The 134,793-nt window shown below is 63.2% G+C and overlaps 6 protein-coding genes, 2 long non-coding RNA genes and 2 other non-coding genes across 15 annotated transcripts; 4 read left to right on the plus strand and 6 right to left on the minus strand.

Annotated features, from left to right (window-relative positions):
* Positions 1-32,418: 32,418 nt before the first annotated feature.
* On the minus strand, positions 32,419-37,765 carry LOC150013899 (uncharacterized). 3 transcript variants are annotated; one of them, XR_016510598.1, is made up of 3 exons: positions 37,682-37,765; positions 35,050-35,210; positions 32,419-33,334 (listed from the first exon to the last, which is right to left on the minus strand). It is a non-coding gene; the product is annotated as an uncharacterized LOC150013899 (long non-coding RNA). The 3 variants fall into 3 exon arrangements; XR_016510600.1 differs by lacking the exon at positions 37,682-37,765 and adding an exon at positions 36,606-36,790; XR_016510599.1 differs by lacking the exon at positions 37,682-37,765 and adding an exon at positions 35,681-36,024.
* Positions 37,766-44,771: 7,006 nt separating this feature from the next.
* Positions 44,772-50,362, plus strand: EGFL7 (EGF like domain multiple 7). The gene is made up of 9 exons (XM_090274978.1): positions 44,772-44,863; positions 46,582-46,700; positions 46,880-46,996; positions 48,008-48,123; positions 48,323-48,418; positions 48,533-48,676; positions 49,248-49,312; positions 49,873-50,035; positions 50,153-50,362. The coding sequence occupies exons 2-9, from the start codon at positions 46,621-46,623 to the stop codon at positions 50,173-50,175; spliced, it is 804 nt and encodes a 267-aa protein (XP_090131104.1). The 5' UTR covers positions 44,772-44,863; positions 46,582-46,620; the 3' UTR covers positions 50,176-50,362.
* Positions 50,363-50,917: 555 nt separating this feature from the next.
* Positions 50,918-63,717, minus strand: AGPAT2 (1-acylglycerol-3-phosphate O-acyltransferase 2). The gene is made up of 6 exons (XM_090274977.1): positions 63,446-63,717; positions 54,888-55,021; positions 54,362-54,537; positions 53,997-54,092; positions 52,346-52,418; positions 50,918-51,506 (listed from the first exon to the last, which is right to left on the minus strand). The coding sequence occupies exons 1-6, from the start codon at positions 63,625-63,627 to the stop codon at positions 51,331-51,333; spliced, it is 837 nt and encodes a 278-aa protein (XP_090131103.1). The 5' UTR covers positions 63,628-63,717; the 3' UTR covers positions 50,918-51,330.
* A 254-nt stretch (positions 63,718-63,971) lies between these two features.
* Positions 63,972-71,255, plus strand: LOC150013902 (uncharacterized). Of its 3 annotated transcripts, none has more exons than XR_016510601.1 (6): positions 63,972-64,314; positions 64,726-64,820; positions 65,415-65,570; positions 68,371-68,444; positions 69,904-70,181; positions 70,761-71,255. It is a non-coding gene; the product is annotated as an uncharacterized LOC150013902 (long non-coding RNA). The 3 variants fall into 3 exon arrangements; XR_016510603.1 differs by having other exon boundaries at positions 69,904-70,040; positions 70,761-71,254; XR_016510602.1 differs by lacking the exon at positions 69,904-70,181 and having other exon boundaries at positions 70,761-71,251.
* Positions 71,256-76,543: 5,288 nt separating this feature from the next.
* Positions 76,544-84,232, plus strand: DIPK1B (divergent protein kinase domain 1B). Its single transcript, XM_090274979.1, has 5 exons — positions 76,544-76,612; positions 79,880-80,014; positions 82,364-82,471; positions 82,566-82,742; positions 83,140-84,232. Exons 1-5 carry the CDS (start codon positions 76,550-76,552, stop codon positions 83,950-83,952), a joined length of 1,296 nt encoding a protein of 431 aa, XP_090131105.1. The 5' UTR covers positions 76,544-76,549; the 3' UTR covers positions 83,953-84,232.
* Positions 84,233-89,513: 5,281 nt separating this feature from the next.
* LOC150013904 (small nucleolar RNA SNORA43) lies at positions 89,514-89,647 on the minus strand. The gene has a single exon (XR_016511016.1). It is a non-coding gene; the product is annotated as a small nucleolar RNA SNORA43 (small nucleolar RNA).
* Positions 89,648-90,313: 666 nt separating this feature from the next.
* LOC150013905 (small nucleolar RNA SNORA17) lies at positions 90,314-90,442 on the minus strand. The gene has a single exon (XR_016511052.1). It is a non-coding gene; the product is annotated as a small nucleolar RNA SNORA17 (small nucleolar RNA).
* Positions 90,443-93,375: 2,933 nt separating this feature from the next.
* MRPS2 (mitochondrial ribosomal protein S2) lies at positions 93,376-96,224 on the minus strand. The gene is made up of 4 exons (XM_090276037.1): positions 96,172-96,224; positions 95,924-96,049; positions 95,295-95,424; positions 93,376-94,078 (listed from the first exon to the last, which is right to left on the minus strand). The coding sequence occupies exons 1-4, from the start codon at positions 96,209-96,211 to the stop codon at positions 93,433-93,435; spliced, it is 942 nt and encodes a 313-aa protein (XP_090132163.1). The 5' UTR covers positions 96,212-96,224; the 3' UTR covers positions 93,376-93,432.
* Positions 96,225-96,931: 707 nt separating this feature from the next.
* PIERCE1 (piercer of microtubule wall 1) lies at positions 96,932-99,329 on the plus strand. The gene is made up of 3 exons (XM_090276039.1): positions 96,932-97,411; positions 98,193-98,271; positions 98,909-99,329. The coding sequence occupies exons 1-3, from the start codon at positions 97,296-97,298 to the stop codon at positions 99,098-99,100; spliced, it is 387 nt and encodes a 128-aa protein (XP_090132165.1). The 5' UTR covers positions 96,932-97,295; the 3' UTR covers positions 99,101-99,329.
* A 4,686-nt stretch (positions 99,330-104,015) lies between these two features.
* Positions 104,016-109,585, minus strand: PPP1R26 (protein phosphatase 1 regulatory subunit 26). Of its 2 annotated transcripts, none has more exons than XM_090274980.1 (3): positions 109,381-109,585; positions 108,483-108,619; positions 104,016-108,206 (listed from the first exon to the last, which is right to left on the minus strand). In XM_090274980.1, the coding sequence occupies exon 3, from the start codon at positions 108,148-108,150 to the stop codon at positions 104,671-104,673; it is 3,480 nt and encodes a 1,159-aa protein (XP_090131106.1). In that variant the 5' UTR covers positions 108,151-108,206; positions 108,483-108,619; positions 109,381-109,585; the 3' UTR covers positions 104,016-104,670. The 2 variants fall into 2 exon arrangements, with proteins under 2 accessions (XP_090131106.1, XP_090131108.1); XM_090274982.1 differs by having other exon boundaries at positions 104,016-108,209.
* Between the last annotated feature and the right edge of the window lie 25,208 nt (positions 109,586-134,793).

Here is a 134,793-nt window from a genome sequence, read left to right on the forward strand (position 1 = left end):
AAACTCAAAGGGAAGTCCAGGATAATAAGGAGTGGAATACATCTTTCCACTGGAGGTGGCAAACAGGAAACCGTTCACGACCTTACCAGTAGCTCTCTGAGTCAGGCGGTAACGATGGTGGAAGACTGAGAAGTAAATCAAGATAGGGAAAAGGGAAAAAGGCAAACGACTCTTGATCTGACTCTAATGAAAAGAAAGGAAACACTCCTAGGAGGTCATGTAACAGGGTACGCTTTTCTTGCAGGGGGTAGAACAACCCTGGGAAGATCTTCGGCCTGAGAACTTGGGATAGTAAATGCGAAAGAATGATGGCGGGAAACACAGGCGATCTCAGAATGAAAGAAAAGGAAGAATGGGCACAGGTGTCTCTGAGTTTGAATAAAGGGAGCAAAAAGTTCAGAAAATGACATCCGATGATCTCCCCTTTCTCGGGGAGGTAGGAGGCGTGAAGTCTGCTGAGACCGAGGGAGATGGATGGTAAAGGGTTGTGGGACATGAGTGTAAGGAAGGTGTAAGAGTGGAGAAAGTTCAGAGCAGTCTTAGATGAAAATGGAAGTGTTACAGAAACAGGGGAGTCCAAAAATCCCCGGAGTTTGCGGCTGGGGGGTGGGGAGAAGGAAGCAGCTTTCAGAATGCCTCCACACGCCTGAGGCTGGTGGCCGGTGTCTTTCATTACGCAAAATGGCTTGGATGCTTCCAAGGCCTCAGGTGGATGAGAGGAGTCTTGAACCAGGGGACGGTATGGAAAGCACACAGAGCCTCCGTGGGGTTCTGTGAATGGTCAGAACTGTTGGCGACACCCACTGCGTCAGAGGACGCAGTCAGGGATATATAGGCAGCCGCGAACACTTTAGGGGGACGGCGCGCTCTGGGGCTGTCTCCCTCACTGGTGGGTGTTCACAGGGGTGCTCTGGAGAAGGAGGGGAGATCCATGCGGTTTACAGAAAGAAGACAGTTTGCAAGGAGGCTGAGAATCCCAGCGGTTCTGCATTGAGAGCTGAAGGGCACCGCAGCACAGAAAGGACCTCCCCAATCAGATTGAATGATTGGCAGCCGCTGGTAAAGCTGAACTGTGTTTGGGAAAGTAGGGAAACGGTGTTTCTGACCTTCCTAAAACTGGCCAGGTTTGGTAGGGCGGAGGCGAGGATATGTGTAACTGTTAACTAAACAATTTTCTTTTCACTCAACTGAAGTATCAAGAGTTGTAATTCTGGCGGCGGGCAATCGGACCCCTAACTAAAGAGCCCGTGGGTTTGTTTTCAGTTGGAGCAGCCCAGGGGTTCTGTAACAGGTAGGTCAGCTAACCAAGGTCATATAAGAGAAAGTGGGGGTTGCGGAAAGCCAGCTCACGCTGGAGACCACAATTCAAAAATATTTACAGTACTAAAAACTTACTATTAGTCAGACATTCTTTAGTTGGGGGAAAATGTATGGTTTTGTTATAGGACCGTGCATTATAACGTAACTGTGATACATATTTGTAGATATCACATATTTAAAAAGATGAAGAAGAAATAGCTACAGTGTGAGAATAGGTGGAGGGAAGATGGAGGCTTGGAGCCTGTGAGATTACAGGGGGTCCAGGCAGGAAGGGGAGAGGTTTGAGTATGTCTGATGTCCCACGGTGGGAGCTCAGCCATGGGCAAGGCCTGGGAGTGACCGGGGAGGGGCCCACAGCTGGAAGTCCCAGCCGGTGGCTTTCCTCTGTGACGCTGGACAGGCCCCTCTCTTCCTCTTCCTCAGCCTCAGTGGATCTATGAACATGAGAGGGTGTCCTTGCTAATTCCTGGTGTTTCAGAGGAGCGTGACCATAAGGCCTCACTCACAGGTGGGAGAGGCAGATACGGGCTCCAGGGTTCTGGTTGCTATGCTCCTCTGTCCCCCACTGACCACTTCATCCTCTGGCATCCTCATGTCTCTGGGAGGTGGTATTGGAGCCAAGGCAGCCAGTGGGTCCACCCAGACCCCAGCCCAAAGCCCACTGCCCGCCACAGACCTGCACTAGGCCCACTGCCCATAGCATCCTGCAGGCCATAGGAGCCCTGACCCCGGCCCCAGAGCACGGACCCCTGTCACTCTCTTGGCAGACATTGGTTAAAGGCCTATGACATGCCAGACACCCTTCCAGTGCCGAGGATACAGGCACAGAGATACACGCCCTGGCTGGTGTGGTGTAGTGGACTGAGCGCCTACCTCCAAACCAAAAGGTTGCTGGTTCGATTCCCAGCCAGGGCACGTGCTTGGGTTGTGGGCTGAGTCCCTGGGCTGGGGCCGTGTGAGAGGCAACCAATCAACGTATCTCTCGCAAATGGATGTTTCTCTCCCTCTCTTGCCCCCTCCCTTCCCATCTCTCTGAAAATAAATAAAATCTTTAAAAAAGAGAAGATACACAAAAGTCCTTGTTCTCATGGAGCCAACCACGCCCCTGCTGACTGACAAGGAGGATTCCTCAGATGGGAGTCACAACAGGTCCCTGGAACAGCCCTGCCAAGGCCAGCAAGAATGTGTTCCTGTGAGACTCAATGGTTGGGCTGAACTAAGTGGCTGGGCTGCTGAAGCATGGGGTGGTCTGTGGGCTTCACTTTAAAACTGGTTTCTCTTTTCTATCCTAATGGCTTGGACAGAAAGGGCCCAGAGGTCTGAGAGGGGGCAAACCTAAAATACTCCCCTCAGCCCAAACTAAGTATAGTGGGCAAAAGGGCTTTGGACAGGTGAGATGTGCCTGGCACACCTTCCTCCAAAGATGCCCTTTTTCCCTCAATGTGGGACATTGAAAAATTAATCCCTGCTTTTTGTCATCTAGGGGTTATGGATTGAATGATGTCTTTTAACCCCGTTGCCAAATCCGTTGCCTTCAGAGTACAACAAGGATGCCAGCCTGTTAAACCAAGCACGCCGCTGTCCGTTCACGGCACGGGGCCCGTGGCCACCCCTGAGCCTTTGCCGTCGCTGTTCCCTCGGCCTGGGATGCTCTTCCTTCAGGTTATCCGCGTGGCTTATGCTTTTTCCCCTGTGCTTGTACTATATCAACTAACAAACAGGATTTAGAAAAAATTTAAAGGGGATACATTTAAAAGATGATGGGTATAAACACTTCTAAAAAGTTTTAATTAAAGAGCTTTCCTGAGGCAAAGTATGAACACTCCCTCACCCCATCCCTAGGCTCCAGGTTGGAGGATACATCCTGCCCCTTTGTGGCCATTGGAGGAAACCCGTCCATCTTCGGGGGCTGCTGGTGTTCTGTGCATTTGGCACCTACAAACTTTCCCACTTGTCCTGACCTCGTGGGCCCTGCAGTCCCGGGGACTCCAGTGTGAGCTGCTGCTGCTCTGACCACGCAGAGAACCCAGGTTTTGAGTGCGACCCAGTAGGAATATCAGATCCGCAGCGGTTCACTGAGTGATCTTGGGTTAGTGACCTAACCTCCAGCCGCCGGTTACCCCAGTAGTGAAATGGGGGTAACAAGAATACCCACTTCATGGGGCTTTGAGGAGTAAAAGATGAGCACAGTGCTTGGCACATATTAAGAGCTCAGAAGAGATACTTGGGAAGTGTGGGTACATGGGGACTTCTGACTCCTTCCCCACATGTCAGGCTTGGGGTGGGTGAGGGTGGAGTATGGGGTGTGTGTGACTGGAAGCCCCAACCGCTATCAGAGCGACGTCGGGACTGCTCTGTTCCTTCCACGTGAGCTACCCCCGAGAGATAGTTCTGAGTCAGGGTCCAGAGGCCTGATCGTGCCACCCTCCCAGTGGCTCGGGGCAGGGCACCAGCAGAAATTACCACCCACTCACAGACGGGGAGACCAGTGCCCAGACACCAAAAGCAAACTTCCCAGCAGCGTCAGAGAGCGGAGGCAGCGTCGGGCATCCCAGCAGTTCCGCTGGGTTCTCCGCACGCAGGTCTCCCAGGGGGCTGTGTGTGCCGCATGAAGCCTGGGGTGAGGACAGCCTAGGCCCCTGGGACAGACACCCAACCAATTGTCTGGGGAAGACAGTGCACCTTATCCTGAGGACTCAGGCCCCTCCAGACCGAAGGCAGCTCTAGGGTGGAAAACGCAAGGCCCGGATGCCAGCCCTGGGCCGGCACACACGAGTGTGACTCCATGGGGCCTTGTTTCTTCTGTCCGGGCCTTCATAGACTGTGGATGGATGGGCTTAAGAGAATGCCCCACGGAACCGTGAGCTCTAAAAGCCATAAGAGGTGGCATGGGACATTTGTGCTGAGGCCAAGTGGGCAGTTGGGGAGAACCGGCCTGATGGGGATGGCGGAGGCAGGAGGGTCTGAGGTGACGCTCTGGCCCAGCCTGGCACTTCCTCCCCCATTTGGGAAGAGGAGGTACAGCGGTAGGTTCGCCCGGCTTTTAGGCCTGAAGCGCGAAGGGCGGCACCATGCGGGAGGGACTCCCCACACGGACACTCAGGACCCTCTGTTTGAGACTTTGCACGCCCCCCTCCCACGCACACACGGGCCTGCCTCTGGCCGGGCTGGGCCCCGTCCAGGACACCTTCCAGAGCTGCTCCACAGTCGTCCTGCAACCTGGAGGGCTGCCTCGCCCCCCGTCCCGCACACAGCCCCCGATGGCGTGCCACGCTGGCACCACGGCTGAGGAGTCGGCCCTGCCAGAGGGAATTCTAGAGATAAGAACTTGGGTCTCTGGAAAGCTCTGGCCCCATAAACAAACTCCTGCTGAGAAGTGGGGGGCTGGAGGGGGAGTAACGATACTGCCTGGTCCTTGGAGAGCAACAGCGTGCAGTCCTGGAGCCCACAGCCCCCTCCATGTATGGGGCAGGGGGGGAGGGGTCGCTTCCTTCAGTCCCCATTCATGCCGTCTCGTTGAGGGATGAGGAGCAGCTTCCTTTTGCTGAGGGGGTCTGAGGCCCCTTTGGTGATATGGGGGGGCTCTCCGCTGATCCCTCGCGTCCTATCCTGCCTCCCCCGATTTCCTGAAATCTCTTCCCTCCTTGCAACACCAGCTGCCACTCCTCTCATCCTCTCCCTCCCAGCTCTTGGCTGGGCCTCTTACCTCTTAGCCCTGCAATTCCTGGGCAAGCCAAGGTCCGTGGCCACATCTAGCCTGCTGCTCTTTTTGTACAGCGCGTGAGCTAAGAATAATTTTCACATTTTTTAAAAGTTTGGAAAAATAGGAAGTATTTTGTGATATAAAAATCAGAGGAAATTCTGACTTCAGTGTCCATAAAACTTATTAGGACAGAGCCGGGCCCCCTCACGCGTGTATGGTCTGTGGCTGCCTTCACACCACGATGGCACGGTTGGCAGCCCTTGGGGGAGCAGGTCCAGCCATCTGCCCTCTCGGGGCGGGAACCAGGGTGACCGAGGAGCATGAGGCCAGTGCTCCTGGGAGTCAGCCGCCGGGTTTACTCTCTGTGAGAGAGGCTGACACCTCCAGCCCTAATTGGCTCCTGAACCTTCTCACCCCACCCCCAACATTCCCACTTCAAAGGCCCCTGGCCCCTAGGCAGGGAGGGAGAGTTTCTTGGTCCCGTGAGTCTCCTCTCCTCCTGGGGGTTGGGGGGCACAGCCCAGGGAAGCCTTGTCGGAGGCCTGCACCCTTCCTTGGGGGCCCTGCCATGGGGCCGGGCAGGTGGGCACTCCCCTTAGGACCCCCCCCCCCCATCGGGCCTCTCTCCCCAGATCCTCTGGTTCCAGCTGAGCAGACGTGTTTGGGCCAGAGAGGTGGGTTTGGGACTCCTGACTATAGCCCTTAGAAGCTCTGCTCTGGGAAGGCCACCCACCTGCTTGTGGCCCTTGTGAGTTTGGGTCTATCCTGAGTTTGCTTAAGGGACAGCCCAGGACACCCCTCAGGGTCCTCTGGCTACTAACACCCAGAGCACACGGCCATCTGGCCACATCGCCCAAGGCCAGAGCTGGGCCGCAGTGACCGGTGGGGGGCAGGACAGACCTGGCCACAAGCTCAGACAGGGAGCCCCGAGGGTGCCCAGGTGGGTGGCTGCTCTGGGCGGGGTGGGGTGGGGGTGGGCAGAGTCCCGGTTCCCAGGCCAGGGATCAAAACAGGTGGGACTGGTGGCTAATTAGAGAGGGAGTCAACAGGCACCTCAAGAGCTTTGTGGGCAGGGCCAGGGCGATGGTGTCCCCACCCTGGACGGTGCAGTGGACGGTTCCCACGGGGCCGGGATGGCGCGCCCGGGGCTGGAACGCTACCCGCCGAGGGCGAAGGCCAGGCCCGGAGCCTGCGAGGCGCGGTCAGCAGAGACGGAAGTGTCCAGAACCAGGGGGGGCTTGGGTCTCCCAGGGGAGGCCTGGCCCATGCCCCAGGCTGGGTCCAAAGCCCACGGGCCCCACAGGCTGTCCCAAGCCCTGTCCCATCAGCCCATCTTACAGCTGCCCGCTGGCCTTGCCTCTGTGCGTGGGGACCGCAGCTGCCTGTCACTGGGTGCCCCCAGGCCAGGGCCAGGGCTGCCCGCGGAGACTAGTGGTCAGTGCTGGCTCCGGGAAGACAAGAGGCCCCTCACCTCCAGGTCTCCTCCTCCAGGGAGGAAGGACCGAGGGAAGGAGGGCTCCCAGGATGCCTTGGGCCTTTGAAGTGGGCCCACGGAAGCAGCTCCTGCCTCACCTGTCCCCCGTCCCCCCGCCCCACACGCGGTGAGGCCCGAAACCAGCTGCCCCTTCCCGAGCTCAAGTAAAACTCCAAGCATTTGATCTTGATTTCAAAGGGGCCTTTGTCCCAGCTTGTGCCCACGGGCCTGGCCTGCGGGCCGCCCCACCTGCGGAAAGGCCTGGCTCTGGCCTCCTCCGGGGCTCCCTGAGCGGGTCTGTCTTTCTGCAGCTGGCCCACCCCGCTGTGCTGGCTCTCTGGGCCTCTGGGTCCTGTCTTTGTTTCTGTGCATCTTTCTCTCCCTGAGTCTGTTTGTCTGCCTGTCTCTCTCTGTCTCTGGATGCGGACAGAACTCCCTGGGAAGGCAGAAACCACAAGGCCTCATTGGTCAGGGACAAATGTCAAATGGCCCCGGCTCTCTGCTCAGAGTGAGGCCTGCGGACAGCTGGCCGGCAGCAGCCTCAGCAAATGGTGTGTGTGGGGGGGCTGCCGCCTGGCCCCTCCCCACAGGGCTCCTCCCGCGGCCATAAAGGTCACTGGCCGCAGTTCCCCTGGGGCTGCAGTGGGCAGCTCCCAGTGCCTGGGTCAGGCCGCAGGACCAGGCCGGCCCCACGGGTCCATGCTCAGGGGAGGGGTTCACAGGGTGCCTGGGGGCCTCCCCCAGTCCCATTGGGGGAGCCTGAGGCCTCCTGGGCAGGGCTGGGCTGGAGGCACCAGTGGGCAGGCAGGGGGGGGCAGAGTCCCGCGCAGTGGCCAGCCAGGCCCCGCCTCTCCCGGCAGCTGCCCCTCCATGGCATTCCTGGGAAATACCTTGAGCACCAGCGGGGGGCGGGGGTGTCCTACCCTGCAGGCTTGTCATGCCCCCACCAGCTGCCCAGGACCCCTTCCTCTGCGGGCGGCCCCCAGTGCCCACCACCTGCCCCTTCTTGGGGTACCCTTCCCTCTCAGGGGCTTTCTTTGTGGGGCTGTGGGCCTACCCACCAAGGGGCCCTGGGGGCCCTCTGGGGACTGGCACGTTTTTCTGGCCATCTGCCACATCCTGGGGACCACCAGGGGCAGGAGTGGTGGCTTCTAAGAAGCAGATGGGCATAGTGATGCTGCCCAAACGGTCACAGCTCAGCCACCCCTGGGGAGGCTCCGTGAGGAAGGCTGGCCAGAGCCTCACAGGGACAGACAGGGACAGGGACAGCCAGGCCTGCGCCCCCATCCCAGAGACCCAGCACTGCCTGTGCCATGCGGGAGCAGAAGTGGGACGGATGTGGACTCCAGGGCCACGCTGCCCAGAGCCCAGGTTCCAGGGTGCACACGGGCGGGAGGGCCCCCTGCAGGACAGGTGGGTTCAGGCTGACGGGAAGCAGCGTGGGGAGCGGGGGGACTGCGCCCACGTGCGTCGTGGGAGCCCTGTGGCTGTGGACCACAGGTGGCCCGGGGGCTCCAGGGGCCTCCAGAACCCCACGCCTGAGGGATGTTTGGTCCCAGGCTCTCCAGCCGTGGGCGGCAGGCACGGCGTGGGGCTCGGTTACTAAGGGAAGGGCCAGCACTCACTGAACTCCTGCGGCGCCCAGGAGTCCGGAGAACACCGACCATGGAGAAAGCAGGGCCCGGCGGCCTGCGCCACAATGCTGGGACCCCCACTTGCAAGTAGACCCCCGCCCCGAACCCAGGTGCCCGTCAACAGCCGGCGCCCGGACCCCGCGCGTCCAGCCCCGCCGCGGCCCGTCACAGCCGGGAGGGGGACTGGGGGGGCCTCAGCACTCTGCGTTTCCAGGCCCAGGCGTCGTTGGCCGAGAACGCGGTACCCGTGTTCGGTTATTAGTTTACCCACGGCTTATGCCTTCTGTATAAACAGGGTGCACTGAGTTTATTGAGGGTGTTTCATTTTCATACGCAATTATGAAACAATAGCCGGGGACACGGGACAGCTTTGCCTAAAACTGCCGGTCGATGACGCCTCACGGACGCTGCGTTGAGGGAAAGAAGCCACAGAATGTGCCAGTCCTGGGCGGCCCCACTCACGTGAACCCTCAGAACGGAGGAGCCCACGGACACAGAAGGGGGGTTCTGTGTCCTTAGGGCGGGGCTTGAGGGCGCGAGGCTTCCCCCAGAGGCGACAGCAACGCTCTGAGCGGGACTGCGGCGGTGGGTGTCTCTGCCTACGGGGAGCCACCAGAAACCGAAGAACTGCCCGCTTCCGACGGGGAAACTGTATGGCATGTGAATTACCTTAATGAAGCTGCTAAGACAAAACAAACCATGAGGCGGGGTTCCTGGCCAGGCAGGGGCTGAGTGCGGTGCCAGCTGGGGCCCCCCACCGGGAGCGGGCGGCTGTCCTTTCGATCGGCAGCGTCCTTGCAGCGGGGCGGGGCAGGGTGGCCGCAGGAAGCCAGATGGGCCGGGGAGGGGTTTGCTGCAGGTCTCTCGATGTTTGTTCAGGAGGCCGGGGCCCCACACTCCTGACCCGGCCGGGGTGGGGAGGCCTCCTGTCCTCCGGCCCCTCTGCGCCCCCAGAGCCTTCCCAGAAGGATGTTTTTTCAGGGACCTGCTGAACAAATGGCATTTGGACTCTGGCCTGCAAGCCTTGTGGGGACAGACCCCACATCCCAACCCCGCTGAGGGGTGACCTGTTTCCTCCGGACACCCAGGCCTGGCCAGAGCCCAGACGTGGCGCTTCTCAGTTCCTCTGAGCCGCGGGGCCGCGGCGGGGGGCCGGCCCCATGGGCTGTCCTGGGCCCTGGCAAGGCCTGAGTGCAGGGTCTGGCCCCTCCACCCCGAGCGTGAGCGTTCTGATCGCTAGGAGGGCCTAGGGAGAGGTTCAGGCAAGGCCTGAAGTCACCCCCACCCCAGGGACCACTTCTGGGGCCCAGACCCAGGTCCAGGGCTGCCCAGTGGCCCAGCGAGGCCTCGCACCCCTCCCCATACCTCCCCACCTCCAGCCCCCAGCCCCTAATCACAGCCACACTTCCCGCAGCGAGCCCCCACACACCGGGCTCTGCCCCCTCCGGATCTGGTCAGGGCTTGGGAGAAGCTTTCCCAGAAATGGGCCTGTGAGTCACCGGCCAGCCCAGGAAGTGGCCGTTCCTGTCCAGCCCTGCTAGCTGACCACTGGACCTCAGTTTGGACCGCAGAGAAGAGGCCCTTCATGCAGGACCTCAGAGCTGACCGAGCGCCTCTGCACTGAGTCCTCACCGAGCACCTGCCGTGGTGGGCGAGATCCCGGGGCAGCCAGCCCCCCGGCCCGTGGTTGACTATGGGAGCTGGGGGAGGAGGGGCTTCAGTGGGCCTGGGGCCAGAGAAGGGAGGCCCATCTGGGGGACGGGTGTTGGGGGAAGGGCTTCCCACAAGGGACAGTTTGTGGGGGGCCTGAGGTCATCGGTGCGGCTGCAGCTCAGCACAAGAGGCCATGCTGGGCCTCATGGGGTCCCAGGTCTTTGACCAAGAGCAGGGGCTTCCCAGGTGATCCCAGGCCAAGGTGTTTCCCAGGAAGCCACCATGAGGCTGAGGGGAGCAGCTGGGTCCCCCAACCAACCCAGCTGGCCCCCAATGGCAACTTTGGACCCAAGTGCCACAGGGACCAGAGAGGGGAAGCAGGTGGCCCAAGGACACACAGCAACCCAGAGGCAAGCTCCTAGAGGTGTCGGAATCCTGTCCCGCCAGCTTCCAGGCCCCTCCCTCGCCAATGCGCTAGAACCTTCCGGAGAGCAGAAGGCGGCCATCTCGAGGGCCCTCTCAGGAGAGGTGACAGGAAAACCCGGGTCCCAGGAACGGTGCCCAGGTCCTGAAAAAAGAGGCTCCTTGGTGTCCTGTGGGTCAGCCCAGTGTGTGGGTGATGCTGGCCCCTGCCAATCCCTGTTATGGGCACAGGTATGGGGCTCAGGCCCGGCCAGGTGGGCTTCATCCCCAGTGGGTGATGCCCTACTCAGGGACCAGCTCCCTCCCTCTGCCAGCACCGTCCCAACATGCAGGGGGTGCAGGGCAGAGCTGGAGGTGGGGGTCCTCACATTAGCCCGGCCTTTATTCTGCTCCCGCTCTGGGATCCAGACACGGTTTGGGAGGCAAGGCTCAGAGGCGACCCCTGCGGGCTGTGGGACTTTGGAGAAGTTACCTAACGTCGCTGAGCCGAGGATGAGGCCTCCGCCTCACAGTGCAGCTTTGAGGAAGAACAGGGCTGAGGCGGGGTCAGCCGTGGGGGCGCGTAACTCTCACCCGCCCACACCTGCGGCCTGGCGCACAGTGGGTGTGCAGAGCTGCAGGGACTGCAGAGGCTCCTGGGACAGAGGTCTCATTGGCCAGCAGAGGCAGAGGCCAGGAAGGGACCAAGCACCCTGCTCGCTACCTGCCAGCTTCCCACCTCCCACTGGGACCCTTGGCTCTGCCCCCTCTGCTTGCTCAGGTCCCGCCCGCCCACCCTCCTCCTCCTGTCCTGCCCCTGCCCAGCCCCAAGGTACCCCACCCCCCATCATGGCCCTGCCTCCTTGGGGGAAGGGGCTGGCTCCCCGGTGCAGCTCCTGCTCCTGGCCGGGATGGGTTATGCCCACGGCTTGTTCAAACCTGCTGGGAACTTCTGTGCGCTGGCCCCGTGACTGCACGCCCTGAGAAGTGGGCTGCCTGGGCCGTGACTCACCCGGGGTCACCCCAGGAGTGCTGGCCTCATCAGACACCCCGAGTGAAGGCGGCGTGGGGCTGCGCAGCCTCACCCCACCTCGGGAGGGCAGGCACGGTGCTTCCCATCTCCCTCCGGGGGCCTGGCCCACGTGGGCAAGGACAGCGCATGGCCTGGAACGGCAGTGTGCAGACGTCTTGCGTCCTCAGGGACTGATTCACGTGTGTGCAGGGGGAACTGAGGCACATCGGGCCCCACTGGGAGCACGTGCCTCAGACGGGCCCCCGCTGGCCTCACCAGCCCAAGCACAGATGTTTCCTGGGTCCTGGCTGCGGCATGGGGGGTCGTAAACAGCTTTCTGCTGCTCCTGAGCACCCCCTCCTCTGTTTTCCGGAGCCCCAGCCTGGGGACCCCCTCCATCCGCTCAGCCCCGCCCCCCCGGGTCCAAGGGCAGGAATTTCTCCATTTCACATCTGTTCACATGGGTCCACCCCCGCCTCTCCCGCCGGAGGGGATAGTGACTGGGAGGATGTTGGGGGTGGGGGTCTTTGCTTTCTCGGGTCATGGAAACACTACCTCCCCAGCATCTTCCTGAAGCCCAGGGGAGTGACTTCTCCCAGATCCCAGCCGACAGTAAATTCCAGAGCCTTCCCCAGAGCCCTCCCCACCCTCGTGGTTGGGGAGCCACCCCCCGCCACCAGCTGAGGTATCCTTCCCTGATGGAGGTGATTTCCTCCACTCGCTTCCAGAAAGACCGATGAACATGACACCGGGCCAGGTCACGGGCCAGCTCTGGCACATCAGCTGTCCAAACATGCCGGGCTGCAGGGTGACCTGGGGAGACGCTTGACCAGGCTGCTGGGGAGCAGCCGGGCGTGGGACCGGACCCTGGGGGCTCGGGGCCACACCTCCCTGCAACGACCTGGACTCGGCCCTGCCCGGGACCGCTGGCCAGCCCCATCTTGTCAGGGACTGTCACCATCATTGGACTTTAGGAGGTGACCAGAGGGGTGGCATAGGGAGACCCTCAAGGCTGCCAGGGTGGGGGGCTGAGTGACGTCCAGGAGCCATGGGCTGCCGCAGGGGTGTGGAGGAGGAGGGAGGAAGAGGAGCTGGGGGAGGGGGGACTGGGCTGAGGGGTCTGATAGGCTGTGGGGGTCTGGGCCCAGGCAGGCCCAGGGGACACACGCCCCGGCAGTAGGGGGTGGCGGCTCTGAGCTCAGGATGGTACCCAAGGTGGAGCTCAGACACACTGGCTGTGGCCGTGGGTCTGGAGGAGGGTCCTCTGAAATAGTCCTCACCCAGGACAACCGCTGTTGCAAAGGAGCCGGAGCGTTGTGAGCAGGCGCCAGGGCCGGGGGGGGGGGGGGGGCTTGTCCGGGAGGGGGAGGATCTGGGCAGGGAGGGATGGAGTTCAAGGTCCCAGGACAGGGGCTTCGGGGGCCAAAGAGATACGCCGATCGGAGGGACAGGGCAGCTGGTACGGGGCTGGAGGACAAGCCCCGGGTTCTGATGTGGGGTCGTGGGGAGAGTCCCCGGCCTGTGTAACAGCCCTGCTGCCTGTGACAGTACTGGGCTCATTGGGAGCCTTTCCGGGGAGGCAGGGCCTGGTTGGAGCTGTAAGGCTTTGGGGGAGTCTCCATGCAGAGGACCCCCGCCTGCCTGGGGGACTTCGCGTGAGTCTCCTCCTCTCTGGTCCTGAGAGTGTTGCCTGTGCATTATGACAAGGACGGTATCTCTGGTGGCTGCAAAGGCAAGGAGAATGGATGAGAAGAGGTGCCCTCGTTGCAGCCACGGCAGGGGGGCTACCAGATTTGAGGTGACCAGGAGGCTCCTGGAGAGTGGGTGTCTGAGCCTGGCCCTGGCAGTCAGCCGCTCCAGGGGTCCCCTGGCTCACACCATGCTGGGGACCGCTGTGCCCCGGCCTGGCGACTTGCTGCCCTGAGGGGACCGGCTCCCGGACAGGTGCAGGGAGAGGGGCCAGGGCCGGGCGGCACCTGCGTTTCGGGGCAGTAAACGCCCGCCGGCCGAAACCAGGGGGGAGGAGGAGAAAGGAGGGCGGTGAGGGCCTGGGCCTGCTCAGCCCCTGAGCGGAGCTGTTGTGGGCGCCCCGCCCCCCGCCTGGCCTGCAGCCCACAGGCCCGGAGAAGCTGCAGGGGCCTGGGGCGAGGGGGCCGCCTGCTGGCTCCCCGCTCGGAGGGGCAGGCGGAGACCACAGGCACTGGCCATGCCTGGCTGATCACTGAGGGGAGGAGCGTGGGAGGACGTCTGCCCGGGCCGAGGGCTCATTCTGTTAAAGGAAAAGATGATGTGAGCCCAGATTTATTATCAGGCAAGATGTATAAGACTTGACCTGTTGTAAAATGAGGAGGAAAAAAAAAAACGGTGGCCTGTGAAACGCACCCAGGGAGGCTTTGGTCCTGGGAGAACCACGGGGCGTGAGGCTGGGGTGCGGCCAGCGCCGGGGGGCGGGGGGGGGGCCTCCAGGCACGACCCGCCCCTGTTTTTTCCTTTCTTCCCTCCTCCGCATCTGCCAGTCCGTCTGCGCCCCGCAGGTACAGCCGCTGACCCCCCCGCCCCCCGCCAGCGGTCCTGCTTCCCAGCAGGTCTGAGCCGGCTCCTTGCAGCCCCATGTGCGGGCCCCATGCGCCTGGCTCCTGGGCCGAGCCCTCCCCCATGAGCGCAGCCCTGGTCCCCACGGCCCTGTGAGCGCCCCGGACAGGCCTGTGTCATCTCCTGTGCTCTCAGCCTCGGGGGGGGGGACGTCACCTCCTCTGCAGGTGGAGACCGAGGCCATCAGCAAGCACGCAGGGGACGCCCGCCCACTGAGTGCTGAGTCCCGAGGAGGGAGACAGAGCACTGTCCCCTGCGCCCCAGGGGCCCTGCTGGCCGGGGCAGGAAGCAGGCCTGGCTGGGAGCGGCGGGGGTCCCGTTGCCAAAGGAGCCCAAGACCTCGCCCAGCTGGAGGCCAATGTGCAGGGCACAGGAGCGGCCTCACAGGAAGGACATGTCGCCCCGAATACCTCTCACAGCTCCCGGCTGGATCCCTCCCCCATCTTTGCATCAACACAGTGGGGGAGAAGGGAAGCCGGACTCAAGATGTCCCCTTGGCCCCCACCCCCAACAGAGGACGGCCCTGGAGCGCAGAAGGGAGGGGGCTGCAGACCCGGCCCCCCACCAGGACACCTGGGCCCAGGCCAGGCCGGGTGCGGGGCTGGGAGCAGCTGGTCAGGGCCGGGTTCCCTCCGGTCCCCCGACAGGGAGCCGGATGCAGAGCCCAGAGCCCCGGCGGCCGGCCGTCAGGGTCGCGGCAAGCGTGACGTCACCGGGCCCAGGCCGGGCTTGGGGGTGGGCGGCCGGGGTGTTCCCAGCTCCCCCAGTGCCCGCTATCTGCGGAGGCTTCGCCTGCCCTAGATAAGTGCCCGGAGCAGAGACAGACACTGGGAACAGTGCTGCAGGGCTGGCTCCCAGCCCGGGGCGGGGGTGCAGGGGAGGCGCCTGGGAGTGAGGGCTGGGGGGCTGGGTTTGAGCACCCCACCGGGGAAACGAGAGAACAGGCTCAGAGCGGGGAGGGGGACTGGCTGGGGCCACGGGCGAGGCCGCCCCCCCTCCGGCCCAGAGCGCCCTCCTCCCGGGACCTGCTAACGGCCTCTGCCACGCAGGCCATGTGCCCCGCGGGCCGGGCTGGGCTGTCTCCACTTGGGAGGGAGCCACAGGCGGAGGGGGTGCTCCCACGGGTGCCGCCCCTGCACAGGCTCCCAGGGCTGCCCAGCTCTGCCTGCAGGGGTGCCTCCTGCGTGCCAGGCCCGGTGTGTGTGTGACTTGTGGCCTGGGGCAGCGGGGAGGAGAGACACCTGTTCCACACCCACCGGGGCCCCCGGCCGGCTCCTGCCTCATGGGGGCGGAGGAAGCGGATCTGCCTCTCTGTTGGGGGCGGAGGTGGGGGGGGTGCCTGGGAGAATGAAGGTTTTCTGGGATCCCACACCTATAGGGCCTTCCAGGGACCCCACCCTGGACCCACCCAGAGCCCACGGCCAGGATTCCTGTCCGCTCTTGCGACACGGCTGAGCGCTGTGGCAGAAACCTGCATCTCGGGCTTAGGCCCCAACGTGTCCCCCGTGGCCCTCCTCCTGTGGCGGGGGGCAGCCTGGGCAGGTCCAGCCTGTCCTCACACCTCAGTTTTCCCACCTGTGAGCGGGACACCTGCCCCAAACCCTCATCAGGACCCCAGTCTGTCCCCCTCCAAGAGAACCTGGGCTACGGCCCTCCATGGCGGCCGGGGCTGGCTGTTGACTCTCCTGGGGACCTGGGGCCGCTTCGGGGCCGGGCATGTGTCCGGGTCCTGCCTTCTCCGGTGCCGGCCCCTCTCAGTCCAAGGCCCAAGTGGTGTCTGTCCCTGGTACCAGGGATCCGGGTGGGGCCCACCGGAGGGTCCCTCGTGCTGGGGGCAGACAGTGGGCTCTGCCCGGGCATGCCCAGGACAGTGTGATCGGAGCTGGGGAGAAGCAGCAGGTCTGGTTGGGGGCCCCTAGATGCCGGTGGGACCCCCAGGACCTGTGCTCCCGTCTTCCTTCTGCTCTTCCTGGGGGAGGGGCACGCTGAGGGCAGGTGGGCAGGTGGCCTGATGCCCATGGCTTCCTGTTCCCATCACGGGCCACCACAGGTGGGGCCAGGGCCAGGGGACTTCCTTCCTCACTGGCAGATGGTGGAGGAGCAGGGTGACTGGGGGTAAACAGGCCTCGGCTGTCCTCGCTGTGGGGGCTGCTGGGCCAGGCTCTCCGGAGTGGGCTCAGGGCAGGGGTGGGGGTGGCGGGCCCAGCGGCCAGAGGCTCCTTCCTGGAGGCTGGTCACGCCCCCACGCGGGGACCGGGCCTGCGGCCCTTCTGCACACGAGACCAGCAGGGCTGCTGCCCTGGGTGGCTGGCCCCTGGCATCTCCCCAGAGTGCACATCGGGGGTCTTCCTTGAGCTTAAACCCCCGGGATGAAGGCTGAGTCCTTGCTGGGGGCCACCTGCTTCCCCAGCCTCATCCCACTGAGCGCTGCCCCCCGCCCACGGCTCTCGGCCTGGGCCTCCCTTCCCCTGCGAGCGGGCCCTGTGGCCTCTGTGCTCCCCGTCGATGTCCCAGTCCCACGCCACTGTGCCCCCCAACGCCCTGCCCCGGGGTCTGTGGGCTCCTCCAGGGCCAGGAGGGGCCTGAAACAGCCCGTGTGGGAGCCCCTCAGAGATCTACGGAAGGGGGGGGGGCAGGGGCTGGCATGGGGTGGGCAGCAGGCAGGGCAGGCCCGGGAGCCTCTGGCCAGGCCCTGGCACAGCGCTGGGGGCCTGCTCTCCTGCCCCCTGCCCCCCGGTGCAGACGCATGGGGAGTGGAGCCCAGATTTTCTGGGTCTTACCCCTCCATTTGGAGAGGGGTCTGGGCCCCTCCATGACCTCTGCCTGGGCAACACGTGCCCAGCCACAGGTGCCAGTCCTGTGCCCCCCTCGGGCACTGTAGCTGCACCCGCTTAGTCCCCACTCCAAGTCACTCTGGCCTTGTGGTGCCAGGGCACGGGCTGCCTCCTTCAGGGAGAACTCCCGGAGTTCCTGGGCGGAGTTTGAGTCTCCCTGGGCCTTGTAAGGGTCCTGAGGGGCCTTAGTGGGGCCTGGCCAGGCTCTTGGGACACTTGGAACTGGTGAACGCAGGGGGCTCCCCGCCGGGGTCCTGTTATGTGGGGACCGCACTGGCAGACCCTGGGCCCTCAGGTCTGCCCCGGCCCCTTCCCACGAGGCACCTGGGAGTGTGAGGGGGGCACATGCCCAGGCGGGGCCGCTGCCGCCGGCAGCTCAGACGACAGCCCCCCCATCCTCCCGCTGGCTCTGTCCACAGGCCACACTCTCCTGGCCCTGGGCAACCTCTGGCTCTCCCCCTCCATCCTTCCAGCAAACCGGGGACCCATGGAGGACCCAGGGTCACTCACGGGACCCAGAGACCAGACCACGGTGTTCCTGAGCCCTGGCGGCTCTGTCCTCCCTCATGATGGGGAGCAGGGGCCTCTCAGGGCCTCCACACTGTCCCCAGAGGCCGTCCCAGCTCAGACTCCAGTGACTGATGGGGCGAGGGGTAGGGAACGCTCTGGGGACAGCCACTGAGCACCAGCTGCGTCCCGCTGCAGACCCCTAAAGGCAAAGCAGCGGGGAGGGGCAGCTGCAGCCAGGGCCAGCCCTGGAGGTGCCCCGAGGCAGGAGGTGGGCTTGGTCCCCCGGCCAGCTCCCGGAAGGGCTGGGACAGGCCTCCTTTGGGGCGAGAAGGGCAGGCACTTGCTGGTTGCCGGGACCCACACCCGACACCTGCCACACCTCCCCTCTCTCCTCAGTATTTTCTCACGCTCGGAGCTGGCACCGGGGGCCTGGCCACGCTGGGACTTGTCCCCCTGATCGTAGGAAGGTGGGTGAGGCTCCCTCCTGGCCTGGGGGCAGGGGCCCCTGCAAGTTGAGACACAACCTGGAGTGGGGCAGCCAGGTTGCAACACTGGCTGAGCGGCTGCGGGGAGCCTGGCCCTCACAGCACACGTGTCCCAGGCGGCTCGGCCCGGCCCGGCCACCCCAACCCAGAGGGCAGCAGGCAGGGTTGGGGAGGAGGAGGCCGGTGCCCATTCTTCCTAGAGGTGGACCCGGGCACCTGGGCCAAGGCCAGGTCTCTCTCTGGTCCTCAGTCTCCTCCCTTTGAAATTGGGCCTTAGAGTCTTGCGGGGCCCTGACCGGTGTGGCTCAGTGGGCCGGGCATCATCCCACAAGGGGAGAGGTCGCCGGTTCGATTCTTGGTCGGGCACAGGCCTGGGTTGCGGGTTCTGTCTCCGGTTGGGGGCGTGTGAGAGGCAACCACACATTGATGCTTCTCTCCCTCTTTCTCCCTCCCTTCCCCTTGTTCTAAAAATAAATAAATAAAATCTTTACTTAAAAAACAACGCTCAGCACCTGGTCAGAGGCCTCCGGTCCCCTCTGGCGAGTGGGACAAGGGGACTGGCGACCCCAGAGCTGCTGGGGGACTCCAACAGGAAACCCATACAACGGGGGACTTTGTCCTTAAGGCCTTTAAAGCAGAAAGTCAGGCATTCCTAAGGACCCAAGTCTGATGGGCTGCGGGGACACAGGCCTGTGGAGGCCTCACCCAGTCCTGGGCTGCCGGCAGCACCGGTGAGGCTCACCCTCGAGCTGCGAGCAGGGTGCCTTCCATGGGGCCCAGCCGCCAGCCAGTCCCTGGGAGCTGTCCAGACCCCGCTGGTGACGGAGACTAACCTCAGCCTGCCGGCCTTCTCCGACCCTCCGGGTCCTGGGCGAGTCTGTGATTTTCAAAGACAGACAGGCTACTCTCTGGGCACCACCCAGCAGGGCTAGTGGGGACCCAAGGCCCCGGCAGCCCAGGAGCAGTCAAGGCCCCCATGAGTCCCTGGGCTGTCATGTACGCCACAGTGAGACGGGGGTGGGCGGGGCAGTGGGACACAGCCCAGGCGCGAGGGGTGCCTTGCAGAGACCCCCTCCGTTGTCACGTGGGGAAGCTGAGGCCCAGGGAGGCACACGCCCGTGGCTGGGTGTATGAGCCAGGCTGGGCCCCCCGGGAAGCACTTTCTGGCCTTGGGTGCAGGCCTCCATCGTCCCTACCGCCCCACTCGGTGCCGGGGCCCAGGACCCGCAGGTTGGAGCTCGTCTGCCCATGGAGGCTGGACAGGGTGAGACGCAGGTCCCCTGGGAAGCAGCCCCTTGACACCCCAGCACTCTCTGGCAAGCCCCCAGACAGGCGTGGGAATGTGACTGGCGAGAACGGGGCCTCTCCCCCGGGAATCCGTTGCTGGGGGCCAGCCAAGAGGAAGCAAAGTTCAGCTGCAGCAGCTTCTCTTGGATCCGCTAGGGGCGAACACAGACGATCCAGACTAATTTCCGGCCCTAGTCCAGGTTGAGCCCTGACCCCAGCCGCGGACTGAGCCCCCACACCATCCGTGGACTGATCCCGATCCCAGCTACAGGTTGACCTCTCACCCCCTCACAGACTGGGCTGTGACACCCCAGCCCAAGCTGAGTCCTGCTCCAGGTCACGGACTGATCCTTACTCCCAGCCCCAGACGGAGCCCCGACACGCGCACAGGCTGACGCTGGCCAGACAGCTTCGGCCCCGCCTCTGCAGGCCTCAGACCCCAACTCTGCTCACCTGCGGCTCTCGGAGCCCTCCGCCCCAGGTGTAAGCGGCCCGGGTTGCATTAGCAGAGGCCGAGACCTGGGTCTGGGAGGTGGTGGCCCCTCCTGCACTTTCTCAGGGACTTGGACCAGGTAGGGCAGGATGGGGCGCGGGGGGTGGAGAGTGCAGGCCTGGGGTGCCCCAGGGCCCGGACAGGCTGGGGTGGAGGGGGAAGGCCCGATCCCCGGGTGGGACCCAGAGCTGGCCACGCAGCTGCTGTGTGCAGCGCGTCTCCCAGCGCGTCGCCCGGCGCTCTGGGTTGGGTGTTTCCAGCCGGCCACTTGGTGGAAGAGGAGCCCAACGAGAGGGGCTGGTGACCTGTGACCCCGCTCCACACGGGATCCAAGTCAGCCTGGCCGGAAACCCCTTCAGCCACTGGCTGGTCCTTCAGACTCCCAGCTGGGGGCCGCAGCTGCCTTCCGTGGGTGGGCACCTTTGCAGGGGTACAAAGAGGTGGGGGGACCGCTGGGCTGGGAAGTCGGAGCTGGATCCAGGCCTGGGGGAGCGGCGGGGGTCCGCCTGGGCTGGGCTCTGAGACCCCTGCAGCCGCCCCTTTCGGCTCCCTGAGCTCCCAGAGTCGGGCTGGGACTCTGTGCTGGGAATCCATGCTCAGGGGTTCGGGGGAAGTTATTTATTTGAAGCTCTAATCTCGGTGCTTATCGGCCTTGTTTGCCCATCGAGAGTTTAAACACGGCTGGAGGTCACAAGGGCTGTGGGGGGGGGCTGACATGTTTGCCTGGCTCCTCGCAGCCAGCGGGGTTATAAATAGCACAGAGCCTCTCAGCTTGGAGGGGACCCTGTGGGCACCAGGTGCCAGGTGGTGTACCTGCGATGTTGACATTCCCCGGCTCCGAGCTTGGCTTCGATAGGGCCCACGGGGGTGTGGCCAAGGGGCCCTTCTCCTCGGAAAGCCCTGAGAGACGGCCGTGTGCCCCCCTGCCCCCCGCTGTTGCAGCCCATGCCTGGACTGTGGGAAGGTCCACGTGGAGGGTCCCGGGGCCACTAGCACCAGCTGGGGTGAAGACAGCAAAGCCCCAGGAGGAGGCCCGGCCCAGCCCCGGATCAGAGCCCACCCGGTCCCCCGAGCTCTGCCCAAAGGCATCAGTGAACCTGCTGGTGAGGGTGTCCGGAGGTTCCCTGGGGAGAACCTCAGTTTCCCCAGCTGTTAGATGACATGCTCAGCCCCACACCCTCCAGCCTGCACACTGACCCAGCCCCCAGGGTGAGGCCAGGTGGGCACAGTCTCTCAGGGCAGGACCACAGCTGGTGCCCGCCCCTGCCCCAGCCCCCCAGCGCGCTCAGCAGCCCGGTAGCCACCACTCCCTCCAGCCACTCCCCGCTGCTTCCAAGGGCGGCCCTTCTCCTTCCTGAGTTTACTGGGGCGTAATCACCCTCATTCCCCAGTTTATGGGGCCTCTGGGATGCTTCAAAGCCCTTTTGGTACCAGCAGATGGGTGGGCGCTCCCTGACAAAGCCCCAGGGCCGCCAAATGGCTTGAAGGCAGAGGGGCGAGTCAGGAGATGCCTGCGCGGCTTGGGGTCCTTGAGGGCCTCAGAGGGGCAGCAAGACCCTCGCGAGTCCATCGCTGCGTCCACCTGGTGCCGTGCGGGGCCGGGGCCCAGGTGCACAGGTCTTGGCAGGCAGGCCCCTCCCAGGCACGGGAGCCAATGTGGTCAGCAAGGCGTCGGGGCCCCGGCTGGTGTGGCCCAGTGGGCTGAGTGCTGGCCTGCAGACCAAACAGTCACTGGTTCGATTCCCAGTCAGGGCACAGGCCTGGGGTGCGGGCCAGGTCCCCAGTTGGGGGCACGTGAGAGGCACCCAATTAATGTATCTCTTGCATATCAATGTTTCTCTCCCCCTTTTTCTCCCTCCTTTCCCCTCTCTCTAAATAAATAAAATATTTTAAAAGAAAGTAGGAGAGAAAGAAGGAAGGAAAAGGCAACAATCGACAGTGAACAGCGTTCAAGGCCCTGGGCATCCTGGGGACGGGGCTGTGCCGAGCGTGGCCTGGCCCGGGGCTCCTGAGCCCTTCCTTCCATAAAGAACGAAGAGAGCGGACACTCGGTTTTGTGTTGGTCTAAAAACAAATACATTAATGTTATATATGAAAGAGTTTTCTTGTTCCTAAGAATTCAGTTTTTTCTCCTGATTTTAAAGGACATGAAAGTATCACCCTAAGCCCCTGAACATGTCTTGGGCCCCGGTGCCTGGGCCTCATGGAGGAGTTGGCCTCTGGGCGTTGGGGACCCAGGGGAGGGGCCTGACCTGGGCTCGGGGGACAGAAAAGCCGCTCAGAAGATACAACATCAGAGCCCAGAACCTGACACAGGAGGAGCTGGCACGGGTGGGGGTGGGGGACCAGCAGAGGGAGCACCAGGGCCTCCTGCAAAAGGATGGAGCCAGGGGCCCATGGGGGCTGGGCTTGCAGGGGTCGGTGGGGGCAGGGCCTGGGGGGTGGGGTGGCCTCCACCCTGTGGGGCAGGGCTTTGTCCTGAGGGCCGAGGGGAACCACAGGAGGTTTAAACAGGAACGGATAGGTTTCCATCTGCATTTCAGAGGCTGCTGGGCTGGCTGGAGGTGGCCCCCTGTATAAGGTGGGGTGGGGGCGCCGAGGCTGTAGCCTGGAGTCGGGAGAACATGCTGCAGGTGTTGGGGGGAGGCAGGGGTCCCAGCAGGAGAGGGGCTGATGAGGGAGAGATCAGAAGGCAGACTTGGCCCCGTGCCTCAGTTTCCTCATCTGTGCAACGAAGGGCTGGGCTCCATGGTCTCCAGGGAGGGCCCTGAAGGCCAACGGGAGGAACCGTGGGCTTGGGGCAAAGGGGGCATCATGCAGGACGAGGGGTCTTTCTCCGGCATTTCAGGGGGGAGACGGGGTAGGGGTGGGGCAGGGCAGCTCCCCAGCCACAGAGCTGTGCCCGCGGCCTGCCCTCCCCCGGCTCCCCCGGCCCCGGCCCCTCCCCAGGCCCCCACAGCCCCCGTGGTTTCCCACCTGCGCGCTCCCCTGCCCCCACTGGCTCCCTCGGCCAAACCGCCATCAATCAGACCGGCAGCACCTGGGGCTCCCCCTGCACGTTCCCACGTTCCTCCGCCCACCCCTTCCCCCCAGCACCAGCCCCGGGCCCACCCCGCCCAACTGCGGCTGCAGAGCGAGGGTCCAGGCAGGGGCTGGGCCCGCGCCCCGGAGCCCTAAGCCCCGGACTCCTTGACTGGGCGGTCCCGCCCCGAGCCTGCAAGACCACTCAGGGGTCTGCCTCTCACCCGCTCACCCCTGCATTCTGCTCTCCCGCCTCCCCCAGACGGTCCCCAGGCCCCCCCCCCGCCGCGAGTCATGGATGGCTGGGACGTGGGAACAGCTCAGCGCGCCTGGCAGTGCCCCGCGCTCCCGGGCAGCGCTGGGGTTCAGCCCAGCCTCCCCACGTGCAGCAGGGGGAGGGAAGCCCCCAGCCCCAGGGGGGCCGAGAAGGACGCCGGACGGACAGGTCTCCAGCCTCTCGCAGCAGAGCTTGCCCCCGCTCCCCCACCCGCACCCCTACTTCTGCGGGACCCGTCTGTTCCCTGAGCTCCTGGCGCCGCCTGCTGCGCCCGGGGGGCCCTGCGGCGCTGCATCTGCTTAACCGCGGACACACACCTGGGGGCCCGATGGGGGAGGTCAGAGAAGAAGGGGCTCAGAGGGGGAGGGCTCGGACGCGGAGGAGCTGAGAGATCCTGGGAGACCGCGAGCGGCTGCAGGAGGGCTAGCGGACCTCCCCCCACCCCGCCCCCGCCTCATCATTCCCGGGGCTGCACCGCCCTCCAGTGGCCACAGGTGGCTTTACACGTGGAGCCGCTTCAGCGGCTCAGATGCCGCAACCAGGGCAGGGGCACGGGGACACGCAGGTAAGGGGACGCCTGGGTGAGGGCAGAGTCTGGCAAGCCACTGACCCCTTGCTCTGTCCCCCAAGTCCCCAACGACAGTCTGGGGCTGAGCCTGGGAGCCCTGGTTTCCAAACGTGGCCGTTCTCCAACCCCTTCCCCAGTGCATGAGGAAGGGGACCCGAGACCCTCCTCTCCAGAAAGACCCTGGTGGGGCACAGGCCTGCCCCTCCTGGGGACCCGGGCCACCCAGTCCCCGCCAAGGGACTGAGCAGGAGGAGAGTAAACCCGACAGAAGGGAGCTAATAAACGGTAGAGACGGGAGGAATAGAAAATGGACAAGCAACAGAAAAATCAGTGAAACCTAATGCTGATTATTTGAAAAGATCAATAAAACCGATAACTTTCTATTTGGACTGATCAGGAAAAATAAAAGGAAGTGACCAGTATCAAGAACTAGAGTGGAGACATCACTTCATATCCCACAGAAATTAAGAGAGTATTTCCACATTATTAATAAGTTGATGCTGAATAACTTGACAATTTAGATGAAATGGAAAAATTCCTTGAAAGACACAAGTGATCAAAACAGGCACAAGAAAACACATGTAATGAGAACAGACTTATAGTTATTAAAGAAACTCAATTTATCATTTATAATCTTGTCACAGAGAAAATTCCTGACCTGGGTAGCTTTGCTGGTGGATGCAACCAGACTTTCTGGGAAGAAATATCAATTCTACGCAGACGCTTCCAGAAAGTAAAATTTTTATGAGGCCCCCATTATCCTGAGACCAAAATCACACAGGATAGCACAAGAAAAAATTATAGACCAATATCCTCATAAACACAGACACAGAAGTCTCATAACAAAACATTAGTAAATAGAATTGAGCCACATATAAAAGGGGGCGTTCATCCCCAGAATGCAAGGCTGGTTCAATATCCTAAAATCGACCCCTGTAACTATTAACAGGGCAAAGAGAAAAATCCATGTGATCACCTTCATACATGCAGCAAAAAGCATTCGACAAAATTCAACACCATTCAGGGTAGAACTCTGAGCAAACTAGGAATGGAAGATGATAGGAGTGTCTACATAGAACTCACAGCTAAACTCAGGCTTAACGGGGAGAAGCTCACGCTGCCGCCAAGGTCGGGGACAAGGCAGGATGTCCGCAGTCCCCGTCTCTCTACAACCTTGTATGGGAGAACCCAGCCAGGGCACGAAGGCAAGAAAAGAAAATAGAAGACATCCAGATTTTTTTCATTTTAAGGCAGGATTCTATTGGTAGAAAATCCTTTGGAGGTTACAAAAGTAGCTAGTAGCATCAATAATTCAGTTGAGCAAGGCTGAGCGGTAAAGGGTCAATTTAGAAAAATCACTTACATTTCTACACGCTAGTGATTCTGAAGTGCTGGAAAATAATATTTAAAATATTTTTCAATAGCATCAAAACCTCAAATTTATAGGGGTCACAATGATGAGGAAAACAGACTTGCAAATATAAAGCTAGAAAACTTTGTGGAGAGAAACTGGCGAGGCCTAACTCATTGAAGAGACGTACTGTATCTGTAGACAGGAAAACGCAACGTTGCTAAGATAATCGCTCTCTCCGATGTTCATTGCAAGTTCTATGAACATTCCATCAGGCTTTTAGCAAGTTTTTGACAACGTGATTCTAATTTGAATGGAATTGCAAAGGATCTAGAGTAGCCAACAGAATTTTGAAAACGTAGACAGCGTGGAAGGCTGTGCACTTGAAAGGCTTGCTTTGAAGCTGTGGTAATTAAGCTGCCACGGTACTGACAGATGGCTAGACAAATGGGCTAATGAAAAACAGAACGGGGAGTCCAGGAATAGACTCCCAAACATATGGTCGATTGATTTTCAACGAAGATGCCAAGGCAAGTCAATTAGCAAAGAAAATCTTCGTAACAAATGCTGCTGGAACAACTGCATATCCATATAGAAAAAAACAGAACCTCAATTTTTATTTCACTCCTCGCACGAAAATGGAATGAGGATGGACCATAGGCCTAACCATAAAACCCAGAACCTTCTGGAAGGAAGCATAAGAGAAAAAGCTTCGTGACCTTTGAGGTGGGCAAAGATTTCTTTCAGATCGCAAAAGCACCAGCTATACAAGAAAAGAAATTGATGTATTGGTTTTCATCAAAATAAAAATTTTCTCCTCATCAGAAGACACCATGAAGAAAATGAATAGGCGATACCGAAATGGGGATGGGGGAAATTCACAGTATAATCTCAGACAAAAGATTTGTGTTCAGAAATCGGAATACGTAAAGAGCACCAACAAACAAACGATAAAAACACAGACAACCCAATATTTTTTAATGGGCGAAGTATCTGAATGGGAATTCCGTGAAGAGTTGTACAAGGGACCAGTCATACATGGGAAGTTGCCCAACACTTGCGGACATCAGGAAATGCAAATTAAGATTAAAATCACAGCGAGAAACCAGGATACGCCCATGGACAGGTGACGGTTAAACTCCAAGGGCTGATGACACCAGATATGGGTGAAGACCTTTAGCAATGGGAGCGCTCAGATCTTGCCAAGGGGGGCAGGGGGGAACCGACCTCATGATTTAGAGCACTGTTTGGGAGTCCCTCATTAAGATAACATGCATCTCCCCAGACGCCCACAATTCCCCTCTCGGGTGTTCATGGGAGAGGAATGGAAACACGTCGCTGTATCAGTCACCTGTTGCTGTGTAACAAACTTCCCCAAGCTTGGCGGCATCGAACAACACCCACTGGTTAAGTCCCGGTCAGAAGCCCCACGCGGCCTGGGTCTCACAGGCTGGCATCGAAGGCTCGTCAGGCTGGGCTTACGTAGGGGCTCAGGGCAGAGCTGGCTTCCACGTTCCTTGAGGTTGTTGGCCAAGCACAGTTCTTGGTGTTGTGGGAGCCAGGTCCCCATTTCCTCGCTGGTCTCTGTGCTCTGAGAGGCCACCCTCCTTCCTTGGCACACGTCCGCTCCGTCTTCTCTGACCTCCTTCTCTACTGCCCCCCGAGGAAACTCCCTGCTCTTGAAGGGAGCGCGTGATTCGCTCATTCTCACCCCACGGCCTCACTTTGCCGTATGCCATAACTGGCATACAGGAGCAACGTCCGCTCATGTTCACAGGTCCCACCACGCTCAGGATGGAGGGGGAGACAAGGGCGAGGCCACTAGGGGCCTGTCTTACCTGCCTACCTCAGTCACCAAAAATGCGCGTGAGAATGTCCCAGGAAGCCTCATTCCCATGACCCAACACACAGATGCCAACCCGATGGCCGCCGGCAGGTGAGCCTCGCCCTTAGCACTGAGTCACAGACAGGCTCGGTGCCAAGCAGGAGCTACAGGGGCGCGCGGCACGGATGGACGTCAGCATCGTTACGCGACGGGATCCTCGCCCACGGAGGGGGGGGGGCAGGGCGGCCAGCCAGAGGCTGCCATGCGTGCAGACGGCCACAGGGGAGGAGTGACAGGTGAGCGGGAGCGGTGCTAGTGGGGATGGGTTAGAGCTGGAGACTTCAGGCCAAACCCACATTGAGCTTCATAAGGATCTGAGTGGTTCCACAGAGAAACATGTACAGATATGTGCAGGCACACAGGCTGCTATAGGCACAGACAGCTCATATCTCCTGCTGCTCTGTCGGCTGAGAGGCCCCAGAGCCAGGGCAGCGCAGTGCAACGGGCGTCCCGGCACCCTGGCCTTGGTCCCTAACACCATCTCCAGTGGAAGGAACCCGGGCTCCTCGGGGAGATGGCTGCTTCTGGGATGGGGCGTGAAACTTTCTGGTGCCAGAAAGTAAGGACGTGCTCCCCCTCCGCCCAAACCTGCAATAATGGGGGGCATGTCAAAGCGTCACAGACGCCAACCTGAAGGCGCCCCCTGTGGGCCAGAGCTGGGCAACCCCATAATTCGGTACTGGATTCTAACCCGAAGCATGGGACTGCAGGCGTCCCCGTGGTACATACAGGGATTGAACAGACGAGCCTCTCGGGCAGAACTTCCAACACGTATGTAGATGCCCCCAGGAGGTGGTGCCTCGTGAGTCCTTCCCCAGAGGCCAGCGTGGGAGGGAGGGGCTGGCTTTACAGCCGGGCAACCTGGAAGTGCACCTCAGCCAGGTGACTGAGGTCAACACCATCAGCGGTAACGTCACGATGGCAGCAAACACCCCCTATCCGACGCGAGGAGGACACCTCCCCCCTGTGGTCTTCCCCCCAATCCCGTCCCCTGAGCCATGAGAAACTCATCAGACAGATCCTAGTAAAGGGACATTCTACAAAACACCTGACCAGTCCTGAACGCGGTCAAGGTCATCAGAACAAGGAGCGTCTGAGAAACGTCGCAGCCCAGAGGAGCCCAAGGACACATGTGACTAAGTGTCATGTGAGTCCTGGATGGGGGGTCCTGGGTCAGGAAAGGGATTTGGGTGAAAACTAAAAAAACCTGAATAAAGTCCAGGCTTGAGTTAATGATAACATATCAGCGCTGGGTCATTCGCTGTGACTCACATCCCATGGGAGATGTGAGTAATAGGGACACGGGGTGAACTGGGGATCGGCGTGATCTCTGGCGCTTTTCAGTAGGTCTGAGTCTCTTCTAAAATAAAGAGTTCACTTCAACACCTTTAGACCGCAAGCTGCAGGCACACGGGGGCGGGGCCGGCATGGAAGGGGCGGGGCAAGTAGAGAAGGGGCCGAGCAGTAATGTCCAGATTCCGTTCCTGGTAACGGAAAACTCATGCGTGTGGATGGAGACACCCAAGTGGAAATACGCCGAGGATGCCAGGGCTGAGTCTGGGTGTCTGAGTGCTCAGGACAGGAGTGGGACCTGCTTTGAAACTGTCCTCGTAGGGCTCACTGAAAGTGTCCTTGACCCTGTGCTCCCTGCTACCGCCCAGACAGCCGCCTGGGTCCTTGTGGCCACCCTCTGCAGCGGGGGCCACCTCCTCCCACGCCCCTGACCTGTCGCCTGCGCTCCCTTCCCCGCACGACTCTGTCTCCCACTCCACGAGCCCATCTAGATGTACCCGCGTGCCTTACACCCGTGCAGCACCCCTTGGTAGTGCAAAACCCCTTCTTCAAAGTCGGAGCTTGAACGCTTGGCTCTGCCAGGCGTCCGTGTGTTCCAAACAAGCTGTGATTGTGAAACCCAATATGTGACTCGCAACTCAAACAAAACTGTGCTGAGCTGAAGGAGCCAGACACAGGCGAGGATACGCCGTCTGGTTCCTGGTACGCGAAGTCCAAACACAGGCCCAGCTCACCGGTGACAGATGTCAGAGAGTGGCTGTGGGTGGCCGCGGCGGGGGCGGGAGGAAGGGATGTGGAAAGCGGCTTGGGGGAACGTTCCAGGGTAATGGCTTTTGTGTCTTTACTCAACTTAAAAAAAATTATCTTCATAAATTGTGCTAAAATACACAACACACTCTTTCCCAACGTAACCATGTCCAGTGCATGCGCAGTGGCATCAGGGTCATTCACACTGTGGTGCGGTCGCTACTGTCCTCTGTAGGACTTTCCAGCCTCCCAAACGGCCACTCTGTCCCCATGAAATGCCCACTCCCGCCCCTGCCCCAGCTGCCCTTCCCTTTTGGCCCCAGCAGTGTGGGAAAGAGAGAGCACACCACGCCTGGGCCACACCTGCCCGCGGCCACGTGGGACACCCGTGCCTGACTGTGGAGCACCGTGGAGACATGGAGGGCCTCTGTGACCTCGCCCGCTGGCAGCCACAGTCCTGAGACGGCCCCTGGCTCCAACGAGACCTGCTGGAGGCCGTGAGACCGCTTTCCACACGCCATGGACATCGGGGTCCCGCGGGCCTGCCCCCTGCAGCCCATGGTGCCCGTCTCCCCTCCTCTGGTCGCTTTTGAAGCCTGAGGCTCAGCTGTGACCCAAGTGCCTCTTTTTTTTTCTCCTGAGATGTGGATATCTGCTGCCCTGGGAGTGTCCTCCCCAGAGGGAAAGCCAGGGAGCCTGGCAGCCAAGTGCAATCCATGTGCACCGGCACCAAAGGGCCAGGGTCAAAGTCCAGGGCCCAGCAGCCGGGAGCTCCCTCTGAGGCCCCTCTCAATGCGATCCCGCAAGGCTGAGATTGCGCACCCCGGCCGGTCGGAAGAGACCCTGAGCCTGGGCAGGGGTCTGGCATGGGTGTGGGCGCAGGCTCACACTCGGAGGTGAAGCCTCTCAGGAGAGGTGCCTGGCTCTTGGGGGGTTGGGGGGGGCACTGTGACACACATGTTCCCAGGGACAGAAGGAGCCATGTCAGCCCGGAGCTCGGTCTCCTCGGCCCCGGTGCGTCTGAAGCCCCTTTGGGAAGAAATGATGTGCAGGGCCGCCCCAGACAGCCTACATGGGTTGTCAGGGCAGTGTGCCGGGTCACAGATGTCCCACGCTCAGGGTGCTGGTGGAGGGCAGGGGCCTCGCTGCAAGGGGCAACCTCATCTGCTCACCCTATGCCCAGGTGCTGTGAAGCGGGGTCCCAGGGCTGGTGGGGGCTACCAGGGAGAGGACCCTCAGCCTGGGGCTCAGGAGAGGCGCCCCCACACCCCCAGCTGGGAGGCCCTAAGAGGCTCTCCCGGGCCCTCACTGCCCCACCCCTCCCTCTGGGCCTGGCCTGCCTCCCGGGTAGACCGTGTCTGGGTGTGGGACACAGAGGTGGCTGTGTGCCCTCCGCACGGAGGTGGGAGCTGAGTTTCACAGACACCACTAACCCTCCTCCAGGGCTCTGGGCAGGTCTCAGTGAGTGAGGCACTGGGGCCAGGCCACAGGGGCCCCAGACAGCAGGGGGCCGGCCACAGGCCCCCCAGTACGCCCTGGGCGCTCAGAGAATCCCAGATGGGGAGGAGGTCAGCAAGGAAGTGCCGGGCCGCCGGGCCTTCCTCTGTCCAGCACCAGGGCCGCAGGCCAGGCCAGGCCAGAGTGTGGACGTGCTCGGGACATGACGCTGGTCCCTCAGTGGCTCCCGAGCACGTCTCTCCCTCTGGCTCAGCAGGGCCACCCATGGGGCCGGGACCAGCCCCACGTAAGCTCCAAGCACGACCCCATTTGCAGGGACCGCGAAGCACAGCAGGTCTGCGGTGAGGAGGGACCTGGCTGGCTGTGGCAGGCGCAGGGGCCGCGCCAGAACCTGGGCCCCTCTGGCCTGCGTCACGGGCCCCAGGCAGGACCAACGGGAAGGACCTCCATGGCGTTGCCCCCTGAGAGGGCACGGCAGTCACCCCACCTCAGGCAGGAACATGGGGGTCCCATGGCATGGCAGAACCACGAATGGGAATATCTGGCCAGCCCCTCCCACTCATCGGTCCCAGACACCCAGAAGGAGCAGGGATTAGAGTCTCTGTGACTTCTTCCTGCAGAGGGCCCGGGTGCCTTCGGGACAGCCTGAGTCAGCACAGGTGCCCGGGCTGGCCTCCAGCACCCTGCTGCCGTAGCTCTGTCCTGTACCTTGTTGGGGTGCCCCTGACCCTGGGGTCATTAGGGTTCCCCACATACCAGACTGAGAACCAGTCCCCTTTGCCACCTTCCTTCAGGAAGTGGGGTAATCAGGCCCACGAGGAGCTGACAGAGGGAGAGGCCATGAGCACCCACGCGTCCTTTCAGACAAGGCCTCCCCAGGCAGCAGGGGGCACCCGGCAGAGACCCCCGCCCATTTTTCCCAGGACGCCTGTGTCTTGGGGGCAGAGCCTCGGACGTGAAGCCACAAGGGCCCAGGCTGGTGGGAAGGGTCCACAGGACGAGGTTCCCTGCCCCCCATCCCCACGACCAACGTGGGTCCTTGTAGGAAAGCCCCCCGAGCCCCCAGGCCCGCTGCCTGGGGCTCCCTCCTGTGTTTGTTCATGGAGGCGCACTGTTCATAAATCACATAAAATGCGCGCTCTTACGTATGCGGTGTGGGGGGCGGTGACAGGTGTGTCCCCTCGGTCACCCCCCTGCCTGCGTCCTCTCCCACTGCCTCCTGCACATTCCCAGGGGGACCCGGGGGCGGGGACCCAGTGGCCCGCAATCACAGGACTGAGATCTTTCCCCAACCAACCAGACCGCAGAGCTCCGGGTGCCTGCCCAGCCGCCCCCAGGGCTCCGGCCTCAGTTTCCCCCCTGACAGGACAGAGGCCCAGCCCCAGCTTCCCAGCAGCGCCGCCACAGGTGACAAGGCCGCCACTCCGCCTGGACTGCAGTCCAGACCCCAGCGGCCAGGTGGCCTTCGCCCCCGCACAGGCCGGGCCTGGTGGTCGGGGTCGGGGGCTGGGCGGCAGGAAGGCCCCGGAGGGGAGCGTTTCCGCCCAGGCCCCGCGCCCGCGAGTGCAGGTCCTGATAAGGGCGCACATGGCCAGCTGCACGTCCGCCCTTTGTCCCGGCGCCGGTCAGCCTTTCCTGCCAGGGCGGGAGGCCTGAGGTCCTGGCGGCAGCCCTTGCCCCTCCCCCTGCTCTGGGCTCTGCGGCCCAGGAACCTGGAGGGGTTTGGGACCCCAGGTGGCGGGGCTTCAGGTCCAGCCCTGGAATCTGGACCGAGGTGACCGGGGGACAAGCAGACCCAGGCTTCCTTCCTGCCCGTCCTGCCAGGGCAGCATGTTGCTCCCTCAGCGTTTGGGAAGCGGGGCAGTGGGGAAGGGGGTCCCCCCTTCCTGGCACCGCCGAGCTCTGGTGGCTCTGAGGCAGACACTGCCACCACCCCGCTTAGTGCCCGGCCTGAGTGTGCTGTCCCCTCAGGACCGCCGCCTGCGCTGCTCCACCGGCTCCCTGTCCTATGGTGGGAGCCCGATGCCAGGCCGCGGACCCCGCCGCCCCCGCCCCACGCCACGCCCACACTGCCCACCACAGCCTGGGCCAGGACCTGAGCCTTGGCTGGGGAGAGGGGGTCCCGTCTGAGGGAGGGCTGGGCACACCTGCCGCCATGTCTGTTTCTGGAGGGCCTGTGACTCACCCTCCCTGACTGGGGCTCCTGGCGCTGACCCCCCGACAGCTCTGGGGTCCCCCTGAAACACGCACCCCCTCCGCCCGTCGGCAGGGCTGGAATCCTGGCCTTTTCTCTGCTATAGCGGCTTCCCTGCGACCCCACCCACACGGCACGCTGCTCCCCGGCCCAGTGAGTGTGGGTGTGTGGCAGCCACTGCCTTCTAACTGCACTGACATACATGCACACACACAACATAGCATTTGCCGGTTTTTTACTGTGTACAAGCCAGTGGAATTAATTACATCCGCATTCTTGAGCAACCGTCAGCACTGGTTCCAGAACTTTCTCATCTCCCGCTCCTGGCCCAGGAACCAGTTCTGTCTGGATCTGCCCATTGTCCCAGACACGTCCCATGACTGGAACCATCCGACGCCCGTCCCTTTGTGTCTGGCTTCTCCCTCCCGGCATCCGGTCTCCGAGGCCCTCCGTGCTTTGTCAGATGTCAGCACTTGGTTCTCTTTGGGGGCTAGTGACGTCCCACCACGCGAACGTGCCACACGCGGCCTGTCCGCTTGTCAGCTGGGGGCGCGAGGGTGCCCTGCCTCTTGGTGATCGTGGCCAGTGGGCTACGGGGCTCCTACCTGTCAGTCTGAGTCCCTGCTTCGTCCCTCCGTGGGAGTGTTGGGCAGGGGCGTGGCTGGGTCACACGGTCACTCTCTGTCACTTTGGAAGCCTGCGGCCACCCACACAACAGGGGATGGGAGTGGGTCCGGCGGTCCCCACGGACCCTCTCGAAGGCACCGAGCTGAGCGTGGGCACCGCCGTGTGGTTCTGGGAAGGGACTCTCCAGAGTGGCATGGGCAGGACAGGGTGTGCCCTGTCTGTCGCTTGTGGTGGGGACCCCACAGGAGACACATCCATCAGAATCGTAAAACTGTCCCCGCGCCCTGCGAGCTCTCTGAGGGTGTGTGGCAATGACCCGCTCTGCGTGGGACCGCAGTCAGTGTGCACCTGTCCAGACCCACGCGTGCCCAGACCGCGAGTGACGCTGGGGGACGGCAGGCCAGCACAGGTTCCCGGATGGTAGCAGACGGTCCCCTGGTTGGGGCTTCCATGGTGGGGCCGGGCTCTCTGGGAATCGCTCCATCTACTGCTCCATGTTGCCGGGAGCCTGAAACTGCCGTAAAAAATAGTCACTGAAAACGTGCGTGTCTTACTGTAAGTCGGAACGTGGCAGAGCTCAGCCAGCTGGTGTCAAGGACGCGCCTGCCACCGTCGCCGTCAAGGAGGGCCTGGGGGGAGCGCTCTGCCCTGACCCGGATGCGGGAGGGTGCTGGTGGCACTTAGCGCCCCCACGGACACCAGGCAGCTCACACGCCGCGTGCCGTTTCCTTCAAAAGGAGCACATGCTACGTCACAGACCAGTGAGCACGCACAAAATGGATTTGCACTGTGGGATCGTAAAATGCAACGTAAATAAGTGACCCTGGGCCCAGAGGGGCCTCCCCGCCCTGCACCAGTCACAGGCCGCTGCCCGCCCACCCCCGCCACGTCCCAGAGGCAGGGGCTCATCTCATGTCCAGGGAACTGGCGCCCAGGACAGGGGTCGGGGGTGGGGGGTGGCTTTCTTCCTTCTGTACGCTGTTCCTGTAAAACGGGGCAGCTGAATGGGGTCACCCCTGTGCTCTTGAGTCAGACCCAGTAAAACATCATCACTGTCCTCACAGGTTCCGTCCCTGAGCCCTCCGCGCTCTGCCTTTAACCCAGCGGGCCCTCCTGGCTGGGTGTGGGAGAGGTGGCCTGTGTCCTGAGCCCTCAGGCCGCCCCGGCCTCTGTGGGGAGGTGTCTACGGTCAGCCCAGAGATGACAGGCGGGCGGGCGGGCTCCCAGGGCCACACAGGACAGCCTTGCCACCTCTCCCAGGGCCGCACGGGGCCTGCCCAGCACAGCCAGAGCGAGGCCTTTCCGGCCATTGTCCACAGCAGGGGCTGGCTCAGGAAGCTGCGATCCCCAGAAGGGGCCTGATGGGGCTGGGGTGGGCTTGGGGACAGCTTGGCTGAGAGTCCAGCTGGTGTCATGTGGGCTGACATGGTGGCCTGGGGCGGCAGCACCGCAGACTCCCCAGATGGGGGGTGACCCCCACACCGGTGCGCCTGCCCGGAGTTGCTACTGGGTCTGGGGAGGGCTGCCTTCCCTCCCTCGGTCACACGTGGGCTCAAATGGGGCGTGCAGGGGCGGTCCCCGGAGCAGTGACGGGCAGTGCTGGTGGAGGACGGGCAGAGAGTCAGGGAGATTTCGGGCCACTCAGATCCTAGAATGGGTGAGAGGCAGGGGTGCAGGAGAGGGCCGTGAGCAAGTGCTGGCCGTGTGGCGGCTGCACGGCCCGGAGGGTCCCTAGGCCTCTCTGAGCCTCGTCCCCCCAGCTCAGTGGACGTCCAAGTGGAGCCCTAATGTTTAGCGATGGGAGTCTGGTTGTTGTCATCGCAGATGGAGGGTACCAGGGTCTGGGGGAGAACGGCCCTGGGCACAGCCCAACCCAGACCGCCGCTGTCCCTCAGCAAGGGGTGGGCGGAAAGAGGGGACGCTGCCTTCCCGGTCCTGGTCCCACCACCTCCAGAGGGAGGCCAGGGAAGGACACTAGCTGGGGACCATTTCTCGGCACCGGGGTGGAACAGCAAGCCGTTTCATAGGGCAGTCCTGAGAACATGCTGGAGGAGTTACGGGGACCCCCTGCACCTCCCCGGGGGCTTAGGGGCTACGTCCAGGACATCCAGGGGAGAGGCAGGCTCCTGTGGGCTCTGGATGTGACCCCTGCCTCTCAGTGTGCAGAGAGGGGACAGCCACAGGCTGCATGACACCCACCCCACATGGCCTCATGGGGCCTCGGTTCACCTCTGATCCGGCCCAGAGGAGCCACAGTCCAGCCCACATGTGTGCTTCCTGGTCCGTCCTGGGTCCTGGCAGGATTGAGGGGTGCCCTTCCGGCTGTTCTGGGGCTGAGGGCAGATGCCACCAGCTGGGGAAGTAAGATGGGGCAGCTCCTGGGCGTGCACCTGAGAGAAGGGAGCACACGTGTGCACACTCAAACATGTACACACATGCAGCCAAAGGAAGAGTGAACAAGGTGTGGGTCCAGGGATCGCGGAGAGGATCATGGAGAGGTGTGAAGCCATAGCACGCGTGGACCTCCACACGTCACACTGAGTGAAAGGCGCCAGACACAGTGTGGGTCCCACTTGCATGAAAGTCCCGAGCGGTTTCTTTGAGGAGGCGAACATGTCCTAGACTTGACTCTGATGGCGGCTACTCAACCCTGTGACTTGGGCTAAAATCCACTGACTTAGGCCCTGGAAATGCGTGGGTGGTGGGTGAGTTACAGCCCAACAAAGCTGCTGCCTTAAAAAAACAAGCAAGCTGGGGCTGACCCCGGGTTGTCCCTGACCCAGGGCCCCTTTGGCCCTGCCTGAGGTCACGCAGCTCCAGGTGACAGAGCCGGGCTTGCGGCAGAGTGCCTGCTTGTCACCTGTCTCTTGCCTCCGTGAGACCTGCTTGAACTTCCTCAGGGAAGCGTGGGGTGGAGTGGAGCACCGGGTCCAGCTCTGAGGTCTGCGAGGTGGGGGGCCCCGGGGGCCAGGCAGGCAGGAGATCCCCCGTTGCCTCTCCCGGGCCTGGTGGGGTTCTCACTCCTCTGTTTAGTGGCCTCTCCAGAGAGGACCTGCACCCTGTGGCCCCCAGGCAGGCTCTTCCCCTCTCTGGGCCTCAGTTTACCCATAGGGGAAAATGGGGCACAGCGAGATGGTCTCTAAGACACCCAGAGACAGAGAGACCTCGCACCCCTCCCCCACCAGTGGCACCTTTGAGCTTTTGATCAGGAAAAGAGCCCGGACTAAATTTATGCCTGGGCCAGAGCCCCCACGAACCCCCCACCCCTGACGCAGTTCCTCTTCCCCTCCGGAGGGGTTCCCATTGTTCTCCAGCCCGGCTCCCCATCTCCCCGGCACACTCACTTCCTGTTTCCTGGCTGAGAGGAAACAGAGATTTCTGGTCAGGCAGCAATGCTGGCCTTTTTTTTCTTTCTCTCTTTACATTTTTAAGGATATTGAAAAATAATGATAACAGTAGGCGCCTCCAAAGCTGAGGATCCTGGACTGGGAGGGCTGGAGGAACCCCAGGACTACCTACTCAGGCTCAGGGCTCTGAATCTGGGGGGGGGGGTCACAGGCCCCTTTGGGAATCCGGTGGAAGCTGCAGACCTCCCCCCACCCCACGTCCACCCCCAAAGGCACAGCACCAACTGCGTGACAGCGTTTGGAGACACCCAGATCCTGCCCAGGGCTCCCCAAAGCCATCACTCCCTGATCACACACATGGGGAAACTCAGGCAGAGACGCCTTGGGGCATGCGATATCCATGACCTCATTGGAGCCCAGGGAGGGACTCCTACTCACCTCCTGGCAGCCCCCCACTGAGCACTGGGATGCTGGGGACAGGGGCCCACCTCGGCCCCACACCCCTGCCCGCTGCTCAGGCTGGGCCTGCTGCAGCTCTGGGCTGGAGGTCAGGCTCTCTGTGACCATCTTCATGACCCTGAGAAGCCACTCCTCCTCCATAAATGGGGTCACACTGTGATGTCACCCACACAGGGCAGTGGCAGCCTCCGGGGAGCTGCCTCTCCTGTCACTACCCCACCCCTACCTCAGGGGCTCCCGAGGGCCTGGCTCCTGCTATCCCTTAGTGGGCCGGGAGGGGAGGGGACAGGATGGCCCTGACGGGCGGGGGCAGGGTGGGCTGCTGAACTGGCACCCTCTCCGTGAGCTGCCCTGCCCCCCAACTCTATTCACAGAAACTTCCCTTTCCGTCCCGGGAGATAAAGTGTTTTTTCCCCTTCCCCTTAACGGCTGCCCCGTCCGCCCAGCTTAGCAAATTGCAGCCGGACCGTGCGTGGGGCTTCCGCGCAGGGTGCCAGGTGGGGAGGGCCAGCCCCCCTTGCTTGGCCCTCACGGCAGGCGAGCTCCGAGGGCTGGGCATGACCTCCGTGGCCTGCAAAGCCCCCGTTGCAGACGAAGCTGAAGCTGGGTGCTGGGACAAGCTGGGGGTGGGGCTGAGGGTGGGTGGGTGGCCCCCAAGGGCCTCAGGATCCCTCGTGGGGCTCTCCCTGCTCAGCAAGGCTCCCCTGTAAGTGCCTACTTCTCAGCCGCCGGCAGCACTTGGACCCCGACCTGGCCAACAGCTCTGGAGACAAACATTTCAGGGGGCTCTCGGGGGCCAGGGACACATTGCGCACCCACAACAGAAATTACACCAGAAGCCCTGCTGCGTGGCTCAGTGGTTTGAGCATCGGCCTGCGAGCCAAGTGTCGCCGGTTCGATTCCCAGTCAGGGCACATGACTAGGTTGCACGTCAGGTCCCCAGTTAGGGGCACGAGTGAGAGGCAACCACACAGTGAAAAAAAAAAAAAGAAAGAAATTACACCAGGGGACCCACCCCAGGCCCTGTCCCAGCAGGGAGCCCCTTTTCTCTGCACCTCGCAGACTGCGTGTGCTCTAGCTGGTCACAGCGCCTGCAGCTCCGGCCGCTCAGCCAGTCAAGGCCTGGATCCGGGCTGCTGTGTGAGCACCGGACTTAGTCTGAGCACCATGGGGAGCCCTGGAGAAGCAAAGGCAGGGGTGTCATAAGAAGACCTGAAGTTGCCCTGCACAAAGCTCCCTGCCACTGGGGTGGGGGCTGGCGTGCCAGGCAAGCTGAGGAGGAGGCCAGCCGGGAGGGAAGTGCGTGGCCTGGATTAGGATGGGGCAGTGGCAGGAGGGCCGTGATCTGGAGACAGAGCCCACGGGGACCTTCTGGGAGCCAAGGAAGTGGGGGGTGAGGGGGAAGGTTGTCTCCTGGGCCTCCGTGGTGGTCCCTGGGGAGCGAGGTCAAGGAGCAGTGAGCAGCGCTGGCCTGCCCTGCACAAGCCTTTTCTCCCGTGAGTCTCAGTCACATCATCTCAAACCGGGCCTTTCCCAACTCAAGGGTGCCCAGGCAGTGCGGAGCAGGGCGTCAGCGGGGGGCACTTCTAACAGACACTGGGGGTGGGGGTGGGGGCGGGGGGAGCTGAAGCCCCCGGGCACCTGGGCAGACCTGGTGCTCCCTCCGGGACCTGGCCCACTCAGGGCGAGGCAGCCCACTTGGCCCAGGGGTGCTGGAGCCCCACCATCCGTTGGCCCTGCTGGGATGGGTTGCTGGGTCAGGCACCCCTCCATGAAGGTTCAGCCACAGGTGGCGTGAAGCTGGGCCCAGCTGTGGCTGACAGAGCCATCCTGTCCCCAGTGCTACAGCACTGGGAGATAAACAGGAAACTCATCTGTCCCCGGCTCTGCGCTCCGTGCGCTCCTGGCTGCGGCCCGGCTACACGCGCCCGGTGCCCCTCTGCCTCTCGCCGCCTGAGGTGCCCACGCAGGCCTCTGCCAGGGGCTTGGTCCGCCCTCTTCCGGGGCTGCAGAGGCCAGAAGCTCGGCAGTGAGGGGTCCCGGGAGGCCCCTGGAGGCCCGGCAGACCCCTGACCAGCACGCCCTGTGCAGGTAAGGCAGCGTGACCCCGTTCCAGTCTAGGTTCCCTGGCGGCTGGGAGGAAGCTGCAACAATCTCGCTCTGCTGACCGTGGGGCAGATGGGGAAACTGAGGCCCGGGGTGGGCAGAGACTCCAGCAACAGAAGCAAAGCTAGCGCCAGAGTGCCAGGGCCCCTACCTGGGATGCCACTCCTGAGGCTTGCAGGGCTCCAGGCCAGGTTTCTGGGCCACCCAGGCTGACCGATGCCCTCCCGTGGCCAGCCCTGTGCTGGGTCTGGGAGGGAGTCACACTGCCTTCACAGGATGCAGGCCTGGGGACGGACCCCCTGTGAGCAGGTGGTGTAAGCAGACTCTTTCGGGGGCGGGGGGTGCAGGAGGTCCTGCTGTCCCAGGTGCAGCCCCCTCCCACCCAGAGCACAGAGTGAGCTCACCACACCAGGACCCTGGGGGCCCCAGGAGGCAGAAGGTGACACCCGTCTCCAGCCCCCAGGCCCCTCCTGCAGTCTCAGGGTATCAGATAGCACCCACCTCTGCCCCCGGCCTGTACCTACACCCCTGTCCTGGGCAGCCCCCCCACCCCGTCCCTGACATGCCCTGGATGGAGGCAGGACCCCAGCCCAAGCGGGGCGCAGGGTGGGTTTTAGGCCACTGGTCAGGGCCTGACTGGGGTGGGGGGTGCCAAGGCCTCCTCTGCTTGCATGGGTTCTGGTCTTGGTCCAGGGAGGGCAGGGGCAGGGCAGAGACTGTCAGGGGGTGGTCATGGAGCAGTGGGGACCCCAAAACAAGTGGGTGCCATGGGGGGGGCGGCATCAGGAGCCAGTGCTGGATGGCTGAGCCTCACAGCACCCAGTACTCTGCCTTCTCTCCTCCGTATCTGGTCCCCCCTGCAGGCTGCACGCCTTTCCAGAAAGTTCTCTGATATGCCCTGCTGTACAGGGAGGGTGGTCCATTAAGCCACTCACCTGGCTAATTAGCCGCTCCCAGCCTCAGCCTGACCCTGGCAGGGGCGTGTCTGACAACAGGCTGGCGGGAACAGGAGGCATCGTGGGTGCCCTGAGGATGGGCGGGGAGAGGGAGCGCGGCCGGATCCGTCACCAGCTAAGCCTCTCTGCGCGCCTGGCCCAGCCTCCCCTCTCTGGGCCACAGTTTCCCTGTCTGTACACAAAAGGGGCTGAGGTCCACGGGCCCTTCCACCCTGGGGCCTGGGCTCTGGGCAGTGTGAGTACCCCCTGGGAGGGGGGTAAAGCCCAGGAGGCCCTGTGCTCTGGCAAGTCCCCTTGGCAGGCCACCCTGGGCAAATGGGCCCTCGAGTGGGAGACCAAGGGGATCCGAGCGAGGCGAAGGGGTGCCCAGAGTGTGGCCGCTGTGGGCTGGAGGAGAGAGATGCCAGGGTGGGAGGGAGCACCTGGGAAGAGGCTCCCGGGCTCCCTTGCCACTCAGACCAATGGCGCTTAAGTCCCACCTGGGCCATCACCACAACCCTAGTGGCTGACACCTCTCTTGCCCCTGTGGAGCAGATGGGGAAACTGAGAGAAAGGCCTTTGGCCCAGACCGCAGGCCCCCACCCACCACACCCTTCCCGGTCACAGGGTGGGTAGGGGAGCAGGTCCCTGCGGACTGTTGGGAACTGCCAAGCATGGCTGAGACCCCCTCCTGCTCCTGCATCCCACTGGGGACTTTCCCATCCTCTGGGCCAGGATGCCCGCTGGGTGGGGCTGAAGGGAGGTGAGGTCCAGCGGAGGGCTCAGGGCCAGGCCAGGGGCGGGAGGGGCCTGACCTGGGAGCGCGGCCCGGGCCCAAGGACAGCCGCCCTCGGCCTGGCCCCTGGCTGGCTGTGCGGTCTGGGCTGGTCCTCAGTAGCAGGCCAGCTCCCCCTGGACACCTGCCACCCACCATCCCGGTCGCTGAAGCTTGGCCTGCGAGGCCCTAAGAGAGGGACCTGAGGGCCAGGCTGGGGCCTGGACCCCTACCCACCTGAGGAAGCACCCTCTTTGGCCACCTAAAGGCTCCTGCATTGCTCTCCCCACGACCCCTGCACCCCTCAGCCTACAGGAGGTTGAGAGGCAGGGGAGGGCTGGGCCCAGGAGAGCTCCCTGTGCGGGGTGCTGGGGCCTCCGCCAGGCTGGCACACCTCCAAGAGCGGGGGCTGACTGCCCCGTGGGCAGCCCTTTCTAGGGAGGCCCCGAATGATGTCTGCCCCTCCTGGCCCCCCATCCGGCCACTCTGGGCTCCAGGGAGCCATAGAACAGGCTGCTCTCGACCAGCCTCCTTGCCCAGCCCCAGGCTTCTGGCGCCCCCCCCCCCCCCCGGCCCACACATCGGGGTGCTGCTGTGTACCCTGGGTTAGGGGGGAGGTCCAGGGTCACTGAACCAATGGTCTTTTCTGTGCGGTCCCACCAGCCTGCGGCACCCACAGCACGGGAAGGCATGTCCTCTCTCACACCCGGACCAGCGCGTCTTGGGGCCACCAGCCTGGCTGTGGCTCTGCAGAGCCTGGTCTCTGGCTGCTTCAGCGCTGCACCCTGAAGCGCGGGGCACAGTCCCCCAGCCCTGCTGCAGCCTGACCAGGCCCCTCCCTCGGCGGCCCCCACCGGGCCGCAGCCTCCTGTTTGTGCACTGACGATCCCGTTATCAGCGGAGAACACACACAGGAAGTCCGGCCGGGAAGGGCCCATCCCAATCCCGATTTACACGGGACGGAGCATAAAAAGCCGCCCTTCCTCGCCCGGGAGGAGCCTCCCTGGCCCACGCCGCTGTCCAGCATGCAGGGCAGAGGGGGAGGCTCCAGCGGGCAGGCCCTCGGGCGGCCTCAGGAGGAGCCGCGGGGTGGCTGGCGAGGGGTAAGGTCCACCGTGGGCCCGAGGAGGCAGCGGTGGTGCCCATGGCCCGGCCGGGGCCGGGGCAGCTTCAGGTACGGTGGGAGTAGCCTTGGACGGGCAGGGAGCAGGCAGAGCGGAGGGAGCGCCCCTCTGGTGCTGCGTCCTCGTCCTCCCTATGGGTGCCATCCCCACCGCGCAGGGGACAGCCAGGCTCCCTGGCCCAGGTGCCCACTGGCGGGTGGCCCAGTCTGGGCTTCGGTTTGGCCTGGCCGACTCCAACACTCACCCCTGGTGGCCTGCGGCCACTATGACCCCTGGAAGGAGAAGGCACGTGTAGCTCTCCAGCCCCCTTCCCCTGGCCCCTTCCCACTGGCCACACCCTGCTTCAGGGAGAAACCTGGCTCAGCTCAGCCTTCCTGGGCCCTGGGCATCCCAAGGCATCCCCAAGGGTGGGTAAGCACACCCTGGGGGGACGGGAACCCCGAAACCAGATCTGTAGCCAGGATGATCAATGAATGTCAGGGGCACTGAACACAGGACTGGGAGGAGCCCCTTACCCCCTGCTCCACTGGCCTGGCCTCGAGGGTCCCCCGGCAGAGGGACAGCTTGTGGTGTGTGGTGCGGGCACTTTGTTTGCCCACCTTGGGCCCTGGGGGAGGCCCCGCTCTCCCTCTCTCCACCCCACCCAGAGCGGCCCAGGTCCCCACCCAAAACCCCAAGCAGGACCAGGCCCAAGTTTCAGAGGAGAAAGCGGGCGACAGGCGGAGTGAGGACAGGCTGGCCCAGCTCCCCAGGCTGCCCTTTCTGCTCAGGCAGGAGGTTAAAGGGTCAAATAACTGGCAGCTTCAGGGACAGGACGGGGGCAGGGGACAGGGCTGGGAAACTCCCTCGGGGTCCCCCTAGATCCAGCTCTCCACACTTCACTGCCTGGGGCTGGACCGGGGCTTCCCTGCCTGGGTTTGGGGGCCAGCAGACCTAAGGCCAGTGCAGGGTGCCCCACAATTATGGGCATCCAGCAGCACCCATCCCTGCTGCCCGTGGACCATCTGTTGGGGTCTTCCAGGGCCCCCCCACCCTGGTCCAGGATAGTGGCTGCTGAAGAGCAGGAAGGGAAAGCCTCCTTCTGGGGGCTCCTTCCCAGCTACCTGGGTCCCCTCCCTCCCCCAGCTCCCACGCACCGAAGGAGGCCTGAGCCGGCGCCACACGGACGCTGGCTCCACAGCAGCCCCTCCTTCCCTGCGGTCCTGCAGGGCCCACACCCAGCAGCTGGGCTCTGCCGAGACTTGGGCTGCCTGCACAGCGCGATCCGTCCCTGGGGACCCCAGGCAGGAGGCAGCAGGCCACTTGATAGACGGGGAACCTCGTCTGCCTGAAGGTGGAGGGCGTGAGCCTTGGGCAGATCTGGGAGGCCCCTTCAGCTTGGGTGGCCAGGGGCTGGGGGTCTGTGGGCCAGGTGCGGCTGAGGTCCCACAGTGGCATCCAGGCTGGCCCCCGGCATAACGGGGACCAAGGCGGGGCACTAACCCCGCGCTGTCTCTGACCCACAGACCCCCGCACAGGGGAGGCTCGGGTGGCCCCCACCGCCCAGAAGAGCAGCCGCCACCAGTGTCTGGGGCATGACGGAGCCCCCTTCTCCAGGTGAGTCCCACAGCAAGCCTGGGGGCCTCTGGGCAGCTGTAGGGGTCCCCCTGAGCCAGGGAAGCCTTCCACGCGCAGGTGCACTTAGGGGACCAGAGCCTGGGCTGAATTCGAGGCTGACGCTGCTGAGGATGGGGGGATGCGGGGGAGGGGCACAGCCTCCCGCACAGTGATGGCTGTAATGACCATGGAACAAAATGACCCAAGTGATGCCAGCTCCCAAGTAGGGTGCGCCTGGTCCCAGCTGTGAGGGCACTGCTGCTCCGGGACACTGCCACATGGGGCTGCTTTAACCCATGTCACAAATGGATAAATGGCGCTGAGGACGAAGGACTGCCCAGGAGTCCCCAGTGGTGCCGAGGGGGTTGCGACGCTCCCTGGGGGCCTGAGGAGCCCTCGGGGGTGTCCTGATCATCCTGAACAAAGAGGGTGTGACCAGCCGCACCAGACGCTGGGGCTTGGTGTCACACCAGGACCCGGACGTGTGATCGCGCGGGAATAAGGGGTCTCCGGCTTTGGGGGTCTTGCAGTCCGCCCCAGGGGTGACTGCAGAGCACCCGCAGCTTTAGCCTAGCGGACTCGCCTCCGGATTGTGCAGGCTGTCCCCGGCCGGGGCGGGGGCCTGGAGAGCTGGCCAAGCCTGGCCAGTGCGGCTCCCCACGCGGCCTCGGAGTACCTGACCCGTCTCTCGGCCCTCTGTCCGCGCCCCCACCCCGCGGCCCCCGCAGCCGTGCGCCCTGCTGCGGGGACTCAGCGGGCTCGGGAGGGCCGGCGGCGTGCAGAGGCTGCCGTGCGTCGGGAGCCTCGGGTTCCAGCTGACTCACTGTCCGGCCCGGCGGCATCATCTGCTGCGGGGCCTCAGTTTCCCCATCCGCACAATGGGGCGGGAGGACGAGCGTCGGGCTCCGAGCCCACCCCGGGGCGGGGGCGGGGCCGGGAGGGCCAGGTGGGGCGGGGACCGGGGCGGGGCGGGGCCGGGGCCCCTTGGCGCGGTGGCGGCAGCGGCGCGTGCGCGCCCGGATCGGGCGGTGAGTGCGGAGGGAGCGGGGCGCTGGGCCGGGGGCGCGGGGAGCGCCGAGGGCGGAGGCCGGTCGCCGCTCGGGCTAGGGATGCGGGGACGGTCGGGGACCTCGCCGCGCGTGACGCTGGGAGGCGACCGCCGGGCAACGGCGGGGAGCCGGGAGGCGAGCGGGCCGGGCGCCGCTGCGCGGAGAGCCGACCCCCGCTGGCGCCCGGTCCTGCGCTGGTTCTGCAGAATGGGCTCAGCGGCCGCGGGGAAGCGCGCCCTCTGCCGGCGACGGGCGCCCGGGCCGGGCCGCGGGGGTCCGGGGTGGGGGCGCTGCGGCCCCTCACCCCGCATCTGGGCCCTGCGAGCCCTCCAGGGCCTGCCTCAGGGCCTCGAAGGCTCCGCACCCCGCATCCCAGGCCCTCTGGTCCGTCTGCGGGGCGGGCGTGTCACCCCCCCTTCACGGCCACCCCTCACGAAGCCGGCCATGCGGGGTGAAGGGGAGGCGCGGGACGGGCGCTGGAGAGGGCACATCCCGTGAATCAGTCTTGTCTTCTCACTCCGCCTCTTCGCCCCCACTCTCCCTGGATCCTACCGTGCAGTGCACCCCTCCGGTGGCAGGGGTGACCCAGGACATCGGCCGGCAGCAGTCAGGACCCAGGCTCCCGGGGTGCGGGCGTAGAGACGCAGGCCAGGCAGGTGGGAGTGGAGGTGCCGGGCAGGGCTCATGCTGACACTCGGGAGGGCACCGAACACTTGCTGAGGGACCTGGAGGCTTGGGGCCACCCCTGCTTGGGTGCTCTGGCCCCAGCAGGGCTGCAACACCAAAAGGAAATGAGATTCTGCCAGCCCAGCAGGGGCCGGGCAGCAGGGTCAGCTGCCTCCAGCCTAAGAGAGAGGCGTGACCCTCGTGAGCAGCTGGGACCGGCGGGGTGGGTGCTGGCGCGGGCGTCTGCGGAGGGCAGTCCTGTCTGGGGCAGGTGGGCACAGGGTCTGTCAAACCCTGTGTCGGGGTGGCCCTACCCAGCCCAGCCACCGATCCCACCCGCTGCTGCCTTCCCAGGGCCTGCCCCCCAGTGCCACCTGTCCCCCCAGTTCTGACCTGGACTAGCAGCCCCCCCCCCCCAGGGTCTACCCCGAAGTTCACCTTCCCGCTCTGGCCCCTGTCCAGAAACTCTGAGAAGCCCCACTGACCCCACACTAAATCCTGACACCTCCCCTGCCCCTCCCCCACTCTGTGGCCACACAGGGAACAGGGGGTGCAGGAAGGGCCCAGCCAAGGGGGGGCACGAGTGTGGAGTGGGCTCCCAGCTGAGTGACAGTACCACCGTGGGGCTTGGTGGGCATGGAGGCTCAGTCAGTTCATGTGGCCCCTGTTCACGGGACTGACCGGCACAGCCGAAGGCGGGGCCTCTGAGACCCCAGCAGTGCGTCTGAGGGAGCAGCCCCTGGGGAGACAACGCGCACACACACACACACACACACACACACACACTTAGGCTTCTTCCAGCGCTTTTTCTTACTGGGGACCCTGCAGGGCCCAGGATAGCCCACAGGGCGGCGGAGCACCCGGAATAGGGGTCCCTGGCCACACAGATGGACAGCATCTCGCCACTCCCCCTCCGCCTGACTGTTGAGATGGCCCCCTCCTGTCCCCTGGGCATGTTACAGGCCATTAATTCAGGACTGGGTTTCTCGCCTTCCCAGGAGTTATCTCCAGGGCTCCCAGGCTCCCATCCCTAACAGGACAGGGATGGCCATGAGCTCCACTGACATGGGGGGGGGTTGCTCCTGTCCCCTGCTGGGTGGGCGCCCAGTGGGCCACTGTCTGGGAGCCCTGGAGGCTGTTTGCACAATGCTGGTTCAGTCCCCAGCATGAGAGTCCCGCTTCAAATTGCAGGCCCCCACCCTCCGAGCAGGGAACGCCTTGTGTGTGCCAAGTGCCCACACCCCAATGGACTCCCGCACTGCCCATGGCTGGCTCCCCGTTTGAGGACACTAGAGGCCAGAAGGGCTGAGCCCGCGGGGCTGGGTTCCAGCTCTGCCCACTAACCCCGTTTGCGGACTGAGATAGGGGTGCGAGCGTGCCTGCGCCCTGCCCTGTGGTGACGAGGAGGTGCTGAACCCCGCCGGGGAGGGCACGCTGGCCCACGTGTGCAGCCCGGGCCCCCACCTGCAGCTTTGGACGCTCCCCGTGTTCACCTAGCCAAGACCACCAGTCTGGGGGCCTCTCACCCCAGGCCAGGCGCTGGCTTCCATTCCTGAGCCCCGGACATTGCCCTGCCATGGTGCCCAATGGGCTGGGAGCTCTCCCGCTGGCAGGAAGTCAGCGCAAGGGGACAGTCCCCACCAGGGGCATGGGCTTGGTGGGGACTCTGTAGCCGGGCCTACAGGGCCATGCCTTGTCGCGCAGGCCACCCTGAGAAGGCCGTCCCACCTGGAGACACGGGCCATGTGGGGCTGCAGGGGGCTGCTTTCGCTGTGCTTCCTGGTGCTGGCAGCGGGTGGCATGGAGCACGTCTACCGGCCTGGGTGAGACCTCCCCCCTCCTCGGGGCAGCCCCCCAAACTTTCAGGGGCTGTGGCTCTTGCTGTGGCTGCTGCGGGGGGGACATTGAGAAGCCCCTTCCTCAGGTTCTCAGCTTCCTTGGGATCTGGGGTGGGGAGGGTCTGGCTCTGGGAGCCCCCGGCTGACTCACTGGCTCCCTCTAGCCGCAGGGTGTGTACCGTTGGGGCTCCCCGGGGCCCCGTGTCCGAGTCCTTTGTGCAGCGTGTGTACCAGCCCTTCCTCACCACCTGCGACGGACCCCGGGTCTGCAGCACATACCGGTGAGTGCCCCCCACCTTCTGCTCGTGAGTCCTGGGACCTGTGGGGGGGAAGCTCACCCTGAAATGGGAAACCAAGGCCATGTTCGAGCCAGTGGCAGGCTGATGCCTGTCTGAACTTGGTCTCGATGGTACCATGGTGACCTCAAAGGTCGCTCCTCGCACACCTGCCCCCCACCCTCATTTTTAGAGGGGTCTTCCATCCGGTCTGCACTGCTCCATTTCAGGGCATTAACACCACCCACCCCCGGTATCACTGGCTGCAAGTTCTGTCCCCCTGGAATGATACCTGCCTCTGTTGTCCAGGTCCCCTTGACAGCCCCCATGGTCACAGATGCAGGTCCTACCCCTGTCCCTCACCAGGACGTCCCTTCAGCCTGTGTCCACCGGAGGGGCACGCATCTCCAGTTCTCCGCTGTAGAGACGGGCTTTAAAAACATTTTATTTTTTGCAAGGTTCTCTCAGACCTCCTGGCAGGGGCCAGTGTGGGGGGGTGGTTAGGCCGAGGATGGAGGGGGTGTAGTTATAACCCCACTCGTGAGCCCCACCTGCTGGGGGGGTGCAGGGCCGGGTCTCAGAGGCCCCCTGGCAGCAATGGTCTAGCAGAGCACCCTTGGCAAACTGGGGAGACCTCAATGCCCCGTTCCTGCAATAGGAGGCTCAGCCGGCTGGCGTGTCTGGATCCCGGGGCACCCTCTGCTCTGTGGCAGGCAGCCGGGGCTCCTGCCAAGTCTTGGGGGCCCACTCAACACTGCAGCACAGAGCAGGGAGATGGGTTATGCTGTCTCTGGGGGAAGGGAACCTCTGGGGACACTCTTGGGTGACGTCCACTCTGGGGGACACCGTTGTGTGGCTCCTGGAGGGCTTAGGACCAGGAGGGTGGGAGGATGGGGAGGTCCAGGGCGTCTCAGTTGGTGTGTCTGGGGAAAGCCTGGCCTGGGTCCAGGAAACTGGCGGCACCCAGTGAGGCCACCCCGTGAGGGCCTGGCCCCTCTGAGCTGCCCCCACCCACAGGACCATCTACAGGACTGCCTACCGCCGAAGCCCCGGGCCGGCCCCCGCCAGGCCTCGCTACGCCTGCTGCCCCGGCTGGAAGCGGACAGGCGGGCTCCCCGGGGCCTGCGGAGCAGGTGAGGGTCCCACAGTGCCACGCGTTAGTCAGAACAGTGGCCCAGTTAGGCACCAGTCCCCCCTCTGTCCAGGCCCAGGCAAAGCACCTGCTGCTGCTCTCGAAACCTGAGCCCAGCGCCTCTTTGCTGCCTGACACCCCTTCCTGGCTGCCACCCCCTGGGGACCTTCAGGAGTCCGTGACAGGCCCCCCTCCCACAGCATTATGCCAGCCACCATGCCAAAACGGAGGGACCTGTGTCCAGCCAGGCCGCTGCCGCTGCCCTGCGGGATGGCAGGGAGACGCCTGCCAGACAGGTGAGGCTGGGTGCTGCCCCCGAGGGGAGGGCTCCTCTGGGCGGCCCTCTGCAGGTCCATTTCCAGGGCGCTCAGGGCGGGCGCCGGCCCTGCCTGACACCCCTCTCCCTGCAGATGTGGATGAATGCAGCGCTGGAAGGGGGGGCTGTGCCCACCGCTGCGTCAACACTGCGGGCAGCTACTGGTGCCCGTCGGCCGGTGGGGCACTAAGCCCGCCCAGGAGAGGGACCCCCAGGGTGGCCCCGAACCCCCCCGGAGGTAAACGCCCCACTTACTGCCGCATGCAGGGGTCACGTGGGGCGGGCCCGGGTGCTGGGCATGTGGGGCACCGGCGGGCAGCCGCTCCTGACTTGGGCAGCAGGGTCCTCTTCCCCAGGGGGTGGGCGGGCGGGCGGCCGGCGCTGCGGGGAGGGTTGCGGGGGGGCTGCATCTCAGCGCGAGAGTCGAGGGCCCTGTGTCCCTGCCTCAGCAGCCTGGGGACGCCGCGCGCCTCTGCTGGTGACGGGGCATTATTACTTTTGGTACGCGCTGTGACACTTCAAACTCGTACCGTGAGTAATAATGCGCCGTCGGCGGCCTGGCCACCGGGAGCGCAGCACGGACCTCGGCGGGGACCCCTCAGCGCGGCGGGGACCTGCAACCAAGCAGCTGGCGGGGGCGGGGCTGCATCTGCCCAGGGTGTGAGCCGGGGTGCGCCAAGCTGGCAGGGCTGCCCCTGGTGGACAGCGGGGGCCCAGAATGAGGAGGGGGGCTCACCACACCTGGGCAGAGGCCAGCCTGGGGAGGGGTGGTGGCGGGAACTCCCCAACTCAGTAGCGGGTCTCCCCAGGAGTGGACAGTGTGGTGGAAGAGGAAGTGCAGAGGCTCCGGTCACGGGTGGATGTTCTGGAGCAGGTGAGGCCTGGGCTGGGGGGCTGTGGACCCCGGACCTCGGTCTGTCTCCCCATTGTTGGCTGTGGGCTTCAGCGGGGTGCCTGGGGGAGGCTTCCTCAATACTGACGGCCCAGGGTGCCCGTGGCCTGGATTCTGTGCTGGGCAGGGGCCGCAGAGAGTGACTGGGACCCCGTGACAGGAGGGGGTGAGCTCAGCCCTGTCCCCTCGGGCCACACAGAGAACCTGAACCCAGGTCCAGCCCACCCTGCCTTTGTCCCTGAGGGGACAGAGTACCCCCGTGGGCCTTTCCACAGGGCCACTGGCCTGATGACTCCTGACACGCTCTCGTCCTCGGGAACCATGGGCCTGGGTGGCCACGTCTGCACCCCCTGGCCTCTGGCTCTCTTGGCGCAGAAGCTTCCCCTGGGGTCATCCAGAGCCCTGCAGCTAGAGCCGGGTCTGGGGTTGGTGAGCCCTTGTCGGCCACAGCAGCGTCCTCAAAGCCTTGGGGGGCAGCGAGGGTGAGGAGCTGGCCCAGGGCCGCCCGGGCCCTCACCCGCCGGCCCCCACCCGCCCTGCAGAAGCTGCAGCTGGTGCTGGCGCCCCTGCGCAGCCTGACCTCGCGGGCGCAGGAGCACGGGCTCCCCGACCCCGGCAGCCTCCTGGCCCACTCCTTCCAGCAGCTGGACCGCATCGACTCTCTGAGCGAGCAGATCTCCTTCCTGGAGGAGCAGCTGGGGTCCTGTGAGTGTCCGGTCCCCACGCCCACCTCCCCGCCCACAGGGTGGGGCAGGCACATCTGGCTGGACTGGAGGGTGCTGGGAGTGGTGACCTCTGACCTCAGCCCCCCTCCACCTGCAGGTTCTTGCAAGAAGGAGCTGTGACTGGCCTGTGTCCTCCCACCCCACCGGGCAGGGCAGAGGGCACCCTGCCTCTCCTCACCAAAGAAACAGGGCAGGGGGAGCTGGGGGACTGCCCCGAGTGAACCCAGGCCCTGCACCTCAGCTGGCTCTCGGGGCCTAGGAGGCCCATGGCCAAGGGGCGGTACGACAACGCCCTGCCCAAAGCCCGGGCCCAGGCCCACTGGCAGGGCCATGTGTTGGCAGGGGAGCCCCATCCCTGGTCTTTGTCAGAATAAAATGAGACTTGAAGAGCTGCCGGGTCCATAGATGGATTGTGGGAGGCACCCAGGAGCCGACAGGGGCCTCCCTGGCCCCACCACGTGCTGGCTGGTGGGGGAAAGGGGAGCAGCCGCAGGGCAGGGAGAGGCCTCCAGCCTGCTGGGCGCTGCCATGTAGGGTCTTGGTCCCACCTCCAGAAGGGGCTGGAGCAGGTGGCTTCTGGGAAGGGACACTGGCCAGGGACAGCTTCCTCCTGGTGGTGACAAAGTGGCCTCACCCCCAGCCAGTGGCCAAAGAGCAACTCTTCAGCGTCCTTCCCCAGCGCCTGCCAGACCCCTGGGGACACCTGCTGCCCCCTGACAACCCGGCCTGTTGAAGGGGGGCACCACAGCACGACCGTGGGGAGGGAACGCTGGGCATTGGGGAGTCCTGGGGGCGCCCGCGCCGTGCCCGGGGAGGAGGCCTGGGCCGCCCACCCTCCGAGTGACCACAGCTCACCAAGCACTTCCAAGAGTTCATTTATAAAAAATAACCAAGCGAAGTACCGATGCAGCAGGAGTCTGGGCCCGGACCCCAGAGGCCGCACCTCCCTGGCAGCCTGATGCAGGCCGGGCGGGGGGCCCCAGCTCGGGCGTTTGTCTGGGGCCCCAGGACTGCTCCTGCACCCAATTCTGGAGGCGTGGGTGGGTGGGGCCCTGCCCTCAGAGCTTGGGGCAGTTCCGGCTGACCGCGGGGACCTCCGGAGCCAGTGACAATAAGGAGGCCCTGCTTGTTGGGCCCGAGTGAAAGCCGCCGGGCCGTGGGAGTGGAACACAGGGGCATTTGGCAGCCGAGGCGGGGTGTGGCAGGGTCTCCCTGTCCATTCTCTAGCCAGGTCCTGCCCCTCTGCCCCCAGGGCCAGCCTGTCCCAGGCCTCGGCTACTGGGCAGGCTGGGCGCCTGGCCCTGCAGTAGCCCCGTTCTCCTGGGGTATCTTGGACACGTGGAGGAAGGTGGTCCTCATGGCTTTGTGGCAGGTGTCCATGAGCTGGGGGATGTCATCGACCGTGAGGCCGCTGGTGGGGATGGCGTCCAGCACCTCCACCTTGATTGTGCCTGTCATGGGGGTGGGGTGGGTGTCAGCTGTCTGGGGGGCTGGGTGCCTCACCCATGCCCTCCGCCCTGGCTCCAACCCTGTAGCCTCTCTTCCCCCACTGCCAGCTGAGCCCCCGCCCCGTCGGCCACTGGGCAGCCTTCCCTGCGGACCCCCCGCCCCAGAGGGCCCAGCAGGGCTGGGTTCCTCCCAGGACACCCTGGACTCAGGTGGTTGGTTTTCAGCCACCAGTAACTGACATGGTCACACTCGGCTCCTAAGTTCACTCTCAGGGCTGGGACAGCTGTGTCCTCCCCTCTAAGTGCTCCCCGAGGTGCAGAGCACCTCCTCCCCCAGAAAGTGTCCTCGTGGCCCCTCCCTCGCAGCCCTGCCCACACTGCGCCGCCATCCGCGGGGTCCCAGATGGGGGTGGCAGGCTTGGCTCCCCTGCAGTCCTTCCATCTTGGACCCCACCTTCCCACCTGGGCACCAGGTGCAGGGCCTGGAGGGAAGGCCCCGAGTTCTGTGGCCCGTGGGTGTGGGGCTGCCTGGGAGGCTGCTGCCCAGACACGCCGGCCCAGGAGCGCCCCGCAGCACAGGAGCCGTCTGCCTTGAGTCCCCTGAGCTGTGTGTGCAGCCTACACCCGTGTGTGAACTCGGGGACCCAGCCACCCCCTGGGAGGGAACCTCAGTTTCCTTGCTCAGGAAATGGCTCAAGACTCTAGATCCCTCCCTCCCTCCCCCGAATGGTCACTGCGTGGCAGGGGTCCGGCCTATAGTAACCGCCAGAAATGGGGGCTGCATCCCGTTAGCGGCCTGGGCACCAGTGACAGGAGCACACGGGCTGCGTGTGTGGCACTACCTGAAGTGAAGAGCTTCGTCCTGCAGTTGTAGAAAGAAGAGAAGCTGGAATACACGACAGGGATGATGGGCACCTGTGCACAGAGGCAAGGGAAGCCTGAGGACGGTGGACTCACCCCCAGACCGCCCTGCCTGAGAGCAAGCTCATGGGGGAGTCCTGCCTCACCCCCACCTGCCTCACCTTGGCAGCACCCGTGGCTGCCAGACAGGCACCGTGCCCACCCTCAGGGCCCTTCCACACGCTGGCCCTTGGGGCCTGGGACACCCTTTATGGGTTGAGTGGCCCAGAGGGCCATAAACGCATCCTGTATGCCATCACTCAAGCATCACCTCCTCTAGGGAGCCTTCCCAGGTTGGCATATGTCCATCTGATTCATATCTGAGCCCTCCACTGGGTCCGAAGGGGACCTAGCGGGGCAGGACATGTCCAGTAGAGCCAGAGGAGGCTCCCTTCTAGCTCGTGAAGGCTGGGGGCAGAATTAGCCAGGGGAGGGCGCAGAGCCTGCTGCTACTCCTGGGAGACACCAGGGTCCAGTCCAGCGGTGACTGCAAAGTTGGAAATGGTGCCTGAGGGGTAATCACTAACCCTGCGGCTGGGGAGGCTCTCCCCAGGAACCCACAGAGGATGGGGGTGAGGCTGAGAACCCAGAGGGGTACAGTCTAGCAGGCCCTGGAGGGGAGACAGAGGGGCGGGGACAGGAAATGACAGGAAATGATGTCCAGTCTCCTGGCTGAGGTTGCTGCTGCTCCTGTCCCATCATCGCCACCTCTTCTACCACGGCCCCTCCCCCACGCCACCAGCAAAGGGAAGGGACATCAGCCCCAGGTGCATGGCAGGGGGTCCTCTACCTCCTGGCTAGGGGGGCCACAAGCCCTTGGACAGGGCTGGGAGGAGAGTCCAGCTCTGGGCTCTGCCACCGGCCTGCCGGCTTCTGCACCCCCATGCCGTTAGCTGGGGCCTCAGGCAGGAAAGCTCCCATGGCCTTGCTCAGGGCCAGGGCTGCGGGGCACGAGAGGCCAGCTGCCACAGGCGGAGGCCTGACCCTCTGGTTCCCCTACAGGAGCCCCCACCACACGGGGCCAGGGTGGGACAGGGCAGCCTTCACCCACCAGGAGATCCCCCCATGGATGGATATATGCCCAATGTCTCCTGGCCCCAGGACCCCTCGGGGACAAATTACATCCCTGGAGGTCCAGGACCAGAAGAGTGTAAGGTCCCACCCAGGGCAGAGCTCACACCCAGGCCCACGTCCCGCTCTGGCCCCAGCCTCCCCCGCCCCCGACCCCCACCTCGGGCCCCACTCATCTGTGCCCCTGCCCACTCCAGCCCCGCCCCAGCCGGTGCCACTGGGGGCCCGGGTGCGCGCTAAGCAAATAGGCCCGCGCGGCCTTGCCTACCAGCCCCGGCTGTGTCGGGGCTCGCGCCTGGCCGGCTAGGTCCCCAGACACAAGCACCCTTCCAGCTGGTCACTGGGCCTGAGAAGGCACAGCCTTACCACTCGGGGGGTGAGGGTGCGGAGCGGGCAGGAGGCCCTGCCGCCTGTCCAGCAGGAGACAGTCCCTGAGCACCGGCTGCGCCACCGTCAGCCTTAAGCCCACCTGGACCCGCTCCCCAGAACCCGCTGCGCCAGGAGGGGGCGGCCCCTGCGCACCTGGGCCTGGACGGCCAGGTAGAAGGCCCCTTTCTTGAAAGGCAGCAGGTCCCCATTGTCATTCCGCGTGCCCTCGGGGTAGATCCACACTTTGAGCTGCAGGGGAGAGAGGAGGCAGAGGCCGGGCTGGGGGGAGGCGGTACCCCTTCCCTCCTGAGGGCCCCCCCTCTCCGCTGAGACCACCACCGCCAACGACAGGGAGGCCCTGCTCCCGACGCGCCCGTGTGCCTTTGCAGACACGCGTGACAAGGCGCTTTCTATGCCCACAGGAGGCGGCCCCATGGGGCAGCTGTGATTCCCGCTGTTTCCCGCCAGGGCAGGTGTGACTGTTCGCACGCCAGGCAGGCCCCGGGCCCCGCACTCACGTTCTCCCGGGTCATGCGCTCGCCCACTTCGGCCATCACGGTCATGGCTGTCCTGGAGCGCTGCCGATTGATGAAGAAGACGCCTCCAAGGTACATGATGAAGCCCACGGGCCCCATGAACAGCAGCTCCCGCTTCGCGATCTGCACACAGCGCTCGGGGAGGACCTCCATGAGGCCTGTCACGGGGGTGGGGGCGGGGCTCAGAGCCTGGGGCCACGCCCCCGAGGGGTAGGGAGCCGGCCCTGTGCCCTGAGCACCCGCAGGCCTGGGTAGAGCCACGCCTTCCCACGGGCTGCCTGGGCGAGTCATGCAGCCTCTGAGGCTCCTTCCTGCCTGGAAACGGTGCTAAACAGAGCTCCCGGCTTGCAGTGAGCGGAGGCCCCGGTGACACACGCAGCCTGGCCGGTGGCCGGAAGGAGGCCCAGGTTCCCTGGCCTGGGTCAGCCCTCCTCACCTGCCTGCTCACCCCCCCCCGCACCCCCATCCAGACCAGGAGCCCCCACCCCGCCCCTGACCCTCAGCCTACCCATCATGTCCAGGATGCTCTGGTGGTTGGAGACGATGACACAGGGACCGTCCCTCGTCAGCTTCGCGCGGCCCTTTACGTCAAAGCGGAGGCCGTACAGGTACTTGAAGGACCGGACGAACCAGCTGATGATGCTGCGGGGGACGGTGCCAGTGAGCGGGGTTCCCGCTGCCCCAGGCGTCTCGGCCTCGAGGGCCTGGGGAGGGGTGCTGTGGTGTAGAGACCCGCCTCCCCCCAACTCATCGCTTGTGGGCTGGCCACGTTTGCCATCCCCTCCCGAGCCTTCAGGTCCTGTCCCTCAAGGGGTCCGCGAGGGACGCCCTGCCTCCAGCCACCGCAGCCAGACGGAAGGGAGCCAAGCCTCTGGGGGCAGATGCCCGGCACAGCGGAGGGCGCCCGCTTCCCAGTCTGCATTCCAGGGGCCCGCCCTCGCTGCCTGCCAGGCCCTCAGCCCACACCCCTGCTTGTTCCTCCGAGTGGGGACCTAGCCCAAAGGGCGCCGGGGGCCGAGGGCCCCAGGGACGGGCTGGGTCTGGTTCCCCACGTGTCAGCAATGGAAGGACCTGTCCCGGGAGAGGCCCCTGCGCCCCAGCAGCGAGGCCAGGCCCCCACCCGCACACGCTTGTGGAGGAGGCCCAGATGGTGAAGTGAGCGTCCCCTCAGGGTGGTACCCCCCCAGGAAGTAAATGTCCAGACCAAGTGGAGGCCCCTGCAAGCTGATCAAGTTGCCTCTGGAATGATGGGGACCCGGCGCTGAGGGGCCACCCAGGCCACGCCCCTCCCCCACCCCCCTGCAGGGCAGGGCCAGTGTGTCCTTCCCATAGAGGAAGACCCAGCCCCAGGCAGGTCGCAGGGAGAGAGAGCTGGGGGTCAGGATGCCCGCAGCCCCCCAGGCCGTTCTGCAGGAGGCCGTCCCCGGCGCCCAGAACTGGAGGGGCCTCGATGGCATGTCCAGGGCCACCTGTGCCTTCTGTGCCTTCAGTGCCCACAGGGACTGCGTCGGTGGCGGCTGCGCGCGTGCAGAGAACGCGAGGGGGAGGGGTGGCCTCGGCCCCTGGTCTGCGGGGACAGGACAGGCGCCCTTTGGGGGTCAGCCCTCAGGGTGACAGAGCCGAGGTGAGAGCTCACTGCTCTGCAGCCCCCTGCAGGGCCCCAGGGTCTGCCCCTCCCCTGCAGGTGGCAGGCAGCTGGGAGTATGCCACCCGCTGACCCACGGGCTCCTGTCACACGTCTCCCAGGAGATTCCTGCGACCACGCTCCCCCGCCCCCAGGTCCACTGTCCCGTGGGAAGGAGGGGCTCCCACTCTCCACAGGAGGCTCTTGAGAGCTGGCTCTCACAGAGCAGGGCCCTTGGACTCAAAGCCAGACTCAGTTTTAATTGTGGTAAAACACACAAAACAGGGACTGTCCCCACCACGTCTCTGTGCACAGCTCAGCGGCATTAGGTACATTCACACTGTGGTGCGGCCGCCACCGTCCTCCCCGGGACTTTCCTTCCTCCCAAAGGGACACTCCGTCCCATGAAATGCCCACTCCCACCCCTGCCCCAGCCCCAGCCCCAACCCTCGACTCCCTGTCTGTGGATCTGCCTCCTGCAGGGACCTCGTGCGCGTGGGGACCCACGGGACTGTCCTGTGTCTGAAAGGCTGACCCTGAACCAGCTGTACTCTCACAGCCTGACCCCCGCAGGGAGGCAGGCAGCCTGCCTTGCCCTGTAGCAGACGGGGAGACCGGGGCCCAGGGAGGCGCGGCAGCCAGCCCCAGGCTGTTCTCAGGGCTACGGCGGCAGGGGCTTCCCCCTCAGAGCCCCAGCCTCCACCAGCTCAGGCCAGACGTGGCCATCAGTCCGGCCGATCAGGGGCTGGGCCGGGCTGCACGCCCCGGCTCGTTCACCCCTGGAGCCTCAGTAACCTCACCTGCAAAAGGCAGCTTCTTGGGTCCCCGTGAGGACTGACGGGGACCAAGGAGAGGACATGAGCAGACAATTCACAGAAAGAACACAGAGTCCAATAAAACACGGAACAAGCCCCTCCTTACTAGCAATTAAGAAATGCCAATCAAAACAAGAACACCTGGCAGCGTGCTCAGTTGGCGGGAGCATCGTCCTGTGCCCCCAAAAGCATGGGTCAGGGCACATGCCTAGGTTGCAGGTTCGATCCCTGGTTGGGGCACATATGGGAGGCAGCAGACCCATCCTCTCACATCAAAGTCTCTCTCTCTCTCCCTTCCTCCCTCTCTAAAATCAATAAAAACATATCCTCCGGTGAGGATTTAAAAAAGAACGCCTTTTTCTCAACCTTTCGATTAGCACAGATAAAAGGCCATCACGGCAGCTGCTGGGCAGTGGCCTGAGAGGTGCTGGCAGAAGAGGGAGACGCAGGCACGGATGCTTCTGGAGGGCGGGCTGCCAGCCTCCCGCAAGGGCCCGAAGTCCCTCTGATCTGCACTCATCCTTCAGGAGTTCCCCGGGCGGCGGGCATGCGCACGTGGGGCCTGAATTAGGAACATCTGAAAACTCTCCGACCCCAGAAGGGCGGGAGGAACAAACTCGGGTCGGGGCCGCAGCCTGCAGCAGCCGAGGAGAGTCATGACGTGGGCTGTACGTCTTTCTTTACGGCGGGGGGCACTCCTGACTGCCGGCGGGGACGCTGGCCTGTCCCCGTACCCAGAGGCACAGGGACGCACAGGCCACACGGGAACGACAGAGGTGCGCCCTTGGCAGTAGGATTTGCTAGTTGGTCTCTTTTTCGCCTCCTGTTTTCAAATTGTGGTAAAGGCCCGGCTGGGTGGCTCGGTTGGTTGGAACAGCCTCCTGCTCCAAGGTTGCAGGTGTGACCCCTGGTCGGGGCTCCTACGAGCCTCAGCTAACGGAGCACCCATAAGGGGAACTTACTGAAGTTACTTTTTCTCTCTCAAAATCAATAAATTAAAAGAAAATGTTACTGTCGTAAAATACACTGAACATAACACTTATCACGCCCCGTTTCTGAGCACGCAGCTGGGGGGCTCGGTTCATTCACGCTGCCACTGCAGACTTCCTCTCCTTCCCGTCTGCTCTCCTTTTGTATCTAAGCTAAGGAGCGGGCTGCACACAGTTACTGTTCTGCACTAGGAAAGATACTGTGTGGCAGCCTCCGCCTGCCGAGCCCAGCAGGGCCCTCCCCGCCCGTCCCCGGGTCCCCAGCTGGGACCAAGGCTCCGGGGGGACGCAGGCAGCCAGAGGGTGGGGCTGCAGGAGCTGGGGGCTCCTTCTCGACACGTTTCCCAGCAGCTGCACCCACTACAGCCCCCGTGACTGCAGTGTGCTTTCAAAGACAGGCGCACCTGGGAGCGGGAGAGGCCCTCGGTGTCCTCGGGGCCAAGCCGGTCTCCACAGGCCACATACATGTGGGCGCCCCCTTTTCCTTCTCCCAGCATCCCCCCGCTGTTTTCTGTGACTGTGGCGGGGGAGTGTGTGAGGTCATTTCAATGGTGTTTCCTCAAAGACAAGGAAGCAAGTCCCGCTCTGTGGGCTCCTGCGTCAGCAGATGTTCCCGGGTGCCCACCCATGGGCCACCCGGCCCCGGGCGCCGGGCAGGGAAAGCCGGGTGGCGGGAACACGCCGACGGCTGACACCCGCTGAACACCCACCGCGTGCCAGCGCTGTGCCAAGGGCGCCGTGAGTTCAGACAACAACCCACAAGGTCCACACACTCATTACACCTGCCCTGCAGGCGAGGAAGCTGAGGCTCAGCAGAGAGAAGTGACTTCCCCAGGGTCACACAGCGGGGGGCCAGGATGGGCCAGAACCGGCTTTGAAAGGCGTGAAGGGTGCCAGGCCAAGGGCAGCACTGGACGTGGGGGAGGGGCTCGGAATTGCAAAACTCCAGGAGCTCCTCTGAGCCCTCCCTCCCTGCTTCCTTCCAGGGGGGGGCCTACCCAATTGTCAGCAGGGCCGGAAGTGACTCTGTCCCCCTTGCCTAGCTGCCTAAGAATCTGAGAGCCCCTGTCACCCCCAGGCTGCCCCTGCCCAGCCCAGGCCCTGTCCTGAGGGCCAGCCCTCCGTGGCCCCAAAGCGTGGGCCAGGGGTCAGCGGTGCTGGCCCTGGGACACGGTCACACAGCTCTGGCCGCTGTCCCCCATTCTTCAGCCCCCAACTCCATGACCCTGCAGGGGAGGCCACGGCGGTGAGCCAAGGTCGCCTGAAGCCCAGGTCACTGGCGTGGGCTCTCCAAGGCAGGGCAGGTGGCCCCCCCAGAGCAGGCCCTTTCCAACTACTTGCGGGAGCAGCCGGCTGCTCAAGCAGAGGGGATGTCCTGGCCTTCCCAGACCCTTTCAGGAGCCCTTCGTCACCTCCGCCCTGCGCCATGAGCCTCACAGGTTCCTCTGGGGCACACGGGAGCCCAGACTGGGGTCCTGGCAGCCAGCCTCCGTGGACCGTCTGCGCTCGGCCCCAGGACCCCTGGGCCCCTCTCAAGCGCTCAGTCAGACAGGCCCGCATTTGGATCCCGCCTCCCTTCTCACTGGCCGTGACCCTGGGCAATGCACTTCAACCCCCTAAACTTGTACTTCCGCCTGTAAAATGGGAAGGGTTAGAGGGATTGGGTACAATGAGGCGAGGACCCCGGGAGCCCCCTTGCTCAGTGGCTGGGATGCTGATGGCACAGAAGAGAACCCAAAGTCCATGAAAGCAGACCTCGCCCCCAGTCGCCAGCCCACGCGGACCCAGTTGGCTCCTGCTCCAGGAAGCTGGGCGGCAGTTCCAGGTTAGGCCGGGCCAGCTGCTGACCTTTGCCCTCAGCCCCTGGACTCAAGCTGGGTGGCCCCGGGAGACCTGTGCGGCTGTTCTGGCCAAGGTGCGCCTGTCGCAGCCAGACCCCGCAGAGCAAGGGTGGAGGCGGGACTAACTGGGGGGCAGCCCTGCCAGGAAGGCAGCACCAAGGGCCATGGAGGTGCCCAGGGAAGCCACCTGGCTGAGGGGGGATGGTTTCCAACAAGTGTCCTATGAGCTGAAGCACAAGAAGGGGACAAGAGCCAGGGGTGTCCCGCCTGTGCAGACACCCAGAGGTGCTGAGAGGGCTGTGCAGGAGTGGGGTGAATTCAGGGTGATGAGTGACAAGCTCTCGAGGGAAACTCTCCTGGCCCCATTAAGGAGCAAGTCTCCAGGGCAAAGGGCTGTTGGCACCTCTGGTTGCTGCTCCAGGGAAGTGTGTGCACCAGCAGAACAAGGGTGGACTTCCCTTCCAGCCCAGGGCCCCAGGCCAGCCCCCAGGTGCTGGGGGCTCCCACGTACTGTGTCCCCATCCATGCCCTACCCCCGGGGACTGCTCAGGTTCTGGCAGCATTGGCTAAGAGATGCCATTCTGGATTTAATCCCAGACCGGCATCAAGAAGTCCCCTGGCTTGTGCATCCTGTTCTCCCCGCCTTGATGCTTTGCATGGGCACCGTGTACACAGAAGGAGTGCCTCACTGCCCTGCCTCCCTTGCCGCTAAGAGCCAGGCTGCCTACCTCCTGGCAACAGGATGGTGTGGAAGCATGCGGTCCGGTCCCCAAAGGTCCTACCACAATGGTGTCCTGTTGTACGCAGAGAATAGTGGGGCCACAGGACAGAGGAACCGGAAGCTTTCTGTGGCTTTAGGCTGCCCAGCTGTGGTCTACTTCGATGTATGAAAAAGTAAAGTCTGGCTAAGCCGCTGTTGTTAGGATTTCCCGATCCTGCGGCAGAACCCAATCCTAACACACAGCTTCCCTGGACTTTACTTTCTTCTCTGTCAGATGGGTGTGACGAGGGCCTCTGTCTACCAGGACAAGGACTTGCTTCTCCTCCTTAGTGCAGCCTCCAGGGTACCACCGACCTGAAGGGTGTCTGCGGCCTCAGCCCCCCAGCGCGGTCAGAACAGAGGTCAGCCTCTGCCCTTCTGTGCTCATCACTCTTCTGGCACATTCAGAACTCAAGTCTCAACAGCCAAGGCCTCCTTGGGTGCCCACCCAGAATCCCACGGGGAGGGGCCATTGCTTAGAGGGGAGACAGAACGTGGGAGAGAGGCAGAGCTGGGATGCCCCCCAGAAGCTCGGGACTCCCCCAAAGCCTGGTCTCCAGTCCCACAGTGCTGCTCCAGCCCCTGGTGGTGGAGGACCCAGAGGGCAGAGGGACAGCTTGTGTTCTGGATCCCTTTCGGCAGGTCTGCATCCTGGGTCAGCCATGTCCCAGCTCTGGGACCCAGACAGCCACGTCCTCCCCCTCCCGGAGGCCCTAGTTTGAAGTGGCTTCTCTGAATCTCAGACCCTTCATCCGTAAAAGGGAACACACAATCCATTCCCGAGGCTGAGGCTTCTGTGGCGCACAGTGGGGCTCGGGAGACGGACGCAGAGGCTGGCACCGTGCCCAGTGGGGAGAGTCCTTCCCAAATCAGGGTGGGACTGGAGACAGCCAGGCACCCAGGGTGCTCAGGTGTCCCGGGACAAACTGGGCAGACTCGGCTCGTCCAGCCCAGGAGGGGCCAGAAATGAGGGGCAGCGGGGGTCTGCGGCTCAGCCCCACCACACACCTCCCCCTCCATCCTCCTGGATCCCGTCCTTGGGACAGACACCGAGAGCCACACAGCACCTCCTCGTTCTCTGCGTTTCTCAGTCCCCACAGCATATCCCTCCGGAAAGTCATGGTCACGATCAACCCACCCTAAGCACTGCTGGGCAGTGGCCACTGTGATGGCTGGGCGGACAGGCTATCGGTTTCTGGGCTCCCCCAGGCCCACCTTCTCACAACAGAGCACCTGCTGTTATGTCCTGGCGTGGCCCCTTCGCAGAGCCTCAGTCTGGGGGCTCCCCTGGGGAGGCAGGCGGCTGGAAGCTCCCACCAAGCACCATGAAGGCCTCCAGGGGCCTGAGAAGGACACCCTAGTTGGCTGGATTCTCGGGTGAGGCGGGGGTGCCAGTCAGGCCCCCGGCTGAGGAGACGGCATCCAGGCCGGCAGGGGCCAAGGCGGGGCCGGCCCGGCCCAGCCAGCACGCCAGGCACTTCTGACCTGACCCCAGGGAGGCGGCTTTGAAGCGCAGGCTACTCCTGGAAGAGCCAGTGGGGCCTTTTAAAAGACAAGGAAGCCCTTATAAAGAGGCCACCTGATGACCCAGAGCAGGGGGAGGGGAAGGGAAGGGTCACCTCCAGGATCTGCTGTCACTCTACAGGGTAGAGACTCAGGCTGGGTGCCTGTTCCCTGCAGGGTCCCAGGCCCTGGTCTCAGCCGGGGGCACCCCTGCCCTGGGGTGGCGGGCCCAGCACAGGAAATACTATTTCTGGAAACTGGCCCTGCCCTCCCCACCCCAGAGGACACTGGAGGGGGGACTGCCAAAAGGGCCTCACCTGGGGCCTGGCTCTCAGGGACATTCCTCAGGACACTGCCCAGACCATTTGAGTGTGTGTATGTGGAGGGGGGCAGACAGTCTTACTGAGCCCTCCACGCTGAGCATTCTCAGTGCCATGGAAGCTACCAGAGCCTGGACACAGGGCCTGGGGACCTGGGCAGTGTGAGCCAGCCCTGGCAGCACCAGCCTGTCCCAGGCAAGACCAGAGATGGAGAAAGCCAGGAACCCTCACCCACTGCTCTGTTAACCACTGGGGAAACCGGGCGCGCGGGGGGAGGGGTGTGCTCCCCGGCCAGCGTCCCCTCGCCGGGTCACAGCCACGAGGCTATTGCAAAACCCACAGACAAATGTTAGCAACAGCTACGAGCCGCTCAGACACAGGGAGAAAGGGCAAGAAGGTGCCCCCGCCTCTGGCAGCACCCCCTCCCCCGCCCCCAGCCTCTGACCCAGAGAGGCCGTCAACTCTTCGAGTCCGCCCAACCCGAGACCCCGCGCCACACGCGACCTCCCTCCCCAACGCGTAGCGCCCCGGGTCTGCGAGGCTTCCAGAGGAAAATTCCAGCCACCCCCACCCTCCTTCACCTGGGCTGAAGCTGGACCCCAAGGGCCAACCCTCGCCCTCCCAATCGCGGAGTCTCCCACCTCCCAGAGCAGAGGAGGGAAATGGGACCAGGGAGCCCGGGACCAGGTGCGTTCGCCACCTGCCGGGCAGGCGGGAGGAGGGGCGCAGAGGAGAGGGCGGTCCAGGAGGGGGCGGTGCTGCGCCATCCCGGCCTCGGTTTCCCCGCAGGACTGAGCCTCCCCCGGCGCGGCCCAGGCCCCTTCCGTCGGAGAGTGGAGGCGCCACGCTCCGCCCGGGACCCCGCACCCAGCACACGCCCTCGGCGGGACTCAGCGCGGCGGCGGCGCCGGAGGCCGAGACCTGTTTGAAGCCGTCAGTGCCTGCTCCCCGGCCTGGGCCTCCCGGCAAGGGCGCGGGCACGTCGTGACGCCGGTTCCCGGGGACCCCTTCCCCGCGCGCCTGCCTGCCAGCGCCGCTCGCCCCTCGCGCGTCCGCCCGCCCGGGAGCCGGGGAGAGGCGCGGGCGGGGCAGGAAGGAGGGAAGGGAGAGAAGAAAGTTGGGGAAGCGGAAGCGGGCGGCGGCCCGGCGCTCCCCACCGCGGCCCGGCGCTCCCGCCCCCGCCCGGCGCTCCCCACCCCGCCCGGCCCCCTTGCCTCATGTTCTCCACGGTCCGGCCGCCGTGGCGCAGCAGGCAGACGGCGGCGGCCACGATGGAGACGCAGAAGCAGAGCGCGCAGTACAAGGAGATCTTGGCGTAGAAGTTGGCCGTGCGGTTGAGCTGCGCGAGCAGCAGCAGCAGCAGCAGCGCCGCCGTCAGCCACGGCCAGAGCTCCATGGCCGCGTCCGCGCGCGCGGCGACGCCCTCGGGGCCCGGACGGCACTGGCCTCGGGCTCCCGGCCTGGGCTGCGGCTGGCGGCGGCTCGCTCGCGTCCCCGCCCCGCCCGCGCCCCTTATGGCGAGGGCCGAGGGGCGGGGCGGCGCGGGGCGGGGAGAGGGCGCGCGCCAGGGAGGCAGCCAAGGTGTGGCGCGCCCCGCGACTCCCTCGGCCACCGAGTCACCTCGCTGCGCCCCGGCGCCGCCCCTGCCCCGGGCCCCAGCCCGCCCCGCCCCGTGTCCTCCTCCGTCCGGCCCCTCCCGGCCCCGCCCCGCCCCGCGACGCTCCCCCCGCGCGCCGCCGGGTCACCTAGCCTCCCTCGGAGCCCCGCACCCCGGCGGCGGGGGCGCGGCGACCCCGGCACGGCCTCCCGCAGTCTCGGCCTCCTCGCCTGCCTCGTGTCCCCCAGCGCCCGGCCGCCCGCCGCCTCTGAGCCCAGACCACAGCTCCAAAGGCAGCCCAAGGACGCGGCCGCCCGTGCCAGCCCCGTGGCCACACACAGGGGCCCTTGACCCACACTCGAGAGACCAACAGCCACCTGGACGGGCAGCCTGCCCCTTCGGGTCCCCTCGGGCAACTGCAGGGACACCCGGCCGGCCTTTGGGCGACGTCGCCCTGGGGGTTCCTGGTGGGCAGCACCCAGTTTGGTGTGTTTGAAGGGGGGCAGTAGGAACGGGGAGTGTTTCTGGGTGGGGCTCTTGGGGCCACCGGCGTTGGGTGTCAGGAACAGTGTCACCCGGCTGCTCCTGGTGCGCGGCCAGAGGCAGATATCAGGCGACTGTGTTCACATCAGCGCAGGCGATCGGCCAGCCTCGCAGAGCAACGGCGCAGTTAGCGCTGGCCCGGGGTGGGGAGGCAGGGCCCTGCCAGGGTGCCCCAGATCATCCTGGGGACGGGCCTCCGAGACAGATTTGTCACACGGAGCCTCCTTCCTGCCCCAGTTCTCTCCACCTGGGCCGCGCTAGGGGCTGTGTTTGCTGCGCGCAGGAAGTGCCCAGCCAGGCCTGCGGGGCCTGGGGACGTCAGCAGGGGTATCCCTGGCCTCTCCCTTTCCTCAGATGCGGAGGTGACCTGTTACTGACGAGTCCTTGACCACCCCTCTCTGCCACCTCTGTTTCCGGTGACAAATACAAAACCTTCGCTCGCTCGTGTGGTGAGTGGGAAGCTCTGGCCCTTGGAGGGGGCTTCCCTGCTGGGCTAGGGGAAGCCTTCCTGGGTGTGCTCATCCATTCGCGTGAAGTGCCGCCTGGTGCCTTTGCCCCGCGCCTGTGGGCCCCTTGCAATCAGGCCTCTCCCACATTCCCTGGTCCAGCCTCTGCCACCCACCTGGCCATGATTTGGTCTGAATTTAAAGAGACTGCTTCTCCCTCTTCCCACTCTTGGGATCGTGTACTCCTGCCCCTCAGAGGGGACCTGAGAACCCCCCCCAGGGAGGATTTACAGCCCCCCACCCCCGGCCGAGGACAGCGAGGCTCTGGAGAGATGGTGGGTGCAGGGGAATGCCTTCTGCAGGGAGCCAGGCGGGGGCATGAGTGTAGGCTGGGTCAGGGCAGGCTCCTGGGAGGGGGCGTAGCAGCCTCTGGGGCTGGAGGTCCTGAGGGTCCCCCAGGATGAATGGAATCCAGTCCTCATCAACCCCAGGAAGAAAGGGCTGTATTTCCAGAAGGCTTCCTGCTGGGCCCATAGCTCCCAGCCCCCCACCCTTCCCAAGGGGCCCACCCATAACCCGAATCCCTTCCTTTGCCAGCCTCATACGCCCTCCAGCACTTCGAGGACTGAGCTGCACACGTGTGTGTTTGTGGGACTGCAGTGCCCCTCCCCCCACTAGAACGGCCACTCCACTAGGACCTGTCCTGTTCACTGGAGTAACACCAGCACTGGAACAATGGATGCCTGGCACATAGTAGGTGCTTAACAAATACTCCTCCAGAGTAAATGCACCCCCATTTTACAGATGGGAAATTGGGGCTCCCAGGGTGACAGACACCCAGCCAGCGATGGGAGGAAGCCGACCCGGTCATGGTGGCCCATGCCCGCTGCCCTGGAAAGCCTGCCTGGCACTGCGCGAGCCGCCCCGTCCTGCCCATGCTGTTGCACCCCGGTGCTCCCTCCTTTGCTCATTCCGCCCTCCCCTTGGGGAAGTGTTGAAGAAATCGCCCACTTTTCCTCTGACAAGAGGGGGAGGCGGAGGAGGGACATCGGACGTGGATCTGAAACAAATACTCAGCATTTCACTGTGACATTCTATTCAGAAAGCTGAGGGCATGGGACCTACTCTGTTGCCTCCCAAGACCCGGGAGGCAGCACTGCCTCGGTGGGCAGGGTGCGCATTGTCCCGTCCGACCCTCTCAGGGTGCCCGGAGTCCCCACAGTTACCCCAGCAAGGTGCTGGGTGGGCCCCTGGCTGGGCCAGCCCCATCCCCTGCCAGGTAGCAGCTGAGAGCCCTCCAGGGCATTTGCTGGGACCCAGCCAGCTAGCACATGGCATCGGGTGACACAATCAAGGCTGAGCTGGCACCACCTCCTGAGGCCCTTGAAAGCCAACAGCCAAGGGAAGGGGACGCCGCTGGGCACAGGGGACCCAGATTGGCCAGAGGCTGACCACGCCACCCGCCTGTGCCCCATGGCCTCCTCCTGCTGGGGGTCAGGGTAGGGCCCCCGGTTTGGCTTTGTTTTCTCTAGGGTCGGCTGGAGTCTGGAGGGTGAGACCCCTCCCCGCCTGCCACGTGGCATGACGGGTGGGGGCAGGTACCCAGCCTTTGAAGTCCTGCGTCTGCTTCAGTCCGCAGGTTACCCAACGGCACCCAAGCCTCCAGCGATGAAAGGAGTGTCTGTCCCAGGCCTGCGCCCGGGACCACACTGACTTTGCCTCTCACATCCCAGCCCGTGGGTCACAGGCCCTTCACACTTGCCCAGGGAAGAGCAAGAGCAGACGAAAGACAGGGACAGGAGAGGGTCTCAGCAGCCCCAAGATCAGGGTGTGGGCCAGGAGAGGCTCAGGGCCGAGGAGGAGCCCCTGGGAGCTCCCTGCTCTCTCTGGGGCTCCTCTAGGGGACCCACCCCCTGGGGAGGAGACTGATGGGAGCCGGGCCTGGAGGCTGGAGGGCAGCAGCCAGGAGAACTGAGCTGGGCCCTGGGAGGGAGGGGCCTGTGTGCGCACGGGCCTCTTGGTGGGTGTGCCACCAGGAGAGGACGCCGTCCTGCCACCTGTAAATAAAGCGACCTGTGAATCTTTCATGGGCTTCTGCTTAAAAATAGATGAGGTGTGTCCTCTGGGCCCGATTCCTGGGGCCCTGCGCAGGGCTGGGGCCAAAAACTCCCTAGGGAGGCCGGGAGGAGGGTGAGGGCCACGGAGCGGACCAGGGCACCCGTGGCCTAGGACATGCGGCCTGGGCTCTGGCGCTGATGGGAACCCAGCCTCTGGATGTGCGGTCCAGGCTACCAGGTCACAAGGCTGGGAAGAGGGGCTGAAAGGCAGAGAGCACAGGACAGAGGCCAAGGGAGGCCCCCCAGCCATCCGGCCCCTGACAGTGGCTGGTACCCTGGTCTCTGGTGGGTCCTCAGAGATGGTGTCGCCCACCCCCTCACAGCCAGACAGGAACAGAGGGGCCCAGAAGTGTGAGAGGACACCCCAAGGCCCCTGGCCAGCAAGATGAAGTGGGAGGGAGGCAGGATTAGGGCAGGGCCTTAGAGCCCAGGGCCAGACCCCGGTGGCCCTGCCCAGCCCCTCAGGTGATGTCCAACCAGCCCGTCCTCTCTGGGCCTTAGTTTCCTGTTCTGCACCAAGGGACAGTGACAGGCTTTTGGGGGCCCAGGAGATTACACGGAGTAGCCTTCGGGGGAGATGCCAGCCGTCAGCAGCTCTGGCTCAGGCTGGCTACCCTCTGGCCACCTCACCCATGGCCCAGTTGGCATCCAGGCTCAGTCAGCTGCCCCAGTGCTCTGGGGCCAGCCCCAGGGACTTCGGGGGCTGCCAGCAGACAGCCCCCCTCCTGGCCCCACCTCTCCGAGGTGCCCTGGCCCCTGCTGTCCTGCCTGTCCCCGCTGGGGGGTCCTCTCCATTCTAAAGGCCAGCCACCTGCCTGGCTCTGACCTTGGGGGAGGGGTGGGGACAATGGGGGTCAGGGTGGGGAGGCTTCCCCCAGTGGCCCCGCCTCCGGCGTTGTGAAGCCCAGCAGAGCTCCCCTGAGGGGCCTGCCCCCAAAGGCCCGGCCCGCGGCCAGGCAGGACGTCCTTCTGTGAGCCCTGCCGGTGATGCCACCCAGCAAATCCAGTCTAGGGACCCAGACTCGCCAATTTAGGGAGCGATTTTTCCCTCTCTTGTGGCACGGTGAGGCTGGAGGCGGCGGAAGCTCAGCTCTGAATTCCAGGCCTAAACTCTTCTCACTGTGCTCTGAGGCCAGGGAGCCCTCCCCTGGGGCTGCTGTCTCCCTGGAAGGAAGGACTCAGGGAAGCCAGGCCCTCACAGTGGGAAGGGGGGACTTTATGCCACCTCTTCAGCCCCAGAGCCACATTCCGGGGTGACCTAGGTGGCCCACATAGGGCTTCTTCCTCCTTGAAGCCGGGTGACCACGTAAGAACTGTCAAAACCTGGAGGAATTTTTATGAGTTTCTTTGAGCCAAACCACCGACGGCACGTGCCAGGGACGAGACCTCAGGAGCTCCCGAGAATAGACGTTTGATGGCTTTCATTCTTTCGGGAGGGGCCCTCAGGAGGACGGCACAGAGCTGGGATTGGATGACCGGACAGTTAACGAGACTGTATGTTCCACTGAGGGTAAGTACCCCTCCAAGGGGTGCTCGGGCACCTCGCAGGTGTGTCGACCCAATGCACAAGGACAGTGGACAGGGATGGCTTCATCGCGCAGCTGTAGACAGGGGTGTGACCACCCACCACGGCCTGCCCAGTCAGGAACTGAGGGTCACAGCATCCTGTGAGGTGACTTTCCAGAGAGCCTCTGTTTTTCATGCACAACCTAAATGATACCAAGAAAAGTCCTGCAGGAGCTCAGGGGCTGTGCGTGGTGGGAGCAGACGCCTGGGGTGAGGAGGAAGGAGGGCTCCTGGGTGCCCGAGGCCGCCGGGCACATCGCTGCAGGTGTGCCCACCACGGGAACTACGGTTGGAGTGTCCCCTGTCAGAGCGCGCAGACCTGGCTCTCTGGCCTTTGACCCTCCGCCACACCCGCCACCACCTGGAGGTCTGGGCTAATGACGCTGAAGTCATGGTGTGTGGGTGAGAGGCCATTGACCCTGCGCTGTGTCAGCCAGTGCCACCTGTCCCCTGAGTCAGAGCTTAGGGCAGGTACGGCTGTCGGGTGACCCATGCAGACTAATTAGTGGCAGAACTAATGAGCTTGGAACGCGTGCTGCAGCCCCACCCAGATTCCTGCCGGCCTGCACTGTCCTCAAGGAGGGGCTCCCAATCTAGCCAATACAAACAGGACACAGGGCGAGATCTGAATGTCCCATAAACAAGGCCACTTTTCGCGTAAGTACGTCCCACGTAATATTTGGGACATACTTGCTCTGGAAACTGTTATTTGTTCTTTATCGGACATTTAAATCTAACAGGTGTCTTGTATTTAGTCTGGCATGCCTGCCCCAGACGAGGGTCAGAGCGCGGTGCCCGCAGGGGGACTTGCCGCCCTCTCTACCCCGAGGCCACCGGCCACCGGCCACCGGCTGGGCAGCAGTGCCCTCTAGTGGACAGGCCCTCGGGAAGGAGGACAGGCAGAACGCTGGAGGGAGGGGCCCCGGTTCCCTGGCGCCTCCTCCGCGGACGCTGCCCGCAAGGGGAGCAACCCTGTGATAATTACCGGAGCCTCCCGCCCGCCCAGGGCCAGCCGCCCACTAGTGAGCCCAAGGGTTCTCCCCACCCAGGACTGCAAGCCGGGGCCGGGCTCTGCGGGCCGCCCTTGTGGTCTGCCTGCAGAGACCCGAGAGGCGGGCCCGCCCGAGGCTCCGCCTGCACGGGGAGCAGAGGTGGCTCCAGTGTCCGAAGTTGTTCAGTATTGGGCAGGGGGGCTTCAGGAAGCGCTGTCCTTTCTCCCCGCTGCCCCCATTTGAGCTTCATTCCCTTCCTCTTGTCACCCCAGCACTGGCAGTCAGTCCCCGGCAGGGCAGGGTCCAAGCAGCGCACGCACGCGGAGCAGGGAGCACAGCGAGGAGCCCTCCAGGGCTGGGCCCCGACGCTGCCCTGCCCTGGGTCCCTGGAGCCTGGGTCTCTTTTCACAGCCCAGTGAGGACCGGAGCCCGGCCTGGCCCAGGGACGCGTGGCCCGCCATGCCAGACAGACCACAGAGCCCTGGCAGGTGCCCCGTGAGACCACAGTGCTGCGGGAACCTGTCCCACAGGCCACAGGGCTCCTGAAGGTGACTGGCCACATGCCACACCCGTCTGGGGAGCACCTGCCTGCAGAGAGCGGAGCCCAGCAGCGGCCTCGTGGGGGAGAGTTTGTGGCTTCCAGCCTGTCTGTGGCTGTCCCCCAGCGGAAATGCGGTCGGTGCTTTTGGGTAGAATCTCCCTCCCCGGGCCCACCGCCAACCGCTGGGCCAGCTTCCCTTCCAAGGGGACCTTGGAGGGACATTCACGGCGAGGCCGAGATGCCCACGTCAGGCGCTGGAGCATGCTGGCGTCCCTCAGCAGGGGCCAGGCGATGTCACCTGACATCACGTGCATTTACGGTCCGTGTGCACACACATGTGTGCACGGTGTCCCTTTTAAGGACTAGGACCATGATGTCTCTTCTGCCTCACTTGGCTCTGTGGCCGCCACAATGTGCCTGAGCGTCTCGTAGAGTGAGGCCACCCAGCATGCCACCGGGCCATCAGGGCGGGCTTTAGCCAGCCCTCCCTCCCGTCACACAGGCTGCCCCCTCTGCTCGAGGGCCAGCTGGGCCTGAGAGAACCCTACTCCCTTGAGGCCCCGTGCGGTGTCCCTCCCTAGATGGGCCTGCCCGGCGGCCAGGCCCCCGACACCCCGCCCGTCGCCCCTTCCCACCGCTGTAGCGCGGCGAGAGCACTTGGGTCTGTCTCTGCCGCCGTGACGCGGGCCCTGAGGGCACAGGTTGCTAACTCACCTTCCATCCCCAGCGCCAGAGTCCACACGGAGGTGTCAGGAAGGACGGAGTGAATGAATGAATGAATGAATGAATGAACATCCAGCTTCTGATCCCTCCCAGGGGCCCAAGCGTCCTGGACCTGGAGGGTCAGTCAAGTTCATAGAACACAGGTGGGTCCTTGGAAGTCCCCATGCCAGGAAGTGAGGGTCCCTGGGGGCCTGGGCACCTCACATGCCCTGGGATGGTCAGGTCTATGCAGGGAGGCTTTGGGGACACTGGGTAGAGCCAGTGCCAGCATCCTCGTGTGACACCAGACTTTGGGATGCCTTTCCTAACGGTGTCACGGGTCCCGAAGTGCAGGACTGTCCACGCTCCACGGGCCTCGGTCACATGCCGCAGTGATGGGCCGGGATCAGACCTGTCCGTCTGGCTCCAGGGCTTTGCCTCCAACCACGACTAATGCCAGCCCCTTCTCCTATCAGTGCCCATGACTGCCACTGGGCGCACGCCACCAGCCTGACGTCCAGGCAGCCAGGCCCCGCTGGCTCGCGCCCCCTCTCCCCGCCTCCTGTGTCCCCTCTCCCCTCTCTGTCTCCCCTCCTTCTTCCCCCTCCATCCTCCCCTCCCTCACTTTTTCCCTCCCAATCCTGACTCCTTGCTGGTCCTGCAGGAACTTCTAGGGGACAACGAGGCCACAGTCCTGCAGCCAGCCTCTGGGCAGGGGGTGGCAGGGACCAGACTCCGCAGCGTCGAGAGCCGCAGGGTCAGTGGCCTGACCCTCTAGCTGCCCCTGGGCCTGGGCCCTTTCGGACAAGCGTTTACGGGGTCACGAGCTTGTCAGCACAGCCTGACCCTGCTGTGTGGGAGCGTGCGTGCATGTGTGAGCTGACTGTGTGCATGTGTGTGTGTGCATGTGTGTTCGCCCACCCAGCCCTGTGCCGGGCTGAGGAATCCAGCAGCGACTGGACTCAGGCAGAGGCAGACTCACTGGGCCGTGGCGGCAGGGAGCTCAGAGCCCAGTGCTGATGGTCCAACGGGGCAGCCCCGCATCAAGGGGGCCTGAGGGGCCCCTGGGATCAGAAAGGCCCGGGAGAGGGTCATTTGAGCTGGGACCCACCCAGAAGTGTTGCTGTGGACGGGAGGTGGGGTGGGTGGCATTCCCAGCAGAGGCCTCAGCGTTGGCCAAGTCTCCGAGGGAGGAAAGAGCAGGTGCCTCTGGGAACTGAAAGGAGCAGGGGCTGGGGTCAATGAGAGGGACACACCCCACGAGGCCATGCCACGGTATGGAGGGAAGCGGGGAGGTGGAAGCTGCCCCAGGGCTGCCGCCCGCCCCGGGCTTCTCACCGGTGCTCCTGCGGGGCCTCCACCAGTGTCCCCCGAGCCCCCACCCCAGGGCTGGCCTGTGTGGACTGTGTCCCCATGGAAAGCAGGGCCTGAGAAAAGTCACCTGCGGGAACCTGTCCAAAGTTAATAATTAAGGAATGGGGCCCGGACGCAGCCAGGAGGCCACTCACCCTGTCTTGTTTGGGGAACGGAAAGTTTGCAACTGGTTACATAAACCGGGGTCCATTCAGGGAACAGTGTCGTGAGGCCCGGACCCTTCCAAAGGGGAAGCGTGGTCTCCAGGGTGGGGGGGTCCACCCCGCTGGGGTGCCTGCCTCCCTAGAAGGGCGAGGTGTTCGGGGAAGCAAGTCCTTCTGATGCCAAAGGGAAGCTCGTGTTTGTTGCACCGTTGCGGCAATTTCTGCTCCAGTCGTCAAAGCAAAAGCGCAGCATCTAACGCCTCACGGGGAGCTCTGGGTCCCCGGGAGCCTGGCTGCGGAGTCCAGCGCTATCGAGAAACACAGATCCAAGAAAAGTGACCCCATTTACATAAACAACACAGAGTGGCACACATGTCCTGTGAGCTGTGTGTGGCTGTATGTTCACGAATAATAAAAACGCTAAGATCTGGAAAGCTAGACGCCTAGAGGCTACAGAGGCAGCGTCAGCTGGGTGTTGAGGTTACGGGAGACTTTTATTTACTCTTGCTCACCTGTGTCTTTTCAAACTGAGGTGAAATTCACAGGACATAAAATGAATCATTTTCTTGAAGAAAAAGAAAGATTTTACTTATTTTTAGAGAGAGGGGAAGGGAGGGAGAGAGAGGGAGAGAAATATCGATGTGCAGGAGAAACACCTTTCGGTTGCCTCTCACGGGCCCCCAACCAGGGACCTGGCCTCCAACTTGGGCCTGTGCCCTGACTGGGAATCGAACCGGAGACCCCTAGCTTTGAGGTACAACAGCCACCCCACTGAGCCACACCAGTCAAGGCAAAGGTAACTGCTGTAAACGGTCCAGCTTGGTGGCATTGAGCACATTCACTGTTGGGCAACCAGTACCTCTCTCTAGTTCCAGACCACCCTCGTCACCCCTAAAGGAACCCCCAAACCCTGCAAACAGTGACCCTTCAGAGCACCCCCCTCCCCAGTCCCTTGCAACCTCTAATCTGCGCTCTGTATGGACTTTTCTATTCTGGACATTTCATGTACGTGGACTCAGACAACATGTGGCCTTTTGTGTCTTGCACCTGTGTCAGGTGACCAGCCCTGTTCATGGCTGAGTGCTACTCCACTGTATGGAAGGGCCACACCCTGTGGAACGCCGCTCCCTTTGTACGAAGAAACGTCCGCTCATCCACTCATCACGGGTGGCTACTTACCTGTATTTCCGCCGTGACCAGGTAAGACCTCTGTACGGAGGACATGCGTCCCCGAGGCCCCAGGCCCTCCTGTCCTCTCCGCCCCACCCCCTTATGGGCTTCCACTCACGAGAAATGTTGGAATCTGCTAGAGGAGGTGTGACAGTGAGGAAGTCAGGCTGGCTGACTGGGGACACAGGGCAGAACGACGGTCCGCCCTACCCTGGGCTCCTCCTGACCTTTGTGGTGACGACCTACGTATGCAAACGTTCACCGTGCAAACTGCAGGGTCCATTCGGCCCACATTCTGTTGGCTCTGGGCCTTTGCACACTCTGTTCCTCTGCCTGGAACTGCATCCCCCACCCCCCTCAACACCCGCCCCTCCCCCCACATCACGGTCTCCAGGCCTGGCCTGAAGGCATCCTGCCCGAATGGGTTCTCCATTTCAACTGAGTGACCCTTGAACTCAGTCCAAAGGTCATCAGGATTCTGGGGCAGTGGGATGGGCCATGTCTGGAAAGGCAATATGCCCAAGGGCCCGAGTCTCCATTTCTCCATTTATTGCTGTGACCTACTTGTGCCCTGGAGTGTTAGACATATGGCTACCCAAAAAAACTACATTTCCCAGCCTCCTTTGCAGCAGGTAGGGTCATGTGACTAAGCTCTGGCCAATGGGGTGTGAGCAAAGACCTGTGCATTTACAAGTCCTGCCTTTAAAGGGAAAGTCTGGCTCTTCACTTGCCCGTTGGTCTTCCTCCTTGCTGGAGCGTGGAGGTGATGGCTGGAGCAGAGCAGCTATTTTGGACTGCAAACAGCTATCTTGAGAATGCCAGTGCAACAGGGCGGAAGGAGTTGTAGCCCCTGACAACATGCGGTCTCTGTATCAGCCCTTGGAGGCTTACACACAGAGTACTACGTGAAAGATAAACACACTTCTCTCCTGATTAAGCCACTTCCATTTTGGGGTCCCTTGGTGAAATCTGTTATATTTTCATGGACTCCTGGGCCGTTTCCAGTGACATGTCTATTTGGTCCGTGCAGGGGGCTGGATAGCGTCCGCCCGGGTTCATGTCTACCTGGAACTGCAGAATGTGGGCGTCACGTGGGGCCCGGACCCCCAGCTTCTGGCAGATGGGCGCCATCCAATTTCGACCTCCTCCCAGGGCTCTGGGCTGGGCCTCAGCGCCTCACCACGCACACGGCTGCTGCTCCAAGCCAGCTGGCTGACTCCGGCCACAAGCTTGTGGCCCCCGAAGCTAAGCAGTGTCAGGATTTCAGCGTCTTTTGCAGTCTGGCCGTGGCGCCTCTTTTACTGCAAGAGCTGCCCAACAGTGGCCGGTGGTCACGGAGGCTGGGCCCTTCCTCACGTCCTCCACCCTCAGACCCCAGCGCTGTGAAGCGCTGGCATGCCCTCCCTGGTTCACGGAAGATTTTTGACGACCCTTGTCCCCCCTCCAGGCCCACACACTGTGGTCGGGCAGCTCTGGCCCTGAATGTGGCCGCCCTGATAGGAGGGGGCGGGGCGCAATCTAGATCTTTTTGTCCATTCAAGATTCTACCTTGACCCTCCTGAGAAGATGCCTCTTTTTCTCCCTACGGGTGCCCTTTGGGGAACCAGGGGACACGCACTGAATTCTGGGCCACCACCTGGGCTCTCCTGTGGGACCAACATGGCCTTGGATCCGCCGAGGATAACGACCACTTGGTTGAGGACATTGGTGCCCGAGGGTGGGCCAAGTGACTCAAAGTGTTGGTGGTGTGGGTCTGAGTAAGAAAATCTTTGTGACCCCAGGTTAGGCAAAGACTTCTTAGATAAGACACTGGAAATGCTCAAACTACAAGAGAAAAAGACAAATAAATCGGACCGCAACACAAGGAAGAATTGTGCTCCATGAAGGGCACTCTTAGGAAAACTGAGAGGACGCCCCACAGACTGGGGGGGCTGCAGATCACCCGCTGGGCGATGTCCTGGGACTCCCGAGACACAAAGAACGCTCACAACTCCGCAACAAGGAACCGACCCAAAACCGGGGCGGAGAATTGACCAGACACTTTGCCAAAGAAGGTATACAGGGGGCGACTAAGCACATGAAAAATTGTTCAGCATCATGGGTTGTTCGGAGAGTGCACGCGACAGCCACCAGGAGACTGCGCACACCCGGCGACCGGCTAGAATTCGGGGCTGACCGTGGGCGGTGCTGCCAGGTGCGGCTTGCCCTGGGGACGAAATCCCAGCAGCTGCGCGCCAGCACCTGAATGCCCAAGTGGACGCCGCTCTGTTCCTAATCCGGAGTCAAGTCAGCCGTCCCCCAGCGGGTGGAGCGCTGAAGGACCCCGAGCACCCGTGCCCGAGGCCGCTCTGCCCGGTGGCAGTGGCCGGCAGCCGCGGCGGCACTGCCTCAGTCCGCTGACGCGCCCTGGAGGAGACCCCAGCGGGAAGACAGAGGGCCGCGCGCCGGGGAGGGGGCCGATCCGCCTCCGGAAGCGCCCGTGCCGGCCCGGCGGGGCTTACAAACAATGCAGAGCCGCACGACAGAAACGATGCATTTGACTGTATTCTTTAAAAAATGGAAGGACCAGGCAAGCGCTGCCACGCCGTCCGCCGCCCCTCCAGGCCGGATGGTTGGCGCGGACGCCGCTCCAGACCTCTCCCCGACACGCCCCCGCCCCTGGGCTTCCTGTCCCGCCGGACCCCGACCCAGCGGTCCTCTCTGCAGGCCGCCAGGCTCATTCTCCTGCCCCGCTCTGATGGGGCCCCGCGTGTGACAGCCCCGCTGCCCTGCCAGGGTACAGAGAAGAGGCGCGAGTGGCCAGGCCTTGGGGTCCCGCCCCATTCTCACCGGGGCTGGGAGTGCGCTGGGGGGACGCGGAGGGCGTGGGCGGGGCCGCGGGCGCCACCTCCCCACCCCCGCCCCGCAGCTCCCCTTTGCGCCCCCGCCGCAACCCCGCCCCCTCTCCCCTGCGCGCCTCCGCAGCGCCCCATCGCCAGCCCTCCTTCCCCGCCCCCTCCCCCGCGCGCGTCCCGCAGCGCCCCCTCCCTCCGGCCGCCGGCGGAGGCGCGCGCCCTCGCGGGGACGCGGCGGGCGGCGGGAGCGCGGCCGTTGCGGGCCGGCCCCGCGCACCGGCCCGGCGCCCACCATGCGGCGGCTGCGGCGCCTGGCGCACCTGGTGCTCTTCTGCCCCTTCTCCAAGGGCCTGCAGGTAGGCGCGCCGCGGCCTGGCCCCGGCCCAGTGCCCTTCACGCTCGCCCTCGTTGCTCGGGAGGCGCCCGGGCGCGTGGCGTCCAGTCCTGGGAAGGGGCTGGGAGGCCGGGGCGGCTTCGGGACGCGGGGTGAGTGGCCGCCAGGGAGGCTGGGGGGCCGCGATGGGGCCGGTGTGAGCGGTGCTGCTGGGGCGAGCGGAGGGGCCCGGCGGCGCCCGCGGTGCGTGACGGCAGCCCCTGCTCCTAGCGCTGGAGAAGGCCCCACCCCCCTTGGGCCGGATGGACCCTGCTCCCAGAGGCCTAGAAACCACACCGAAAACGTCCCTCTCGCCTCTTCTTAAAGATGAGGTTTCCTTTCTGTTGTGGAAAACACGGGGCGCAGAAAAGCCCGAAGGAGGACAGACGTCACCTCCCGCTGGGTCCGCGCCCCGCCAGCCTGGGTGTCCTGACCCCACGCTGACCTTGCATAAGACCGTTTTGGCGGGGTCCTGCGTCTGCAGGGGAGGCCCAGGCTGCGTTGGGCGCCAGCTGCTGGGGGAACCTGCCACTTCTGCTTTGGGTGACAAGCCAGGCCCTATCAGAGTCTCAGTCATGCAGCAACCCCACCCCAGTGATGTTCTGACCAGAGCCTCCCGGGGCCCAGGCAGGAGGGGTCCTGCCAGGGTGCAGCCTTGGCCCAGGTCCTGGCTGTCCTCAGCTCCCCTCTGGGAAGAACTGGGGGCAAGTGTGGCAGGCGGGGATCGTGCGGGCTAAGTGCCCTTGCCAGACGCCCTCCCTGCCTGCCCAGGGCCTGGGGTGTCTGTTGCCCGCCCAGCCTTGGCAGGGGTGTGGGGTGGGGGCGGGGGGGGGGAGCTGAGGGGTCTGAGGTCCCTACTCCATGCGGGAGGTGGCGTGTGCCCCGGCCCCTGGTGCTGAGAAGGCCTTTCCCGTTGCAGGAACGGCAGAAGGGCTGGCGAGGGGTTCCCCGTGGTCTGAGCCCTGCCCTGAGCCTCGGTTTCCCCGCTGTGCATTAGGGAGCCAGCCTCCGGGCCACAGGTCACTGTGCTGTTCCCACCCCCTGAGCAACCCTCCCAGCCCCACGAGTGGCTCTTCCACCCGAGGAAGGCCTGCCTGTCTTCAGGGCAGTGCAGGGATGAGGTTCAGGGGCTGCTCCTGGAGGAAGTGCCCACCGAAGATGAGGACCTGGGGGCCAGCCAGCCAGCCAGGTGGCTCCGTGTACTGGAAGGGCCACCAGGGAAAGGCCATGGGCCTGCGGGGGCGGGGGGTGGGGTGGGGTGGGGGGCCTGCTCTATGTCTGGCGCCCTCTGCAGGCAGCCTCCCGCTCCTGCAATCGCTTTGTGAAGCCTGGACCACCCTGGGGTCTCCCCCACCAGTCCAGACTGTCCTCCTCCTGTCCCCCCAGGACTCCAGCGCTGAAGGCCCACCCAGACCCCGCACACCACCACCTCAGGGTGTTGTTCGCCACCAGCGGACGTCCTGGACACCCCCCCCCCCCCCCCCCCCCCCCCCCAGTTTCTCTGCTTTCCTGTTTAATCTTACGGAAACAGATGCAGTTTCAGGGACAAGTGGGCCTGAGGCCCAACCCTCTCACTCTGCTCCAGGGCCACTCCAGTCCCCCTGCTCCTTAGTGGCCACCGAGACACTGCGCCTGCCCCCTGAGGCCCCGGGGTCCTTCCCCTACAGCCCCTCCCAGGCGGCCAGCCACGTGTGTGGGCGCCGGGAAGCAGCAGGTGAGACCCTGCCTCCTGGAGGAACCGTGACCGTGAACGGGCTGTCCTCAGTGGGGAGCTGGTGGCAGCCCCCAGCCCCTGGCCCCCGGAGGGTGGGCATGGCCAGTGCTGGCCATGGTGCCTCCTTTGGGGACAGGCTGCCTTGGAGCCCCAGGCCCCTGCGCCCCTGGGGCTCAGCCACTGCTCCTGGGCAGCAGCCTGCGAGGCCTACGATTTGCCAGGACAGGGAGTTGGGACCGGAGGTGGTGCCCCTGCATGGGGGGTGGGGGCTGCAGGGAGACACCCCCTGCCCCCCAGCTGTGGCCCTGGGGCCCTCACGTCCTGTGATCCCACTTGTCATCTGGGGGAGCTGCCAGCGGGGCTGAGCCCTGCATGGTCGCAGGTCCTGGCCACCCAGACCCCAGGGACTAAGCATCTGGCAGCGAGGACCGTGGCTGTGTGTCTCATTGATTCTTTATTGTGGTAAATTACACTCAACGCAGAACTGATGCTCTTCCCCACGTCCCTGTGCACAGCTCGGCGGCATCAGGGTCATTCACACTGTGGTGCGGCCGCCACCACTGTCCTCTCCAGGACTTTCCATCCTCCCAAAGGGACACTGTGTCCCCATGAAACGCCCACTCCCACCCCTGCCCCAGCCCAGGCCCCCACCCTAGACTCCCTGTCTCTGTGGATCTGCCTCCTGGAGGGACCTCATGCGAGTGGGACCCACATGACTGTCCTTTTGTGTCCGGCTTCTTTCTCTTGGCATCATGACCCCAGGGCTCCTCCACGTTGTGGTGGGCAGGACGGTGGTCCACTGCCTGGAGAGACCCTTGTGTTTATCCAGCCCTGTGTCAGTGGCACCTGGTTGTGTCCCCACTTTGGCTGTTGGGCACACGCTGCCGTGAACATGGGTGTGCGAGGTGTGTCCCCAACGCTCACGGGCCGACTGTGCGGCCGGGGCCTGCCCTCTGCGCCGGCAGCCTCCCAGGCCCGTCCTCCGCGAGGACAGTGGGCGCAGGTGCCCTTGTGCGGAGGTTCCATGTCCTGAAACGAGGTCAGGACAGGAGGCTAGTGTGTAAAAAGCAGCTTTGTTCAGCAGAATAAAGTTGACTACCCTGTATCACCTCATTTTGAAATTTTTTTTACCGGCCTGTATTTATTTTTTTAAGATTTTATTTACTTACTTTTAGAGAGAGAGGAAAAAGGGAGGGGGCAGAAAGGGAGAAAGAGAGGGAGAGAAACATCCACGTGTGGTTGCCTCTCACGCGCCCCCAACTGGGGACCTGGCCCGCAGCCCAGGCCTGTGCCCTGACTGGGGATCCAACCGGTGACCCTTTGGTTCGCAGGCCGGCGCTCCATCCACTGAGCCACGCCAGCCTGGCCTACCTGCCTATATTTAAAAGTCTGGGCACCTGCCCTCTCCCTAGAATGGGTGCACTGAGTGGGGGAGACCCTAGATTGTTCCTGGGTGGGGGGCAGGGCCGGTCTGGGGTCTGTGAGGGGGTAAGGCCCCCGGAATGTGGCGCTTCCTCACGGGCCCTCCCCCCGCAGGGCCGGCTCCCAGGCCTCAGGGTCAAGTACGTCTTCCTGGTCTGGCTGGGCATCTTTGCGGGCAGCTGGCTGGCGTACGTGAACTACTCGTCCTATGTGGAGCTCTGCCGCGGGCACATCTGCCAGGCGGTCATCGTAAGTGTCGCCTTGGGCCGGGCATGTGGCTGCCATGGGGTGCCTAGGCAGGCTCGGTCCTCCCTCGGGGGCCCCACAGGTGGGCTTTCAGGCGCACCCTCTGGCTGGGGGGGTGGAGGGCGAAGGGCAGGGCTGTGGGGAGGCCACTGTGGGGCCCCCAGGAGAGCGTGGCCAGTGAGCAGGTGGGCGGACTCCAGACATTCGGGAGAGAGACTGGAACAGGCAGATGCTGGTGGCCTTGAGGGCTCCTCTTGGGGACAAGGGGGGCATCGAAGGAGGCAGCAGGCATGGCCCTCAGAGGGGAGCCATGGGCTATGGACCAGGGGAGACGCCGGGCTTTGAACTTGCCTGTGCCTGCCGCCCACCAGCCACGCAGCCTGCGGTTTCTGCTGCTCTGGAAGGGGGGAGGGGCACCTGTCCTGGGTTCTGGGTGTTGACTGAAGCCGGCCCAGGAGGCCTCGGGCAGGCCTGCTCTGGCCTGGGTCCCCTGTTAGAGATGGTGATAAGGAGGGGCCTGGGGGCCTGGGTGGGGGAGTGCCCACACGACGGGACATGCACAGGGCCCAGTGGCGCCCCGTTCTCGGGTTGCTAACCGAGTGCCTCCCAGGGGCCCAGCGAGCACCAGGCACCGAGGACGGTGCTGGGGGAAGGCCTTCAGGTCTGCCCTCTGCTCTCGGACACGGTTGTTCACTCCAGACGTGTTCACTGGGGGCCTGTGGGGGCCAGGCCTGAGCTGGACACAGACGTGGCTGGGCCCTCACGGTCTGGGTGCTGGAGGGTGGACAGGGCAGACGTGCGTCTGGAGACGGAGGTGAGGCCTCGGCCTCTGGGCGGAGGCGTGAGTGCAGCTGGGGGGTCCACGGTGGCTGGGCAGCTGGGGGCGGCACGGACGGTCAGCCCGAGGGCCGTGGGGAGCAGGTGACCATTTGGAGTGAAGGTGGTGGATGCGCCTGGGCGGTGAGAGCTGGGGGTCTGGCCATTAGGGGGCAGTGAACATACATGGTCAGTGTCGCAGGTATTTTCTGAGCCCTTCCTGTGTGCCAGCAGACCCCCTGCCCCGTGTCATGCAGAGGGCAGAGGTGGACGCGGGGGAGCGGAGGAGGGATGTGCCCCTCTTGCCAGGAGGAAACTGTCGCCCCCATTTTCCCAGGTACCCTGGCTGGGCCGGCAGGCAGGGCCCCCTCATGAAGCCCAGCTCTCCTGAGGCCTGTCCCCAGGCCATGGGGACAACCCTCCTTTCCATAGTAGACCGGCCCACCTCACAGGGCCACTAGCTGTCTCAGAGAGGTCTCACAGCTTGTCCTAGGCCGTCCGTCGAGGGCAGGACCCGGGGTCAGGGATCAGGTGCCCACAGGCCTCTGGGTGCTGGGCGCGCACTGGGTCCCCACCGTGGCCCCGTCTGCAGAGGGGAAACAGGCTAGGAGGTGACGTGGCTGGCTTTGAGTGCTCCCCAGCCCTGGTGGCCGCATCTGCAGAGCTGTCTGCTGCCCCTTCCCTGGCGGCACACCGGGGCCTGGGGGGCAGGGCAGGCGCCTTGGGGTGGAGGAGCCCCTGCGGGCGGTGGCGTGGAGGCGTGTGGTTCTCTGTCCTGACGACCGGCTGTCGTTTTCATGCCTCCTTCCCAGTTCACACACCTGCGTCCCAGGTGCAGCCTCGTTTCTGTCCCCGGCCTGGAGGTCGGGGCCCAACCCCCGCCCCCCCGCATGCCCGCTTGCCACTCCTTTCTCCAGGCCTGGCTTGCAGGGGCCCGGGCTCCATGGCAACAGCGTGCTCCTCTAGAACCCAGAGGGACTTCCTTCTAGAGGGAAGGGCCTGACTCTGTCACCCCTGACCCGGAGGGGCAGGGGACAGCAGCCACCTGCAGCTGACAGGATCTCCTGGGCAGGGGTTGGGCAGGCCGTAGGGGAGGGACAGCCGGACCGTCCCCCAGCTGGCGAGCGCCCGGCGGGCTGGCGGCCTGTGTGGCACCTGGATGGCTGCATCGCGCCACAGGTCCTCCTGCTCCTGCGTCAGCCCCTGGGGCCAAACTGGGGACGGCGGGTGACGGCAGGGACAGCGGGTGACCGCAGGGACGGCGGGTGACGGCGGGGACTGTGGGACGGTGGGCAGGGGCAGATGCTGCTTCTGAGGGGCTGGCGACTTTCAGACCGCAGTGGGCGTGAGGCCGGCCACCGGGGTCGTGTGGCTGGAGCCACCTGGTTGCGGGGTGCCCTTCTGCCAGGAGTGCGGCCTGAGAGCTAGGGAGCCACAGGCAGGCAGACGGATGAGGGGGCGCAGCATGGAAAGGGTGGGGACGGGCCCGAGCGGCCTGTGTCCCAGGCCCCCTCCTGGTGTCTCCCTCCTCCCCAGTGTGACCAGTACCGGAAGGGCATCATCTCCGGCTCCCTCTGCCAGGACCTGTGCAGCCCGCGCACGCTGGAGTGGAGGGCCTGCCTGTCCGCCGTCCCAGGCCAGCAGGTGAGCCGGGGCAGGGAGGGACCTGGGCAGGGAGGGACCTGGGCCATGCAGCAGGAGGGGGGCTTTTGTACAGAGGGTCCCTGTGGCCCCCCAGGTGTACAGCGGGCTGTGGCAGGGCAAGGAGGTGACCATCAAGTGCGGCATTGAGGAGAGCCTGAGCGCCAAGGCCGGGCCCGACGCGGCCCCCCGGCGGGAGCTGGTGCTCTTTGACAAGCCCACCCGGGGCACCTCGATCAAAGAGTTCCGGGAGATGACCCTCAGCTTCCTCAAGGTCAGCCGGCTCTCCTGGGGCCACGCCCACAGCAGGGGGCAGGCCGGGTGGGCATCAGAGGGGCCTGGCCCACGCCCGTCCAGGGGCAGGAAGCTGCGCGTGTGCGGCAGGGGTGCGGCGGGGGTGGGTGAGGGCAGATGAGAAGCGACCGGCCCACCCAGCGGGCTCTCACCTCCATGCGGAGGTGCCCCCCCCCACCAGGCACCACAGGGACAGTCCCTCAGAGCAGCTCCAGGAGACGCAGCTGCGTGGGGGGCCGGTCGGAGGGTCCCCGGTGCAGCCCTCCCAGCTGGCACCGAGGCCCTGGCAGGACCACAGCAAGGCCGGCATCCTGCCACCTCAGGCACGCGCTGGCTCTGAAGCCACCGTCTCCCTTTCTGTTGGTCCCAAACGTCAGGCGAACCTGGGAGACCTGCCCTCCCTGCCCGCGCTGGCCGGCCAGGTCCTGCTCATGGCCGACTTCAACAAGGACAGCAGAGTGTCGCTGGCCGAGGCCAAGTCGGTGTGGGCCCTGCTGCAGCGGAACGAGTTCCTGCTGCTGCTGTCCCTGCGCGGCCAGGAGCACGCCTCCCGGCTGCTGGGCTACTGCGGGGACCTGTACGTCACCGAGGGCGTCCCGCACAGCTCCTGGCCCGGGGCCGTGCTCCCGCCCCTCCTGCGCCCGCTGCTGCCCCCCGCCCTGCACCGGGCCCTGCAGCCGTGGCTGGGGCCCGCGTGGCCCTGGCGCGCGAAGATCGCCATCGGCCTGCTGGAGTTCGTGGAGGAGCTGTTCCACGGCGCCTACGGGAGCTTCTACATGTGCGACACCAGCCTGGCCAACGTGGGCTACACGGCCCGCTACGACTTCAGGATGGCCGACCTGCAGCAGGTGGCGCCGGAGGCCGCCGTGCGCCGCTTCCTGCAGGGCCGGCACTGCGAGCACAGCGCGGACTGCACCTACGGGCGCGACTGCCGCGCGCCCTGCGACAAGCTCATGAGGCAGTGCAAGGGCGACCTCATCCAGCCCAACCTGGCCAAGGTGTGCGAGCTGCTGCGGGACTACCTGCTGCCCGGCGCGCCCCGCGGCCTGCGCGCGGAGCTCAGCAAGCAGCTGCGCACCTGCACCACGCTGAGCGGGCTGGCCAGCCAGGTGGAGGCGCACCACTCGCTGGTGCTCAGCCACCTCAAGACGCTGCTGTGGAAGGAGATCTCCAACACCAAGTACTCCTGACAGCGCGGCCCTGCCCACTGCGGCCCCACCCTCCCGCTCCACTGTCACCGGACGAAGGACGGGGCTGCAGGAGCTGGGCAGTTTCCGCAGCCCCTGTGGTCAGACTTTAGCTGGCACTAGGCTGGATGGGGCGACGCAGACCAGAGGACCTGGAGCCTGACCAAGGGCTGGCCAGGGGGACCCACCCAGGCCAAGTTGGGTTTTGTTACTTCCAGGAACATCTGATGTGAATAAGTAGCTTTTGTGTGAGTACACTGGAGTTGCCCTCCCCCGACCCCGGCTGCCCAGACCCTGCCCCCGCTCGGGCATGGCACGGGGGGCCACCCTGGCCTCCTGCACACAGCAGCACAGGGTCAAGGCACAGCTGCCGGAGGCCTCAGCGGGCGCTCCCAGAGCCCTGCCCTCAAACTCCGGTCTGGGGCGATGAACGGGAATGAGGGGGTGTTGTGTGACAGGGTGCTGGAAGCTGACCTTCCTTTCTGGCTGCCGAAGTCGCAGGGACCAGCCACGCTGGAGTGAGGCGGGACCGGCGATGAAGAGGCTGGACCAGCAGGAAAGTGTCCTAGCAGAGCAGGGAACCTTGGACCCATCTTCTCCTGCAAAGCTTGTTGCTCGGAACACAGGCCCCACCGGGAACTCTCACTGCAGGGACTGCAGTGGCTGTGGGATAAGGAAGCCATGGCCCCTGGGGCCTCGGACACGCGTGGGGGGTTCGCCAGTGAGCACCCCTTCCCCATGTGTCAGACTCAGCCTACCACGCAGGGGAATGCACGGAGTATCCAGTGCCCCGGCCTTGTGGCTCAGCGGATAAAGTGTTGTCCTGCAAACTGTAACGGCACCAGTTCGATCCCTGGTCAGGGCATGCGCCTGGGCTGCAGGCCAGGTCCCCAGTTGGGGCACAAGCAAGATCCATGTTTCCCTCTCCTCCCCATCTCTAAAAATAAATAAAATCCAAAAAAAAAAAAAATGATAGTTTATTGAAGACCAATTTAGTCTCAAGTTTTGCCAACACAGGAATACTTTCCCTGAAGGCGGCATTAATCCTTCAATTCATTTCAACACCTTGTGTAAAACACATTCCAAAATTTCAACTATAATACTCATATCCTCGCACTAACCATTTCACTTCATCCCAAATACATCAAACACCTGCTTTCCCATCTAGGTCCCCCCACCCCGGCTGGGGAAGAGAATTCCAACAGCGGGTTCTGGGCAGCCAGCAGGTTCCGCCCGCCAAGACCACAGCAGGCTTGGACGAGAGCTGGAACTGCCTGGGTTCGCTTAGATGTGCCTTTTTTTTAGTAAACATATTGGAAAAAAAAGAAATTTTTATTTGCAACAATTTGAAAAAACGAAGCCTAGAAATTTTCTTAAAATATTAAGAAAGAGGCATGTCACGAATGCACAAGATGTGTGTAGGTCGTCATCGTCGTCGGCAGCCGTCCGTCTCGAGAGACGATGGTGTAGCTTCTCAAGAGTCTATCTGCACCGCCGAGAATGGCTGTGCAGTCCGACTCGGGAGTGACATCGTATCTGTCTCCTCCCGTGTTGAATTGACATCTTGCGATGACGCTGGAGTGTCCTCTCCAGTGGAGCTGAAGCTACAGAGCCTGGGCAGGGTGATATGGAGGGTCTGCTGTTGCCCATGCAGCAGACCTGTGTATAGGTGCTTCTATTTGAAAGGGACCTCTCACGTCGTGCACCTGCCCGTGTTCAGGGCAACGCCGGGGGCCCGTGCGCGGTGTCACGTGAGACTGCAGGTGCTGCCACAACGCTCGGGAGCCAGGACGCTGTGACAACCTGAACGGCCGTGCGTGTACCCGCCTCTCCAGGACACGTGAGCCCAGCGTGCGGGCCAGGGGCCCACAGAGCCCCCGCGGCAGCGGCACAGTGGACGCGGGCACCCCACCCTTCTTGTGGAAGGCCCTTCCTACCAAGCTGCAGGTGCAGTTTTCGAGTGGGGCAGAACCGCTATGAGGCGTGTCTACCGGCTGGTCACCACCAAGGAAGCCACGTCATTAGGTGACAGCTCGGGGCCAAAGGAAGACCTAAGGCTGAGGAAATTCACGCCAGCAAAGGGCTGTCTGAAAACTCAGGAAGGTTTTAAAAAACGTCGAGGTAACAAACTCCCACCGAGAAACTAGCAGGTTTTTAATGCCCTGGAATTCTCCCGCTCTCGTTCTTAGAAGGAAATCGGGGAAATGGAGAACGTTAACCGACTTGAGGAAAATTAACCCAGTGATTCAGCCTATGGGACCGCTGCAGCCAGGACTACCTAATCCAGCGGATTCCCCAAATCGGCATATTATCATCATTGATTTAAGACTGCTTTTTCACTATTCCTTTACGGCCGGAGGGTTGTGAAGTTTGCTTTTACCGATGCCAACAAATCAGGAATTGCTGGTTATAGTGATCTAAAAACCAACAAGGCTGTTCCAAGCCCGTATACCTCTGCACAAAGAGCAGAACTGTTTGCCGCTGTCATGCTGCCAACTGAGGTGTCTTCCATCCCATTAAACACTATTACAGATTCTCAATATGCAGCTTATAGCGTTCAAGCCCTAGAACAGTGACCAAACCACCTAATAAATCTGAGCTTCACTTACTTTTCTTACAGTTACAGTCTCTTTTGCGGATTCGTTGTCATGCTCTTTAGAACTCATCTCCGGTCACACACAGGATTGCCAGGACCTCTAGCCAAAGGGAACAGTCACATCGATACTTTGATTGGCTGTCCAACAAGCTGACGATGAACATCAGCTTCATCATGATAATGCACGATCACTGAGGTACTGGCACAAAATTACCTGGCGACAAGTGCGTCAAATTGTCCTACATGCCAGCTTATCAATCCGCCATCTTTGCCCATGGGTGTTAACCCTGAAGGCTTATTACCTAACCAAATTTGGCAAATGGACGTTACTATTATACCTGATTTTGGAAAACTTAAACATGTTCACCATTACATCGACACCTGCTCTAAATCTTCATGGGCTACAGCAGTGTCCCCTGAACGCGCAGGATGTGCCATCACGCACCTCCTAGAGGCCTTTGCTGTCCCAGGAAAGCCAGACGTCATCAAAACAGATAATGCTTCAGCATATCTTCCTAAAAAGTGCCAAGGGTTTTTTACTCAGCTCCATATTAAGCATATTACTGGGATTCCATAGAACAGTACAGGACAAGCCCTCATTGAACCTCATAACAGAACTTTTAAAAGAGTTGCTTTTAAAACAAAAAGGGGGATATGGTATGGATTCCCCAAAGAAAAAGTTAATGAATGCAGTATTCACTTTAAATTTTTTACAAATTGGTGACGATTCTCTTGTCCCAGCGCAGAGGCATTGGACAGTGAAAATGGTTTCACCAATAAATCAGCCTGTTTATTACTCTGATGCCTTAATCTCCCAGCAAGTGTCATTTGTTGGGGTCGAGGTTATGCTTATATTTCTACAGGATCACAGAATTTTTGGATTCCAGACAAATGCCTCAAGTTACGTCATGCCCAAACGAAAACAAAACATGACGAACAAGGAGAAGGAATTGAACACCCTGCCAGAAAAAACCCAGAGGATGAGTCTGAAAACACATAAGAACAGGACGCCACGGAAAGAACGGCGAAATTCTAAACCAGTAACTTGGGGACAAATAAAGCAGTCAGAGCCCCCAAAATGAAAGTTTCGGCTAGCTCATTATTTTTAGCCATGATTACAATTTTATTCACCAATATTAAAGGCATTAATGCTGGAAATTACACTTATTGGGCTTATGTTGCCAACCCCCCATTAATGAGAGGAGTGTCATGGAAGGATTCGCCTGTCCCTATTTATAATAATGAAATCGGATGGTTTCTTGGACCTCATGATGTAAGAGGCCCTGTGTTCCCTAATGAGGAAGGACTATATTACCTAGATATGTTATTAGAGTTAGTGAGGTCCCTATTTGTATTGGATATGCTGATCATTGCTTGAAAACGTGATTCCAATGAATCTTGCAGCCCCCTCCCGAGCCCGCGCTCCGCCTGCAGCGGCCCGGCCCTGCGACACGCCTGCGCCAGCAGCCGCTCCTCTGCTGTGACGTGCGTCGGGCGGCGTCCTCCGGCTCTCCGCTCTCTCCGGACCCCGGGACACTGCCTAGCAGCACGGCCTGGTGCTGGACCGCGGCACGCTCTGCTCGCAAAGGCGGGCAGGACGGCTCCTGGAACGCAAACACAGGGCTGCTGAGGTCCCCCCAGGCCTCTCCCGCCACGACCAGGCCCAGCTCGCTCTTCTGAGCCCGCCATGCGCCGCCCAACCTTGGGTGGAGCCCACAGCAGAAGCGGGTTTGAACACCAGGCCGCCCTCAGGTCCGAGGAAACGCCACAGATGTCACAGCCCACAGCGAGCCTCTGCCCCAAACTGGCCGCGGGGCTCGGGTGGACGTGAGCGACCCCCTCGTCCTCCTCCTGGTCACCAGGCCCCCTGACTCCCGCCACCCCACGCCACCCTGGAGACGAGCCACGGGAAACCCAGCGCGTAATGTGAGAAAAGGGGCCAAAGCCTGCGCCACTCAGGAGCAGCAAGAACAGCCACAAGTTCAAGGTGCCTGTTTCCCTAACGAAGCTGCTCCCCCCTAAAACGGGGACTCAAGGCCACGGAGATAAAGGACACACGGCGCCTGGCATGCTGTGGTGGGCAGCTCCTGCCCCCCGCCTTCACCAGGCAGTCCCTCCCGCGCTGCAGGGCCGGCCTACGCGACCCCACAGCTTCAGCACCCCAGGCATTCGGGCCCCGCCCGTGTCTGCAGCGCCTGCCTGCACCAGCCAAGGCGCCCCTCGTGGAGAGCCACCGGCGAACAGCGTCTGTCCAACTCTCACACCGAAACATTCTAGGGAACAGATGCAAAATATGACTCCATTTTTAAATTTCAGAACAGGGAAGCCCTGGCCAGGTCGCTCAGGTGGTTACAGCATCATCCTGATGTGCAAGGTCGCGGGTTCAATCCCATCGGGGCACAGACAGGACGCCACTAGCGATGATGCATCAGTGAGGGGGAGCATCAAACCGATGTGTCTCTCTTTCTCTCTCTCAAATCAAAACAAAACACGCAGTTTCTTACCTTGAGCCCATGGCCTGAGATCTCGTATGGCCGTGACAGCACTGAGCTCTCCACCTGCCAGGGGACAAGGACAGCCTGGTCACACCTGCCATCCCAGCGGGGTTACCAAGAGCGGCCCGCCCTCCCTGGTGCCCTGGTCGGCCCGCTGAGGCAACTGGCAAACGCTGAGAGCGAACCACTGGCACCCCCACGCCCACCCGACAGGCCTCTCCTGCTCCTGCAGGTGCTCCGCTCGTCTCCAGGGTCCCTCCCGACACTGTGGGTGCTCACGTGCCAGGTGGCTGCTGACCGCCCGCCCAGGCCTCGCCTCCGGGGAGGAGGCCCCCTCCTGGGCAGGCCTGTCGGGCCTGGAGTTTGACACGCGCGTCTGTGCGTGCACACGCAGGCACACCACCCGCCCGTAACGCGGGTCCTGCCCGCAGGCCCGACGGCACGCACAGCATCCTGCTGCCAGGGGCTCCAAGGCATGTCTGGCTACAAACCATTCTTAGTGCCCACTGTTCTGGGCACTGAGCGTAGAAATAGCCACTCCCTCTCTGCCCTGACGTCACAGGCGCGGCACGGCAGCCTCGTCTGTGGTGCCGGCAGGTCCGGCACCTGCAGGGCAGCCGCCCTGGCCGGGGCTCCAAGCCTGCACCCACTCTGCCGTCCCAGCACTGCCGGCCCCCAAAGCTGCCCCTGGCCGGGGGAGCCTTCACCTTTTCCACGGTCACCTCTCTCACCCCCAAGGGGCCAAGTGCAGACTCAACCGTTGGCCCGCCTCTGCCAGCCGCTGGCAGGAGCTCAGCATACGGAGACCCTGGGCGACCGCGGCACAGCCGGGTCCCTGCACCCCGCCCCCCTCCCAGAAGACTCCCAGTGAGGCAGGGACACATCAAGCCCACAAGCCCGGAGGGAGGGTGGCACCCAGGAAACTGCCCGCGGGAACTTACTCAAACCACTCGGCTGGAGGTGTCCCCGGCCCACGGAACTGTCGGGAATATTTAAATCCTACACCAGGGCTTCCGGTGTCCCTGGCCGCGGTCTGAACGGCCACCCGTGACCGCGCAGCGACAGTAAGGCAGCGGGCGTTGCCACCGAGTCAGCCCGAAGCGCACTCACCTGTGCCACGCACCCCGCGCTGCGGGCGGCTCCGCCCTCCTGCTGTCAGATGCTGGGCCACCTCGTGACCGGGCCCGGGGCAGCCGAGCGCTAGGGGAGAATGGGCAGCTCTCACCGGACAGGCCCCGCGCTGCCAGCCCACGGCAGCCGCGGGCGCCGGCCGAGTGTCAGGCCCTCCATCATCCAGGCGCTCACGCCAGAGCGCTGGGCGTAGACAAGCCTCTCTGCTCTCTGCCACCTGATGACACAGATGCGACACGGCAGCCGCACCTGCAACGCCTCCAGGGGCAGCGTGCCGGGCAGAGGGGCGCCAGGCCCCGGGCCCCACGGGCGCACCCGGCGACTCCCCCGGGCCCCGGGCGCCCCTCTGCGAACGCGGCCGCCAGCAGCCAACTCCCCGGGGGAGGCGCAAACCCAGCCCGTGAGCCTTCCAAGCCCACGGAGCAGCGCGGCGCCCGGCCTGCGCTCCGCTGAGCGACCCCGCCACCACCTCCGTGCTCCGGGGGAAGAGGACACCGTGCCCCCCGCCGCGGCTCCCTGCGCAGCCCGAGGGCGGACCCGCCGCGGAGCCCAGGCACCACGCAGGCCAGCAGCGGCCACACCCACTGCCCGGCAGGCCGGGCGCCGACCCACCTTCCGCCGCGAGGAGCCGCGTGCGCGGACGGGGACCACGGCCCCCTCGCCGTTCCCGCCTCCTCTCCGCGGGGCGCGCCCCCCCAGAGGCTCCAAACCCACGGGCGCCTCCTCCCGTCCTCCCAGCGGGGCCCCGGCGCGGCGCGATGGCAGGCGAGGGCCGCCCGGGCCGAGAACCCCGAGGACGTGCGACACCGCCATCACGCCCCCGCCTCGGCCGCCCGGAAAGGACAACGGGGCGCGCGCCGCGCCTTTTATAGCGCGTACGGCGGCCCGCGAGGGCCAAGCCGCGCCCGCCCCGCCGCTGCGCCTTCGCGCCCTCCAGCGGGCCCTCCTTTCCCGCCCTCCTGCCTCTCGGAGGGTGGCGCCCACGCGCCGTGGGTGGCGGGACTGCGTGAGCCGCGGGCCTGCGCGGAGCACTTAGAGCCGAGCCAGCGCTGCACGTGGCTGACGCGGCCCCTCTCCCGGCCCGGCTCCCCAAGGCCGGCGGTCTGCAGCGGGGCTCTGGTGGGCCTCGCACAGAGGATGGGAGAGAGGAGGACTGGAAAGGCTGGGGGAGCAGGGGACTCCCGGATCTCAGGCAGTCTCGTGCCCAAAGCAAGCCCCACGGGAGGGTTGAGACGTGGGGGGGCGGGGGGGGGAGCGCGCAGTCCCTGCCGGTTTCCCAGCTGCCCCGTGAGTGTTGCCTATGGAACAGCTCCGCGTGGACACACCAGGGCCCCTCCCCGCGGTAGGTGGAGGGGGCGCCCTCGCGGGGACCCCGCGCAGGAAGTCAGGCTTCGCACCCACGGCTGGAAGCGCACGCAGGCCCACGGAAAGCGCGTGCACAGGGCCCTGCCTCACCGTGCGCACGTGCGCTACCCCAACAGCTCCACCCCAACCCGCTGGCCCCAAGTGTCCCGTCCAGGCCAGCTGCTCTGTGCGCCCCTCGTCCGCTGGGGCGTTTGAAGAGTTCCTGAACCCCTTGGGTGCCTCCTCGTATGCGCTGTGGGGTGACTGCTGTTCCCAGAGGACGTCCCGTGCTCTCGGTACTGCCACTGTGCACAGGCAGTTTCTGAACTGTCCAGTGCGGGCAGAGGCTGACCTCTGAGCCCAGCAGGGACCCACCTCTTATCCACCCTCTGAGCTGGACTCAGGTGGACAGAGGAGCCTTTGCTCTGTGTCCAGTCCTTTGTCACGGGTTCTGCTTGTGCGTTTTCAGAGGGATGAGCTGCACGGACTTGAAGACAAGCTGGAGGCCAGCACCTCCGCAGAGGGACGCAGACCCTCACCCCCGTTACCCTGCAGGGGACAGAGCTGATCCATGTCACCAAAGGGAGCATCATACTGCCACCATGTTCCCACCCCGTCTGGGCAGCTCTGAGGCATAATATGCATTCTTTAAACCCAATTCCCACGGGATCCCTCTGAGTGGCCCTCGGTCCTGTCTGCCTCACAGCCTTTCGCTTTTCCACTGAGACTTGGAGGCCTGCCTGGGGTGGCCTGGACCCTGTCACCCTCAGCCCCGGAAGGTCAGAACTCATCGTCAGTGTTCTGATGTCACATGTCCTGGCTCCCCTGCAGCCCCCCTGGTGCTGTCCTTCAGAGCTCAGCTCACGGAACCCCACCTGTACACCAAGCCCCGGAGGGGTCCCTGATATACCCGCCTGCACACCTGCGTTTCCCCGCTTCAGGTTTGCAGATTGAATGATGGTCACTCATGGCTACTAAGTGGCACACAGTTCCCTGCACCTCCTAGACCACAAGCCATTCCTTGCCCCCAACTCCAAGGGGAGGTGGGTGGGACACTTGAGACTTGTCTTCCTGCCCTTCATGGGCTGTGCAGGATCTGGGCCAGCATAGGTGGGCACATGTACATGAGGGCCACCCTGTCCCAGACCCCACTGTGGACACTCCCCTGCAGACAGGGTGCTCAGGTGCACAAACGCTCAGCTGCCACGAGGCACTGGATGGAGGGTCCACCCTCACCTCAGGCCCGTCCTTCCTGACCACCAGCCAGGGTGGCTTGGGCTGTGGGGGTCATGTGGGCCTCTAAGCCCCAACATGGAAGATGGTGGCTTCACGGGACAGCTGGCACCTTTGCTGCCATCCGCCTGCCCACCTCCTAGAAGCTCGAGGACGCCGAGGACAGGGACCTGTGGCTCCGTGGGCCACACCAATGACAGTACGTCCACATGGACCCCACTGCTGAATGCTCTGCCGCAGCTGGAGTTTTATTTCTGTTGGACCCGAGCTGTCTGCTCTGCCTGGGCGGTCCCACCAGATGGGGTCTTCTGAGTGGCCACCCCATGACCTCACGTTACAGAGCAGCCCAGCCAAGGGCTATCTGGGCTGAGAACAGGAACTGGCCTGGTTTAAGGACCTGGCCTGCAAAAAGCTGGCCTCGGGGGGCAAGCACGGTGACATTCTGGGACAAGTGTGTTTCCGGACCGGTCCCTTCTGGACAGGCCACTGGCCCTCTGTGGGCCTGCTGGGCCTCCTGGGGCTGCTGGAGCCGTGGGCAGGCAGCTGCCCAGAACTGCGGCCAGCAGCAGGGACGCAAGGCCGGAATGACTCAGACACACGCAGGACCACAGCCAGGGGCAGAAGGGCTTCCCAGTTCAGAAGCAGGCAGGGCTGCTGTTTTTATTGGGGAGGAGAGCAGACACATCATGGGCAAGGGCCCACGTCCAGCCGGGCCGATGTTCCTGGGGCTGGAGGGTCTGCAGCCCCCTGGCCGGCAGCAGCCCCCTGGCCGGCAGCAGCCCCCTGGCCGGCAGCAGGCCCCTGGCCCTGCAGTCGATACAGGGCCTCCACCTGCCTGCGCTTCTCCTTGGCCCGGTTGATGGTGGTCTGGAACAGCCTGCAGAAGAGCTGGACGGACGGCGGCGAGTCGTCGTTGCCGGGCACGGGGTACGTGATGAGGCAGGGGTTGCAGTTGGTGTCCACGATGCCCACCGTGGGGATGTTCATCTTGGCCGCGTCTCTCACGGCCACGTGCGGCTCGAAGACGTTGTTGAGCGTACTGAGGAAGATGATGAGGTCTGGCAGGCGGACCCCGGGGCCCAGCAGGAGGGGCGCATTGGTCAGCAGGCCGCCCTTGAAGTAGCGGGTGTGGGCGTACTCGCCACAGTCCCGGGCCGTGTTCTCGATCAGGTGTGAGAACTGACGGTTTCGGCCCATGAACAAGATGATGCCCTTGCGATAGGCCACGTGGGCCATGAAGTTCAAGGCCAGCTGCAGATGTGTAGCTGTCTGTTCCAGGTCGATGATGTCCTGTTCCAGGCGGCTCCCAAAGATGTAGGGCTCCATAAACCTGCCAGAGAGCCCACCCAGGAGGGTGAACAGGGCCCCTCCACGTCCTCTGTGGGGGACGGGGAATGAGGGGGCTGGTCTGGCTTGCAGGCCACTTCCAAGTGGCTCAGCCTCGGAACCCACAACCCGCAACCCGCACCTCGTGACATGGGGATCCTAACACAGCTCATCCCATGTGGACATCCGGACGTTTAAACACGATGTCACAGCCACTTTTGTCATGTTATGACCGAGTCCCTCCTGGAGCTGGGCTGAGGGACCAGCAAGGCAGGGGTTGACCCAGGCTCAAGTGTGGGAGGTTGAGTCGGGAGCCAGCCAGGTCTGGGCAGGGGGTGGGGGGCCCCTGAGGGCACAGCAGGCCAGGAGGCAAGTCACCTGCACGGGCGGGTCCCTCTCCCTCATCCACTTCAGTCCCCTCCCACCTGGCTCTTGTCCCTTCCTGAGCAGGTTGCCGGAGGCCCCACAGCCCCCATCGGGCCCTCACGACAACTGAGCCTGGCCTCCTGCTCCCCCTGCTCCTGCCGGGACTGCGCCCCCTCCCCAGGGGCTCTCAAAATGCCCCCTGATGTGGCAGCCCTTGAGGCCCAAGCTGTTCCCTCCCAGCACCCATGTGACATCGCACTGGGGTGGCCAAGGTGTCAGCCCTCACAGGACCCAAGCTCCTGATGTCTCCCAGGTCCCCTTGTTCCGGTCATCTCGGTGAAGGCCGCTGACAGCTGCACTGGGCTCTGCCCGCCATCCCCACCTCCAACCCCAGACCCCAGACCCCGGCGCTGCCCCACCTCACGTCCACCCGCGGTTCCAGCTCTTCTACCCCGGGGCTCAGGCCCCTTTCCTTGCTGGCCTCCCACCTGCCCCTCCAGCCCCCTCCGATCCGTTCTCCAGGTGCTGGCCACGTGCGCAGATGGGGCCAGCTACCGCTCCTCTAGGAATTCTCGTGCCCGCGCCCCATTCCCAACACCACCTGTCCCCCCCCAGGGCTGAGTCTCACTTCAAGGTGAGAAGGGGTGTGAATGTGTGTGAGCACGCGTGCGCACATGCATCCACGCGGGTGGGGGGCTACAAACTGAGTCTGAGGACAAATCCCTGCTTCTCCTGTGGCCTGGGGAGCCCATCTGGAGGAGGGGGCAGTACTCAGACAGATGGGCACATGCCAGCACAGAGGGACCCTGCACCCCACCCAGGAGGGTCCCAAAGCCCCCGGAACCCACACCTACCTGTGCCGACAGCCGGCTTTGTGCCCCAGGTGCACCCGGGCATTGAAGAGGCTCCTCACGGAAAACAGCTCCTTCACGTGGAAGAAGTCAGAGTGCTTGAGGGGCTCGCTGAGGACCTTGTCCTGGAGATCTGGCAAGTGGGGGGGGGGGGGCGCAGGACACTGGGTCTGTGCCCTTGCTCCACCCACCACCCAGTGGGAGTGGCATGCCTGGGGGAGGGGCAGTGAGGCCCCCCGCTGCAGGTGCCCGGGGCCACAGGGTCCCTTCCAGAAGACGGGGTGCAGAGGCTGGGCTTGACCATGGCTTTGCTCCTGGGCCCAGCTGGTTTCTGAGGTCCTTATGGTACCTCCAGGGCCAGCAGAGACTCCCGGGGAGGGCGCAAAGCCCTGCGGTAACCCCCCGGACGACCGCGGTGTCTGACCCCTTCCGGGGTGGGTGGGGGTCGATCTCCAGCCCGCCTTCAGTGCGCAGCACCTAACCCGCGTGGCTGCTGCGGGACAGGTCGCCCCTTCTACCCCCTTGACTGATCCCTCCAGGATTTCACAACTGGCGACAGATGACTTCAACCCCAAACGGGAAGGCCTGGAGCCCCCTCCCCCTGCCCCCATCTGCCCAGGGACTTGCTTTACCGTCGCTGCGCTCGGGCTCGCTCGGGGCGGGGGCCGCGGCGCTCCCCAGCGTCCTGCTGCTCGGCCGGGCCGGTCCCGGGGTCGCCGCCCCGCGGCCAAGCAGGCGGAGCGGCCTGCGCCAGACACCTGCGGGGAAAGCGGAGAGCGGAGTCCTGGCGCGCGCCCCCCGGTGTCCTCCCGCCCCCAGGTCTCCGCGCGTCGGCCCCGCAGGCCCGGGGAGGGGGCGGAGGGGCCCCCGGCGCGCTCACCCGCGCTCAGCAGCCGGGACACGGGGGGCGCGGGCGCCATGGTGCGGAGCAGGCGTGCGCGGGGGCCAGAGCGGCTCCTCTCTCCGCCGCGGCCCGCGCCCCCGCCGCACCGCCGCCTGCAGGCCTGGAGGCGCCACCGCCCGCTCCGCGCGGCCCTCCCGCCGTCCCCGGGGTGCGCGAGGCGCTGAGCCCGACCCAGGCTCGCGCGAGGACGGGGGCCGCCCCGGGGCCACACGAGTGCGGGGTCTGGGGGCGCGTCCCCTCGCCCCGTCCCCTTTCCCGGAGACCTCGCCCGCTCTCCAGCACGGCGTTGGGGGCGGCCCCCCCGCACAGTGCCCGCGAGCTGTCCCCGTGGGAACCCTCCGGGCCCGGGACTCTCCTCATCTCCGGCCGGTCTAACCCGACCTCTCGCTCTCCGGAATCGTTTATCTTTTTTTTAAAGATTGTATTTATTTCTTCTTAGAGAGAAGGGGAGGAAGGGAGAAAAGAGGGAGAGAAACACCGATGTGTGGCCCGCAACCCTGGCCTGTGCCCCGACGGGGAACCGAACCAGCGACCCCCGCTCGCAGGCCGGCGCTCACCCCACTGAGCCACCCCAGCCAGGGCTCGTTCCGATTCTGAAACACCGCTTGGCTGAGGAGGGTTTCATAAGCGTAGGCAAGTCGAAATGTAGACTGGATACTGGGGGGCAACAGTGGCGGGGCCAAGGAGCACCCCGGCGTGCCCTGGGAGCCCGGTCGGCCCTGCCGGTCGCTGATGGACTCCCGGCGCTCGCCTTCCCCCGTGTTTGGGACTCGGCCAGGTCGGAACCTGCGCAGGAGGACGGCCCCCCTGCACGCACCCCGGGCACCCGGCATGCGACCCCAGGAAGCGATGCTTTGCTAGCCCGCCCAGCGGGACCCTGGGGCTTCGCCGCGGAAGGTTCTGGACCTCGCATTCCAGCCCCGCCAGCCAGCAGGGGGCGTGGCCAGGCAGCCGCGGGGCACTTAAGGACCTGAGCCACGCAGTCAGGTGACCGAGCCGTCGCTTAGCAACAGGACGCCGCGCGATCCTGGTGGCGCGGGCCGCGGAGAGGCTGCTCCTTGCCTGGCCTCTCTGCCCGGTGCAGCGCCCGCGGACGGCAGATGTCCGAGGAGGAGCCCGCGGCGCAGGCCCCGCCGGAGAAAACCAGCGACTACTACCGCGTCAACGAGGACCTGCCGGTCAGGTTCAACAACCCGGCGTGGTTCCGGGGCTACAGGTGAGGACCACGGGTGGGGGCCCCCTGGCACAGGCAGAGGAAAGAGAGGCCACCTTTTCCAGCGGGCAGCCAGGTGCGCCCAGCCGGATTGCGTCTGCTTAAACAGTCCTGGAGGCAAGCGTCCCCGGGTCCCCAGCCTGCCCCGGCACCCTGGCCACCTCCTGGCCACACGGGCGGCAGAAGTGCTGCCCAAAGCTTTAGACACCCAGGTCGCTGGGTCCGGCCAGTGCAGGTGGGGCGGTGGGCGATTCCAGCACAGGCCACACCACCTGCCTCAGTCCCCTCCACAGTCCCAGAGAGGCGGGTCTGTGGCCATCCCTGTCTTCCTGGAGAGGCGACTGGGAGGGTGGAAAGGTCGGTCGCGAGACCTCACCGCGTGGGCAGGGCTGCTGTCCGAGCCCACAGCGCGCTCAGCCGTTCTGCTCTGTTAAGAGAGTCCGTGCTGAAGACCACAGGCCTCTTCTCGGGAGGCTCGGAAGTGGAGCCCGCGCCCCTGGTCTGGGCCTAACCCACCTACCCCGGAAACGCCCGTGTGTGCCAGGGCCGAGGGGTGCTGAGGCCAGCACCTGCCCCCTGGAAATTCTCTAGGGCTTTGGTCTGTCTCGTGAAGGGCAAGGGCAGAGGGGAGCAGAGGGGGCCCGCACTCCCTGGGAGCCACGTTCACGGCTGCATCGCCAACCTGGGGCATTTACGACAAGGCTCCACCAACCACACCCCTTAGGGCTGTGGCTTGGGCAGAATTAGGCTACACGGACTGAAAATCGTGTTTCTCACCTGCCAGGACCCGGGCGCCCGCCTTGGTGTACCGGACTAGTAACCAAGCCTACGGGAGCAGGGCCCCCACTGTGCACGAGATGCCGGTAAGCGGGACGCAGGGAAGGGCAGGTGCAGGTGGAGAGTCTCTAGAAGCGACCTGGGCCCTGGATTTCTCAAAAGGGCAACAGTCGGGGGTGGGGGGGTGGGGAATGGCAAAGCTCCAACATCACAAAGTGGGAGGGGCACCTCCGACCCCGTTGGATCAGGGCCAGGTAGAAATGAACAGATCTAGCTAGGACACGTTTTCATGGAGGAAGGAAGGGCCTGTAGACTTGCTTACGACGTCACACGTACACACAGCCAATCTTGCAAGGGAAGGCAGCCGGTTCTGAGGCAAATAAATAAAGGTCCAATAACTGGCCTAGCAGCACAGTTTGTAAACGAAAAAATTGGGAGCGGCTTTGGGCGGGACCCCCAAGTCGAGGCTCAGAACTGCACCCAGGTGGCCCTGACACTGACTTTCCCATCCATGTCCTGGTGGCAGGAGGCACCGTTGATCGTTTTCCTGGGGCGTGAGGCATGAATTGGGATGGTCTGGGGCACACCAGGCCGTGCTGCTGGCTTCTCTGCGTCCTAGGAATAGAGACATTTTCTTACACGTTATTTTTCTTCCAAAAATACCTAAGGATGGACTGTTTAAGGGTGTTGCTACGCATTGTTGTGTTCCTTTTCTACTTCCAGAAAGTATTCTGGGCAACTTCGAGGAAATTTTCCAGACAGCTAGCAGCTGCTGGAATGTTCCAGAACAATTCTTTCAACATCTACATGGAGAAGAGCATCGTGACCGGCGCCGACAACTGCATCACCTCCTACGACCGACTGAACTTCCACCCAAGCTACAACGTCAGCAGGCCGTCCATCTGCAGTGACTGAGGGGCCCCCAGCACAGGCAACCTGGGGAATCATCACCCCCCACCCCCACCCCCGTCTTTGTCTCCGATGACTTGCCCAGTGGTGAATGTACTGAATTCACTGCTTTCCCTAAAAATAGTTTTCCCTCTACATTAGGAAAATATGCGAGCAGGGCTGGGATGCCCTGCTGCCTCATGTCTGAGATGCAAGGATGCTGATGCCTTGAATTTGCATTAAAATGTTGCCACATCCTGAGTCCCCCGACTCATCTGCAATCAAGGAGCAGGTCCGTGGGCGTCCTGGGACCCACATGACGCCCTGAACACCATCCACCTGCGTCTGTTTGGGAGCCTTGTTTCTACCCGTGATTGCTCAGGGTGCAGGGAGGGTAGGGTGCCCTGCCTGGGGCCAACGGAGCTGGGCAAGGGAGGGATGCTGCAGAGCCCATCCGGAAAGCTCCACAGACCGTCCTCCCGTGCCTAGGAAGGGCCAGCTGGGCGGGCGGGAGGCCCAGTGAATGACACAGAGCTGCTCCCGGGGGAGGGGCCGCGCGGGGGAGGGGCCGCGCGGGGGAGGGGCCGATGCCCGCTGGGAGTTCTCGCCTTCCCGTTCATTTAAAACCTTCAATAGAAAGTGGAAAAAAAGCAGGCAGGGAATAACGTTTTTCTCAGGCAGGGGTAACAGCTGTCGTGAGTGGCTGTTTGTGAGGTCGGTCCTCAGTCGGTGCTTTCCGGGAGCCAGGGGGGTCCCACCACCAGAAACCACCCGTGACGGTCCGTGTCTTTGAGACGCAGGCTCCCCCTTCCCTGAGCAGATACGCTCCTTATGTTTGGAAACAGAAGAAACCACGGCTCCATACCAGCCCTGAGACTTTGCTTACAGAGACTTTTACCCAAAGTGAGTTTACTCATACATGAATCTGGGAGGAAATTAACCAGCAACGGGTTATTTCTTCATGGAAACTTTTTGTTGCCCTGGCCTGGGAGCTCAGTTGGTCCTGCTGTGCCAAGGTTGCGGGTTTGATCCCCGGTCAAGGCACGTACAAGACTCAACCGATGATGCATGGATGAGCGGAACAACGTATCAGTTTCTCTCTCTCTAAAATCAATACATAAAAAATTTAAAACAACACAAAACACTTGTTATTCATACAGAAAGTAAACATTTTGGCAACATTCTTCACGTCCATTTTGGAGTGAAAATAATTTCCAGAGAAAATCAATACGTTTAATAAAAAGACACAAAGCCGAGCCTGAGTCAGGACCTGTGCAGCGTGTCTCAGCTGGGAGGCCCGGGGAGACCCCCGGCATCAAACTGAAAATCGGTTTTCACAGCCTTCATTAGAACACCCAGATACGCCTCCGCCGGTGTGGCTCAGCGGGGGTGAGGTGATCCCTCAAAGCGCGAGGTCGCCGGTTCGATTCCTGGCCAGGGCACAGGCCTGGGTTTTGGGTTCGGTCCCCAGTCGGGGGGGCATACGAGAGGCAACCGGTCGCTGTTTCTCTTTCACATCGATTTTTCTCTGTCTCTAAAATCAAAATGAAAAAACAAAACAAAAACCCACCAAAACACTAAGAACTCTTCTGTGTTTAGCTTCTGAAGAAATTAAAAAGAAAAAAGAAAAAGAATGCCTACCAACCTAGTGATTTTAAAACTCACCAGAAAGCATGAGCCCCTCCTTGACCAGACTGGAGAGCCTGTCTGGGGGGCAGCGGATGGGGTTGGGGGGTAAAGCCCGCAGCAAAATTGCTTGTTCTCCTACCTTAGAGGTGGTGAGCACCAGGCAGCCCCCCCAAGCCAAGCACAGAGACTACTGAGCCCAGACCAGTGCCCTGTTCTCAGGGGTCGGCTCCAGGGCTCTGGCTGGGGTGTCATGGAGCTGACACCCCCAGCCAGGAGCTGGGCTGGTGCCAGCGATCCACACGCAAGTGTGAAGGTCAAACAACAGCTTCCAGGAGGAAGCACAGCAAATGTCCTTGTGACCTTGGGTAGGCGGAGGCTTCTTCAAGGAAAAGACGGATGAGTTCAACTTTGTTAACACTGCGATGTATCTGTTTTCCTATAATAAAAAAAGAAAATACAAGGACGCCAAGCCCACCGGCAGACGTCACCACGTGAACGCAGGCGTCAGTGACTGGGACTGAAATGCTTTCATTGGTTGTAGCTAATAACTACCATTTTGGTAACAGCTGCTAATGTGTTAAGGTGAAGTCAGACTCTGGACATTTATTCTAAACAGTGAACGTCTGGGCAGACGGAAAACAGAAATGCCTCTGGTATACATGCCCGTCTTTCCCAGGCTCAGTCCCTGTCCCCGGTGCGGGTTCCCGGTGTCCGTGTCCTGGCGCCTGGGCCCGGTGAGCGACCGTCGGTGGCGGTCAAAGGGTTTTGACGCTGTCGCCTCCTATGACACCACACCTGGGGCAGGTCTTACTCCTGCACCTCCGCTTCCGGATGGGAAATTAGGGTCCCAGGGAGGTGGCCCTGGGCCTGACGCCGCCTTGGGGATGTCCTGAGAGGGGTGAGGTCACCCGGGCCCTTCCTTCCTACGTATTTGCACCGTCATACAGGAACTCCAGTGATTACAGATGTCGTGGCCTTTCGATCTTCGTAACGTATTTTCCGACTGGAATCTTTGTGTACCGAGTTCTGTCAAAACCTTAAACCCAGTCAGGACAATTACAGAAAAGGCCCTGGAAACATCAGGGCGACAAAAGCGTTTCCACAGAACGGAAAGTTCACGGCCGTTCCTGGAAACGGCTCTTCCGCCACGAGGAGGTGTTCCTTTCTCCCGCCTTTTACTGCACTCCGAAAGGAAACGCCGAGAAATGAAGTTTCCTGCCACGTCCCTCGTACCTCGACTGAGCGGCCGGCTCGGCTTAAAACCGGGAGTACCTTACGGTCAAAGCATATTTCCATTTCCATTCGTTTTTCCTCAGTAACCTTTGCTCTTTTAAGCCTAGTCAGTTAGAGAGGCTTCAAACACAGAGTAAAACAGACGCACACTGAAGACAAACCCTCTGCCCAGCACACCGAACGCCAGGGGCCTGAATTCTGCAAGTAACGTCCTGCCCCCTGCCCCGCCCCGTCATGCTGGCCTGGTGTGAGCCGGCCGTGGCCTGCAGGCGGCGGGCGTGGGGCTGGGACGGGTCCTGCTTCGCCGACTGAACAGGCCCTTCTGGTAACTTGGAGGCAGGGGCTGAAGACGAACACCGGCCATGTTCTCACAGGCGCAGATAAGGTGCCCGACTTCCCGATGCGCGTGCGTCTCAGACGGAAAACCGGCCACCTTCCCGTTCCCAGTTCCCATCCCGGGCTACGGATGACCCTTCCCGACAGAAGACCCTCCACGCGGGGGGCGGGTGGTGAGCACCCACACCAACCAACCGCCAGGACTTTTCCCTCCTTCCAACCCCGTGACTGTTCCGTGGACTCCCGGCCAGGGGTGGGGACAGTGCCGGCCGACACGGTGACCCCATGGCCTACCCGGGGCACTGACACCTCCTGACTTCGGGCCTCTCCCGCGTCCTTGCGCTGAATGAAACGCAGCCGGGCCCAGGCACGCAGATGCACCCCCCGGGCTCCCTGGCTCTTTGGGAGTGACTCGTCTCTAGGTCTCCACAGTGACAGCTGGATGGAGTCACAACACGTCATCCACGCGGAAACGCCTTTCACCAGTGGGTGTGCATTTAGCGTCTCAGGCAGCAGCTCCTGACGCTGCTGTCCGGGCAGCAGGGTCAGGCCGGGGGCCACGGATCAGCGGGGCGGAAGCTGCAAACACACGGCCAGTCGCCACCCTGCGGCAGCCCCCTCCCCAGACGGGGTGCCCTGGAGCCTCTGACCTCGGCCCCAGCCTGCCCGAGGAAGCCTAGGGTGGGGGGCACTGAGCCTTCATCCACAGCGGCCTATTGGCCACGTCGGGGATGGGCTGGCGCACCAGGTTTACGTCGTTTGTGAAAATGGGTGCGTGAGTGGCAATCAACACAGAGGATGAGGCTCCGGGTTGCAAATGCAGGGGGGGGGGACCCCGGAGGCGCCTCTAGGTGCGGGGAGCGGGTGCTCAGGGCAGAAGATGCCGGTGGCTGAGGCGGGACACCGGCCCCCAACACTGGGCCGCCCAGCAGAGGACAAATTACGTCAGTTGATTCACGAGCAGCGCTTGGTTTATTGGCATTAAAAAACCAGTTCTCATCGACAAAACGCGCTGGTTCTTATTCTTCAGTGTTCAATGCGCTCCTTAAAAATGAAACACAACTTAAAGCATGGCTTAGGTGAACTGCTTCTCCTGGAAGTGCCTCAGTGACTATTCGATGACCTCAAGTGCACGGGACACAGGCGCCAACAGATTCCCAGGCCTGCTCGTCACAGCGCGTGACCCGGCAGACGCTGACTGCGGGGCCGGCGCAGGCCCGCATTCGGTCACAGGGGAGGGTCACTGCCGAAACCCCAGGGGTGCAGGGCCTGCAGAAGATTCACCTGCATGTTAGAATCCCAGCGACACCCAGCTGCACGGTACCCCTTGCTCCTGGGCCATCACAGCTGACCTGGGACTAGGGGTTCTAAAACTCGGGCATCCGATGACCGTCTGCTGGACACCTGCAGGTAACTGTGGTGCCCAGTCAGGGCCCAGCCCTTTGGGACACAGCGGTCCCTCCTGTGTCTGCAGTAGCCATGGACGCCCCTGCAGAGCGGAGCAGAAGGCTCAGGCCGCCGCGCCCCTCGCTATCCTGAGCCCAGTCACTGAGAGCTCCGGGAGAGGCCTGGGACCCCACCCACAGCCAGGCCACAGCACTGGACACGGCCCTTCTTGTCCCGCCCCGGGAGGCGAGGGCACCGGACTCTGCCCTTGGCGCTTACGGGGGTGGACATGGGCGTTTAGGACGCCCAGGCCGCCTGTTACCCTGCAGGGTGGTGGCTAGCAGTGAGGACCAGGGACGCCTGTGTACAAAGAGATTTATTGAATTGTTAGAACCATGTCGTCCCTGAACAGGACTGGACGTGAGACAACGTGGAGCCCCGGGGGGCTGGGGTGGCCTGCGTGAGGCCCCTCCCGGGACGTCCACGCGCACCGGGAGCGGCCGGCGGGGTCGCTGGTGTTTGTGCTTTGATGTGTCTCCGCTGAAGGATCAGCCACAACGTCAGCCCAGGGTCCCTTAAAACAAGTGATGTGCGGGAGCCTCCGGACGGAGACCTCGGAGGCCCGGGGGTGTCACTGTGGCCCCCTTGGGCGCAGCTGGGTATTTCCACAGCAATCACCTCAAAGTGGCAGTCTCTGAGCCACCTAGGCCTGGCTGTGCCGGCAGAACCAGGGGGACGCTGTGGGGGCTGCAGAAACCGCAGTCACAGATGCCCTACAAAACCAAACAGCTCTGTTCTCCAAAAATAGTTTTTACAGCACTTTAAATAATTTACAAACGAGCTACAAAACCCATATGTACCAGGACACACGTGTTAAATAGGGGCATCGCTCCCCATGAGTGTACTTATCTACAGGGTGGTCACGGCAGCCCCGCCCCCTCTACCCACAGTGCCACCCGCACACGCACAGGTGCACACGCTGTCCACAGACACGCTGGCGCCCGGCCGCGAGCTCACAGCTTGAGGACTTTGCCCCGGGCCACGGGGCCGCCGTCCTCCATGGAGGTGTCGCTCAGCTCGCTGGCGTCGCTGCCCCAGGCCTCCTGGTCCTGCTCGTCTCTGTCCACCCTCCGACTGTACCTCAGGTCCAGGATGTCCTCGTCGGAGCCCGAGTTCCTGCTGCTGCGGAAGCCGAGTGCAGCCGGGGCCTTCGCCCCGGGCCAGCGCCTGCCCTCCTTCACGAGCAGGTGGGAGCTTCCAAACGCGGGGCCGTGGCCCGCAGGGGCCTCTCTGAAGGCGGAGAAGGCCGGGCCCTGCAGAGGCAGGCTCAGGCCGGGGCTGAACAGGCCGGCTGGCTTGGCGCCCCACGAGACGCTGTTCCCAAAGTGGAATAACTGCGTGGAGAGCAGCGGGGAGAAGCCAGCGAAGGGCAGGCCCTTCTTGGGGTCTGTGGTGAGGTTGGGCGCGCCCCGGGCCTGGCCCCCCGGCGTCTTCTGCCTCTTGCTCCCCAGGGCCCCTTTCCACGCTGGGTCCCTGCTTTCTGAGCTCAGCGCCCATGTGCTCGGCAGCCGACTCTGGTGGGCGAAGTCGCCCCACGGGAGGGTGAGGCCGGCCTGGGGCCCGCCGTCCCCGTCTGCTCCTGAGCGCCGAGAGGTCACGGGCGCGGTCCCACTGGGGCTTCCTGCCTCAGGGCCTCCTTCCGCACAGCTGGGCAGCTGACCGCAAGCACTGTCCCCGGCGGCGGGCCCGGCCCCTCGGGGGCTCTGGTCTTTGTGCGGATGAAGGTTTCTCCTGCCCGCGGGTGACCCTCTGGCAGACACAGTCCCACTGCTGCTCCTGGGTGGCACCCGTGGGCCTCTCGACTGAACAGCGGGGAGGTGGGCCTGCTCTGCATGGGGGCTGCCCCTCGGTCCTGCGGCTGCCTGAGGGGCCCCCCTGGCCCGCTGGCTCCGTGTGCACACACCGGGCTGCAGGGCCTGGGCTGGGGCCGCCACCCTCCGGCATGGCGGGCCTGGCCTGGGCACGCTCCCCGGCCTGAGGACGGTGGGAACCCCGCCCTGAACTTCTAAACCGCGCACAGACTCCTTGGCCTTTTCAGCCAAAAACTTCCTGATCTCCAGCTCGATGCTGTCATCACTGTCCACGGAGCTGCTGTCGTCAGACCGAGAGCCGGGACGGTGGCTGGCCGTCCTCGCTGCCGGGGGCGCGGCCGCAGGCCCAGTGCTGCCTGCCTGCGCTCTGTCTGTCCCGCTGCAGAGGACGCCGGGAGGTTTCCTCGGCGCGTCCTCTCTGCCGTCCCTTTTGGACTTTGAGAGGCAGCTTTTCAACAAGGGTGGGCTTCTGTCTTTCCAGCCTCTCTGGAAGCCACCCTGCTGACCCGGGGTCCGGGTCTCGGCGGTGGTGCTGAACCTGACCGTCTTCCTGCACACAGCTCTGGGGTCCCTGCCCCGCTTCTTCAGCCTCCGCTTGGACCGCAGCAAGTCCTTGATGGCTGTGTCCAGGTCCTCGTCACTGTCCAGAGAGCTGCTCTTGTCCTCGGAGCTCTCCTTCTCATCCACGCCCCTTGCCTCGACCGATGTCCCGTGGCTTGGCGATATGCTGCCCTGCGCATCCGGGGCCACGTGTTCATCACCCAGCCCGACCGTCCTGCAGGGGAGAGGCGGCCCCCTGGCCTCGCCCTCCCCTCCGGGGGCCTCACTGGCTGTTCCCTGGCCGAGGTCAGCGTCTGGGACACCCTCCTTCGGCACCTCTCTCGTTTTCTTGGGTGCGGACGACCACAGGGTGTGGCTGCCTCCTCTGCGTTTCCTTTTGCGGCTCAGTGACAGGTCCAGCGTTTTAGAGACAGGGGCCTTGGGACCAGCAGCCTGCCCGCTGGGGCCAGGCAACGGCAGCGGGCTCTGCGTGGACTGGGGGCAGGTGTCTGTCCTGGCCAGCAAACTCCCCGACTGCGCCTTCAGTGCCAAAAACGTCCGGATCTCCCGCTCTATGCTGTCATCACTGTCCACGGAGCTGCTGTCCCCGTCTGAGCGGGGAGGCATGTTTAGGGGACAAGGGAGCGGTCTGTCACTGCCCTCGCCGGGCGCGGGCAGGACCGCCTTGGAAATGTCCAGGATTGCTTCGGCGCACATCAGCTCAGCAGACGCGTCTGCCCGGCACGAGGCCCGGTCTGCAAACTCGCCCTTGGCCGCTGTGCTCCCTGGGGGCGCAGGGGCTTTGGTTTCCTTTGGTGGCCTGCAGGGATGGTCAGGGTCAAGGCCACCTGGGCCAAGCTCCACAGCCTTCAAGGCCACTGGCCTCTTCTTGCCTGGCGTCCTCCTGTGGCTTTCGGGCAAGGCACTTTTCACGGCATGGTTCGTGCCGTGGGCGGGGGGCTCAGGCTGCTCCTGCCCCGGAGGGGCTCTCTGCGGCGGGCCCCCGCGCGCCTCCTTCCGCTTCTGCAGCTGGTACAGCCGGATGGCCTCCTCGATGCTGTCGTCGCTGCTGGAGTCGGACGCCTCGCGCACCAGGGCCGCGCTCTGGGCCCCCTGCCCCCTCTTCCCGGGGCCCAGGCCCCTCTTGACCCCACCCTTACTCTGCGCTTCTGCTGTCCGGCAGGAGGGGGTGGGCCTGGGGGCTGCCGGCTTCGGGCCGCCCAGGCTCTCCAGCTCGGTGGTGACTTTAGACCTGAGGCTTCTGGGTTGCGCGGTCGCCTTTGCCAACCGGGGAGGTTTCCGGAAGACAAACTCCTTACAGGCTCCCGCCAAATCCTGCCGCTGCGCCCTGACGGCCGGCTCTCTGCAGGATCTGAGTGCCGACGGGGCCACGCTGTCGTTGGGGTCCGGCTTTTTATCCGCAGGCGCATTTTGTCTCGGGCTCTCGTGTTGCCTTTTCTCATTCAGAAACTGCTCTATTTCTGCCCGGATGCTCTGCTCAAAGGAATCCTCGCTGCTGACGCTGACCGGGGAGGCAGAGCCCAGGACCCCGCTGGCTGCCCCGCCACTGCCGGGGACATCTCCTGCGGCAGGCGCAAGTCTGGGGGGACACAGGGCGTGGCTCTGAGGCTCTGGTTTGCACGGACGGACCCTGTCGGTGGCCGTGGGCTGGGCGGCCCCGCTCCTGGCCTTTAGGTACTCCTGGATGGCTTCCTCTATGTCCCGGTCCACAGAGTCGTCGCTGTCTGAATCCAGCACCAAGGGGCCGAAGTCTGTGGCCTCCTCCTCCCCTTGGGGGTCAAAATCAGTCGCGAGACCACAGACAGACGAGGTGGGGCTGGCAGCTGGCTGGGTGTCGTGGCCCCGCGGGCCTGCGAGCAGCGCATGCTCCTGGCTCCTGTCCCGCGTGGCCCCGTCGCCCTGCAGCGAGCCGATGATCATCTGCACCCTGGCGCTCACGGCTGCACGCCCCGCGCCCTCCGGCTCCGAGAGGTGGCCGGGGAACCTACAGCGCCCGGGCAGCCTGAAAGCCTCCCATGTGGACTGGAGAGCAAGCACAGGAGGGGCGTTCATCAGGAACATTCTAGCGACAGGAGGCTCGCAGAGGCCAGGCTTTGTCTGCCCGCTGGCTTCACATCCTGCTGGGAGGAAAGCACACCGGTGAGACACCCGTGCGCGCGGGGAGAGCACCTGTGGCCACCGGCCAGCATCCGGCCGGTGCGGACCCCAGGACTGAGGCTGCGCAGGCCTCCGTGTCCCGAGCCGCGCCCGCTGCGCTGCCGTGAAGATGCCACAGGAAGACGCCTGGGTGCCACCCGCCCACCCGCGCTCACGGGAGCCCACACCTGTCATTTCTTGTCCCCATTCTGGCTTCGGGCCTCCATCTTCTCCATAAGAGAACAGGTTTTATTTACCTCAAGAAGCTGCCCAGGTGCTAACAAGACAAAGGCCGCACACGCTTCTCTGCAGGTCAAAGAGCAGGAGGATGCAGACCCCGGTGGGTGAGGGGGGCGTCGTGGGCTGGTTCATTCTTGGCGGGAGCAGGGAGCCCCTGGGAGAAAACGTTACGTGACGTGAGCAAATAAGCAGTCACTTCCCTGAACGTCTTTAAAGAGTCCCTTTTTGTTTTAAGATGTCAGGTGCGTGTCTGCGAGATGGTCTCACGAAGCTGTATCGTTATTTTCGGCTCGTGAGCATGGACGTTGCCCCAAACACAGCCGTGTGCCCTCTCCATCCTCTGTGGTTACCCATGTCTCAGACCAAACATGGCTTCATTGGCAGAACCACCGGGCCAGTCCTGGGAACACAGGTGACAGCCAACAAAGAGCATCCACCCCAAAGGTCAGGGCCACTGCTCAGCACGGGTGGTGACAGGGACCGCAGCTGGTCACGTAGGAAAACACAAGACACGCCAGACAACGGTGCATCCCTAACACGCATCTCTGACCTCTCGCCACCCCCAGACCTGGAACGCAAAGCTGCTGGACGCAAGAGCACAGTTGGCAGCACTCATGGGAACAGCAAACTGAGTGCCACTCCCAGAACGGTGCCAGGCAAAGCTGTCACCTCCCTGGGGACCTGCGGGGTGGGCTGGAACCGGCCTGGGGAGCTGCTTTGTCTCTGACACGGACCTTTCTCTCCAGGCGCTCCCTTGCTGAGGGCCACATAACCTCCTCTGGGGAGGCGTGGCCTGGCCACCTAGGCACAGACATGCCTGAGCAGGCGTGACAGGTGATAACCAGAGGGCCACTTGCCACGACTGATCAGGGCCCACAAAGTGGAACTACACGCCCAAGAATGTCCTGCACTTACTTGAAACTCTTCGAGTCCAGCTTCTGAGCCCTGATGGCGCGGCCGCCAGTGGCCGGTCGCAGGCGTGAGGTCTTCACGGTCCCACCCGCGTGCTGTGCTGCCCTCTGCCTGCTTTTAGAACGGGCTCTGTTCTGCCAGAATAAAGGGGGCAGAGGCCTCTAGTTCAGAGGCTGAGGTTACAACTGGCAAGTTTTGTGTGTGTGTGTGTGTGTGTGTGCCTGAAAGAAACAGGATCCATTTACCGCTCAAAGGTAAGTTTTGGAGGAACTTACCCTGAGGCCAAGTGGAGTGAATCACAGTTTACCACTACCTGATGGGCATGAAGTCCGGGAAGCTGGCCACCAGTCCCAGACCCTGGCACCCACCACAGCCCATGACCTCTCCCACGATGTCACCGCCACAGACCAATGGGGACCAGAAATGGGGGGGGGGGGGCTCTTTTGCTGTCTGGGGACTGTGCCCACCTCACTGTGGTGGTCAATCAAAATGACAAAGATTACAAGATGCCTGCTAGGCCTGGGGTGTGAAGAGTCTAAATCAAGGACGGTACCCCCCCCCCCCCCCGCCCCGTCAACAGAAATACGATCTTAAAAGTGGGCCCAGGGCGACCAGAACCACCAGGCTACACCAGGCAGCAAAGCTCAGGGTAAAGTGGCAGCCTGTCCTCGCCCTGTCCCCGGGGTGTTAACGGTAGTGCCTGCGGTCCTAGGAAACAGTCTTCTGAGCCGTCACACTAACCAGCGCAAGCGCGAGGTTAAAAATTCAGAGGGCGTCTGCAGCGGCAGCCTGGGGCTTTGCAACTATCGGCGGCGCGGATGCATCAGTCTGCAAACTCCTCACAACTTGGGGGAGCTGTGGGCTGAGACCCGGCTCGGCTATCAACCTGCCTCCCTGCACCCCGAGAGCCCGAGCTGGGTCAGAGGGGGGCTGTGAGCACACCCAGCCCTGTACCCCAAAGCCACGTGAGGCCAGAACTGGAGTGGTGGAGGTCCCGGGACATCTCCATGCAGACACGCTCCTCCTGGGAGGACAAAACCCGGCGTAGCAACCCGGTGTAGCTTATTCTGAACAGCATTGCTCCCTGGACCTAATGCCCCAAATACAGCACCCAAAGCGGCCCTCCCGGGCGTTACCTCCCAGGTGGGGACACCCCCATGGGGGTTAGGGAGGGCCCAGCAAGCCAACCTGAAGTGGGCGTGGGCCAGAAGCCGGCTGCCGGCTAGAGGGTCAGACCTTACAGCTTCGCAGCATGGCCTCCGGGACCCAGACCCCGCGAGGCCCTCAGATGGCCCCGCCTTGCCCTTTCACCCCGAGCACTGGGGCTCCCTACCTAGGCGCGCAGATCCCGGCGCCCCGGGCAGCGCCCGCAGGGAAGGGGACAGGCCTGCACGCAGCCTGCACCCCCGGCGCTGTTCTGGGGTCCTGGGGCCGGCAGGGCGCCCGTGACCCTCCCGAAAGCTGCGCCGGGAGTGACTGTTCTTCCGCCGGGGGTGCGGGGCCGGGCGGCCGGAAGCTGCCCCGCGGGCCTCACCTGCGCCTCACCTGGGTGCGCCCTGCTTCCCGCGCCCCGCCGGCTTCCAGGAACGCGGAGCGCGCAGCGGGCCCGGCGGCGCGGAGGCGGGGCCAAGGGCAGCCTCCGGGGCGCAGACCCCCGCCCGGGGCAGTACCGGCCTCCGCGCCCGCCGCGTGCGCCCCCCGCCCCGCGCGCCCTCCCCGGGGGCCCGGCGCCGCCGTCCGCGGCCTGCCCCGCCGCCCTCCGGCCCCGGCCCCGGCGCTCACCTCCCCCCGGCGGCGGCCCTCCCGCCAGCCCCGCGTCCCGGGGGAGGAGCGGTGCGCGGGGGGCGCGCGGGGGCGGCGGGGGTCCCGGCGTCCCGCCCCTCAGGCCGCGCGGACGGGGCCGGGGCCGCCCACTCCCCGCCGCCGCTCCCCACCCCCGCCCGGCGCCGAGGGAGCGCGGAGGGCGGGGCGCGCGGGGCGGGGCGATCCCGGCGCCCCCTCCCCGGACCTACCGGCGGCGGCGGGAGCGGCGGCCGCGCTCCGGAAGCCGTGCCCGGTGGCTGGGCATCATGGGAATGGCACGGCCGAGTTCCGGGGGAGGCGCGCGGCCCGGCCGGACCCCCGCCCGGCGAGCGCGCGCCCACCTGCCGGCCGCCGCGGAGGCCCGGGGCCGCCCCCCCTCCCCGCCTCGGACGGGGCCCCTGGAAGGCCGCGGCGCCCTCGGCGAACTGGTGTGATGGCCGACGCTCCTTCAGCCCCCTAGAGGCGGGGACCCCCGGGGGCTGTTGACCGCCCAGTCCCCGGGGCGGGCTCAGTGCTGGGAGTCAGGGAAGGCCCGCCCTCCTCTCCACCCAGAGGTGGGGGTGCAGTCTGGGCGGGGGGAGGGCGGGGGCGGGGGCGGGAGGGGGGCGCAGGCCAGCGCGCCGATGGCTACTTTATTCTGGGGGTCGCTACTGTGATTGTGAGCTGCCGTGCCCCCAGAACCTGCGCGTCCAGTGTCCCCTGCGTGCCCTCCACGTGCCTGCATCCCCTCTCTCCTCGGAGGACGGTCCCTGCACAGAGCAGGCTGAGCCTGGCCTCCCAGGCCTGGAAGCGGGGGGTCCCTCTGCCCCTTCCCCCCAGCTGCCTCCCGCCGGGCGGCTGCGCAGGCCTCCAGCTGCCTTGGCCTTTGGGTCACCGCCCAGGAAGCAAGGCCGGCCGGGGTCCAGCGTTGTGTCTAACAGAAGCGTAGAGCTGGCCCCAGGAGAGCTTCCCTCGGTCCCTCAAGGATTGGTCGGCCTTTGGGCCCCCGGGGAGTGAGTGGGTGCTGGAGGATGGCGGGGGTCGGCGGGGAATTGGGTGACTGGACCCGGTGTACACCTGCAGCCTGCTTCCAACATCCCTCCTGTCCTGGACATCTGGCCTGTCGGGGAAGAGGGAAGGGACACTTGGGGACCCACCCTGCACTGAAGTCCAGTTCTGTTTCTGGTCCCTTCACCGAAGGCGTGGTTTGGAATGCCCGCCCCGTTTTCTTTTTCATACAGTGCGGAGATCTTTGCCCAAGGCCCAGGGTGTCATGGGTGGTGCTCGGGTGCCAGGACCCATGGGGGTCCACCGCTGCTGCCGGACGGGGCAGATCGGGAGCAAGACCCCAACTCCCCGTCGGCCCATGTCTGCTGGCCTGCCTCCGTGGTCCGACGCAGATGAGTGTTCATTTCCCATCTTGGAAATGCCCAAAGTATGACAGGACCAGCAGCCAGAGGCTTCGCCCCACGGGGCACGGGAAGGGAGATAGTTCCTACCTTTATCAGGCTGGGGAATTTGGGGGCCCAGTGTCAAGAATCCCATCAAAATATGGTTTTAATGCTTCAGTGAATTATTTTAATAAACAATATTTCCTCATTATAGGAGTACTAGTCCCTGGCTGGTGGGGCTCAGTGGGTTGAGCGCTGGCCTGTGAACCAAAGGGTCGCCGGTTCGATCCCCAGTCAGGGCACAGGCCTAGGTTGCGGGTCAGGTCCCTAGTTGGGGGCGCACGAGAGGCAACCACACATGGATGTTTCTCAACCTCTCTTTCTCCCTCCCTTCCCCTCTCTAAAAATAAAATAAAATCTTAAAAAAAGAAAGGTACTATTCATTACCAAAAATTTGGGAAAACGTATCTGATTAAACACCCGACAATCCAGAAACGCGGACGATGAATGTTTTGGCGTGAGCTGTCACCGTTTTTAAGTAGAGCCAACCTGTGAGGACGTGTCCTCGGGAAGCTGCTATTTCCTCAGGGTAAACGCCTAGAAGGGACACCTGGGACCAAAGGCTGGGCTATATTTTGACAAAATGCCGTCCAGCAATGCCCGGCCATGGGCGGGTGAGCCCGCCTGAGTGGCCATTGTGGCCCTCTCTGGCAGCCTCGTAGGTGAACGGCCTTTATCACCTTGCTTTTAATTTCTGCTGGTGATGCTGAACATTGTTTCATTCTATTAGTGGCCAGTTGGAAAATTGCCTGAATGTGTTCAGTGCACGTTTTTTTCATTTTTCTTTTGGGCCGTGCGTCTTTTTCTTCCCCTGGAGTTTTTCTCTGTTAGGGATATTAGCCCATCTACCATGTACTTGTGAGGTAACCACTTATTTTTCGGCTTCTCATTTTTTTTTTTACTTGGGAGTTGGCTTTTTGCTTGTTTTCTTTGTGATGGGCAAGCTTTACATTTGCTCAGTAGCCAAATCTATCGAGTTTTCTTCTGTGGTTCCTGGCTTTGGGGTAAGGCCCAGCCGGGGTAGCTCGCCCTACTCTGAGATTTCACACACGCTCACCGAGTTCATGGCTAAATCCCAAAATAAGGGACTGGTGTGTCCTCCTTTAAGGAGTTGACGCCCCTCCCAGTGGAAGACACGTTTCCCACTGCAGGAAGTGTGGCAGTCCCCGCGGGTGGGGGACGGGTGCGCCCTGTCCTGTGTGTGGAATGTGAAATGACCGACCCTCCTGGGAGGGGAACTCCGCCCTGAGGCCCTGCTCCCGTTCTGTCCTGGTGGATCTGCACAGACCGTCCTTCCCTTATCAACGCAAACCCCCAAAATGACCAGCATTAGGGGGTCAGTGAAATGTGGGGGTCCGTGCGCTGCTGAATCTGGTGGAGAGAATGCAGTCTGGCCACGCGTGCTGGAGCCGGACCACATCAAGTCTCATCCAGGTGTGCTTGCAACTGCGGGGCGTGGGGGCGTGGGCAGGTGACCCTCTGCCTGGCCCAGGGAGGCTGGCTCACATTGTCCTGCTTGGGCCTGAGCAGCCATCACTGGCATTTCCTCTGGGGCGTGGCCTGGGGTGGGGGGCCCGCCGGGAGACAGGTCATTGTTCCTTTTACACTGTTTCAATTAAAAAATATATATATATGTTTCCTGATTTTAGAGAGAGAGGAAGGGAGTGAGAGAGAAACATCGATTGGTTGCCTCCCATTCATGCACCGATCTGATGCTGAACCTGCAGCCGAGGCGTGTGCCCTGACTGGGAACCGAGCTGGTGACCTTTCAGTTTGTAGGACGACACCCAACCCGCTGAGCCACACCAGCCAGGGCAGCATTCCTTTTGTATATGAAAATATTAACCCTCATGGGAACACATGAGTTAATATATGCAAATAACATCATATGCATATTCTACCCAGAGCCAGGTCCAAGCGACCACCGATTCTCTTCAGTCTTTGGAAATTCTATTTCTGGACAAGTTTTAAAATCTTTCACTGCAGAAGGGACTTGTAACAGCTTTATTCAGTTTTATTTCTTGGGTATCAGGTTCTCAGCATTCTGCCAGGAATTTCACCCATTTCTTACCTCCCGTTTCCGGGCGTGCTGTGATGCTGGGGCTGACGTCATAGAAGGTGGCTTCCTCGGCTGCGGCGGACACTGAGCCTCTCCAGTCGGATGACCCGGGAGGGCCCAGTGCTCACTGACAGGAACCGCGGCCACGTCACCTCGAGTTCACTCCGCTTAGCAGAGTATTTTCTCTTCGAGATAGGAGACAAAAACGATCTTCCTGCTCCGATTCTTTGCAGAAAACAAATTGGACAAAGGCCCTTATTCTTATTCGGCAACTTTTGGAAGTTTGCTCCCATCCTTGGAGGGTGTGGTGGCACTCAGATGTGGCGGGGACGGGGTCCCCCTTTGAAGGTTGGAAAAAACGTACCAAGAAAAAGCAAAAGCAACACCACCCAGCGGAACCTGGACATCTTGGCCCCGGACAAGCTCGGGGACAGGAGTCCAGCTCAGGTCCGCCCCGTGCGGATGGGCCGAGAAGTGCACAGGCTTAGTGAACAGCCCCCCATCAGGACTGGGAGATGCACCCCGCTTTGCTGTCAGCCCTGCCGTGACCCTGTGGGCCCAGGAAGGGAGGTCTGCCTGGTCCATGGCGACCTGCTGGCCCTTTTGGGAGGGAGGGAGGGAGGGAGGGAGGGTGTCACCCGAAAACATCAGGCCGGGGAAAAGGAGCCCAGGGCAGAGCATTTGTGACGGAAAAAGGAGAGACGCACATTCTCCTGAAGAATCCAGAGCTGGCTGAGAAACGGGGTGGGAAAGTGAAGGTCACTTCTCGAGACCTGTCCCAGTGCAGACCCTGGCCCAGGCTGAAGGTGCTACCCTGGCGATAGAGCCTGTGGTCTGGCTGCCCTCCCGGGGCCCCGGGGCCAGGCTTCAGGGATAGGCCACGGCAGTGAGAGCTTTGGTCAGTGTCCCGCCCACCCCCAGGACGCGTATCCTTTGCCGACCACAGTGGGGAGACCTGAGGGCACATGTGTAGTGAGTTCTAGTGTCTTACCCACCGGCGTTGAGACTGAACCGAAGACCTCAGATGGGCAAAACACGTCATACCTGAGACCTTGCTCTGGGGGACACGTTTAAAGTGTGCGAGCCCACTCTGCTTCTGGAGCGGGCATCCCCACGCGGGGGCGGGTGGGGGAGCCCAGGGCTTGCCTTCCGGCTCCCACGGTCCTCCGGCCCCTGGAGGCACAGGCTGGACACGCTGTCCCACTGGCCACGTGGGAGAATGGAGTAAGGCTTGAGGAGGCGCCCACGTGCCAGACGTGACAGCCTGAGCTTCCGCAAGGGTGACCGTGGCCACGGGTCACAGCTCGTAAATGAGTTTAAGTCTGGGGGTTCGCCACAACCTTTTAAGGGAAAGGCAGCGACGGAGCGGGCCCCGGCAGCGTCACCAGGGACGCTAGGGCTCTGCTCCCGTCTTCCCGGGAGCCCCTGCTGGGGCCTGGGTGGTCCTCGCCCGCTGCCCGCCGCTGCTCGGGGGCCCCACGGCCTGCTCCTGCCAGTGCGGGTCCGCGGCTTCCCCTCCAGGTGAGCGGGGCTGGGCTGCGACTCGGTCCTTGTCCCTCCTGGTTTCGGGGTGGCGGTTAGCCCCGCGACCTCAGTTCTCTGACGGGTCCAGGAAGAGTTGCTGGTTCGCTTGGGCAGCTTTGGCATGCTCTGAGGATGGGTTGGCGGCCTCTCCGTCTGTGGGGGCCCCTAGACTGCGCCTTCCTCTCCCATTTCCCATCGTCTGCTCACTCCCCTCCTGCCGCTCCCCTTGGGCGTCTCTGCTCTTCCGCGGCAGCTTTGTAAGAGCTGACAGGCTCAGAGCCAGGGGGGCCCCGGCCTCCGCCCCTCCCCCACCCGCGGTGTCTTCACGCCCGCGAGTGACGCGTGTCGGGAGGCTTAGCTGCTGAGGAGAGCGGTGCAGGCCACCTGGAAGCCCCTCCGCTGGCGTGGGCAGTCTCAGCCCCACGGCAGACCGACAGGTTCCTCGCGCAGGTCGGTGCGCGCGGCCGCTGTGCCCTTGACATTCAGAGGCGCGTTTGCCATCCAGGACGTTGGGAGTCACATTTACAGCAAGTTCACAGGTTGGGAGATAATTGGGCTTCCTGTAAAGGCAGCAAAAGCGAAGAAGCAGCCCAGGACATTTGACATTTAAAGGGGCGAGACTCCCTTCCCTGGGGAAATGTCCTGCTGGGCCGGGGCGGATGTGGGCCCGGCCTGCCTGGCAGGCCTCTGTCATCCCACCCGCCTCGTTCCTGTGGGGCAGGGCTGACCTTTCCCCATCAGGTGACGCCCCAGGCACAGTCTGTGCATCTTGGCTCTCCCTGTGGATGTTGCTGGTGGTTACAAAGTTCCTAAGTCATGGCCAGTCTGTACTCCGGGGCCTGGCTGCCCGTTTCTGGAAGCAACACACCCCAAGAGACTGCGAGGAGGTTGGGCTGGCGGCCACCCAGTTGGAGCCGGCTCCTGGCCATCAGTGGGGCCACGGGAGGGAGGGGCACTCAGGCTCCTAGGGGACCCTCCTCATGTCTGCCTGGGAGACCCCCAGGGTGGCTGTGGTGGGACCAGAGCAGCAAGCAGCCTGTTTGTAGGGAAACTGAGGGAGAAGGAGGGCGGAGGAGTGTCACCGGGGCCGGGCTGGGAGGCAGCGGTTCAGGGTGCAGGGGTGAGATGTGCTCAGCTCCGTTGTGGTGATGGTTGTCCTTCTGGTAGGTGCCCTAAAACTTGTGCACTTTAAAGGGGTGAGTTTCATGGCCTTTGAATGATATCACAATGAAGGTGTTAAAAAGTGAACAGCCCTGGCTGGCGTGGCTCAGTGGATTGAGCACCAGCCTGGGAACCGAAGGATTGCAGGTTTGATTCCCAGTCAGGGCACAGGCGTGGGTTATGGGCCAGGTCCCCAGTTGGGGGCGCGTGAGAGGCAACCACACGTGGATGTTTTTCTCCCTCTCTTTCTCCCTCCCTTCCCCTCTTTGTAAAAATAAGTAAAATCTTTTAAAAAAAGGGAACAAATAAGCCAAGCCCCACCCCCATCTCGCCTTTCAGGTGCAGAGGGAGGGCCATTTGCCTGCAGGCACCTGCCGGGCGCTCTGGGAGGGCCGGGCAGGGGGAACCCACAGGCCTCTCCTGGCGTCTGCATTTGCGGAAATGCCTGGAGGAGCCCCTGCTGGGGGCGGGGGTGCCAAGGACTCCCTGAGGAGCAGAGGTGGGGAGCCCAGGAAGTGCAGCCTCTCCCCAAGGACCAGGCTGTGTTCCCCGAGTGAGAGCGGCCCCGGCGGTGGGACGTGGGGCGTGGGGCGCTGCTCACGGGGGAAGCCAGTGCTGGGCGGTCCCATGGAGCCAGGTGCCCCGCCCACCACCTGCCTGATGACTCACCGGTCCCCCGAGCGCTCCCTGGGTTACGTCTCCTGTTTGCAAAAGTGCAGTCGGTGGCCGCGTGCCGCGCCCCCGCCGGAGCCCCCTCGCAGGTCCGAGGGCCGGCTCCACAGCCGGCAGCGGTCTGGGGAGGAGCTGACCTCGCCCCTGGGCTGGGCCAATATTTGCTGTGCTTTTCTCGGGCTATGAAGGCGATACAGAGCCCTGGCAGGGTGGCTGGCTCCCTGGAGCGTCGTCTGATGCGCCCAGGCTGTGGGTTCCTTCCGTCCCCCGTCAGGGCACAGACAAGAAGCAACCAGTGACGTGCCAATAAGGGCAACAACAAATCGATGCTTCTCTCTCACTCCCTAAAATCAGTTTTTAAAAAGTCCTGTAGGCTCACCGCGGAAAACGTGGCAGACAGCCAGTCTGCATGGGAGATGTAACAGCACCCACCGTGGGCCACGGTTTCTAGTCTGTTCCTGGTCCCCGGAGGCCTGGACTTTCCTCGCGTGACATCAGGAGGTGGAAGCGGGGACAAGCGGCCCAGCACAGGGCTGGGTTGTGGGGACACCGTGCGGGGACGCCCTGGGGCTGGCCCGGGTTCCCCGCAGCCGGTCCGGGGCTCAGGTCCCAGCTGTGCTGCGCTGTGGCCGAGGGGCCTGGCAAGCGGCTTCCCTGAAGGCGAGCGAGACCGCGGTCCCCACCACCTGCAGCGACTGCCCGGCCTGGGACACAGTGGCACCGAGCCAACCATCCGCCGGTGACACCGGGCGCGTTTTCCGCCTTCAAGTCACTCTCATCAGGGCACCGTGGAGCGGAGCCAGGGCTCCCTTTCGTGACATGTGCCCTTACCTTCCCTGCCAGCCCCCTACCTTTTCGGACTGGCCCTGAACCAAACAGGTGACGGGGCCTCTGTGGGGCTGTGACTCCCTCCTCTCCCTGCAGCCCTGCCCTGTTTTTTGTGCTTTTTTAAAAAAGATTTTCTTTATTTTTAGAGAGAGGGCAAGGGAGGAAGAAAGAGGGAGAGAAACATCCATGCGTAGTTGCCTCTCAGGCCACCAACTGGGGACGTGGCCCGCCACCCAGGCATGTGCCCTGACAGGGGATTGAACCGGCGACCCTTTGGTTCACAGGCCGGCGCTCAGTCCACTGAGCCAGGCCAGCCAGGACGGCCCCTCATTGTTACCCCAAGGGTCCCCTCTGCCTACAGGGTCCACCGTGAGCTTCTGACTGTCCCTCTTAGGCTCCCATTCAGTTCGAGGCCCGTCCTCACCTGCATTTCCGGTCGACATTTGACACTCATCTGCTGTTTTTTTCCGGAAACGGGCTTCCAGTAGGTCTCCTGTTGCCGTCACGCGACGCCCGCCGGACAGAGGTCCGCATCCTGAGCCGTGCGTGCGGCAGGAGGCCCAGAATCAGGCTCTTCAAGTAAATATTTAAGGTTTTAAAAAGACAACGTCCCCCTTTGGGAGACGCGGCTCAGATTTATTTTTGCAGCTAAAGAAAACAATCATTTTGCCTGAAGAAAATGTTTGGAGTCATCTTGGTTTTAGGAATATCTTTTATAGTATTTTAGCATTAAAAAATAAGGACAATTGTGAAGACTTACGAAGGTCAAAATAATTTAAATAAACCCCTCCTTCCATAGAAGAAGCTAAAGGACAAATTTCACTCAATGGTCTATTTAAAAAGAAGAAGCGGGCGCCTCTCTTTCTCACTTGCTGCTGCTCAGTATTACGCTTATTTGTAGAGAAGCCACGAGGGACAACAGAGTGGTTCTCCTCGCTGACACTTCACAGAAGACAGAGCACCGGTCATTCCTTCCCGGCATCTGGGCGCCAGCCTCCCTCCCCCACCCCACCCACGGGGCTGCCTGCCGACAGATGGGAGAAAACTCCGGCAGGAGACGTGGGTGGGCGGCCACGGGGACAGGCAGGACTCTCAGAGAGCTGCCACACTTCAGAAATAAGAGGAATCGTATTTCTGCTGCTCCCCTGTGTGGTCTCCAGGGCCCGTCTCCCTGAGGCAGTTCTGTGCCTGCCTGCGCCGTGATCAGAACCTGCCTCCCCGTTTGTGCTCAGAGGGAAGGCCCTGGAAGCCTCCCTCCAGCCCTGTTCAGGGGGCGGTGCTGGGGACCGTGTTGGAACGACAGAGCGCCGTCAGGAATAGAACCTGGAGAGACGTCTAACGATGACGGAGAGAAGATGTCTGTCAAAACGTGGAAAGTGTCTGTGGCAGGGTGCCCTGCCCGAGAGGGCTTCCCCTCTGCAAAGTGGTCTTGGTCAAACGATTTGCAAAGAGCTTCCTCCTGGTGTGGACGTGAGGGTGTCAGTTTCCCCAGCCGGGCTCAAGAAGGACCTCAAAGCTAGGAGGGTAGTCCCTCTACACCCGGGGTTCTCAGCAGTTGCTGACGCAGCATCCCGGGGACGTGGCCGTGTCTGGAGATGCTCCATGGTGGCCGCTGCGGAGGTGCTGCTGCTACTGAGCAGGAGGAGGCCCTGTGGTGTCTGAGGGCCCCGCGGCAGCGGTGACCCAGTGCCAGTGACCCTGTCCTGTGCTGGGCAAACCCCGCTGTGTGCAAGCCCTCCAGGAGAGGGAAGGGGGCGTCGGGATGGTGGCAGAAATAATGCAGGAGTTTTGTGCATGGGTCCGTCTCTTATACGAGCACGGTCTCCCCGCTGAACCACAGTGGCAGGGCACCTGTCCCTTTGGTGTTCCTCTTCCGCAGCCTACATAAGGACTCTGGCCGGAGTTAGGAAGGGGAAGGGAGCCCCAGTCCACCCGGCAGCCAAGGTCCACCTCCTCCTTTCAAAGCAGAGAAGGCCTGCAGGAGGGGGTGTATTGTGGCCGGAGCCTGGGGGAGCCTGTCTTAGGGGCCCCAAGGGGACGCCAGCCCCTCCAGGTGCCCCCACAGCGGTGGGGGGGGGGGTGCTGCCCCCAGGCCCACACCACCCAAGCCCCTCCAGCCTCAGGGCCCTTGTGATAATTGCTCTTTGGAGTTGCGACTTTTATGTTCCAGGGCCGATATTTCCCTGTTTTGAAAAGGTCCTCTCCCTTCCTCACAGAAGGTGTCACTAGGAAATGACCGTGAGGTGGTCGGCCTGGGGCTATGACACCGCCCAGGCCAGCAGGGAGGGGAGTGGAGTAGGGTGGGGAGGTCAGAAGGCCCAGTGCGTGTGTGCATGAGCATGTGTGCCCATGTGTGCATATGTGTACACCTTTGCATGTGTGTGTGCTGCTTATAATAGAAACTATGACCAAAAGGTTGGCCCTGTGGGCTGAGTGCTTCCTGTGTGTGCATGCATGTGTGTGTGCGTGTGCGTGTGTGCACACTGGGTATGGATGTTCATCCACACATGCGACATGCCCTGAAAGGGGGAACCTTCCATCTGGGTCACTGATGTGGAGCAGTGTCAGCCCGGACCCCTGAGGCCACGTCTCCCCCTCCCCTGGCCGCCTGGGGAAGGTGAGTTTGCAGGAGGAGAGGGAGGCAGATGCGCCCGTGACCTCTCCGTGGAGCCGGGCCCCGGGGAGGCCACCTCCAGCCCCCTGCCGGTTCCTTCCTTTCTGGGGTGAGCTGCTTCGGGTCACATTTCTGCCCCTCGCGACAGAAAGTTCTGACCGCCGGGCTCTCTGGTGGGTGTCCCATGTCCTGAGAAGACTGCTATTTATCAAGTCTTTGTGGGCGAGGTCAGCTGTTCGCACGTGAATCTGAGACAGAACCTGGTACCGATCCCAGGTCGTTCCGATTGGAAGCGACACTCCACCCATGACCGTGGATCCATTCCTGTGAACGGCACCACTCAGCCGTGCGGCGTCTGAGGAAACAGCCAATCTCTTGTCCCGCTCGTGGGGCCCGGGCTCGGGACTCTGAGCTGTGCAGTGGGGTGGCTTTGCCTCTGCTCCGGGCTCGGCTGGAGGTGACCTGAGGCTGGACCGTCACCCTGCGCGGGGACAGATGGGCTCAGCCACAGCTATTGACCAGAGCACCTGCTGGTGGCCTCTCCCTGTGCCTTGACCTGTTTCTGAGAGGGGGTGTCCCAGAGTGACCAGGCAAAGCTGCCTGGCGGGTGCTGACTGGCTCCAGGGACACGTGGCTCCCTCCCCCCATCCTCTGTTGGAAGAAGGGTCATAGCCCACCCAGCTTCAGGGAGAGGGACAGAGACCCCCCCCCCCCCCCGCCAACGGGAAGCGGGTCACTGATGTCTCGGCCATGTTTTATAGCCACACCCCCGCGCCCCTAAGACATCCTTAGGGCTGGAATAGGGCTTCCCGCCACACATTAGATGAAGGAACGCACGCCTGCTCCTGTGTCTGGGGGCGGGAAGGACCAGCTCGCGAGCACTGGGGAGGAACGGGGAGAGGGAAATCCGGGGCTCCCCGGATCCGCGAACCACCCCGGCCTCAGAGCTGGGTCCCTGCCGGAGCTCCGTGCCTGGCAAGTATGAGCAAACTTTCAAAACATAGAAAGGAGAATTCGCGGAACAGGAAATTAACCGGTGTGCAGTTTTGTGGGACCACTTTCTCTGTGTGGTCCCAGGACATTTTCATGGCCACAGTGGAGGTCCTGTCCCGGTGTCCGTCACTCCCCCCACCCCCACCCCCCACCCGGCCCCGGAACCGCCTGTCTGCTTTGGGTCTCTGTGGGTCGGCTCATTCTGGGTAGTTTACATGAAAGGGACCGCCTGATAGGTGGCCTCTGTGTCCGTTAGCGTAATGTATTTAAAAAAAAGATTTTATTTATTTTTAGAGAGAGGGATCGGGAGGGAGAGGGGGAGAAAAACACTGATCAGTTGCCTCTCTCATGCCCCCAACTGGGGACCTGGCCCGCCCCCCAGGCCTGTGCCCTGACTGGGCATCGAACTGGCAACCCTTTCAGTTCGCAGGCCGGTGCTCAGTCCCCTGGGCCACACCAGCCGGGGCCCTTAGCATAATGTTTTTGAGGGTCATCCATGGAGCACGTGTCAGAACCGCACCCCCTTTCAAGGCTGGACAGCACCCCACTGCGCGGATGGACCACAGCTGTTCGTCCATCACCAGCGGGGGACACGTGGGCGGGCGCCACGTTTTGGCCCCTGTGAACTGTGCCGCTGTGAACATGTGCGTGGAAGTCGTTTGAATGCCTGTTTTCAATTCTTTGGGGGAAGCACTTGAAAGAAAACGGAGAAGCGGCGGGTCGGTACATGGAGGGGGCGCAGGAGCAGCTCTGCAGCCCCCGGCCCAGTGCTGCCTCTGCCGCCCAGATGCCGAGCTGGAGACAAACCCTCCCCGCCCCCAGGCCCCTCTCTCAGGAACCGGAGACGGGACTTCTTGCTAAATCGCCCAAGAAATCAGTTCTGTTCGGTTGGGGATGCCCAGAGAGACCTGCGCCCACCTCTGCCCGGCCTGGGCCTGAGGGGAGGGGCCGGATGGGCCTGGACGGGCTGCCAGTCTGCACATCCTGGTTATTACTGGGGGCCACAGGCCCCTCTATGGGGAACCTGTCAGCTCGGGGTCCCTGTGGGGCAGGAAAGCCCGCGTGGAGCGGGGCCTCCTTCCCCTCCCGCTGTCAGCCTCTGCCCAGAAGACCCTGCGGGCTGGTGGGCGGCCGTGCCGGTGGCCCAGCAGCCTGGCTCCTGAAGAGGGACAGGGGAGCCTGGTCTGAGTTGTGGGGACACCGAGGGTGTGCAGGCAGGGACAGCATGTGTCTTGTTGGGCCCACACTTAACCCCTGTTTTTGCCCAAGCCCCCCCGCCCCCCAGCCTACGGAATCCCGGTGTGGCCCCCGAGCAGAGAGATACACCGCCCTTTCTCCAGAAAGAACCTCGCCCCGGGCCCTGGGCTGACTTCCGTGGGTTTCCGCGCAGCCGAGAAGGACCCCACCTCCAGGGCAGGGCAGGGGCAGGCGTGGTCGGCTTCTGAGTTTGTTAACACCGAACACTTTGCTTGTCATGGATATTTTTGCATTAATTTTTATTTAAAACAAGTATTTTTTGAAATACTTAAAAGATCTTGATGCATTCTCTGGCGTCCCCTTAAATCATCCTGTGCTCAGGGCAGGTGCGTCCCTCGCCTCGCCCAGTCCCAGCCCCGTCCCCATGGTGTTGGTACCCGGGTGCTGAAAGGCGGGCTCTGGCCTCTGGGTGCCGGGGTCCCCCGCGGGAGGGGCTGGGCGCAGGCGGGAGAGTGTCCGGCAGGGGGCGCGCACGCCCTGCCGCGCCTTGAAGCCCAAATGCTGGGAGAGCCGGCCACCACCCCCGGGTACAGCCTGCGGGCACAGAAACGTCCCTCTCCCGGCCATTCCCGGCACGGACCCTGGCTTGTCGTTAAAGAAGGGCTTCCGCAGTTTTCTGAGTCTTGTCCGTCCTGGGGCCGGGGGGCGGGGGGAGGCTCTCGTCCCCCCTGCTCAGGGCAGCTGACCACCAGCTGCTGCCGGGGCGGGAGGGCTGGGGGTGGTGGGAGAGGCTTGGCATGTGTCCCCAGGGGTGTCCTGCCCGCTGCTTTCTGCCTCCTGGGTGGCCTCTTTCCCAGAGGAGCAAGTCTTGCGGTCCTGGGGGAGAGGGTCTCCGCTCAGGCCCCCGTGACCTCCGCCCCGTCAGGCAGCCCGTTTGGTTCTGGTGCACAGCGAGGCCATCAGGAGAGACCCCCGTCCAGGGGCTTCTCCCAGGTGTGGGCAGGTTCGGGGCCTGGGTGTCACCCCGGGCTCGGTGGTGGGTGGCAGTCCTCAGCGGCTCTCTGCGGCCCTCTGCCCGGAGGGGACCCGTCCGCTGCCCCCTCCAGCTCTGGACACGGGCCGTTGTTCCTGCAGAAGGCTGAGGGCCCTGGGGGCACTTCGCACCGAGAGGACTGTGTCCACAGGACGTCACTCGCAGGGGGAAGGACAGTTTGAGCCACCGCTGTGCAAAATGTGGCCGGTGTTGTGAAGTCGACACCCCGCCCCCCAGGCAGAAGACGCCCTGGGTTGAGTGCGCGGTGCACGAAGGACGCAGGAGCCGGAGGCCGGAGCGGGAAGGCGGGTCCTCGGGGTCCCCGCACTGATTGTCGGTCACACCGCCAGGACTGAGCCCCGGCCTGTGCCGGGAGCTTACCCACAACGCATCACACCAAGCAGGCGATTTTCCACCGTTTTCGTCCCGTGGCACATGTAAACTAATGACTAAAATTCTGCGGAACACCAAAAAATATGTATTTTGCTGATCTGACCGAAAAAGTTAGATATAATTTTTAAAAGTATAATTTATTATGTTGTTACAGTAGTTTCAATTCTTTTTCCCCTTTGCTCCCCTCTGCCCAGTACCCCCCTTTCCTCCAGCAATCTCACCCCCCCCCTTAGTTCATGTCCACGGGTCGTGCATATAAGTTGTTTGACTTCACCCTTTCCTATGTTATTCTTAACTTCCCTCTGTCCATTTTGTACCAACCGATTATGCTTCTTAGTCCCTGCACCATTTCTCCATTTCTCTCCCTCCCCCCTCCCAGCTGATAACCCTCCAAATGATCCCCACACCTATGATTCTGCTTCTATTCTGGTTTCCTTAGTTGGATTTTGTTTTTATTTTCTAGGTTCAGTTGTTGATAGGTGTGAGTTTGTTGTCATTTTAATGTTCATAATTTTGATCTTCTTTTTCTTAAATAAGTCCCTTTAATATTTCATATAATAATGTCTTGGTGACGATGAACTCCTTCAGCTTTACCTTGTCTGGGAAGCACTTCATCTGCCCTTTCATTCTAAATGACAGCTTTGCTGGAGAGAGTAATCCTGGTTGTAGGTCCTTGCTTTTCATCACATTGAATACTTCTTGCCGGTCCCTTCTTGCCTGCAAAGTTTCTTTTGAAAAATCAGCTGATAGTCTTATAGATACCCCTTTGTAGGTAACTCTCTGCTTTTCTCTTTCTAACTTTTAAGATTCTCTATCTAAATTTAACCTTTGGCATTTTAATGATGATGTGTCTTGGTGTGGTCCTCTTTGGGTCTAGCTTGTTTGGGACTTTCTGTGCTTCCTGGACTTATATGTCTATTTTCTTCACAAAATTTGGGAAGTTTTCCTTCATTATTTTTTCACATAAGTTTTCAATTTCTTGCTCTTCTTCTTCTCCTTCTGGCACCCCCATGATTTGGATGTTGGCACGTTTAAAGATGTCCCAGACGTTCCCAAGCCTCTCCTCATTTTTTTCAATTCTTTTTTCCTCATTTTGTACTGGTTGACTGTTTTTTCCTTCCTTATGTTCCAAATCATTGATTTGAACCCTAGTTTCCTTCCCGTCACCATTGGTTTTGTGTGAATTTTCCTTCGTTTCACTTAGCATAGCCTTCACTTCTCTTATGCGTTTGCCGTACTCAAGCATAGCTGTCAGGCCTGTGAGCACCTTTATCACCAGTGTTTTGAACTCTGCGTCTGTTAGGTTGGCTATCTCCTCATCGCTTAGTTCTCCCACTGGAACCTTGATCCGTTCCCCCTTTTGGGCCATACTTCTCTGTCTCCTCATTCTCACAGGCTCCCGTGTGTGTTTGCCTCTGTGTCTTAGGTAGAGCTGTTGCACCTGTTAACGTTGTAAGGGGAGGAGCCTTAGAGATTCATCAGTTCAGGGTGACCTGTTTCACCACGTTTTGGCACTGTGTGGAGGGGAGGAGTCCAAGAGGGAACAATGCCGCTTGCCCAGCACTCACCCCTTTTCAAGGAACTTCTCCCACTTCCACACCGGACTGGCGCCCCTCTAGCAGCTGCCCTGGCCATCGTTCCCAGAGTGGTTGGGTCTGCGGACATTCTAGGATCATGGGGACCCTTTAAACAAGTGGACTCTGCTGAGAGACCGGCAGTTTCTGCCTCCGCCCCAGCCCCCACGGGTCTGCACAGTCAGAAGCAATGAGGCTTGATTTTACCTGGTGCTGGGACTGTGAGCTTAGTGGTCTGGTGAAGAGCTGGGAACGCTCCTCAGGTGTGCCTCCTGACTTTAAAACGTGTGACTCCGTTGCTGTCGCTGCTGCCGCCACCACACCATGTCCTCTCTCTGCCCAGGCTCCGCCCTTCCCACCTGTCTGGGTGAGTGTTTCTTCTTTATATCTCTGTCTGCTGGGCTTCCATGCAGCTCGGTTTTCTGGAACTTCTGATTGTCTCTCGTTTTGAGGTAGTTGTGTTCCTCCTTAGTTGTGTTGAGATGCAGCGCCTAGATATAATTTTGATCCATTCCCACTGGACGGCTACGGATGTGCTGGCTGTGGTCATTTTTTATTTGACAGTCTAAGGGAAAAGGGGTCGGCGCCCCTGACTGAACAGGCAGGTGCTGCACGTGTTGGAAATTCTTGTGCTGCAGTTGTTGAAAGTCGCTGGCCCAGCCACAGGTGCCCTGGGGGCACGTTAGTATCGGAGGAAACTTGACCAAACCAGAGGAGGCAACTGTCTGTGCAAAGCAGGCCAGCGTCTGCGTCGGGGAGGCGGGTGTGTGTGTGGAGGGAGTGCGTAAAGGGGCGCCTTCGTTCTGGGGTCTGGGGCTCAAGGAGTTCCTTGTACTATTATGTACATGTAAATGCACGCACACATCCATCAGTCCTGCAAGAGGGGCCACGCGTGACGGTGGGGTGTCCCAGGTGCGGAGTGGAAGAGCTTCGGGGGAAGAGTTTGTTTCCGTGGGATTTCCGAGGCCCCAGTGTAAGAGGGGACCAGGGGCTCTGGCTTGTCACTAATGGCTCAGGGTTTCCTTCCGGTGCTAGCTTGAGGGAAGACCGGCCTTCTCAGGGGATCAGGGCGGCTGGCGACCGTTTTCAGGGGGCATTCTGCAGGCCCGCCGCCCTCCAGGTAGCCCTCCCGTGCACTGTCCCTTCGGCTGCCACCCTGTTCCAGCAGGGTTTGAGAAGTTAGCCGGGGTCAGGGCCCCTGTCTCAGCGCCTATGGTGTGTGATCTCGTGGAACAGCTCTGGCTGGCATTTCTCAGGGCGGACCCCAGCCCCCGCCCACCACGAGGCGGGCCTCTGTCACATCGTGTCATGGGAAATTGTCTCCCTCCCTTGGCAGCATTTTCTCCTAACCCAGTGTCGCCTATGAGCATGCGGGGGCAGGGCTGGGGCGCGGGGGCAGGGACCAGAGTCCTGACCTTGCAGCTCTTCTTCAGGTTGGGAGAGAGTGATAAGCCGATGACCTTGGTGAATGTGGGGGCTGTGAGGCTGTACTGTCCCCAGTCCCACAGTTTCCTGTCATCCTTGTGCTGATGCCCTGGAGGGCCCTGGCCCATGCACAGCCCCCATCTTCCTCTGGAGCCTCTCCTGCCGGAGCTCCCTCCCTCCCTGGCCTGGGGTCCCCCCTGTCCCCTTCGCCCCCACATCTGCCCAGTCACCAGGCCTGCTGGCTGTGTCCCTACGTGGCTCTGTCTCCTCTTCCCCTCCCAAGCGGGGGTCCTCCGCAGGCCACCAGAGTCCTCTCCTTAACTCATCCATCTGCCCCGCCTGTCCTCTGCTCGGGACCCCTCACTCCTGTACCCAGGCCTCCCAGACGGGTCCCTGCTGAGCCCTCGCCGCTCATTCCTGTGACCCTGGCTGCTGCTCCTGCTCTGTCCCCAGCCCCTGCAGCCTGCCCAGCCTGGCGTGTCCCCACCCCACCCCACCCGGCAGGCGTGGGTGGGACACACCCCACCTGGGGCTCCCATGAGACCCTGTGCACATCGCTCTGTTGGGGTGACCACCGGCTCAGTTTACTGTCTGCCCCCCTAGAACAGGCACTCCGGGGGCGAGGCCAGCCAGCCTGGTTCAGGGTGGAACCCTCCACACTCAGTTAAATTGGGTTGAATAAACAGGTGAACTATGACCCTGGGCCCTAAAACACCAGCATCACGGCTGCGTGCAGATGGGGTCTTTTGATGTCATCCAGTCAATTCGGCCCCAACCTTTTACCTCAGGCCGCGCTTGGCCTCCGCCCACCCTCCTGCCTTCAGGGTCTGCTTCCCACGCTCCCATCCCCTGTGGGGAGCAGGGAGGGGCCCCGACTCTGTCCAGGACCAGCGGGGCCGGCCCACTCCGACTGTCCACAAGAGGGCGCTGGGAGCCCGTCCACAGAAGGCCGGGAGACCCGGAGCGGCAGGGAGGGGGGTGAGGGGCTGCTGGACAGGGTGGGGGCGGGGGTCCTGCCCGGCCACGTGCCAGGAGCAGGCGTGTGCAGGCGTGTGCTGGTTTGCACAGATGCCAGGGCCTGGGAGGGCTGCGCTGGGCGGAGGGGCGTCTATGCCTGGAGGGCAGTGGGCCAGGGCAGCAAGGTGATCAGGGCTGTGAGCGGAGTCCCCGTGGGGAAGGCCAGGTGGGCGACCCAGCTCTGAGCTGCCCCGGCGTGGCTTCGGGCTGGGACCCCCGCCCCGGGCGCCGCGTCAGCCCTGCCTCACGGGAATGACCAGGTGTGTGGCCCCGGACACCTGCATCTGCGTCTGGGGCTTGTCTGGGAAGCCTTGCCGTTGCCCCAGGAGGTCCTGCTGGCCCCTCAGCCACCTGGGAGGTGGGCGGGAGCAGGGGCCGGTGCGGGTGGCCGTGGCGGGGCAGGGAGGGCAGCCGGCTGTAGTTGGGGCAGGGGGGGCAGTGGGGTAGGGGGCGGGGGAGTGCCCATGGGGGCACCACAGCTGAGTGTAAAGCTTTCAAGGACAGGGGGAAGCTGCTCCTCCTTACCAGGGGGCTGGGCAGGGGTCCGGACAGGGGATGTGGCCTTCAGGGCGTGGGTTGGACCCAGGGCGGGGTGGGAAGGACTGCGGGGTCCTCCTGGGAGGCAGGCAGAGCATCTGGGCACGGGAAGAGGGCGTAGTCACTGGTGAGGCCAACGGTGGCCCTGGCCGGGGCCTGGCGGGAGGGTCTGTTCTCTGCACAAGGTCAGGCTGATGAGCTGGGGGGTAGGGGACACCTCTTCTCCGAGGGCGGGGCGCAGCCATGGTCCTCTCCTTCCATCGCCAGCCCCTCCCCAGGCAGTGCCCCAAACATACCTGTCCTCTGTCAGCCCAGGTCAGGGGTGTCCGGGATGGCCCCTCCAGCCTCTGGGCCTTGTCTTGAAGGTCGCCTCTTCTTGGGGAGCAGGGAGGGTCAGCCAAAACCTGGGGTCACCACGACCACAGACCGAGGAAGGGCGAGGCTCCCGTGCGGTGTGAGGACACGGGCCTGGCAGCCCCACCGAGCGCGTGGCTCTGTCCCTGAGCTGGAGCGCCCGTCCCTGCGCACAGGCTTGGCACTGGGCACGCTGGACCAAGCGCGCCTGGCTTCCCCGCTGGGCCGGGCTCCTCCTGAATGGAAGACAGATGCATTTTAATTTGTTCCAACTGGATGCCAAGCCCTCACACCCCCTCGGGAAACGGGTCACCAAGCACAAAATCCCTCCCTGGCTTGGACTCAGAGTCCATTCCCATAAAATGCCCCTTGTTCTTTGTCGCCCTGAGGTGCCCTCGGGCTGTCCCTCAGGACACTGGGGCCCCTGCTCAGAGAGTTCCGGAAATGGAGGGGCCCTGGGGAGGGCAGGCAGAGAGCCCTCCACCCTCGGAGCTGAAGGAGGCCTAGGAGGGGGTTTGTTCCCACTGCTGCGCTTGAGGGGGCTCCGTGCCTCCCAGTGCGGTGGGTGGGCTCCAGAGTGGGTGACGGTGCCCCTCCCTCCCCTGTGCCAGGTGCTGGACCTTTCTGGGCTTGGGCCCCTCGCCCGTGAACAGGTGACCCTACCTGGCTCTCGGGTGTGCGAGAGTTAGGGCGCCCGTGTGTCCCAGGGGCTCAGCCTTCTGGCGGGTGCCCGCACCTCCCTCCGGCCTCCTAGATGCCAGGAGCACCCAGACAGAGGTTCAAGGGGATGGGGCAGATCCCCATGAGGGCCGTGTATTGGCAGGGGGACTTCGCCCAGTGGCCCACAGCTGGCCCGAGTCAGGGGTCAGTTTGGCCCCCCTGGCCCTGTGCACCCTCGGCCAGGCAATTACCGCACATCACTGGGCCTCGTTTCCCCCATCTGGGACCTGAGAGGCGGAGATCCAAGGAGCCGCGTTGGGCAGGGCTGAGAGAGCGTGTCCGAAGAGGGGCCTGAGTGATACCTGCAGGAAAGGCTGTGAGGCGGGACCACGCGTGACTGGCAGAGGGCCTGAGGGGGATGCGAGGCAGCCCTAGCTGGGTGACTTTTAAAGTCCTGGGAGGCAGGTCTGTGCATTTTTCTGGGTGGAGGAGGGCCCAGGGGCCGCCTCAGAGGGTCATTGGAATCCCCTGGGCAGGGACCCTCCCCCTGCTCCAGGTCAAGCATTCCTTCGTTCCTGGGGACTCTCTCTGCAGGCGGCGTGGCCGCAGGGCTACGGCGAGACCGTGAGAGCTAACCCTAACCCTTGAGCAGGAAGGGCGCGGTGCCGGGGCTGGAGCATCTCAAACCTTGGCTTGTCTCTGATGAGACCCCCGCCCCCTGCATGGAGATAAGCTGCTGGGGCTCCAGGGACATGGGTGCTTGCGGCCTCACTCCTCTGGGCTCCCGCACGGCCTGCCACGCCCCGCTGCCCTGGGTTGCTGTCCGAGGGCCTCCTGCCTCGGCTCCAGGGCGCCCTGCCTCTGCCCGGGCCGTGCTCTTCTGCCCCATATGCTATCCCTCCACGTATGTGCCGAGCATGTGCGTGTGCCTGTGTCCATCCCTCTTCCCACCCATCCTTCTGTCCGTTTGTCTGTCCTTCCATCCACTATTCATCCAGCCATGCATCTGTGCATCTGTGCGTCCACCCACCTTCCACGCACCTTCCACCCACCTTCCACCACCCATCCACCCATGCATGCATCCCCTCATTCTATAAATGTTTTTCCTGAGTACGTTGACATGCCAGTTTAGGGAGGTAGGGAGGGGAGGGGAGAGACCCAAGGGGGAAAATACAGGTTCCATTTCTGCCCTCACAGAGTCACAGTCCGTGGGGGGACAGGTGAGCCGACAGCTGCCTCCGTGGGTGTGGGATGGGTGGGGTGAGGACGGCGCAGGTGCCACGTGAGCCAGGGAAGCTGTGCCTTGTGGGGAGATGATCAAGGGAGGTGCCCTGGAGGACAGACAGCGAGGCTGAGTCTCTGGGGGCGTCTCCTGGGCCCAACCAGTTCTCCCGGGCGTCTCCTGATGTGGAGCAGAGGAGGCGGCACGCGGCCCACACAGGCGGGGCCCCCAGCCTGCCCACGGGCCATCTGCCTCGTTCCTTCCTCTCCGAGCGAGTGCGCCAGGGACCATGCGCTGCCCGGATGCTGGCACAGTGCCAGCGGTGCACGTGGGCTCTGAGTCCCGCCCACAGAACGCCCAGGGGCCTGGTGTCCAGTGGACGAGGGGCGGGGCCTGGAGAGCCCACCTGGACCAGGGATGCTCTTCCCGGGCGCCCCCTTCACAGTCTGCCAGGTGGTCCCATATCTAGTGTTTGGTTTCATTCCTGTGACTGCTGGGGGGTGGCAGTGCTGGGACCATGGCTGCCTCCTAGGAGCGGGACCTGAGGATCCAGGGACCTGTCCCCAGGCACAGAGCCCCCAGGGGCAGGACTGAGCCTTCTCCTCGTGGGACGCGTGAGCTGTGTGGCCTGGAGGGCGGAGAGGAGAAGGGTGGGCTTGCCCAATGCGAGGTGCTGGCTGTGGGTGGGGATGGCTTCAGCTTTGGGTGGGGCTCAAGTGATGGGCGAGGGTGCAGGGGGCATAAGGAGGTCATGGTGGGCGCAGGCTTGGGCAGGAGCACTGACCCTGCACAGGGACCCCTGAGCTCTGCTTCTGTGGAGACGGATCTTACCCTGGACCTGTTGTCCTCGAATTTGTTTCTCAGTCACTCACGTGCACCCATGCTACTGTGTGCCTGGCCGTGCCAGGTGGCGCGTCTCTAGCAATTCCTCTGCCTCGGCACTGTCACCGCTGGGGGCTGGATCATTGGCCTGGGGGCGTCCTGGGCATTGCGGGCTGCTGAGCGGCATCCCTGGGTCCTGCCCGCCAGGTGCTAGTAACACCCCTTCAGTTGTGACAACCAGCGTCCCCAGACATGGCTGAGTGTCCCCAACTGTGAGGACAGCTGGTCTGCAGCGGTGCTCATGGTGGGTGGGGACACAGAAGGATGGGGTCTGGTTGGCTGAGGGCCAGCTGACGACAGGGCTGGGCTGGGCGGAAGGGCCTGTAGGTGGGTCGGGGCCACCTGGGTGGGCACAGAGCCTTGCTGAGCTGGGAGGCCAGGGAAGCGGCTGGCTGTCGGGCTCAGGCCTCCTGTGTGGGAAAGGGACCCTCTGTCCAGAGGGGCGGCACTTGCCTGGGCTCATCCAGACCCCTGACTCTCCTCCTCTCTCTGGCCTTCGTGCTCTGACCAACTCTGCACAGACTTGCCTGCCCACTCCCCCCCGCCCCCCGCTCCCCGCCCCAACAGCGTGAGGGCTGAGCACCTGGGGGTTTCGAAGGAGGGCACCCTGACCTGCCCCCAGGTAACTGAAGGTGGCGACCAGTGGCAGATTAACACGCTGTGTACTGGGGTATTTAAATGCCTTTTAGGAATGTTGAGAATTCTCGCCACCCATACGCAACCTGCTAAGGTTGGTTGAGGCTCCGGGTGCAGAAGAAAATATTGGGCCCCTTAAAAAAAAAAAAAAAAGACAGGGAAAATAAAAATACATGTTAACCATATTTTTAAATAAATAAAAAATATTATGTACTATTAATGTTTTATTTCCAATAAAATTTGAATATAATAATTATACTATGATTAATAATAGCATAATAATCACAAAGTTTTGAACTAATAGTTGAACATATGTAAAACTTGTACGTAAAGATGCAAATCGTAATTAAAATTGCACACATGAAACCAAACTTGGTGTCATTAGAAAAAAGTGTGAAGTTGGGGTTTTGCGGGGCCCTTCAGAAGTCGGGCCCCCCGGCGCCCGCCGTGAAATCCGCCTCTGGCGCGACTTCGTCCTCGTTAAAAAGAACAGAAGCCGAAAGGCGAGGCTCCGCCGAGATGGCAGCCCTGCGGGCAGGAGGAGTCCCCGCGCCACAGTAAGAGGGTCAGCCAGGCCTCCTCGTTCTCTCGGGGGGCGCAGGGAGGCGAGCAGCGGGGAGGCGCCCCCTTCCCGGAGGAGAGATGACGGGGAGGCTCCCGCCTGGAGAAGGACCCCCGGGGCCCGGCTCCTCTGGTTGCCTGTGGGCCTCACGTCCCCGTTTGGAACGGTTGGGGGCAGGGCGGGGCGGGGCTTGGGGGTTCAGGGCGGGGCTGTGGGCGGGGTTTGGGGGTTTGGGGCGGGGCTGGGGCGGGGCTTGGAGGATCAGGGCGGAGCTGGGGCGGGGCTTGGAGGCTAAGCCCCCAGGACTCGTGAGCATTTGTAGGAGAGAAAGAAAAAGAAGAAAGTAAAGACTTGGTGAAGTGCCAGGTACTCCCTTGATCAGATCAGTTTAATCTTTTTTAAGAATCGAAAGTAAAGGCCTGGATTTCTTTTATTAATAAATGTTGGCTCTTAAGACTCTTGAGTCTTCGAATGTGACCCCGGCCGAGACCGGGCTCCCTGGGACCCTGGAATGTGTTTGCGTTTCAGGAAGAGGGCCCAGCGGGCAGCGAACAGCTACCTGGAGCCGGCCCAGGGCCTCCTGGGGAGGGATGGCTTGTTTCCAGAAGCGTCTCTGAGGAGCTGCTGGGGTGCAGTGGGGGGCCCCGCCCCGCCCCCCTCCCCGGAAGACAGCCATGATGGTCTGTGAGGCCGGGAGGTGCCTGAGATGCTCCAAGTCAGGCGGTGATGACCTCTGTGCCCCAGGCGAGGCCAGCAGGGAGGCTGGCGTGTGTGCACCAGAGGCGTGGCTCCCGGCCCCCGACAGCTTTTGGGGAGCTCGGCTCTGTTCTCCTAGAAGCT

Source organism: Furipterus horrens, unplaced genomic scaffold (genome assembly GCF_987537825.1).
Source record: "Furipterus horrens unplaced genomic scaffold, mFurHor1.1.pri manual_scaffold_4, whole genome shotgun sequence".
Classification (NCBI taxonomy): Eukaryota; Metazoa; Chordata; class Mammalia; order Chiroptera; family Furipteridae; genus Furipterus; species Furipterus horrens.

Coding starts and splice junctions, on each gene's coding strand:
- DIPK1B (XM_090274979.1), top strand. CDS start 76,550: ATGCGGCGGCTGCGGCGCCTGGCGCACCTGGTGCTCTTCTGCCCCTTC. Junction 80,015..82,363: donor ACATCTGCCAGGCGGTCATC/GTAAGTGTCGCC, acceptor CCTCCTCCCCAG/TGTGACCAGTACCGGAAGGG. Junction 82,743..83,139: donor TGACCCTCAGCTTCCTCAAG/GTCAGCCGGCTC, acceptor CCCAAACGTCAG/GCGAACCTGGGAGACCTGCC.
- EGFL7 (XM_090274978.1), top strand. CDS start 46,621: ATGTGGGGCTGCAGGGGGCTGCTTTCGCTGTGCTTCCTGGTGCTGGCA. Junction 46,701..46,879: donor GAGCACGTCTACCGGCCTGG/GTGAGACCTCCC, acceptor GGCTCCCTCTAG/CCGCAGGGTGTGTACCGTTG. Junction 46,997..48,007: donor CGGGTCTGCAGCACATACCG/GTGAGTGCCCCC, acceptor CCCCACCCACAG/GACCATCTACAGGACTGCCT.
- AGPAT2 (XM_090274977.1), bottom strand. CDS start 63,627: ATGGAGCTCTGGCCGTGGCTGACGGCGGCGCTGCTGCTGCTGCTGCTG. Junction 52,419..53,996: donor ACCTGGCCGTCCAGGCCCAG/GTGCGCAGGGGC, acceptor CTCTGTGCACAG/GTGCCCATCATCCCTGTCGT. Junction 51,507..52,345: donor GACGAAGCTCTTCACTTCAG/GTAGTGCCACAC, acceptor CCCCCATGACAG/GCACAATCAAGGTGGAGGTG.
- PPP1R26 (XM_090274980.1), bottom strand. CDS start 108,150: ATGTTCCTGATGAACGCCCCTCCTGTGCTTGCTCTCCAGTCCACATGG.
- PIERCE1 (XM_090276039.1), top strand. CDS start 97,296: ATGTCCGAGGAGGAGCCCGCGGCGCAGGCCCCGCCGGAGAAAACCAGC. Junction 97,412..98,192: donor GCGTGGTTCCGGGGCTACAG/GTGAGGACCACG, acceptor CTCACCTGCCAG/GACCCGGGCGCCCGCCTTGG. Junction 98,272..98,908: donor CCACTGTGCACGAGATGCCG/GTAAGCGGGACG, acceptor TTCTACTTCCAG/AAAGTATTCTGGGCAACTTC.
- MRPS2 (XM_090276037.1), bottom strand. CDS start 96,211: ATGGCGCCCGCGCCCCCCGTGTCCCGGCTGCTGAGCGCGG. Junction 96,050..96,171: donor GTCCCGGCTGCTGAGCGCGG/GTGAGCGCGCCG, acceptor CTTTCCCCGCAG/GTGTCTGGCGCAGGCCGCTC. Junction 94,079..95,294: donor AAAGCCGGCTGTCGGCACAG/GTAGGTGTGGGT, acceptor GCTCTCTGGCAG/GTTTATGGAGCCCTACATCT.